The sequence below is a fragment of the Phocoena phocoena genome, chromosome 14 (assembly GCF_963924675.1).
Source record: "Phocoena phocoena chromosome 14, mPhoPho1.1, whole genome shotgun sequence".
Taxonomy (NCBI): Eukaryota; Metazoa; Chordata; class Mammalia; order Artiodactyla; family Phocoenidae; genus Phocoena; species Phocoena phocoena.
This window is the reverse complement of record NC_089232.1, coordinates 38644066-38788244: the sequence shown is the minus strand read 5'-3', so window position 1 is coordinate 38788244 and position 144179 is coordinate 38644066. Positions and strand designations below refer to the sequence as shown.

General features: G+C 38.3%; 1 protein-coding gene across 2 annotated transcripts; it reads right to left on the bottom strand.

The window, feature by feature from the left end:
- Positions 1-31106: 31106 nt before the first annotated feature.
- On the bottom strand, positions 31107-73629 carry XPO1 (exportin 1). Of its 2 annotated transcripts, XM_065890909.1 has the most exons (25): positions 73575-73629; positions 70086-70217; positions 64480-64581; positions 60873-60945; positions 47399-47460; positions 47129-47173; positions 44867-45048; positions 43570-43618; positions 43374-43493; positions 42108-42236; positions 41074-41232; positions 39924-40121; positions 39297-39435; positions 38921-39102; positions 38683-38839; positions 38415-38578; positions 37990-38124; positions 37243-37426; positions 36809-36915; positions 34357-34551; positions 33503-33671; positions 32698-32832; positions 32462-32621; positions 32283-32379; positions 31107-31273 (listed from the first exon to the last, which is right to left on the bottom strand). In XM_065890909.1, the coding sequence occupies exons 2-25, from the start codon at positions 70209-70211 to the stop codon at positions 31127-31129; spliced, it is 3216 nt and encodes a 1071-aa protein (XP_065746981.1). In that variant the 5' UTR covers positions 70212-70217; positions 73575-73629; the 3' UTR covers positions 31107-31126. The 2 variants fall into 2 exon arrangements, with proteins under 2 accessions (XP_065746981.1, XP_065746982.1); XM_065890910.1 differs by lacking the exons at positions 37990-38124; positions 73575-73629 and having other exon boundaries at positions 31127-31273; positions 70086-70211.
- Between the last annotated feature and the right edge of the window lie 70550 nt (positions 73630-144179).

Sequence of the window (144179 nt, the reverse complement as noted above, 5' to 3'; positions counted from 1 at the left end):
CTACAAACCAGTATAAAACATGTTCCTTAAAATTCTCCTACCTGAGGGACAAAGAAGCTGAGTATTTATATCTTCTCCCTTTAGTCATTGATTGAGTGTTGCTACAGGGGAGGGGTGTAGGCAGCAAAACAGGCTTCACTATGTTCAGGTAGTCAGAGAAAAGCCTCAGACATAGAAATGCAGGTGCTAGCAGTTGGAAGTTTGGCCACTGTGCATGAAGTGATAAGAACTAGGGAACATGGGCAGAGCACTGACAGTATCTTATAAGTCCCCACTTCCCTCTTCTGTCTGCCTTGAATACAGAGACAATATGTGGAGAAGCAGCAGCGATTTTGTTTTTGGGTTTTTCTTTTAATAAATTTATTTACTTATTTATTTTTGGCTGCGTTGGGTCTTCGTTGTTGCACGTGGGCTTTCTCTAGTTGCAGCGAGCGGGGGCTACTCTTTGTTTCAGTGCGCGGGCTTCTCATTGCGGTGGCTTCTCTTGCTGCAGAGCATGGGCTCGAGGCACGTGGGTTTCAGTAGTTGTGGCACGTGGGCTCAGTAGTTGTGGCACATGGGCTCAGTAGTTGTGGCTCACAGGCTCTAGAGTGCAGGCTCAATAGTTGTGGTGCACGGGCTTAGTTGCTCTGTGGCATATGGAATCTTCCCGGACCAGGGCTCGAACCCGTGTCCCCTGCATTGGCAGGTGGATTCTTAACCACTGCGCCACCAGGGAATTCCCACTTATTTTGAAACAATAAGTCTATAGGCAAAAAGCAAACGCCAAGGCATTGAAGATGACAGAATAGAAAGAGAAAAGGTCTGGGTTCCTGGTGGCATTGTTGAGCAGCTGAATCAGCGCTAGCAACTGCCTACTTGTTGCTATATAAGATGTTTGGTTATGTAACAAAAAATAAAACCCTAAAGCCACTATTGGAGTTTTTGTAGCGCAATGCAGCCATTAAAAATTGTGTGGTTGGACTTCCCTGGTGGCTCAGTGGTTAAGAATCCACCTGCCAATGCAGGGGACACGGGTTTGAGCCCTGGTCTGGGAAGATCCCACATGCTGCCGAGCAACTAAGCCTGTGTACCACAACTACTGAAGCCCATGCACCTAGAGCCCATGCTCCGCAACAAGAGAAGCCACCACAATGAGAAGCCCACACACCACAACGAAGAGTAGCCCCCACTCGCCACACCTAGAGAGCCTGCACACAGCAACAAAGACCCAATGCAGCCAAGAAACAGAAAAAACAAAAAAAAATGTGTGGTAGGCAGAATAATGTTCCCCACCCCCAAAGATGTCCATGTCCTATTCCTCAGAATGTGGTACCTTACATGGCAAAAGGGACTTTGCAGATAAGGATCTTAAGATGGGGAGATTATTTTAAATTACTCATGTGGGCTCAATTAATTACATGGGGCTGTAAAATTAGAGAATCTTCCCCAGCTTTGTTTAGAGGGAGCTGCGACTACACAAGAATGTCGGAGAGATGCAAACATTCTTGGCTTTGAAGATGGAGGAAGGGGGTGATGTGCCAAAAAAGGTGGGGCCTCCAGAAGCTGAAAAGGACAAGGGAACAGATTCCCTCCTTTAGTCTCCAGAAAGGAACACAGCCCTGCTGACACCTCGATTTAGCCCAGTGAGACCCATGTGGGACCTCTGATTTACAGAACTATAAAATAATGTTTGTTTTGTTACCAGAAATTTTGTGGTAATTTGTTACAGTAGAAATAGAAAATTAATATAAGCTGCATGCTGATCTAGGGAAAAGCACATGCAAAACCTCTGAGACACAAAATTCCATGGCTATTTCTAGGAACAGAAATAAAGCCAGTATGACTAGAACATGGTTAGGGGAGAAGGCCTGTGCCAGGCAGCAGAGCTCCGCAAATCATGCTAAGATTTTGGCCTAGATCCCAAAAGCAATGGAAAGCTTTTAAGTGTGGAAGCAACACAATCAGATTGTATTTTAAAATACTCTAATCTGTAGAGAATAGAATGGAGATAGGGACAACTGAGGGTCATTAGCATTAATCCAGAGAGATGATGATAGCTTGGACTAGGGTAACAGGAAATAAATGGAGGAGAGAAACACAAGACTGGTTGCTGGGTTTGGGGAGAGAAGATGGTATTAGAGCTGTCTCCAAATTTGTGATTTGCACAAGTGAGTAAATGGTGGTGCTGTGCCATTCAGCAAGATAGGGATCATTTAAAGGAGGGGCAGAGGAAAATGTAGTCAATAGTGACAGGTACTATTTTAGAAGTGCTCAGCTTGAGGTACCTGAGAGGTAACCAAAAGGAGTTGTTAATTAGGCAGTTGTTTGAATCTAAAGCACAGAAGAAAGTTCTGGACTGGAAATGTTAATATGAAAACAATCCTTAGTATGCTAGCTCTTTGCCTTATGGGGAAAAGATAACTGCTAAATGTTTAGCATTACAAGTTCCAGGAATGAAGAAGGAGGAAAGAACCAATTCCCTCAGCTGTCCTCTTATCAGGAAAGCAAAGACTTTCCAGAAATCCTAACTTTACATTTGGTCTCATTACCCCAAACTCTGTCACATGGCCTCCTTTAAGCCTCAAAGAAAGCTTGGAAATCCAGTATTTCACTTTACAGCCTCTATGGTGGAAGAAGAAAAAACTAGCTGGCAGTGACTATCGAGTTTATTTACAGTATCTGCTGCAAATGGTAAATGAAGCCATGAGGTCGTACAGGGAGAGGGAATACAGTGAAGAGAAAAGGACCAAAGAGAGAGCCTTGAAGAACTCTTAACAACTAAAATTTGGGTAGAGGAAGAGAGGATGCCCCCAAAGAGTTTAAAGAATATGGTGAGAGAAGGACGAGGGGTTTTGGTACCATTTAAGTCAAGGGAATAGAACTCAAAAAGGATGAAAATTATACTCGTTGAGTGCTGAGAAGTCAACTAAAATAAGATCTATCCAATATTCATTAGATTTAGTGCATGGAGGTCATGGGAGGAGGAATTCTGGATACGGAAGCCTCATTACAGTAGACAGAAGACCCTTTTTGTTTTGGTTTGGTTTTTTTGTTTTGTTTTGTTTCATTTGGCCACGCCACGTGGCATGCGGGATCTTAGTTCCCTCCCCGAGCAGGGATAGTACCCGTGCCCTCTGCAGTGGAGTCCCAGCCACTGGACCTCCAGGGAAGTCCCCAACAGAAGACCGTTCATAATAGAAACTTTTAAAATAGAAAACTCTTTTAAAATAAAAAACTCTTTTGAGACTTTGGACTCTAAAGAGAAGTTGGGGTAACTAGATGAGAAAGAAGACTAATATATATAAATGCTAATAGAAACATGAAAATAATAGGTAACTTTCCTTGTATATGCCATGTAACAGACACTGTTTTCAGCACTCCTTTAATTCTCACAACCACCTTGTGTGGAATGTTCCATTGTTCTCCCTATTTCCTAAAAGAAAACAATAAGGCACAGGGAGGTTAAGTAACTTGTCCCAGAGACAGACGGTGATGATACTAGGACAGAAAAGTCAGAGTGGTTGCTTTAAGTTTTCTAAGACGATGAGAGGAGACGGAATCAATATTATTGCACAGAGGGAAAGATTGACATTTGATAATAGGAAAGAAGGAAAGGATGGGTACCCACGTGTGTCTGTCATGGTCAGGAGTTGAGGGAGTTCCCATGAGATGACTTTTGGGCTTTTCCTGAAATAAAAGGCAAAATCATTTGTTTATTTCTGGAATTTTACACTTAATATTTTTGGACCAGAGTTAAATTCAGGTAACTGAAACTGCAGAAAGCGAAACTGTGGTTAAGGGGAGACTACTGTGTATGTTTGCATGTATCAAATTTTAGTATTGGACTTTGCAGACTATTAAGAATATATGTAAAAACCAGAGTTTTCATGGTCAAACTCTTCCTGTGTATTTAGTGAAACAGAAGTATATATTGCTAAATTCTGATTCACCCAGTAACTAGCAGAGTTTTATTTTTTTTGTTAATGGGAGTAGGAAATAAAGCATTTAACAAGATGAAATAAGACAAGAATTGACTATAATTTGAACAAAGATGTTACATGATTTGACAAATAAGTTGTAATTGCCTTCTTGATTTATTTCTACTTTACCTGAAAGAAATTCTATAAGATACTTTAACCTTGATTTTATTTATTGTATCCAATAATCCCCCCCCAAATTAAAAAGAAACACCATCACCAGTAAATATACTGCTTCTGCTATTCAAATGTGATTTTCCTTCCAGCAAATGGTATGTCTTAGAAATAAGTAATTGAATAGCTGGAAAAAAATTATTTACCTTTAAATATGGGATGGGGAGAAGCCATTTTTATGTGTTTGAGGCTGTCTTTGCTTACAAGGTCACTATCTCAAGAGCTATTCATTCTTTGACAGTTGGGAATGAAAGACACAAATCACTATGACCAGCCCAATCGACATACAGGCATACCTCAGTTCTATTGTGCCTCACAGAAACTGCCTTTTTTACGAATTGAAGGTTTGTGGCAACCCTGCATCAAGCAAGTCTATCAGCACCATTTTTCCAATGCCAATTGCTCACTTCATGTCTCTCTCACACTTTGGTAATTCTAGCAACATTCCAGACTTTTTCGCTAGTATTATTATATTTGTTATGCTGATCTGTGATCAATGATCTTTGATGTTACTATTTTAATTGTTTTGGAGTGACACAAACTGCACCCATATAAGGTGGCAGACTTAATAGTTGAAATGACAAAGGATTTAGAGTACTGAGAATACTAGAATATTATGTAAACTTAGTTGATAAAACAGTAGCCAGGTTTGAGAGAACTGACTCCAGTTTTTTTTTGTTTAGTTTTGTCTTTTTTGCGCGGTACGCGGGCCTCTCACTGTTGTAGCCTCTCCTGCTGCGGAGCACAGGCTCCAGACGCGCAGGCTCAGCGGCCATGGCTCACGGGCCCAGCCGCTCCGCGGCATGTGGGATCTTCTCAGACAGGGTCACGAACCCGTGTCCCCTGCATCGGCAGGCGGACTCCCAACCACTGTGCCACCAGGGAAGCTCTTGACTCCACTTCTGAAATAAGTTCTACTGTGTGGAAAATGCTGTCATACAGCATTGCATGCTACAGAGAAATCATTCATGAAATGAAAAATCCATCCACGTGGCAAACTTCACTGGTGTCTTATATTAAGAAATTGCCACAGGCACCCCAACCTGGAGTAACCACCAGCCTGACAGAGCAATCAGCAGCCATCAACATCAAGGCAAGACTTTCACCAGAAGAAAGATTACCACTCGGGCTTCCCTGGTGGCGCAGTTTTATTAATTTATTTTATTAAGAACTCCAGGTAATTCTGATGCAGATGGTTCTTGTCTTACCCTATCTATTTGAAACACTATAGTCAGGTTTAATCCCATTTATTCATCATACTCCTGCCTATCTTTGAAAGCAGGAAGTCTGGTTTCCATTGTGACTGACTTTTCTTTGGCCCAGAATATCCAGAGCTCTTTTACCTCTTCCTCATGTAATATGGTTTCAGGTCTGTACATGATTCTGATTAAGAAAGTAAGCCTTGTCTAGAGAACAGAAATGTTTTCATAAAATATGGTATCTAGAAATATAGTCTGACAGCACAGAGTAGTATAAAATTATGATCTCTTTTGTTCTAGACCACATAGTCCAATTAATTTAGCGACAATATTTGGTGGCTCTAAACTACAGTTAATTAAAATATTTAGGTCTTTTTCACATTTCCTGCTGCCAAATCTCTCCCTATATTTGTGCAATTTTTTTTAACTTACTTGCAATATTTTGCAATTATTTATTATTGTAACCTTTTTTCTCTTTGTAAAAGTAATATTACTCATTGTAAAAGCTACAGAAAATATGAAGAAACTAAATATTGACCATTATCTAATACCCAATCAGAGGCATTGTCAACATCTTAATACATTGCCTTTCATTCTTTAAATAGGCATGTAAATCTTTTTTATCAAAATGGGACTAAAATGTTTAAATGAGATAAGTATTTTTTTATTAACATGTATAGATACATAATGCTTTTATTGTCCTTAGTATAGCATTTCATTGTATAGAGTCACAATAATTTCATTAAACTGGATCCAGCAGACGAACATTTAAATTGTCTCCAAGTTTCTCGTCTTATGCAACACCACAATAAACACCCTAATACATACATCTCTGTGTACTGTTTCTTTTATTTTCTTAGAATAAATTCTTACAAATGGAGTTATTGCATATGACCATCTTCAAATAGACCCTTTGTGTCCTGGATGTTTGTTTTCTATTTCCTTTATTGGCTTCTTTTCATCTCTGAACACTGGAGTGCCCAGGTCTCGACCTCTTCTCATTTACTTTCTAGGAGATCACACCCAGCCCCATGGTTTTTTTTCTTATTATTATTTTTAATTAATTTATTTATATTTATTTATTTATGGCTGAGTTGGGTCTTCGTTGCTGCCCACAGGCTTTCTCTAGTTGTGGCGAGCAGGGGCTACTCTTCGTTGTGGTGCGTGGGCTTCTCATTGCAGTGGCTTCTCTTGTTGCTGATCACCGGCTCTAGGCGCGTGAGCTTCAGTAGTTGTGGCTCGCGGGCTCCAGAGCGCAGGCTCAGTAGCTGTGGCTCACCGGCTTAGTTGCTCCGCGGCATGTGGGATCTTCCCAGACCAGGGCTCGAACCCGTGTCCCCTGCATTGGCAGGCAGATTCTTAACCCCTGCACCATCAGGAAAGTCCCAATAAAGACTCTAAAAATTGTCCACATCAAGAAAAATCTTTAAAAAAATTTTTAAAAAATAAAAAGACTGGGAAAAAAATGGGTTAGCAATGGGTTAACAGTTAACATTTATTGGAGGGATTACAGGTAATATTTTCTTTTTGCTTGTCTGGATTTGGCACATTTTCTACAGTGAAAGATATCCTACTATTACAATTTTAAAACAATAGAAGTTCTTGTTAATACACAAGTACACTAATAAAGAACATAGCTCTATCTGGGTTCAAGCTGGAATCCTTGTCTCTCATCACCTCTAATCAAGATGGCCTTCAGAGAGCAAGAGCTGTGGCCTCACTTCCACCACCTGAATCTCACCAAATTTTTTGAACATTTCCAACCAATAACCAAACATGTAAGGGTGATGGGCATTTTGAGAGTAAATATTTGCAGTGTTGTCCTTGTAATATGTCAAAGGAAGATAACTTCTAATACTTATTAGAAATTCCTTTAAAAAAAATTAAAAAAAAAAGAAAACTCCCTCTACTATATTCCAAAACAAAATTTTACAGCAAATATATTTTATTAATCTTCTTTGTGTTAATATTGTGAACATCAGGTGCATACTGTAGGAATTCCATATAGCTCCATCTGTATGATTTGAGGCAAGTTATTCAATTTGTGTCAGTTTCCTTATCTGTAAAATGGAAATAATAATAGAATCCATCTCTTTCAGGAGTTGTGAGAATTAAGTGAGATAATACATGTAAAAAACAGCATGATAATTAGCATATTGTAAGTGCTCAATAAATGACAGCTATTATGTTAGAAAATATACATATAATGAATGTGTGTAAATATATATCATGGTTACATAGGAGATTTCACTGGATAGCATTTTTTTTTTTTTACCACCTGGATGGCATTTTGATATGGGACTTCCTCTGCATTTAGGTCAATGGGATACTGCTAAGATCCCATAAGTGTGTGGAAAGAATGGTGCTTCAGATATCATCTAGGCCAGGATTTTTCATACTTTTTAAAAAATTGCAACCCATAGTAAAGTTACATCAAGACCTAGAACCAGGATGACCATATAATTTATTTTCCTAAACCAGGACATTTTTAGACTTAAAGGGAGCACTACTGAAAATTACTCTGGGTTAACAGGCATAAACTGGGACTTTCCTAGACAAACCAGGACATGTGCTTACCCTCCCATACATCACACACAGACACAGACACCACACACACACAAACACATGTACAGATTTTCCTCTACTTATGATGGGGTTACATCCCAATAAACCCATTGTAAGTTGAAAATATCATAAGTCAAATATGCATTTAATATACCTAACCTAGTGAACATCATAGCTTAGCTTAGCTCAGCCTACATTAAATGTGCTCAGAACACTTACATTAGCCTACAGTTGGGCGAATGCATCTTAACACAAAGCCTATTTTTTTTTTCTTTTGTTTTTTTTTTTTTGGCTGCACCACACAGCTTGTGGGATCTTAGTTCCCCAACCAGGGATTGAACCCGTGCCCTCAGCAGTGAAAGCATGGAGTCCTAACCACTGGACCGCCAGGGAATTCCCCACAAAGCCTATTTTATAATAAAGTGTTGAATAGCTCATGTAATTTATTGAATGCTGGGCTGAAAGTGAAAAACAGAATGGTTGTGTGGGAACTGGATGGTTGTAGATGTATTGATTGTTTACCCTCATGCTCATGTGGCTGACTGGGAGCTGTGGTTCGCTGCTGCTGCCCAGAACCATTTAAGAGAATCATAGCATATATCACTAACCTGAGAAAAGATCAAAATTTAAAATTCAGAGTCTGGTTGCTACTGAATACATATCACTTTCACACCACCACGAAGTTGAAGAATTGTAAATGGAGCCAATCGTAATTTGGGGGTCATCTGTATATAATCTATAAATGTATAAATGTATAAATCCTTACTACATGCAATGCAGCTGATATTTCTATTTTATTTTAAAAATTAGTCATTAACGGGAATAAAGACACAGACCTACTAGAGCATGGACTTGAGGATATGGGGAGGGGGAAGGGTAAGCTGTGACAAAGTGAGAGAGTGGCATGGACATATATACACTACCAAATGTAAAATAGAGAGCTAGTGGGAAGTACCCGCATAGCAAAGGGAGATCAGCTAGGTGGTTTGTGACCACCTAGAGGGGTGGGAGGGAGGGAGACGCAAGAGGGAAGAGATATGGGGACATGTGTATATGTATAACTGATTCACTTTGTTATAAAGCGGAAACTAACACACCATTGTAAAGCAATTATACTCCAATAAAGATGTTAAAAAAATTAGAAAAAATAAAAAAATAAAAATTAGTCATTAAAATGACACCAAAAGCACAAACAACAAAAGAAAAATCAGCAAGTAGGATTACAAACTTAAAAGCTTCTACTCAGCAAGAGAAACAATCAACAAAAAGAAAAGGCAACCTACAGAATGTGAGAAAATTTTTGGAAACCATATATTGGATAAGGGATTAATATCCAAAACATATAGAGAACTCATTCAACTCAATAACAAAAACTAAACATCCAATTTAAAAAATGGGCAGAGGAACTGAGCAGACATTCTTCCAAAGAAGACATCCAAACAGCCAACAGATAAATGTAGAGATGCTCAACATCACAAATCACCAGGGAAATGCAAATCAAAACCACAATGAGGTAACACCTCACACCTCTTAGAACAGCTATCGCAAGAAGATAAGCGAGGGACTTCCCTGGTGGCACAGTGGTTAAGAATCTGCCTGCCAATGCAGGGGACACGGGTTTGAGCCCCGGTCTGGGAAGATCCCACATGCCGTGGAGCAACTAAGCGCATGCGCCACAACTACTGAACCCGTGCTCTAGAGCCCGCGAGCCACAACTGCTGAGCCCACGTGTACAATTACTGAAGCCCACGCGCCTAGAGCCTGCACTCTGCCACAAGAAAAGCCACTGCAATGAGAAGCCCGCGCACCACAATGAAGAGTAGCCCCTGCTCGCTGCAACTAGAGGAAAGCCCATGCGCAGCAACAAAGACCCAATGCAACCAAATAAATAAATAAATAAATTTATATATAAAAAAAAGAAGATAAGCAATAGCAAGTGTTGGTGAGGATGTGGAGAAAAAGGAACTTTGTACACTATTGGTGGGAACGTAAATCGGTCCAGCCACTGTGAAAAACAGTATGGGATTCCTCAAAAAATTAAAAATAGATCTACCTATGATACTTCTGGGTATATACCCAAAGGAAATGAAAATAAGATGTCAAGGAGATATATGCACTCCCATATTTATCACAGCATTATTCATATACATGTATACACACACACACATATACACAATGCTATATTATGGAGCCATGACTAAGAAGGAAATCATGCCATTTACAGCAACATGGACGGACCTTGAGGACATTATGCTACGTGAGATAAATCAATCAGAGAAAGACAGATACCATATGGTACTGCTTATATGTGTAATCTAAAAAAATCAAGCTCATAAAAACAGAGATGGTGGTTATCAGGGCCTGGGAGGTTAAGGAACAGGAGAGATTTGTTTAAGGGTACAAACTTGCAACTAGTAGTAAATAAGTCCTGGAGATCTAATGCACAGTATAGTGAACAAAGACAATGATATTGCATTATAATCATCTTGCTAAAAGACCAGATATTAATTATTCCAACCACAGAAAATTGTGTGATATGATAAAGGTACTATCACTAGAATGGCAATCATATTAAAATATACAAATGTAACAAATCAACATGGTGTACACCTTAAATTAACACTGTTATATGTCATGTAATAAAAAAATAAAAATTAGTCATTTAAAAAGATACTAAATTAGGGCTTCCCTGGTGGCGCAGTGGTTGAGAGTCCGCCTGCCGATGCAGGGGACATGGGTTCGTGCCCCGGTCCGGGAGGATCCCACATGCCGCGGAGCGGCTGGGCCAGTGAGCCATGGCCGCTGAGCCTGCGCGTCCGGAGCCTGTGCTCCGCAGCGAGAGAGGCCACAACAGTGAGAGGCCCGCGTACTGCAAACAAACAAACAAACACTAAATTGATTTAACCTTCTAAGGGGTTACAAACCAGTGTTTTGAAAAACACTAACAAAACAACACTCTAACTTTTCAGGCAATTAAACTGCCAGTTTCCCTGTTTTTCAAAAAATTTTCTAAAACATTGTGATAGACAATAACACAAACACCCATCTATCAACTATTCTGCTCTACTAAATCCTTTATCCATATTGCTTTATTTTTCTTAAAGAAATAAAACGCCAACCTCCCTATTCCCAGTAGTCCTTTCATAACCCCCCCCAAGTAATCATAATCTTTTATCTAAATTTGGCATTTTTCTAAACCTACATGTCTTTATTAATACATAGGATTACATGAACTAAAACATATAACACAACAATTTGGCATATTTTTCAAACTTTAAGTAGATGGTATACTATTTTGCAAATAGGGATTTTCACTCAAGTTATTTTTGAAATTTATCTTAATACATTCATTATAACTATGCATGGTATCCCAATGTATGACTATATCACAGTTTGCACATTCTCCTGTTGGACATTTAGTTCAATTCCAGTTTTTGGTGTTAGAAACAATGGTGCAATAACCATTCTTGTATATCTCCTTGGATATGTGTGCAAAAGAATCTCAGAAATATATACCTAGAATGAGAATTGCTGGATTGAGGATATATACCTCTTTAACTTTTCTAGATATTGCTAAACTGCTCTCCACAGTGGATGTGCTAATTTATACTCTCAGCAGCAGGCATGAGATTTCCTGTTTCTTCACATCCTCACTAAACTTGGTCTTATCAGACCTTTTTAATCTTTGTGTGAAATGCTGTCTCATTGTTTTAAGTTGTACTTTCAAGATTACTACTGATGCTGTTTACAAGAGACCCACTTCAGACCTAGAGACACATACAGACTGAAAGTAAGGGGATGGAAAAAGATATTCCATGCAAATGGAAACCAAAAGAAAGCTGGAGTAGCAATTCTCATATCAGACAAAATAGACTTTAAAATAAGGACTATTAAAAGAGACAAAGAAGGACACTACATAATGATCAAGGGATCGATCCAAGAAGATATAACAATTGTAAATATTTATGCACCCATAAGGCAAATACTAACAGCCATAAAAGGGGAGATCGACAGTAACACATTCATAGTAGGGGACTTTAACACCCCACTTTCACCCATGGACAGATCATCCAAAATGAAAATAAATAAGGAAACACAAGCTTTAAATGATACATTAAACAAGATGGACTTAATTGATATTTATAGGACACTCCATCCAAAAACAACAGAATACACATTTTTCTCAAGTGCTCATGGAACATTCTCCAGGATAGATCATATCTTGGGTCACAAATCAAGCCTTCGTAAATTTAAGAAAATTGAAATTGTATCAAGTATCTTTTCTGACCACAACGCCATGAGACTAGATATCAATTACAGGAAAAGATCTGTAAAAAATACAAACACATGGAGGCTAAACAATACGCTACTTAATAATGAAGTGATCACTGAAGAAACCAAAGAGGAAATAAAAAAATACCTAGAAACAAATGAAAATGGAGACACAACGACCCAAAACCTATGGGATGCAGCAAAAGCAGTTCTAAGGGGGAAGTTTATAGCAATACAAGCCCACCTTAAGAAGCAGGAAACATCTCGAATAAACAACCTAACCTTGCACCTCAAGCAATTAGAGAAAGAAGAACAAAAAAACCCCAAAGCTAGCAGAAGGAAAGAAATCATAAAAATCAGATCAGAAATAAATGAAAAAGAAATGAAGGAAACAATAGCAAAGATCAATAAAACTAAAAGCTGGTTCTTTGAGAAGATAAACAAAATAGATAAACCACTAGCCAGACTCATCAAGAAAAAAAGGGAGAAGACTCAAATCAATAGAATTAGAAATGAAAAAGGAGAAGTAACAACTGACACTGCAGAAATAAAAAAAATCATGAGAGATTACTACAAGCAACTCTATGCCAATAAAATGGACAATCTGGAAGAAATGGACAAATTCTTAGAAATGCACAACCTGCCAAGACTGAATCAGGAAGAAATAGAAAATATGAACAGACCAATCACAAGCACTGAAATTGAAACTGTGATTAAAAATCTTCCAACAAACAAAAGCCCAGGACCAGATGGCTTCACAGGCGAATTCTATCAAACGTTTAGAGAAGAGCTAACACCTATCCTTCTCAAACTCTTCCAAAATATAGCAGAGGGAGGAACACTCCCAAATTCCTTCTACGAGGCCACCATCACCTTGACACCAAAACCAGACAAGGATGTCAAAAAGAAAGAAAACTACAGGCCAATATCACTGATGAACATAGATGCAAAAATCCTCAACAAAATACTAGCAAACAGAATCCAACAGCACATTAAAAGGATCATACACCATGATCAAGTGGGGTTCATTCCAGGAATGCAAGGATTCTTCAATATACGCAAATCTATCAATGTGATAAACCATATTAACAAATTGAAGGAGAAAAACCATATGATCATCTCAATAGATGCTGAGAAAGCTTTCGACAAAATTCAACACCCATTTATGATAAAAACCCTACAGAAAGTAGGCATAGAGGGAACTTTCCTCAACATAATAAAGGCCATATATGACAAGCCCACAGCAAACATCATCCTCAATGGTGAAAAACTGAAAGCATTTCCACTAAGATCAGGAACAAGACAAGATTGCCCACTCTCACCACTCTTATTCAACATAGTTTTGGAAGTTTTAGCCACAGCAATCAGAGAAGAAAAGGAAATAAAAGGAATCCAAATCGGAAAAGAAGTAAAGCTGTCACTGTTTGCAGATGACATGATACTATACATAGAGAATCCTAAAGATGCTACCAGAAAACTACTAGAGCTAATCAATGAATTTGGTAAAGTAGCAGGACACAAAATTAATGCACAGAAATCTCTGGCATTCCTATATACTAATGATGAAAAATCTGAAAGTGAAATCAAGAAAACACTCCCATTTACCATTGCAACAAAAAGAATAAAATATCTAGGAATAAATCTACCTAAGGAGACAAAAGACCTGTATGCAGAAAATTATAAGACACTGATGAAAGAAATTAAAGATGATACAAATAGATGGAGAGATATACCATGCTCTTGGATGGGAAGAATCAACATTGTGAAAATGACTCTACTACCCAAAGCAATCTACAGATTCAATGCAATCCCTATCAAACTACCACTGGCATTTTTCACAGAACTAGAACAAAAAATTTCGCAATTTGTATGGAAACACAAAAGACCCCAAATAGCCAAAGCAATCTTGAGAACGAAAAACGGAGCTGGAGGATTCAGGCTCCCTGACTTCAGACTATACTACAAAGCTACAGTAATCAAGACAGTACGGTACTGGCACAAAAACAGAAATATAAATCAATGGAACAGGATAGAAAGCCCAGAGTTAAACCCACACACATATGGTCACCTTATCTTTGATAAAGGTGGCAGGAAAGTACAGTGGAGAAAGGACAGCCTCTTCAATAAATGGTGCTGGGAAAACTGGACAGGTACATGTAAAACTATGAGATTAGATCACTCCCTAACACCATACACAAAAATAAGCTCAAAATGGATTAAAGACCTAAATGTAAGGCCAGAAACTATCAAACTCTTAGAGGAAAACATAGGCAGAACACTCTATGACATAAATCACAGCAAGATACTTTCTGACCCACCTCCTAGAGCAATGGAAATAAAAACAAAAATAAACAAATGGGACCTAATGAAACGTCAAAGCTTTTGCACAGCAAAGGAAACCATAAACAAGACCAAAAGACAACCCTCAGAATGGGAGGAAATATTTGCAAATGAAGCAACTGACAAAGGATTAATCTCCAAAATTTACAAGCAGCTCATGCAGCTCAATAACAAAAAAACAAACAACCCAATCCAAAAATGGGCAGAAGACCTAAATAGACATTTCTCCAAAGAAGATATACAGAATGCCAACAAACACATGAAAGAATGCTCAACATCATTAATCATTAGAGAAATGCAAATCAAAACTACAATGAGATATCATCTCACACCAGTCAGAATGGCCATCATCAAAAAATCTAGAAACAATAAATGCTGGAGAGGGTGTGGAGAAAAGGGAACACTCTTGCACTGCTGGTGGGAATGTGAATTGGTTCAGCCACTATGGAGAACAGTATGGAGGTTCCTTAAAAATCTACAAATAGAATTACCATATGACCCAGCAATCCCACTATTGGGCATATACCCTGAGAAAACCAAAATTCAAAGAGAGTCATGTACCAAAATGTTCATTGCAGCTCTATTTACAATAGCCCGGAGATGGAAACAACCTAAGCGCCCATCATCGGATGAATGGATAAAGAAGATGTAGCACATATATACAATGGAATATTACTCAGCCTTAAAAAGAAACGAAATTGAGCTATTTGTAATGAGATGGATAGACCTAGAGTCTGTCATACAGAGTGAAGTAAGTCAGAAAGAAAAAGACAAATACCGTATGCTAACACATACATATGGAATTTAAGGAAAAAAATGTCATGAAGAACCTAGGGGTAAGACAGGAATAAAGACGCAGACCTACTGGAGAACGGACATGAGGATATGGGGAGGGGGAAGGGTGAGCTTTGACAGGGCGAGAGAGCGTCATGGACATATACACACTAACAAACGTAGTAAGGTAGATAGCTAGTGGGAAGCAGCCGCATGGCACAGGGATATTAGCTCGGTGCTTTGTGACAGCCTGGAGGGGTGGGATAGGGAGAGTGGGAGGGAGGGAGACGCAAGAGGGAAGACATATGGGAACATATGTATATGTATAACTGATGCACTTTGTTATAAAGCAGAAACTAACACACCATTGTAAAGCAATTATACCCCAATAAAGATGTTAAAAAAAAAAAAAGATTACTACTGAGATTCAGCAATAAATCATTCTTAAATTCAGACAGAATTCTCCCTCTGACATCAAAGCATTATTTTAACATCGTATTTGTATTCCTGTTCGATGCTTACACATCCCTGTCCTCCTCCACGGGAATGCATTGTGCCTTCCTAACAATGGTAGAAAGAACACATGGAGCCAGGAGGCTTGGATTTGCATCCTAGCTGCTCTGTCATTCCTTAATTCTGTCACCAGGGGCAAGTGAAAACTTGACCTGCCCTGATTCCTTCATCTGGCAACCAACAAGTTTCTTGAGAGGATTAAATATTACAGCAGCTTATTATAACATATCCCTAACAGCCCCTATCTTTGTACATAGTAGGATTGCTAATGTGAGAGAGAAGAGCCACTCTCTGCCTCTAACTGTTCACTTAGCAGACACATGACACCACTCTACGCTTTGGGCCATTCACTCTTGCTGTTTTCTCTGCTTCTTTTGCCCTTCCTGCCTTCTCCACGGAGCTGACTCCTTGGTTCTTTAAGGCTACTCAAAACAGTGTCCCTTGTCTTTCCCAACATGCCCAGTCAATTCTGGGTTAGGTACCCCTCTTTCATACCCTATCACAACTTGTGCACACTCCTTTTGTAGCACTCAGTACTTTAAATTTTTTTTCTGTATCTCTGGTGGAAGGTAGGGCCTTAGATATTTTATTCACCATTGCAACCGCAGTATCTAACAGGCCCTAGCACATGATAAGTAGACTTAGCATTTGTAGAACTGAAAAACATTCACTCGCCAAGCATTTACCTGAACTTTACCTCCAGGGGCTCATAATGTTGCTATGGTGGTCTGGCTACAACCACAAGACCACCAACCCACTTTTGGGTTGTAGAGAATGACAGCAACTTGCAGTCCATTAGAGAAGTTTAGAAGAAACAGCACATTGTGAATTCACTTTTGATGTGTGCACTCTATTTGATATTCAACTGATTAGAAAGACCCTTACCAAACTGAAATAATAGCAAAGAAGCATATGAAAGATGAAAATGCACTATTTGAAAAAAATTTATCTTTGCAACCAAGTCAACTGGAAAACACTAAATGAAAGAAAAGTAATCTGCATTCTTTCAGACTTACCTTCTGTCCTCGAAAATTCTCAAAACATTCCGGCCAACAAAACACTTTTTTAAAAAAAAGAAACAGGAATTCTCATAAATTGCTTGTGAAGGAAAAAAAAGAGAAAAAAGCGATATTTATGAAAGTCAGGAATGATATTCAAAATTAATAAATAAATTTAATTAAAACATATTCCTTTTTACTCCCTAAATAAACTAAAACTACATATATTATAGACACTACCAAGTTAGGGCACAATCATGAAATTGTTCTTGTAACTACCAAGTCTTTGGTTGATGTTTAGAAATTGTTGGTGTTATCTTTTATTTGATACAACTGTCACTTAGCTAACTAAATGTAGCCCTGCAGTGATTTAACAGAGGGAATCGTCAGACTCTTCCAATGACTTCCCCATTAAACTGAGTCAGTAGATGCATTCAAAAAGTTGAGAATTTATATCTCAGCTTCTGCTGAACTACACTAAAAATTACTTTGAAAAATTTCTGACTTTTATAATACTGAAATTTGTGTATGTTTAATATCTCTATCAACTAAATCATATATTTATTTATTGGAATCCCATAGTTAATTACCTAGCTTAATAATATTAATTTTTATTCAGCTTCAATCCACAGAACATCATAATTATAATCTGGCCAAGATTTAGGATTCAATGTTGAAAGAACTTGAAAGTTCATTGTGTTTTTTTTTTTTTTTTTGCTGTACGCGGGCCTCTCACTGTTGTGGCCTCTGCCGTTGTGGAGCACAGCTCTCCGGACGTGCAGGCATAGCGGCCATGGCTCATGGACCCAGCCGCTCCGCGGCATGTGGGATCTTCCCAGACTGGGGCACGAACCCGTGTCCCCTGCATTGGCAGGCAGACTCTCAACCACTGCGCCACCAGGGAAGCCCTCATTGTGTTTTTTAATTTCACTTTAATGATCAAACAATAAACACATATTCATATATTTTCTTTGATAATTTAATTATTCTTTTAGAATCTAATCTTCATTTTGCCTTTTGCTTTTTTAAAATTTTATTTACTTATTTTTTGGCTGCATTGGGTTTTTGTTGCTGCACACAGGCTTTCTCTAGTTGTGGCGAGCTACACTTCGTTGGGGTGCATGTGCTTCTTTCTCATTGTGGTGGCTTCTCTTGTTGCGGAGCACGGGCTCTCGGCACATGGGCTTCAACAGCTGTGGCATGTGGGCTCAGTAGTTGTGGCTCGTGGTCTCAAGAACACAGGCTCAGTAGTTGTGATGCACAGGCTTAGTTGCTCTGCAGCACGTGGGATCTTCCCAGACCAGGGCTCGAACCCATGTCCCCTGCATTGGCAGGCGGATTCTTTACCATTGTGCCACCAGGGAAATCCCCTTCATTTTGTTTTGTTTTATATTATATTTCATATTTCTTCATTTCTATATCTTTCACTTGTCTTTCATAGTTTCCTTACTTTAGTTTTATATATTTAATCATTTTAGTCAATTATGAATCTATCATCTTCAATAACTGAAACTGACTTCTTATAAAGCCAAAAAAAAAAAAAAAATGACATGTTAGAATACTGTTTATTAAAACCGAATCTTTAAAGAAAATTTTACTTTCCAAAGGCTTACTCAAGTTTCATAATTCCTTTTTTTCTTTTTTTGGCTGTACCGCCCGGCTTGTGGGATTTTAGTTCCTGGACCAGGGATTGAACCAGGGCCCTCAGCAGTGAGAACTTGGAGTCCTAACCACTGGACAACCAGGGAATTCCCTGTAACTTCTGTAAAACTAAATATATGAGGCTTGATTCAATTTCTAACTGCTTTTTCAGCTCTTGCATCACAGGCTGCCCATGGAAATCCAAATATTCTTCCAATTTTTATTATTTCAATTCCCTACCTTTCATCCATATAATTTAGATTTTTTTTTTATTTGTGATAGAAAAATCAAACTTACCCAACACTATTTAAAGTGATTGATTTACATTTTAAAATCACATCATCCAGAGAGAGTTGAATACAGTCAATTAATGCTGAATTCAAATATCCAGAAAATTGCAAATCAAAACTATAATGAGGTATCACCTCACACTGGTCAGAATGGCCATCATCAAAAAATCTAACAATAAATGCTGGAGAGGGCGTGGAGAAAAGGGTACCCTCCTACACTGTTGATGGGAATGTAAATTGATTCAGCCACTATGTAGAACAGTATGGAGGTTCCTTAAAATACTAAAAATAGAATTACCATATGACCCAGCAATTCCACTCCTGGGCATATGCCGGAAGAAAACTGTAATTCCAAAAGATACATGCACTCCAATGTTCATTGCAGCACTATTTACAATAGCCAGGATGGAAACAACCTAAATGTCCATCAACAGAGGAATGGATAAAGAAGATGTGGTACATGTATACAATGGAATATTACTCAGCCATAAAAAAGAATGAAATAATGCCATTTGCAGCAACATGGATGGACCTAGAGACTGTCATACTGAGTGAAGTATGTCAGACACAGAAAGACAAATATCATATCATATCGCCTATATGTGGAATCTAAAAAAAAGGGTACAAATGAACTTACTTACCAAACAGAAGTAGAGTCATGGATGTAGAAAACAAGCTTATGGTTACCAGGGGATAAGGGGGGAGGGATAAATTGGGAGATTGGGATTGACATATACAGACTACTATACATAAAATAGATAATAAGAACATGCTGTATAGCACAGGGAACTCTACTCAATAGTCTATAATGGCCTATATGGAAAAAGAATCTAAAAAAACAAAAAAGAGTGGATATATGTATATGTATAACTGATTCACTTTGCTGTACACCTGAAACATACACAACACTGTAAATCAACTATACTCCAATAAAAATTTTAAAAAATAATCTGGAAAATTTTCTAAACTTTTGGCTGAAAGTCCAGATTTTCTTTCTAACCTCACTCAGTCTGTACAAAATTCAATTTGGATTTTATGTAAGATTTCTCATTGAACTAATTTTTAACATACTACTAATAAATTTGATCTATTATTTCAGGTGATTCTATCATCTCCATAAGATCAATAAAAACCACTAACTTATCCTTGGAGCTTTGAAGCTCAATAAATAAATAATTTAAAATTACTTTTCTCTATTTGTTTTAAGTAAATTATTACAATACTTTTATATAAAACACCTGAAATCTCATCAATGATGAAATTTTACCAGTTTCATGTATGTTTTCCTAAAAGTTTTCACATTTCAGTAGATGTATGTTTTGCAAAAATCAGAACCATTAATCTAGATCATAATATTATATTATATATGTGTGCTGCTTTTTGGAAGTCTTTTAAAATATTTTATATCTGAAACTGTTCAGTTTCAATTATTTTAACTAGAGTTAAAATCAGTTGATGGTTATGTTATATATGTCTAAATATATTTTACATAATATATATACAATTTTTCTTGCTTTTATCAACATCTTGATTTTTAAAAACCTTGGGAGTCATCATTTCTAATGGTTTATTGTACATACAGACTGCATGCTCAGAAACATGCTATTATATTTTAACTGCTATCATATTTTTTAATTAAGGTATAATTAACATAAAAAATATACATATTAGGTCTTCATTTTGATGAGTATTGAAAGATGTATAATACCCATATAATCACTCTCTATTATCTCACATTAATTTTGTTTTTTCATGAATTTTATTAAAATGCAATTGTACGTATATACTCCTTTGTGTCTGGCTTCGTTCATCTACATGATGCTTTTGAGATGCATCCACTTTGTTGCATGTGTAACTAGTATTTTTTCTTTTTTTATTGCTGAATAGAAACATATTATTTTAATTAAAAAAAATTTCCCCACTGATCATTGCAAACTCATAAGCTATAAGAGAACTGTGATTTAGATGGAATATGTGGTTATTAGCACTTTCAACCTTTAATAATACTACATTTAACTATTTTAAATTGTATCTACATTTATGTAACCTGCAATAATAGGCCACCCAAATATATTGTTGAAATAATAAAGCTGTTTTTTCATTCTGGAAATATAACTAATTGCTTTATTATTGTATCAATTCTTCTACAGTATCAAAGGACATTCTGGACTGTTCTTATTTTATACAGTGTTTCAAGTTCAGGCTACAATTCATCACTAGAACTACCTCCCTTTTGTCCTCCAGCAGATTCAGCAGATTCAACTTTATATTTTAAAAGACTGTTAGGAAACTTTTCCAACTTTGCTGTCTTTTTATCCTGTGTGTTTATTTTTAACATTTTGTTATAAAGTATCCAATGTATAAATATCAAAAACTGTAATAAAAATAAAACTAGAGTAAAAACTTTATTTATGAGTAGTAACAACTACATAAAGGATAAGGATAAACAGAGATCCTTCTAAAGGGCAGGTTTCCTGTTGTGAAATGAACTGAACTGATAGAAATGCTGCAAATGTTTCTCAGATGTCACTATGTCAGGAGACCCATTTATCAATGATCATCATGGTATCTTAGAATGACTAGCTTGAACTAATGCATTTTAGTAGAATTTAAATAATTAATTTTTTCACATAGCAGCAACTAAGGCCATATTTTAGCTCATATCTATATCCATTAAAGTTACAAACACACAAACCCATTGGTCCAGCTATTTTGCTGCTAGAAATTTATCATTTGTATATACTCACATATGTATAAGTTTCTTCAGAGTATTAGCAAGAAATTAGCACTTACTTCTGGATCAAACATTATTCTGAATGCTTTATATATATTAACTCATTTAATCCTCATAACCTAATGTGGTTGGTATGATTCCCATTTTACAGATGGGTACTTTATGGGTAGGTATTATTCCCATTTTATAGATAAGGAAATTGAGGTTCGGAGAGGTCACACAGCTAGTAAGTGCTGGAGCTGGAATTCAAACCCAGGCAGTACAGCTCCAGACTCCTTTCTTTAATTTCTACTTGATATTGTACTATGTTCATCATAGTACTATACGGTTAAATTAATTATGGTATATTCATCTAATGGAATATAATGTAGCCATAATAAAGAGGAAGCTCTTTACATACTGATATGGGACAAGCAAGATATGTGACTCACTAGGTGAGAAAGTCCAGTGTGCAATAAGCTATTGTTTGTGTAAAAACTATATCTAATTAGAGACCTGAAATTATATATAAAATTTGTAGTATATATGCAATTGTCTGAAATTTCATTACATTTCCCCCCAAAATGGTTAAGACTCTCCAGGATAAGAAAGAACATTTAGGCTTAAAATAAATTGTATATACAGTATGATTATATCTATGTATAAAAACATGAACAAGAAAAGACTGAAATAAATGCAGCAAAATAATAGCATCTTACATGAAAACACTAAAATTCCACACGGGCCAATGATTTAAATGATTACAAACGTGGAATCTAATAAGCAAAACAAACAAACAAGCATAAAACAGAAACAGACTCATAGATACAGAGAACTCTGGGTGGTTGCCAGAGAGGGGGGGTTACGGGTGGGATGAAATAGGTGAAGGGGATTAAGAGATACAATCCTCCTGTTACAAAATAAATAAGCTACTAGGATGTAATATATAGCATAAGGAGTATGGTCAATAATATCATAATAACTTTGTATGGGGACAGATGGTTACTAGACTTATCATGGTAATCATTTCATAATGTATGCAAATGTCAAATCACTATTTTGTGTAATTTGTCTTTTTACTCTCTTCTGGGGAGATTTCCTCAACTTATCCTTCAACTCAAAGAACAGCAGAAATAAACAACCTAACTTGCAAAAGTTCCTTTTCGTTTTCTAAATTTACCTTTAATATATTAACCTCTTCTTATTTCTTGGTTGCTATAGCTTCTCTTAACTTCTCTGAGGTTACTGGTGATAGTTTGTTTACTTTCCTTGCCTGTGCATGGTCTCTGTTTTCTTCAAGTTTTTCATGTTTTTTCTGTTCATTTTGTTTTACCTTTCATATTGAGGCTGCCCTCAGATGCCTGATAATCCTTAGTTGTCCATTCATACTTAAAGTGCAAGAATAAAAAAATTAACTGGAAGGCTATGCCCATGCGTGGGGCTCGTCTACTGTGACCTTCATTGTAGAGAGGTCCAACTGGAACTTCTGCCAATACCTTTGGTTCCTTCCTTCTTAGCTGGACAGATTCCCAGAGGAGATTCTTGCAGTCTCCTGGCAGAAGCCTGAGGGTCTAGCTACTAGTTTTCCTGGGAACCAAGAAGGGAAAGAAGGCTTGAGGAATCACAGCATCTAGGATGCACAGGTTCATTTAATTTTCCTGTTTTCAGAATAGTAACCCCATCCTCAAAGTAACTGTGGGACTAAAGGAAAACAAGTAAGTACAAAATGGTGCAAATAGGGGTGGATCTATATCTTCTGTGTTATCCAAAAGCTTACACAATTAGGGGGGCTTGCTTCAAGAAAAATACAAAATTGCAAATATAAAATTATGTTCAAAAGTGAATACTTACTTAGAATGAGAACAGAAGTCATAATAATCACAAATTTTAAAAACTGACAAATATTGCAAATGTCACACATAGCTAAGGGCTTTGGAAGGAACTCTTGCAAGACAGGGGCCCTGAAGTCTAAACTTCACGAACTTCATGTTAAATTATCCTCTAAGTGCGAAGCAAACTTGAAAAGGTAACAGGTATGGCCTGAATCATGCTGGATGTTGAAGACCAGAAATCTTCACATTGGACTACTTGCTTCTTTTATGTACACAAATGTTTGACAGGGGGTACTCTTTAAGTACCTTTAGTGGAATCAACTTCAGTACGAACTTTGTCAACAGTGATTTGCCCCAAAATGTCTCAGCCATTTGCCAGTTTAACTCTTCACTTCCCTTTCAAATATCCTATCTCCCACTTTACAAATAAAAGTCATACCTCTCATTCATTTATTGCCTCACGATGTGAAAATTTCCAAGGGACAATTCCAGAAGGCATAACTCCTAAGTTCCTTGTGAGCAAAGCAAAAGAGCATTTTGGAAGAGGGAGTCTGTACCTTCATGAGGCTGGTAACAAGGTCTTGGTAAGATTTTTCATCCTGTCATCTCTGTCTGTCTTTGTCTCTCTCTCTCTCTTCCCCTTCTTAGAACTCAAAAGTGAGAAGCAAGAAAGTTGTCAGAGGAATACATTTTTTGAAATTTGAATGATTATTGGAATTTTTTAAAAAGTCTTTTTCTAAGAATCAGTGAGGAGAAATAGTATTTTTCAAACTTATAGCTTTCAGCTTCTATTTCAGAAGTTTCATGAAAAACAATATGCTTTCACAGAACCACAGCTGGACTATGCTGTGTTTGAATGCATACTTTTCAAGATTATTCTGAAACTCTTATCTCCAAAATTCCATGGATATTCTGACACGAGTCACCTTAATGGAGTAGATGACCCAGCAACCCAGGCACATTCTCAAATTTATTTTGCAAAGGCAGCCTGAGGAATTTATAGCATAGTTCAGACTTGCCAAAATCTATGAATCTTTCCTGAGGTTGTAACTTTACATCTATTAAGTATCTCTGTAGCTATTCAAAGGTTATGATTCCATTGAAACCAGGAAAATTCATTCGTATTAATCATCTACATATTTTGTGATGACTGAATTCAGAAAAATTCCGGAAGCTCTTTTTTTTTTTTTTTTGCGGTACACGGGCCTCTCATTGCTGTGGCCTCTCCCGTTGCGGAGCACAGGCTCCGGACGCGCAGGCTCGGCGGCCATGGCTCACGGGCCCAGCTGCTCCCGGCATGTGGGATCTTCCCGGACTGGGGCACAAACCCGTGTCTCCTGCATCGGCAGGCGGACTCTCAACCACTGCGCCACCAGGGAAGCCCTGGAAGCTCTTTTAACTAATAAAAGCTTCACACAGCTGCTTCATGGAGACAAAATGACAAAACAAAACGGCATCAGGTCACCCTGAAGAACTAAGGTCGAAGCAAACACAACCAATTAGTGCATTAGTTTACAACTTAGGTGAATATTAACAGGTACAATTTATGAATTAACAGTATTTCCTACCCTAGATACGTATTATAACTTCATACAGTTATATAAACAAAATTTATTTTAAATTAATACAAATTTTGGAGTTAGAACTTGAATTGCTGAGAGGTAAAAAATGATCCCCGTTTTTTAAAAATTGTTTCTAAAAGAGTCCTCTCTTCTTTACCTTGGCGGTCAGAAAGCACAGAGATTTTAAATTAGGAGACAAGCAGAGCCTAGTCCAGCACAAGAAATTTAACTAGTCAGCTAAGGCTCTATGGAGCACAAAATGTGTAAATATTATGGGGAAGTGTAATTTATCGCACATCACCTCATGGAACAAAGATTACTGACCAAAAAGGGGGAGCAATCTAGCTTACTAAAATCTATCAGAATGACTTTTTAAAAAAATATTTGGCTGCAGCAGGTCAGCACACAGATCTTCATTGCTGCATGAGGGATCTTCCTTGCAGCATGCAGAATCTTTGTTGTGGCATGTGGGATCTAGTTCCCTGACCAGGGATTGAACCCGGGCCCCCTGCATTGGAAGCATGGAGTCTTAGCAACTGGACCACCAGGAAAGTCCCATATCAGGAAGATTTTTTGTGTGTGGCTATGCATGGATGAATCTAAGCAATTGTTATGTGGTCTTTTCTATTTTTAACACTGTGGCCTCCTGACAGCTCACTTGTGAATTAGCTGCAATCACCTTCAGAAGCAGAAAATTTTCTTCCTATAGACTAATTGGTTAATTATTTCTGCCAGTTAACAAACTATTTGTAATGCTTAAGGCAACCTAAAGTGCAGGTACATCAACTTCAAAGCTCAGGACGTTGGTTTTTTATTTTTATTTTATTTTTGGCTGTGCTGGGTCTTTGCTGCTGCATGCAGGCTTTCTCTAGTTGTGGTGCGCAGGCTTCTCTTTGCGGTAGCTTCTCTTACCAAGCACTGGCTCTAGGCGCACAGGCTTCAGTAGTTGTGGCTCCCAGGCTTAGTTGCTCCGCGGCATGTGGGATATTCCCGGACCAGGGATCCAACCCGTGTCCTCTGCAGTGGCAGGCGGATTCTTAACCATTGCGCCACCAGGGAAGTCCCAGTTCTACCTTTTTAAATGTCTCTGAACACCCAGATTTGAGGTGGACTCAGGAATAAAAGGATTTCTTGTGGACCATTACCAATAGTCTGAACAAGGTGGAAAGTACATCACTACTTTCTGTGCCTAAGAGTCGGATGAATCATAAAATAGGTAAAATAAACTTAAGAATAGTTTGCTCTTACCTGATGGGGCATGTTGAATAAGCCTGATCTCATTTTGAATGGCTGATCTCAGGACTCTGAGATCAAAGTGTGGTAGGCCTGGAGTTTCTTTTCTTGTTATAGTTGTAGGAAAAGGACATTCTGGGTTAGGAACTTCAGTTAGGGTAGCAAGTACAGAGAATTAATGTTCAGGCTGGATCTCTTACGCATGTCTTGCTGGAGCACAAAAAAGTGTATCCCACCTTGCATGAAACTCTGGTCTTATCCTAACAGACTAAGAGAAGAGAGATGTAAAAAGTTAAATGCAAGTTAATCTATAATAGTCTCCAAAGAAATACAGGGTGAGCGGATAAAGGAAGATTTCTGAAAATGGAGAAGGTACTTCCATGTCAGGAAAGAAAAGGTCTAGTCAGCAAACTTTGGGGAAAAGACATAATTTCCTCAGGTGTCTTGACAGTGGGGAGAGCAGTGACAGCTCACTTAGGAGTAGATCAAGAAAAGGACTCTGTAAGTTTAGATACCCATTTTTCCAAAAGACCTTTTTCACAAAGGAAACAACAGGTTTCCCACACATAAACTTCCCCAGCTCTTAGACATCGCCTTTCCCCCTCAAATTCTGTGTGCTTCCTCTCCTTTAGGTTTTAAAGTCTTCCTCTTGTAATGTCAGGATGTTCGTTTCAGTAGTTTCTTTTTATCTTGAAAATTGATACCACACAGCAATTAGTAACAAAGACAAGGAGTAAATGGTTTTGTCTGCCACCCTGTACAGATGAGTATTTTTTTGAATTGTGTACAGTGAATGACAAAGACAGCTGCCACTGTAAGAGCAATTTCTTTGGCATTTTCAGTACCTCAATGCTTAGAGATTTTACTTTTCAGAGTCAACTGCCTTGTCCTTTACTTTCACTTAAATTTTGCTGAACTTGTGGTCAAGACTGCTATTTTCAATTCACTCTCCCCCTTCCTCATTAATCGAATGCCAATTCTATTCAGAGCAGCAACACATCCAGCTTTAAGATTGTATAGATTGTATTTCTCAGCTTCTTATGGGGTGGGGCTATGGAGATCTATTCAAAAGTGTTCTGCAACTTGTCCTGAGTCTTAAAAGGGGAAGCTTTTATCTTCCCTGCTGCCTAGAATGCAGGTATAATAGCTGAAATTCCCACAGCCATATTTGACCTTGGGGTATAATCCAAGTGCTGGGGATAGAAAAAAATTCCTAAATTGCCAGAACCTTGTATCATAAAGCAGCACTTCCCAAATTCTGTATCGGTTCTCTGGACGTCACTGATAAAAGCAAAACAAAATAAACTATAATAAGTCACTGTTACTACCTTTCTTGTTACATGAGCAAAAAACAAAAAAACCTTAAAATGTTCATTTACAAAAATATTCTTAAATACATAACCACTTTGCAAGCTAGTAAGACTTTACTCCCTAGAGCATCTAGAATAAAACTGTAAATAAAATTGTTAAGTGGACTCTAAAGGCAGGGGGTAGGGTACGGAGGAGGGCTTTTGTCAATCGGGACAACAGACAACATAGAATATAAACTATGCTTAGATAAACATGAAAAAAGAGAATATACTTTAAGAAACAGGTTCACATAATAACCAAATATTTTTCAAGTAAACAACGATCACTGAATTAAAAACTACAAATGCAAAAAGCATGAATCTGAATTGGATACCTATTTGGAAAAACATAAGCTATGAAAGACAATTCTTAGGAACTGTTGGGGAAATCTAAACATGGACTACATATATTATGGAATTACAGTTAATTTTTTAAGTTTACCCAGAATGTATCAGAGACGAAAAGCACAAAAAGCGGTAAGAAACATTACAACAGTACTTACTGTTAACTTTACAACAGTACTTAAGAACCAAAGTACTACTTATTAATATATTTTATGTAACTTAATAACCCATTTTGTTCTTGAGCTTCTAATCACAACACCAGAATCGGTTGACTATGTGACTTACAACTTTTTGAACCTCTTTTCCATAGACCTAAGTCTTCACACGTTACAGACTGAATTCTGCTGGAAACTTTCTAGGAGGAAAATCCAATACATACACCAGCAAATCAGACCAATTAATTTCTCAGTATTCTAATACTGTGTTTCTTCCAACTCCATCCTTGCATGTCTGTTGGCATCAAATCATGAAACATCTGCACCCGAGTCAGTCTTTCATAGATTTGACTAAATGTGGAGTTGACAGCCTGTGAAGACTGAACTCACACTTTACTTTCTGTTTTATTTCAATTCTAAGATATCAGTTGCAAGATGTACCATTAATTTTATGTACCATCGAGAACAAGAAAACAATTTCAACTATGACAATATGATAGTCCTTACTACAAAATACATGAACTGGCTACAGCAGCCTTTTTGAAATTTCAAAGTTTCTTATGAATAAAATTGCACTGCTTGGCATTTGGTGGACAATTCTTTGCATTATAACTTATGGGCAGCTCCCTTGCTTAGGTCCCCCCAAAAAACCTGGTTGCCACTTTACAAGATAATATGGAAGTGTGACTATCCTTCCAACAATGAGTATTTCCTCCCTTTATTATCTAGTTTATATCCTGCTGCCTCTGCCATTTTGCATATAAGTAACATTTTACTTTGTTGCTGAGCAATCCTTTGTAACACACTTTTAAATAGCAATTAAATAAACGCTTACAAACCATTATAACTAAGTTCACACAGGGACAAGCAAGGAAATATGCCAGGGGTATTGCCTCGCCACTGTAATTTTCAGGTGCCATGGATTGTAAAATAAACCCTGATTTCCAGACATGCTAAAATGTGAAGAAAAAAATGCATACTACTGTTGGTTGAGATATCCTCACAACTGACTCAGGAATTAGCTTTGTGATCCCATCTTCAAAGTTCAAATGACTTGCCCAAGATTCTAACGGGTGCCTAGACCAGGACTCAGACCCACTTATGAGACAGTTCTAGCTCTCTTTCACAATTTGTAACTCAGACATTGCCTTGTTAGAAGAGTTAAACAGCACTAAACCAAACATCTCGAATGGTATCAGTGGGCTTTGCTGTCAAATACCTTGAGGCTGGCCTGATATGATTAACTTTCAATTAAGCAAGAAATGCCCACCTTAGATTTAATTTGCTATAGCTATCAGTATCATTTTGGACAAAGCTTGGTTTCTTAAACATCCAGAACATATCAAGGTAGGCAATGGGGCTATAGGATAAGAAAATTACATGGAATGGAAATGGAAATGGTGACAGCTGTTCTAAACCAAACATGAACTTACAGCTGATTTCAAACACAGCAAACGATTTGGATTTGAGGTCTTGACTGATCCAAGAAAACCTCTTACTTTTAGGCCAATACCAGTGATCAAATCAAGCTTTTAACAAAGCTGAAGTTTTAAACAAAGCCCTTCAATATTCCTCTTTGAACACATTTAAAAATCTTACCATCTGTTCTAAAAAATGACTATTTTATGTATGATTACATTCTACTAAAATCATGCTAGTTTTTGCCAAAGACCTATAAAGTTAGGAGTACAGCAATTATACCAAACTGCTGATTCTCCACGAACATGAGGCACTTCAAATGCTTAGGTTTTAGTCTAGGTTTATAGAAGGCTAATTTAATCCTCTGGAAACGGGTTCACCCAAGTTGGTTTCGTTTTTCTACTCCCTTTTCATATTTCGTAGGCACTCTTACACATTTTTTCCTCTCTTCCCACCTTTCCCAAAGGGACTACACTACTTCCAAGGGTTGTTTTACAAGAGTGGAATTAATCAAGAATATGTGCAGTACCTTTTTGCCCCTTGGTTCTCATTAAGACTAATTTTAAGTTTTGTTACCCCTAGCCCCTAACCAGAATAAAGAAGATGCTTTTTAACCGCAAGTAAAGGTAAAATGTGTGCCAAGCTGTCACAGGAAGGACTTGTTTCTTGGGAACAGAAGGTATTTCAGGAGCATGTTCATTTTATACAAGTGCTGCCTTTACTTAATAACCTTAGAAATAATATTTAGAAGTCAACAGGTATAAAACTTCATTTAAAAATATTACCTAATACCTAAACACAAATAACCACTTTTAATATAGGAAGAAGTTTGAGCCAATAAAGGGAAAATAAATGTAAACCAAGTTTATTTTGCTTTTTAAGTAGTGTTCTTAAAGCACTACAGCTTGGTAAACAATGTAAATTAGTATAAGTCATCTCAAAAGCCAGAGTTTTGTTTTGTTTTTTAATGAGTTGTTAAAAAGATGCAGCCTATTCTAACAGGATAAATATTTTTAACCATTTCACTTCGAGTTAATGAAGGCTCACAAATGAGCAACACTCCTCATTGAGGAAAACAAAAAGCTGTTGTCGACAAGCGACAGCACACACACACACAAACAAAAAGAACTGTGTAAAAATAACTAACTGTGTTCCCATATTTTTTGAAGTTGCTTTACAATGGGATGATATGCACATGATCTTGCTGCAAACTTGCCAAACAGACTTGTAATACATGTAGCCTAGACAAACAATTCAGTCCAAGAGGTGCTAATTTCAGACAATGCAGCACTATAGTAATCCTTTTAACAACGCAATTTGTCTTACTCATTACCTTTTCTTCTAGACTGAAATACAGGCTAGAAAGAAAATGCTCCCTAATTAAAAACTGGTATTGGTTACAGGAAAAATTGTATAATTTTGCATTAGAATTTACAAGTATATGTTCAAATTGAATTTGCCTCCTCCCCCCATCCCAGCCACAAAATGGGCATGAAGTAAAATTTTAAAAAATGCCTTAATTTCCAACTTCATGCAAACTAAATAAAGATGACCAAAACAAAAGCTTAAACAATGGAAGGATATTTCACAGAAAATTTCTTATACAAAAAACACGTAAGAAAAAGGGCCACTAGGTGACATTTTAATTTACAAATTGGCATCATTTTGGTCGACAAATATCCAGACGCTGTTTTCATCTGCTAACAGAGTTGCAGAAAAAAAAAAAAAAAAAAACAGAAAAAGAAAAAAAAAAAAAACAAAAAAACAACAACAACCCAGCATGACTTCTGACTTTAATCACACATTTCTTCTGGAATTTCATGTGGATTAAGGATGCCAGGGACAGACATTTGAAGTTTATGTTTCTCTTCCTGAGCCTGTCGAAGGGCTGTTTCTCTTTCTTCCAAAAAGAGATCCGATGTATCTTCACCTGCAAACTCCTGTGGAAACAGACAGTTGAAACATCAACATACTTTAGTAAACTTCAATTCGCAAAAAGACTTGCCTTTGGGAAAAAAAAAGTGTAGACAAGCACCTCCCAGTTTACACAAGCAATATAATTTATCCATCAATTACTGAGTTTAAATTATGGTATATTATTTTTATAATTCTACACAACTGAATTAAAAACCAAAGGTGTTAGTTGGGGGGAAAAATAGATTTCAAAAGAGGGATAGTGTAATGCCATATACAAAATATACTCCATAAGCAACGATACCAAGAAAGACTAACGATCAAGTTTCTATAATTGTCCTCATAGCTGTGTTTCAGACAATTTTCATCCTTTATACACTCTCAACTTTATGAATTAGTTTTTTTTTTTTTTTTTACTAATTTTATATTTACAGTAAAAAAAAACACAAACAAAAAACAAAACCTTTGTATTTTGGAGGGAAAAAAACCTGAATATCTTATGTGACCAATTCTTTAATAGACATAGATAACATCAACTACTTATGAGTTTCATGGTACTTTTTGTATTTCTTTAAAGCATGATGATACAAGAAAAATCCCTCTTCCCATAAGTAAATGGAGCATTGTAACAGCAGTAAAAATAGGCTGGTATCTGCTAATTATCATGTTCCCCCTAAAATGAATTCCTTACTAACAAAATGGAAAATCCCAAAAGGAACTACCAATGTGTTTCTTTCATCCATTCCACTCCTTTAAAAATACCTATGAGATTCAATCACAATGTTGCAAAAGATATTCTAAGATGAATTATATTAATAAAAAGTTCCCCCGAACATTTCAAACCATTTCAAACCTATCTCCTCTTCCTGGCCTTGACTTTGAAAGTGTTTCCTTCTGTAATCAGTCTCAAAAGAGTAAGACTACACGTATTTTAAAAGCTCACTCATTTTGCATTACAAAAAGCGGTCAATTCTGGATGCAAGAATTCAATCAGTATTTAGTCAATACTTCTGCAACTGCAAATAAAATACATACCTTTATCTGTACCAGGAAATCCCTAAGATGTTCCTTGAATGCAGGAATATCCTGATTTAAGCTGAAAAGTCCTGTCACAAAGAGCTTTACTTGAGCACTGCAAGTCAAAACACAATGATTAATTGCTTTAAAAAAAAAAACTTAAAAATTTAAGTTTATTAAAGTCTATTTATACTTACTCCTGAAGATGAGGGAATGCAGACTTAAGAAGATTAGCCACATATTCCTGAATAAACATTTGGTTGTTAACTGGATTTCCAGGATTTAATGGTGTACTTATTTTTCCTTCTTCAACCAAATTAAACATATATGCAAGGATAGATGCATGCATTGTCAAACCTGTTAAGAAGGACATCATTAACTTCAAGATGTAAGAGCAACCGGAACACATACTTTTATGGCTTTAAATTCTTACCAGCAGTATGTGAGGTGTCTGTCACGACAGAAAAGATATGCTGAAGAATATCACAAAAATAAGTTTGATAGAAACTCTGAGCTGCAGCTTCTTCTTGTGCAACATTTTGTAAGAGTGTAAAAAGTATCTGTAAGCCTAAAATACATATAATGCCAACAACGTTATTACATACTGACAACATTTATGATAGTGTTTCAGCTATTAAACAATTCATTCAAAGTCCATTCACCCCTCTTTTTTTGCTAATGACAATTATTTGCCTAAATTATCTTGACTCAGTAATGGAGTTAAACTGGAATCAATGTCTGCTAACTTACAGGCTATAATCTAACCATTACCACCTTTCCAGTATTTCTGAAGGTTTCGTTGATTCTCTCTACATCCACTCCAAAAGCAGTGCAACTGAGTAGATTTTTCTGTTACATAGAACAGTTATTTAAAAGGAAAACAAACCCTCCAAATATAAAGTTTTTTTGTTTTATCCTTAGTTAACCCTCGGTGCCACAGAGGAAAAGCATATGGGGAAAAGGAAACACTGGTGAGGATATGGGTGAGTGATGTTCTCCCTGCCTTGAATCTTATGCCCATCTCTCTGTAACTCAATTCTATGAACTCACTCTGGATCTGATTAAACTGTTTATAGGACTTACTCAGACCTATCTATGCAATTGATGCGTTCAAACAAAACCATGAGAAGTGAAGTGATACCTACCTGTCTACCACTATACACCTACCTGTAAGTGTCTGTACATGGATTGTGGGTTGGTAAGCAAATGAATAAAGAACATCGTTTCTGTGTATTTACCTGTATCTGCTACATTCCTCATAGTATGTTTGAAAGCCCAAATGATGGAATCCAAAACAAGTTTAAACTGTGCAGGTGGAATAGCCAGGAATGCTGGGAAACAATGAGAATTGACAGCCTGAAGTAGTAAGAAAAAGTTCGTTCTGTGCTCAGGATATTCTTCAAAGTCCTAAAAACGAATAGTGGGAACAAAATAAAGTTTCAATGCCTGAATTATGTTAAATGGAAGGGGGAAAGCAAGCCCTAATTCAGTATAAATGTTTGGAGTTGTTAGTGGACCCCGTTAAGATGTGAAAGTCAAACTCAAAAGCTAATAGAATTCACCTATCAGGGAAGACAAAATTACTATTTATTAGACAAATGAATTACCAAAGTGAAGGAATACAAGTTCACCTTATTATAAAGAGAACTCAACAAAACCCACATAAAGACCGTAATATTTTCTAGTAACTCTGAGACTGTTACTACCACTTTTAAGTGACTTTGAGATCACTAATACAGATTAGAAAAATTGTTGTCTACTGTGTAAATGTGTACACTTACATGTACATTTTTTTCTTTTTGATTAATACATTTTCCCTATCCTTATAAGCACAGACTACACTTTAAAAAGGCAGTGACTAAAATGCAGCAAGTATTCAACAAATGCAAGCTGCTATTTGAATAAACAATCTATCAAATTTATTTTTGTAAATTTAAAAAACAAGTATTTTTCTTATCTAGAAGTTCAAATATTTAATATCAGAGCCTAAAGTTTATGGTGTACTCATAGACAGCCATTATTTATCCTTTTAAAAGTGGTAAGGGCATACTGCAGAACCTCTCATTATGTAACTGAAATGCAAATCACATACCTTATTTATCATATTCAATGTGCATTCAAAAACAGCATCAAATATTTGAGGTATTTCAGCTGTTATATGTCCTCCTAACTTGTTGACAATAATAGCCATAGTACTAAGCACTTCTGGTTCTCTAGCAGCTGGGACATTTCTCTGATAATCAATGAGAACTGCATCCAACAGAGGAGGAACAAAATTTTCAGCTACCTGTTTTAAAAAAACACAAAAAAACAAAAAAACCCACAACTTTTCAATTTTAATGTAGGCACTTGCTAACTCTTATTAAGCAGCTAGGTCAATGTCATCTGTAAGATTTAATCTAGGTTGATCATCTGCTAAAAATTGGAAACTCCTGTGCTTTAAAAGTTTTTGTATATTAAAACCTTACCAAGAGAAAGCGAGAAATCACAATAGGCTGAGAAGGGCCATGGACACTGCATAGTTTAAATCTGTAATTATTAAAGGAAACTGGGGCCTGACGCTCTAAGTATTGTGGCAGGACCAGGATTCTAGGAATACTGTGTGTATGGGATTGGTAACCTCAGAGTAGAGTCCTCCTCACCAATACTGTACCAAGGTACTCATATCTAACCAAAAGTAGACACCCACTCAATGATTTTTTTAATTTAATGAATGCTAGTTGATATTTTAATAATCAGAAATAATAAGCATCACTTACTCTAAAAAAAGGAATTGGACTATGCCAGAAAGACTGTGTGTGAGAGTTTCCAAGATTCTCAATAAATACAGTCTTAGTAAGGCGTAACTTCTATGCTTTTAATAGGTTCTCCATTAAGATGTGCACAATAAATATAACCATGTTTCATTTAACTGAAGATTACTAGTTAGTACGTCCCACCATACAACAAAACAAGTCTAGTTAAGATTTGAAGGATAAGCACAAAATTATTTTTCCTTTTACCTACTTGGTTTCTCTTAACTAGAACTGATTCTCATTTCTTTTTCTTCCTTCAAGTTTTGAGACATGATTAATGTATAGCACTAAGTTTACTTACATACATGAAATGATTATAAAATAAGTTTAGTGAACATCATCATATAGATACAAATAGAAAAAAAGCTTTGTGATGAAAACGTTTAGGATTTACTCTTAACAAACTTTCTTATATAACATCAGTGTTAATTGCATTTATCATGTTTGTACATTACATTCTTAGTACTTATTTATGTTAAAACTAAACGTTACATCTTTTGACTGCCTTCATCCAATTTCCCCTCCCCTCATTCCCCCACCTCTGATAAACACAAATCTGGTATCTTTTTCTATGAGTTCGTTGTATGTTTGTTGATCTACAACACGATGCAATTTCCTGTTACACAGTATAGTGAGTGATTTGGTATTTTTATACATTTCAAATGATCGCCACATTAAGTCTAGTTACGATCTGTCACCATAAAAAGTTATGAGTTATTGACTATATTCCCCACATGACCATATTCCCCACATTATACATTTCATACCCATGACTCATTTATTCTTTCCTCCCCCACCCTCACATTTCTACTCTTAACGCTGATATAATTTATTTTCCTACATACTGGATCTGAAGTGTTTGACTATCTTTGAATTCACAGCCCCAAACCTCAACATAAACCTTAGTTGTAAAACATAATGAGACCCTTCTTATTATTATCACTGATACTCCTGAAATTATTGCCTAAGTTGTTGTAAATTATGAACTTCTCAATTCCTTCAATTCATCCTACTTTTTACTTAACAATTTTAAATACAGTTCTGATCTCATACATAAACATGTTTAAAACCTTTTGGTATTTAAGCTTGATACCTTGAGAATTTCCTGAAAAAAATTTCCGTATCAATAGGAACAATATTGAAAGTTTAAAATTATGAAAGTAAGTTGCACGGTTGTCAGTGCTACTTCCACACAATAGTGATAAACAGGATAAGACTTTTTGGTAATGTTCCCAGGATCAAGAAAATGAAAGGTATATAATAACTAAACATAAATCTCATTTTCCCCAAGTTGAGGCATATGGAGCTGGTTTAGTTTCTGAAAACCATTTAAAACTAACAGGAATAAGAGAGCAAAAGAGACTTTCAAACCTTCAACTAGGAAAGTGCTTACTCCCCCCCGCCCACTGAAAAGGCAAACTAATGACAGCTTTGCAAATTGCTCTCAAAGCCATGAGGAAAACAAAAATTTCATCTGAACTCTATCCATGGAAAAATAAAAACGACCCAATCATCTCAGCTATCTTGTTACATCACCAAATCCCCCACCACTAACAGCAATTTCTTTCGAAGATGGTATATATCTTATTATTTTAATGTACTCAGGGACTCCACTAAATAGAATGTTATAAAATAATGCCAGATGTAAACATCTAAATTACCTTTAAAATAGCTAAACGCATACAGAATATACGCACGTTCCAGAGAATGCAGCATCAACTTTAAAAACAAAAAGCACATCTCACTTACCATCTGTGGATCATTGGACCGGCTCACCCAACCAGATATTAACTTTAAAGTTTCCCTTTTTACTGTTCGCATACTTCTAATCAACGGTTGCTTTGTAACCATCTCACCTAAAAAATACAATCAGGTGGAATCCAACTTAACAACTAGAATTCTACACTGGCACTTACATGTACTTCAGATACTATTAGTTCCCATTTACCATTAGAAAACTTAAAAGACAAGAGTACACAGATGAATTTCCTGAGAAAATAAACTAAGACTAACTTTATAGGGGAAAGGGGCCTGTGAGTGGTTAAAAAAATTGTCTAGGATCGCCTAGAAACATGGGACGGATTAATTTAAATCTGTGAGAAGTGCTGAATGCTTACGCCAAGGCAGTGAATGCAGAACTGACTTATTAATACATCATTCCATAAGAATTCAGAATCGCTTACCATTAGCTTGAATAGCTGCAGAAATATTTTCACTGAGGCACTTGTATACATTAAGCATATCTAAATAAATTCTCCCAAGCTGAATCACAAACGGGTGTCCAACCGCTTTGCAGGCTCTCACATTTGTTTTCAATATGCTACCAAGTTGCTTGACTGTTTCAGGATCTTTAAGTATATCCACATTCTGCGAAGGACAAAAAACAACTCCATTTAACATATGAGAATTATTCTTGTAGCTGAAGCAAAAAACATTACCCACACTACTCCAAAGCACCATCACATTTATAATGTTAAATGGTGAAACTAATGCAGAAGTCTTCCTTACTAAAAATAGAGCAAAATATTCCCAATTTTGCATCAAAACAGAATAAAAATACTACAATTTTTTCAATGTGCAAAAGTACACATAAAAAAGTACACATAAAAGCACTTATGGGGCTTCCCTGGTGGCGCAGTGGTTGAGAGTCCGCCTGCCGATGCAGGGGACACGGGTTCGTGCCCCGGTCTGGGAAGATCCCACATGCCGCGGAGCAGCTAGGCCCGTGAGCCATGGACGCTGAGACTTCGCGTCCGGAGCTTGTGCTCCGCAACAGGAGAGGCCACAAAGTGAGAGGCCCGCGTACCGCAAAAAAAAAAAAAAGCACTTATGGATCAGATATACATGTCAAAGGTACTAAATTTATTACTTCTGTAAATATAATTTTTTCAATTTCCATTAGAACTTTTACAAAAAGTAATAAAACTTACTTTGGTTGCCTGCTGGATTATGCTATCCCAAACCTGATTAGGAAGTAGCATGTATTTTTCTATCAAATGTTCTTGTACTGTTTGGTCTGTTTGTGCACCAATCATGTACCCCACAGCTTCATAAAATGTATGGACCTATGTTAAAAGGCAGACATTTTACTTGCAGGCATCATAATAAGGAAAATCACACACAAACAATCCACATATACACTTAAACTAATTTTGTTAAAGTGTCAGAAATAATTTATATTAAGTAGGAAAACAGCCTAACAAACTTTTGGTTGAATTTCTGCCTCACTATAAAAACCTAACCACAGAAACACTTGAACTGAATTCAAGAGTGGCTTTCTTTCTATTCCCATTAATAAATTCTCATTAAAACAGTAGCTACTTTCTAAGAAAAATATGCTTGCTGATCCACATACCTGTTGAGGCTGAAGATCACAAATTATAGTGTTAATGTTGTTCAAAATCTCATCAATAAATGGCATTACTTCTCCAACCTGAACCTGAACGAAATGCCTGCGGCACTTCTGAGCTATTTTAATGAAAGTATCACAAGCCATGTCTTGGACTCCATCATGGGTCTCTAACAAAACAAAAACAATTATCAAAAAAATTTTCAAGAAAAAATTTCCATTTTTTATTCAGCAAAAGTAACTAAATAAAATATATTAAGCAAATAGGATTTACCATGCATGAATTCAAAGAGCTTGTTAACTACAGTCTTCAAGAATTTCCAGTGAGCTCTTAAAAATCGTGGATATTGACCTACTATGTACATGATATTTGATGCAATAATAGCTTTATTATCTTTGCCTCTTTTCTGTTCACATAATCCTAGTAGATCCTGTAAAATAAGACAAATTTCAGTCATTTGTAATAAAATACACTCAGCTAAAGTTCCAGTTCATACCTATCTCTTACATACCTTTATAACAGTAACAAGAAATCGTTTTTCATCCTCTTCATGCATTGCTCCACTAATGGAGCCTATCGCCCAACACAATGTATTCAAATTTTTCCATGACCACTCTGTACCATTCACTTGATTGTGAAGCTTCTCAGTCATTATTCTTTCTGTATCTACATAATCCAGATGAGTAAGATAAACTACAAGGAAAAAAATTCCAAATGTTTCAAATTGCAAAATTTAACGAGCAAAAAGATTTTTACTAAGACTAATAGCACATTAATAAGGATGGCTATTAACAGATTGAGAACCTAAGCATGCCCTATTTCCTAAAAAAGTATTTCCACCCCAAACTGAATTACAAAGATTAAATTAACAGTATTTATTAACTTACCTAATGTTTCTCTCATATTCTTATACAAATTTATGGAATCTGTATCCTTCATGAATTCTCTTACAACTTCTCCCTGATCATTTTCTACAACTAATACTTCCTCTGGTTTAGCCATTCGACTAACCATCAGTAAACGGACCTATTCAGCAATAAACAAGAGAAACAAATCTGTTAGATCTTTGAAGTCAGTCACATCAAATGTAACCCCCACTCCCACTTAACACCAACATACCAAACAAAATTATTCCCACAGTATAAAAGAATAAATAACATGGATAAAAATCAATTGTTGGGCTTCCCTGGTGGCGTAGCGGTTGAGAGTCCGCCTGCTGATGCAGGGGACACGGGTTCATGCCCCAGTCCGGGAGGATCCCACATGCCGCGGAGCGGCTGGGCCCGTGAGTGAGCCTGCGCGCTCCGCAACGGGAGAGGCCACAACAGTGAGAGGCCCGCATACCGCAAAATAAAATAAAATAAAATAATCAATTGTTAACTTTCTTGCATCTCATTTTCATTCCTAAGAAACTCACAGGTTTCTTGGATAGATTTAGCCAAAAAATAAAAGCCAGTATTTGCATTTGGTCCCCCAAATCACAGGAAGCACATTCAACCACCCACTACTGTTACCTTGGACAACACAGGCAAATACAGCTGCCTCCTGGGAGGAACATCAAAATGTTGACTTCCAGATAGCAATGGAGAGGCAGATGTTGAGAATGGGCTCTCTCTATAGAGTTCAGCTGCCAGGTGGTTCCAGTACTCAAGACAAATCTTAAAGATTTCGGTTTCCTCTACTTCGGATACCAACAACATGTAATGAAGGGCCTACATAGGAGACCAAAACTATTAAAACAATCCTTAGACGTTACTAACCAACCTCAAACTGCTTTCCATTTGCTACGTTAACAGGAAATAAAAACTCATGTTGCATTCTGTACAACTCTGACATTTCATTATTCATCAAACAGACAACAGAAATTCTCTAGGAACAACTGTGCTTTCTTCTGACATGTCCCAGGACGTGTCAAGAAACTTACGTGATTGTAAAAAGGTATGGACATTAAAAGACATTTGGTAATAGCAAAAAGGTAGAAGTAATCCAAATGTTCAACAGATGAACGGACACAAAACTCGATGTTTATCCATACAAAGTATTATTCAGCCATGAAAGGGATTAAGTACTGATACATGCTGTAACATAGTAACATGATAACTCAAAGAAACCAATGACAAAAATCAGTATGTTATGATTCCATTTATATGAAAGGTTCAGAATAGTTAAATCCATTGAGATGTAAAGCAAATTACTGGTTGCTAGGAACTGGAGGGTAGAGCGGATTGAGGGAGTGACTGTTTCAATGGGTACATCATCCTTTGTGGGTGATGTAAATGTTTTGGAATAGGTAATGGTTGACAACACTGTGAATGTACTAAATGCCACTGAATCAAACAATTTACAATGGATAGTTTTATGTTATGTGAATTACATCTCAATTTTAAAATAAGGTCTTTAGACTTTTCATCTTAAAAATGACAAATCTGCACAAGCTTTAGGAATTTAATTTTCATTATAAATTATTGATCTGGTATTGAGTAGAACACAAAACTCGTGACACTTGGTTTTTAACAACTATAATTCAGAATTGGCAACATGTATTTATATTGCACAGACAAGTAACAGGTAAGATATGTTAAAAGGTATAGGAATTTTTAGAACAAAGGTGTACTTTAAGTTTTTATTATTAATTTCAGAAGCCAAAGGCTCCATAAAGCCTACCTCCATGAGTGTTTCCCTGAGATTTAATCTTTTTTCTATAAGTTGACCATGTTCTTTAAGAAAGGTGCAGAGAAACAAACTGAGATTTTGAATGAAGTTCTGTTCATCATCCTTTCCATTCGAGTATGCAAGTCGAATATTGGTATTTAAAGGAAGCATCTGCGAGGTTAAATATGGATCATAAGCCCTTCATTTTAAAAACAACAAAGATACTACATTTAAGTTCTAAATTTCCACCACCCTTTTACTAATTTTAAAATATACGGAGTGGGACTTCCCTGGTGGCGCAGTGGATAAGACTCCAAGTTCCCAATGCAGGGGGCCCAGGTTCGATCCTTGGTCAGGGAACTAGACATGTATGCCACAATAAAGAGTTCACATGCCACAACTAAGGAGCCCACCTGCCATAACTAAGACCCAGTGCAACCAAATAAATATTTTTAAAAATACAACAAAAAAACCATATGCAGTTAAACAGCTTATTCTCCCCTAGAATGCCTTGGTCTATTATATCCATTTTTGTAACTTGCTGTCCTAGTTTTTGATTTTTTTTTGTAGTTGCAAGTAGTAAAATTTCCTCAAAGATTATGCTTTGACATATTCCCTACATCAGAGTTTTCCCACCTAGGGTCATTTAAAATGTAAAAATAGTTGATTCAGATCACGAACATATATAGTAATATAGTTTTGTGATTAACCTTCTAGATAATTTCATATACACCTAGTCAGACTAACACTTGGCTAATCCCTTCATTTAAGAGATGAAAGGTTAAAGGCAGAACTGATATTAAACCCCAGTTACTAAGCCTCTAAATTCTGTAGAAATAAATTACCATGACACTCCCAGAAAATTTACTTCAAGGAATTTTCAAAATGTTCATAAAAATTTCTAGCTTACCCTTCATTTTATATAATATACAATCACATTACAGCTCATCTATTTATGGTAAGCTGTGCTGAAATGATTCAACTCAAACCCAACATTTTCTAAGGCACTAAAATTGTTTAGTCAGTTTTTAAGAGTGTTGTATTACCTGTTTTAGCTGCATCATTGTCAGCGTAAATAGCGTTACAAATTGTTCCTCATACTGGCTTACACTCACACCAGCAATCTCAGTGAGGCACTTCAGAGAGACATTTCGAAACATTGGAACATTCAGGAACTATTTTAATTTAAAAAAAGGGGGTGGGGTGGGGGGGAAGGAAGCATAAAATTAAATGGCCTGAAGCACTTTACTTAAAATTAACAATTAAAAAAATAACAAAGGATTTAAAAATCAGGAACACAGAGGAAAAATATCAGGCAAATAGGTGGTGATAGGATTTTGGGGCACATATATTTTAAGAAAATTTCATTATACATCCAATAGACAGTAAATGCTTTAGTAGTATACTGTGCTTTCTTTTGATGTGTCCTCAGACACCCAGAAAACACAAAGTTGCTTAGAAACTTTCCCCACGATCTATTACATGACTTTTAAAGACATCATGTTTTCTGTATAATCTAAAAAGACTTTAATTGTTTAGGATTTTAAGAGATGGGCAATACACCTAGGATTAATAACATGTGGGAAAACTGGCTCTTTCACATTTTACTGTTGAGAAGGTGTAAAAATAGCCTCCCATTGGGGGTGGCAATTTGGTAAGCATCAGAAGCCTTAAAAATGGACATACCTATTGATCCAATATTTACATGTATTAAAATTTATACCAAATATTTGGACAAGTGCATAAATGTCCAGTATTTCCTGCACTACTGTTGACAATGGCAAACAATTTAAAATAAACTGTCTATGGATAAAATGGTGGCTCTAACATAGTAAATTCAGATTAGAATATGACCATATCAAGCCCTCAACTACAAAGCCCCAAACGTAAGTTATAATAGTCTGCTTTTATAAGGTCTTAATTAAATACATAATTTACTCATTATATCTGATTAGAAAACATCTGGAAATACAACCAGTAGGTAACTATCTCTGGATGAACAATTAAAAAACTTTACATAGGTATTACATGCTACTGCAACTAAAAGGAAACCAAATTCATTATTAGTTGTTCACATACAATTTGGGAGACTGCCTGGTATGAGTGGCAGAATCTTAAAATTCTGACACGGTTTTTAAGAATTAGTAGTTGAAACTACAGAAAAGTTCTTCTGAGCAATTTCCTCATCTCGGAAACAAAGTTGATTATGGCTGTGAATGTGGAATGGTTTTAATATTCCAAAGAGCATTACAAATTAAGAAAATACACACCACTATCCAGTGATAAATATAACTGAAATGTATTCACTATACCTTATAAATTAACGTGCTGATTAACTTGGTCTCAAAAATATATCCAAGTGGAATCCAGTTAAGAAATCTGAGCAACGTTTCCAAAGTTGCATGTACAAGTGGAGCATTTTGGGAATTTTCCTACAACAAAAACATGATTGTAAATTATCTTCCAATATAATTAATTATTTTTAAAAATGAAATTAAAAGCACTTACCATCACAAACTGACAAAGCTGAAAAATTTGTGAGAATTCATTGCACATGCTAAAAGAATAAAAAATCGATCAGTTTAGAACACACATAGAAATGAACATTGTAATATTTACATACTAACATTTCAGCAGCCACTGAAAACTTGAGTTACTTCTATTTATAAACACAGATATCAATAACTTCATCGAAAGTTACAAAGCTATTAAAACTATGTGTAAATATCTCTTAAAACTCACCTATAAATAGCACTTAATTTCATTTCTTGGAGGTTTGGTTTTCATGTCATCCTTACTCTATTTGAATAATTTCAATCACATCACATCTTTTATTTATGTTTTTGTTTTTTGTTTTGCAGTACGCGGGCCTCTCACTGTTGTCGCCTCTCCCGCTGCGGAGCACAGGCTCCGGACGCGGAGACTCAGCGGCCATGGCTCACAGGCCCAGCCACTCCGCCGCATGTGGGATCTTCCCGGACAGGGGCACGAACCCGTGTCCCCTGCATTGGCAGGCTGACTCTCAGCCACTGCGCCACCAGGGAAGCCCCTTTTATTTTTTTTTTTAAATTTGGCCACACTGCATGGCATGTGGGATCTTAGTTCCCCAACGAGGTATCGAACCCACGGCCCCTGCAGTGGAAGCGTGGTGTCTTAACCACTGGACAGCCAGGCAAGTCCCTCAACCTAGTCTTTTAAATCAAGACAGTCAAAACAGAACTCTCCAAAATGAGAGCAGTGGTGTTCGATATATCCTCAAACCTAAAATGTGCTTATACACCTAAAATGTGCTTATACACCAAACCAGAGAAAAAATCCTAAATTCTGAAGCTAGTCTGAATACATAAAGGTAAAAAACATTTCTGTTCTCTAATGACTAAACACATTTTTATTACTATGTTGAAGAAAATAAAATCTGCCATGTTCCTGGTGTTAACTATAGGGAAACTGATAAAATGTAGGAATATTAAGAATAAAGTAGACATCTGGACACAAGTCATATCCTTAGACCTATGATTAACTAGACATCATATGAATCAGATTCCAAAGAGTTTTTTGGGAATTCTTAACCTATAGTCCTTCCACATGACATGCATGAAGTTAATTTTGCTGTAACGTCATACATATTTTTCAAGCCTCCATATTTAGAATATTAGGCCACTTTAGCACTATTTAAGTTTGTAGTAGGAAAGAATTAAGTGTATTAACTTTTAATAATCATAGTTCCTTAAAAATTTACAATCTACCTCCAAATTCCTTGAAATTGCTAGATAAATTACTTAAAAATTCCGAAACAATTACTTGCCTGTCTTTTAAATGCTTAGCTTTCACTTGGGTTATCTGTCCACTAGAGAAATCAAATACTTCTTCACTCAAGAGTTTCAGAATCACCATATTATTCTGACAGAGACTTTCACTGGTCCTACTTGCTCCAACAATGTCACTGATAAAAGTTGGCCAATGTTTTGGCCATTCTTGTTTCAGTATCTAAAATAAGATAGGAAATGTTAGTTTCATTTCACTTGTCGATGGTAAAGAAAACAAACTTCATAAAAATTGCGTGATACCAAAAGCAGGAGCAAATATCAACCACCTTTCATTTTCTTCCCCTTTATTAAGACAGGAAATGTGCTGCTCCCTATAGAATGTACAGAGTAGAAACTACAACACAAAGTTCTGTGTCTCAAATGCCCTGTTCCTCCTCTCAATTATCCTGATTCGTCTAATCTAGCTCTAATGTGTATGCATAGCAATATTTGCCAGATATGTGCAAAGTATCGTAAGAGAATATAAGATATAACTCTAAATGATAAAAAGGTGATGGGTAGGGAAAGGTATTTTCTTTGTCTGGAATCTGGGCCTTGAAATATAGGTAGCGCTTGGAGATTGAAATTTGGAAGAAAAGAAGCATTATCGTTGGGGACAGAATCATCTTTGACCAAAAGCCTAATGGACTTATTCAATTTTAAGGTCTGTACTGTTGATTCTGTATGCTAGGGATTTCCCAACAATATTCTGTAATAGCACCTGTTAAGTAAGAGGTAAGTAACTTAACCTCTTTGGACTCCTCCCTCTTCCCATTCAGAGATACGCTAACAACAAGAAGTTCTCAATAAAAGCTAGTTTAACTTAGTGAAAATCCAAGTGTTTAGGAAAACCCAATGTTTCTATAACTTATTAAATTAAAAAAAATGTGTTTTTCCCTCACATACTAATTAATGTTCTCAAGAAATTTTTTGAACATATTATTAAAGGTAGGTAAACTTAAAATTTCTGAAGTTACAAATATAGAAAGATTAAAAAGCAGGCTAAGTATAGATATCAATTAAAGGGATGCTTGAATTCAAAGGCAATTTTTTCAATGAATTAATAAGACTGAGATAATGGACATGGAAAGGAAACATGCACAGTATGAAACAGATGAGAAAAAAATTTTTTTATTTTAATAGATCTTTATCGGAGTATAATTGCTTCACAATACTGTGTTAATTTCTATTGTACAGCAAAGTGAATCGGCCATATGTATACATATGTCCCCATATCCCCTCCCTCTTTAGCCTCCCAATCCCACCCCCTCTAGGTCACTGCAAACCACCGAGCTGATCTCCCTATGCTTTGCTGCTGCTTCCCACTAGCTAACTATTTTACATTTGGTAGTGTATATATGTCGATGCTACTCTCACTTCGCCCCAGCTTCCCCCTCCCACCCTGTGCCAAGTCCATTCCCTATGTTTACATCTTTATTCCTGCCCTAAAACTAGGTTCATCAGTACCACTTTTTTTTTTTTAAAGATTCCATATATATTCATTAGCATACAGTATTTGTCTTTCTCTTTCTGACTTAAGTATGACAGACTCTAGGTCCAGCCACCTCACTGCAAATAACTGAATTTCGTTTCTTTTTATGGCTGAGTAATATTCCATTGTATATATGTGCCACATCTTTATCCATTCATCTGTTGATGGACATTTAGGCTGGTTCCATGTCCTGGCTATTGTAAATAGTGCTGCCAATGAACATTGTGGTACATGTATCTTTTTGAGTTATGGTTTTCTCTGGGTATATGCCCAGTAGTGGCATTGCTGGGTCATATGGTAGTTCTATTTTTAGTTTTTTAAGGAACCTCCATACCGTTTTCTATAGTGGTTGTAACAATTTACATTCCCACCAACAGTGCAGGAGGGTTCCCTTTTCACCACACCCTTTCCAGCATTTATTGTTTCTAGATTTTTTGATAATGGCCATTCTGACCAGTGTGAGGTGATACCTCATTGTAGTTTTCATTTGCATTAGATGAGAAATTTTTTAATGAGTTCAATCCATATTGGAGCCAAAGAAGTGAAGGTTTTACAGTACCATATCTGATGTTTCCTACCACAGCATATTAACAATTTTAAATGCTAGACAGCAGGCTATTGTAATTACTGTGAAGATTACTATCACTACTCTGCAAGACGTTAGTTTAGTTATTCAATAAAAGTAGGTTAGACTATTTGTTCAACCACTCAGCCTGAAGTGAAGCACTTAATCCTTCTCAGGGAAACAGTGTGTCAACTAAAAACTTACCTGAACAAGAATCATATTTAATTTCCCGATATATACCTTTTCCTTCTAAGAAAAGAAAAAAGTTTAGATTAAATGAGGACTTAAAATAGATACATAAATAACAAATGTAGGCAACCCACACCCCCACAGAGAGAAAAAAAGACTGCAGATCTACTGTAAATGATTGTGCATATATGTGTCTGTATGTCTGTGACAGAAGTGGGTTTAAGTTGAAGACCCAATATTTAAATGATTTTATACTCTCACAATAATCTGCAAAAAAGCTCTTACCTCTACACAAGTTGGGTCAGATGACGTCTTGATAATGAGGCCAACAACGTATTTTTTTATCCCTATTAAAAAAAAATTATTCAACACTTTCATAGCATGCTAATACATCTTCAGGAACCAAAAAAACTGGGGGTGGGGGAGGGCAGAGTAAAGTCAGATGATACACCTGAATCCCATCGCCAATTATGGCATTTTTGAAAAATGCCTATTAGTTTAGTGTACTATTCCTTTAAATTTTTAGTTTTTGTTAAACTTTACAAAATATTGGTTTAACAATTAGGAACTACTGTATTCTAAGATATTCTTTAATGTTAGACAGTCAAGTATACCAAGCTGTGATTTTTAAATTAAAAACAAACCAAAACAAAAAAACCCCATAAAGGACTAAGGTATTGTTCATTTAAATAAACAATTATTTTTGTGGGTTAAAACTACAAAAACCTTTAAGACATAACTTTGTGAGCACTATAAATAAGTTTATGTAAAATATTTATAAATCAAGGTCAGATGTTAATCCTTTTCAGATTTATTTTAATTATAGCATTAAGCTAATCCTATAAGTAATTTTAACTTGTTTGTCCTACAATGTAGGAAAAAACAGAGTTAAGGAGGAAGTTTTTATTTGTAGTAGTCTTTACTTAAGGGTACCTTAATAGTATAATCTGTTCTTAACAGTTAAGACTTCATGCCTTTTATTCTTTCAACAGTTGACTTCATGCCTTTGATTTTAATTTGCATCATTCAGAATTTACTTGGCATCTACTACAGCTCCCCTCAAAATTTAAAGTAATGTGGTACACTTACATTAACATATCCAAAGGGTCTGAAACAGATTCTCTAATCCAACAAATTATTATTTCCCACTACAAAGAATAAAGACTATTCTCACATCTGTTTAATAATTTAGGTTTTGCCACCAAATGACTTATGAAGATTTTTGAATTTTCAAAGCTATCTGAACTTCAAAAATACAGATAAAGGTTTTATTAAACTGTGTGTACCAAGTCTCATCTAACAAATCTACAACACTGGACTCAATATTCACTGAGAAGGAATATGCTAAGAAATTTACCCATAAGGGGTTAGCCAGAAATTTAGTCAACTTGAAGGCAACAAAGTGCTTATTTGATTGTAAAACTACCTTAATATAGTAATCTTCATAAGCTAAAACAACCTTCAAAAAATCACTAATAAATAATTTCGTAATTGCAGAAAAATTTCTTAAGTACAATAAAGCCACAACGTAAGGGTTATTCATCAACTGAAAATGTAATGTTAAGTATTAAAAATGTTCACAATATAAGAATCAGTTAAAAAACCTGCCTGCCAGGTGCCAAAAACTTAACTGTTATATACAAACACATACAATCTGCTGAAAACTATGTTATTGACATTTTAAAAATTTCTACATTAGGCAAAGACCACAGTACTAATTGTTGCAGACAATATCCACCAATGAATGAATGCTAGAACAAATGGGCAATACTTTCAGGAGAAATTCATTATCTGCACACTGTCAAATTATCTTCCCAAGATATTTTTCACTTTCAAAGTGGAAAATAGTAAACCTGTAAATAGAAAACCAGTGGGCACCAACATAACTGATAAAGATTAATAATAAATGAATAATTAAACATATTGACATCATGTACCCCCGGTTTGGTGGACTGAGGACACATCACCTGTGTGGTATTCTTGCTCCAAAATATTGAACGCCAGTCTAATCATGAGAAAACAACAGACAAACCTAAATTCAAATACACTACAAAATAACTGACCAGAACTCATCAGTGTCAAAGACATATCAAGCAGAAATTAAGAACTGTCACAGATTAACGAGACTAGAGACACAACTAAATAAATTGTAGACTAGGAAAAGGACAAGAGAGAAAACTTGTGAAATTTGAATTAAGGTCCATAATTCAGTTAATAGTACTGAACCAATGTTAAATGTTTGGTTGTGATAATTTTATTATGGTTGTCTAAGTTGTTAAAAGGATAAACTAAGAGGTGTAAGTACATTCTGTACTTTTTGGGTCAATGTTTCTATTGTCTAAAATTATTTTAAAAAAACAAGAGGCTTTGTGGACACACACAATAAAATCAGATCTAGATTCAATAAGGTGATTAAAACAAACAAACCGATTAGGGGAACAAGTTTTATTTTAAAATGAGTGCTAAATCATACCATTTAGTTAGGTTAACCCACACAACAATCTCATGTCCTTAATATCCACTAGATCAAATCAAAACAATTCTGGGGCTTCCCTGGTGGTGCAGTGGTTGGGAATCCGCCTGCCAATGCAGGGGACACGGGTTTGATCCCTGGTCCTGGAAGATCCCACATGCTGTGGAGCAACTAAGCCTGAGCTCTAGAGCCTGCGAGCCACAACCACTGAAGCCCGCGTGCTTAGAGCCCGTGCTCCGCAGCAAGAGAAGCCACCACAATGAGAAGCCCACGCACCGCAACGAAGAGTAGCCCCTGCTCACCGCAGCTAGAGAAAGCCCGTGTGCAGCAATGAAGACCCAACACAGCCAAAAAAAAAAAAGTGAACATTTTGGGCTTCCCTGGTGGCGCAGTGGTTCAGAGTCCACCTGCCAATGCAGGGGACACAGGTTCGTGCCCCGGTCCGAGAAGATTCCACATGCCACGGAGCGGCTGGGCCCGTGAGCCATGGCCGCTAAGCCTGCATGTCTGTAGCCTGTGCTCCTCAACGGGAGAGGCCACAACAGTGAGAGGCCCGCTTACCACCAAAAAAAAAAAAAACACACACACAAAAATTCTGATATTGTTGATCCTCCTGTTCTTTACAGATGAATTACTGTCATTAAGACCCCTAAAAAGTTAAGGAACCAAGGAGGGGAAAGTGGCCGGGGGTGGGATGAACTGGGAGATTGGGATTGACATATATACACTAATATGTATAAAATAGATAACATTAATAAGAACCTGATGTATAAAAAAATAGAATTCAAAAAAAATTAAGGAAAAGGGCCATTATAAACAAATAAAAAAGCACCCCTCTGAAACCTCTAATATAGGCAAAAACGTGGTTTAAACAAAACCAAAAATACAGCCTACTCTCTTAGATTAAATGACCGACAATACCAAATAATAAGACATTCAGTAGTTTTCTTCTAAATCTGTCATAAGGAACAAGAGTAGAACTACAATTCCTGCCTCTTGTTGAAACATGTATGAGTTTTGAGGCTTTTCTCAGCCTCGGAGAATAAGAAAACAGGATCAAACTGATCCTTCACTCTTCTGTTATAAGCTAAATCAATTAAATACCTTCTCCCCCTTTTTTTAGAGGCTTCTGAAATTCACCCGTAGATGGAGCAAAGCGTAAAAGATGAAAGCAGGAAAAATGTGAAATAAGTAATTTAAAAAACCCAAAAAACTACTAGGATCTCAGAGACAATAAAGTCTTTGAGACTTTAAAAAGACTTTAAAGTCTCTTAATTTAACGTCACTCTATAATGATCAGTACTTCCATCCATCCAAAGCATTGAAACTATACGTAAACACCTTTTTGATCAAGTACTGCTGCATACAACTGTCTGTTTAGAATATCCTACTGCTATGTAGCTTATCTGAATAAGTACCATAACTCCTTTCCCCAAATTCCTTCCCATGGTTTACCCAGAATTAAAAAAATAAAAGCAGTTCAATTAAGAAAAAGTTTACTATTGTAAACTGAACCTTTATAAAAGAAATGGTGGGAGCTCCCTGGTGGCCTACTGGTTAGGATTCTGGGCTTTCATTGCATGGCGTGGGTTCAATGCCTGGTTGGGGAACTAAGATTCCACAAGTCACGTGGCACGACCAAAAAAAAAAAAAAAAAGGTGTCACATGTACCAAGGGAGAACAGTCAAATGTTTACAAGTAGCAGAGAAAGCTCAGCTTCTGAGATTTAACAGAAAATACTTCAATCCCAGTGTCTATTTATTCTTTGTGCCAAAAGAATTAGTCGTCTGCCAGCTGCAAAAGTGACATTTATGTAAAACAAATTTCTTAAAACAAGAACTACCTTTACAAGATTTCATATCCAATAAAAACCATACTAATCAGAAATTATCTGTTTCCAATTAGTCAGAAAGTGTATGTGAAGAGACTAGGATATTCCTTCCAGCAGCCTTCTAAGCTCTTCCTTGGGAATAAGGAAAACTTGAAATATATATATATTAAAAATACAAACTGAAGAACATTTCACTGAAGAGTTCTCACACATAGTTTGTATGCCTTTGACAAACACAACTATGCTCTTATATGGTTACTAAGTTTTTCAAAGGACTCCTACAATGATCTAGCATACTTATATCCATAGCCCCCCATCCCGTTCTTCTAAATATGAACAAAAAAATTCACCTCCAAAGTTATTAAAGTAAACCTTTGAATTATTTATTGAAAAGGAATACTTTTTTTTTAAAAAGGACCAGTCACGTATAATTTCTTCAAAACAAGGTACACTAGTATAAAAATGCCTGACTACTCACTGGAAGGCAGCTTATGGCACATGAATGCTCCTTATCCAAGAGTTTATGCATGCATTTTTATAATCCAACTCTATTTTCTCAAAGTCAAGAAAAATTTCTTTCACAGTCCCATTTCAAATAAAAACAAAGCAATACCAAATAGCCTACACAATCCTGTAAGTTGACAGTATCAACATTAGCTAGCTAAAAAGCTGAGATTTAAGTAACTCCCATCCTGACTTAGAAGTTATATATCATCTTGCAAGTTAGTTACACAGCAATATTAACAACCTTATCCCCCAGGAACATATTGCAAATATTAGATCTTAATGATACGGTAAAAGAAATGCATAACAGAATCTGATTCACTAAAACCCTTTAAAATGAGAACTTACTGACTGCAACATACTGTGGTGCAAACTAAAATATAAGTTAAAAAGTTGTAGTCTCGGGCTTCCCTGGAGGCGCAGTGGTTGAGAGTCTGCCTGCCAATGCAGGGGACACGGGTTCGTGTCCTGGTCCGGGAAGATCCCACATGCCGCGGAGCGGCTGGGCCCGTGAGCCATGGCCGCTGAGCCTGCGCATCCGGAGCCTGTGCTCCGCAACGGGAGAGGCCACAACAGTGAGAGGCCCGCGTACCGCAAAAAAACAAAACAAACAAACAAACAACAAAAAAAGTTGCAGTCTCCGGGGCTTCCCTGGTGGCGCAGTGGTTGAGAATCCGCCTGCCAATCCAAGGGATACAGGTTCGATCCCTGGTCCAGGAAGATCCCACATGCCACGGAGCAACTAAGCCTGTGCGCCACAACTGCTGAGCCTGTGCTCTGGAGCCTGTGCACCTAGAGCTCGTGCTCCACACAAGAGAAGCCACCGCAATGAGAAGCCCACACACCGCAACAAAGACCCAAAGCAGCCAAAAGAAAAAAAAAAGTTGCAGACTCCTATCTCTTGCTTTCATAGTGGCTAATTTTCATACAACACAGAAAATAGAAAGCCTTGATACACTCTTACAAAAGTAAAGCTACAGACAAAACTGAGTTAAATCCAGTCCCAACCATTGTGCAATACTATCACATGAAATTCACTTTATTTGTTTACTCTGTAATCACATCCTTCCATCAAATCCATTTATAACTGAAACTTTTTTTCTTTCACATTTTAAAATATTTTACAATGTTGTGTTAGTTTCAGGTGTACAGCAAGTGATTCGGTTATATACAAATAATACACATTCTTTTTCAGATTCTTTCCATTATACCTTATTATGAGACACTGATATTCAGTACAGCACAATATATGTGCTATACAGTAGGTCCTTGTTTACTTTGTATATATAGTAGTGTATGTTAATCTCATACTCCCAATTTATCCCTCCCTCCCCTCCTTCGGTAACCATAAACTTGTTTTCTATGTCTGAGTATTTCTGTTTTTTAAATATGTTCATTTGTATCAATCTTAAAGATTCCACATGTGATATCATGATACTTGTCCTTCTCTGACTGACTTCACTCAGTATGATAATCTGTAGGTCCATCCATGTTGCTGCAAGTGGCATTATTTCATTCTTTTTATGGCTGAGTGATGTATTTCATTCTGTGTGTGTGCATGTGTGTGTATATACACACACCCATACCCACCCTCCACATCTTCTTTATCCATTCATCTGCTGATGGGTGTTTAGGATGCTTCTATGTCTTGGCTATTGTAAATACCGCTACTATGATCACTGGGCTTCATGTATCTTTTTGAATTAAGAGTTTTCCTCTTTCCTGGATATATGCCCAGGAGTGGAATTGCTGGATCCTATGGTTAACTCTATTTTTAGTTTTTTAGGAAACTTCATACTGTTCTCCATAGTAGATTACCAATTCACGTTCCCACCAATAGTGTACGAGGGTTCCTTTTTCTCCACACCCTCTCCAGCATTTATTATTTGTAGACTTTTTTGAGGATGGCCATTTTGACTGGTGTGAAGTAATACCTCTTTGTAGCTTTGATTTTCATTTATCTCATAATTAGTGATACTGAGCACCTTTTCACATGCCTGTTGGCAAGAAAGAAAGGCTCTTTTCCCATGTCATACTGTTATTACAAACATCTGTCCATTTAAACCACCAATGATCATCAGAAAGATAGTCACTAAAATACAGCTCTGTCCTCTTTACTTTATTGTCCAAAGAAATCCAGAATAACATTCCTACTCCTCACTCAATAAAATACTCATGAGAATAAACAGCAAAACAAGAAATGAATAGCTAAAAAACCCTCAAAAGCAGGGGTTCTTAACCTAGGGTTCCCATAGATAGGCTAGAATTAGACTATAACTTACTGCCTATATGTTTAGTAGTTTTAAGAGGAATTGATATTTATTCTTTACTCTTAAAAGGGTTTACGGCCTCAAACAGATACTAAACTCTAAAATATATACAGCAATTAAAATTTTAGTAAATTCATAGCATCGCTATTTACAATAGACAAAATTTGGAAACAACCCACGGATACATAAACTAAGTGGTATATACGTATAATGGAATATTAATCAGCCTTAAAAAGGAATGAAATTGTTACATACTGCAACATGGATGAACCCTGGGAACATGCTACTGAAATAAACCAGACACAAAATACTGTATGATTATATGCATATAAGTTACCTAATACAGGCAAATTCATAGAGACAAAAAGCATAATAATGGTTAACAGGGCCTGGGGAGAGAGTGTAATGGAGAGTTAATGTTTAATCGGTAGTTTCAACTGGGATGATGAAAAAATTCTGGAGATGAATAGTAATGATGGTTGCACAATACTATGTATTTACTTACTGACAATAAACTATACACTTAAAATGGTAAACATTATGTATATTTAATCACAACAGAACAAGTTTTTATTTTATTAAAAATTCAACAATTTTTCCTATAACAAAAGAACAATCATAATAAAATCCACACCCCTTTAATAAAATCTATAGGTGGTTCCTGTCTCCTGCATGGATGTAAGGTAAGGATTAGGAATTGTTACGTCTCAAGTAAAGACCTCTTATGGAAGTTACACAGAACTAGGAAACTTTGGGGGGAATCAAATGGTTACCTTAACCTCAAGTGGTGGGAAAATACTTTCTGTCAATTATGTATGATGCTGAAATGCAAAAGAACATCTTGAAAAATACTGCCTTGTTTTATTAGATAAAATGTAAATTAATCATTATCTTTGCTTTATTATCCCATCATATTATAAAACTGGCAAAAATACACAAATAGGAGTGCCTATTCCGGTATTTCAAACATTACATTCTATGAGGGGAAAAAAGGAGTTTCTCATGGATTTGCTTCAGAGCCAAGGGCTTAAAGAGCCCAAACACTTAAATTTTCTTTTCAAAATGACCAACAAACAACTTTCTCTGTTCAACAAGGAGTAACACTATCAACTTAAAATAAGTAAACATACACACAGAGATGTTAAGGATGCTCAACAGCAGAAGTCACAGTGAGAAGCAATTATATATGTACCATAGTGGCTAGAATTAAAAACACTGACAATACCAAGCTTTGGTGAGGATGGGAAGCATACTGCTACTGAGAATGTAAAGTGATACAACCATTTTGGAAAACAGTTGGGCAGCCAGCTAAAAACATACACCTACCATATGATCTACCCATTCTACTCCTAGCTAATCAAGTGAGTAACAGAAAGCAGATTGGGGGCTGGGGAGGTAAAGGAGAGGGCAATCACAAAGAAGAAGGTCTTGATTACAGTGGTGTTTTCACGGGTATATGCATGAGTCAAAACATATCAAATTGTACACTTTAACATGGTCTATTGTATATGTTAAATATACCTTAACAAAACTTAAAAAAGCAATTTTTAAAAGTCAGTATTGCTTAAAGGCAACAAGTTAAACGTGATATTCAGTACAATGAGAGACTTTAAGCATGCGAGTGACCTTAGTTCTGTTTTTTAAAGTAGCATGCTAAATCCTTTGTCGTGAATATATTACAAGGGACACACATAAATGGCTGTTAAGGAGCCCAGTTAGGATGCTATTGCAGAAATCACAAGGTAACCTGAGACTAGTATGATTACTTGGTGAAATGGAGAGAAGTGGGAGTATTTTCATGGAAGAAGGCTGGCAACATACACATTGTGTTTATCCATAGTCAGCACCTAGATATGCAGAGGGCTTTACACACATTACCTCTTATATCACATCCCAATAACCATGCAATACAATCAAGATAGTATGGCTTTATCACTTTGAACTTTTTCTTCATAAATTCACCACTCCCCTTTTCAATGTCAGCAAGTTTGTATATATTTCATGAAATGTAATGATCTGTAAGCCATATGCCTTAACAGATTAAAACATAATCCTTTGGTTTAAATTAAAATAATAGAGATTCCTTAACAAAGACTTTTTTCACGAGAGACAAAGGAGGCCTCCCCCCACTTCTTTATGGTTTGAACCTTCTAAACCAAGCACCAAAATTATTTTTAAAAAGGAACGAAGGTTATAATGAAAGCTGATGTGTATTGCAGACAAGAAAGAAGAACCAACACCACTGACAGTCCTAGTGTACCTTCGCTTCAATGACTAGTAACCATTCCCTATTTGGAAATTATTCCACTTTACGTATTAAAATTTCTTCTTTTTCTTGAGTCAAAAATATTGTCTTAAATAAAAACAAACAAATGGAACCTAATTAAACTTCAAAGCTTTTACACAGCAAAGGAAACCATAAACAAAACAAAAAGACAACCTACAGAATGGGAGAAAATACTTGCCGAATGATGCAACTTACAAGGGATCAACCTCCAAAATATACAAACAGCTCACACAGCTTAAAAACAAAACAAAAAAACCCCTAACAACGCAATCAAAAAATGGGCATAAGATTTAAAATGACATTTTCTCCAAAGAAGACATACAGATGGCCAAAAGGCACATGAAAAGACACTCAACATCGCTAATTATTACAGAAAAGAAAATCAAAACTACAATAAGGTATCACCTCACACCAGCTAGAATAGCCACCATCAAAAAGTCTACAAATAATAAATTCTGGAGAGGGTGTAGAGAAAAAGCAACCCTCCTGCACTGTTGGTAGGAATGTAAATATGTACAGCCACTATGGAGAACAGTATGGAGGTTCCTTAAAAACTATGGAAGCAACCTAAATGTCCATCGACAGAAGACTGGATAAAGATGTCACACACACAAATATTACTCAGGCGTAAAAAAGAATGAAACAGTGCCATCTGCAACAACATGAATGGACCTAGGGATTATCATACTAAGTAAAGCAGACAAAGACGAATATCATATGGTATTTCTTATATGTGTAATCTTTAAAAATGATACAAATGAACTGATTTACAAAACAGAAATACAGTCACAGACATAGGAAAAAACCTTATGGTTACCAAAGGGGAAAGGGGATTGGGGGAGGGATAAATTAGGAGTTTGGGATTAAAATATACACACTACTATATACAAAATAAACAACAAAGACCTACTGTATAGCACAGAGAACTACACTCAATATCTTAAAATGAAAAATTGTCCTGACTTACTTAAAAATGTAAAAGCAAAAATACTGGGAAAGTCATTAGGGTCTTAAATAGATGAATGAATCCCAAATAGGGAGTGGTGTTAGTCACTGAAGTACTTCAATAATAAGTAATTCATTAATTGAATAATTATATACTGAACACCTATATACCAAGCAGTAAGAATGCAATAAAGACATTCTCTGATCCCTGATACCATTAAGCTTATTTTGGGGAAGATAAGATAAAGAGTGAGAAAAACAGTGATAGCTAAGTGGGATAAAGGTTATAGTGGGTGGGGATGGGGGTGACCATAAAAACCATTTTTCTGACCTAAAGCAAAATGATAAAAATCAGAGCAATGTAGTTAACTTTGTATTACATAAATCTAAATTCATTAAAATGATTATGAAGGTTATATCTCCCTTGCTCTATTTTTATTAAAATATCTTTTAATTAAATGTTTTTTAACATGTCCTTTCTCGGCTATTATCTGTCTTTTGCTCATTAAAATTTTACTCATTTGTGATCCGCTGGTACAGGACACACTAAGGGAACACAGAGCAAGAGACATCTAACTTAGTCCAGAACTGTCAGGTATTTTCCTGGCAAACTGTTTTAGATAATGCCCTAAATTGAAAATGCCATTCCACTAAACGAACATGTGAAAATTAACGTACGCTTATGGACAAGAACCTGAAAGCTGATAAAATATATGCTGGATTGGAAAAAATGTACATAACTTATCTTGGGGGCTTCCCTGGTGGCGCAGCCCCGGTCCCAGAAGATCCCACATGCCGCGGAGCGGCTGTGCACGTCCCAACGGGAGAGGCCCGAGAACCCAAAACAAACAAACAAACAAAACTTATCTTGGCTTGCTGTTTGATAGGTTTGATAACCAAACCTATCATTCCTTTAAAATACATCAAGCATTGCCATTTTCATGAATGAGCTTGTCCAAAGGGGCCAACCTGATTTTTCCCCTCTTTTAGCATGTGTTAGCACTTATTACATATACGCCTAATTTAATGATATTTTTTAAAAAAGATATCATTTTTAACATGTTTTATCTTCCTACCTGTAATACTCTGACGTAGGGAATATATTTGTATAGTCTTAATACCTAATGGTACTAAAATGGACAAAGACTAGCTAAAGTGGAGACAACAGCTTAAAAGATATGACAAATTATAAACAAAAGGAATGTACAATATTTGGGGGGTTATACTAATTTATTTCCAATATCGAAGTTACTTAAGATGAAGGAAAATTAACATTCAGAAATTTAGTATACTTCGCAAGATACAAAATTTTAGGATTGTAAAAGCCTCCTAGGGTGACAAAGTTGGAAAGAATTATAAATATAGTAGTGAATAAATTTATTTCCCAATGCTTTATAAATGAGATCAATTACCTTAAGAACACACATCATTAAATGCATCATGCAAAGTTGCTGCTGTATATCTAAAGTTAGATAGAGTTCACTAACATTCTCTGGGAGCCATTTTACACGCTCTTCTAATATTGAGCCTCTGAAAGACCCTAAAAATTACCTCACACTTTCCCCTCCATGTAATGACTTCACTGACAGTGAAAACCATACATGTGGTGATAGGAACTTCACGTACTTTTAAAGAAGTTTACATCCCACGCAATTTTATCACTAGTGTTAAGGGGAAATGCAAGGGGAAAGGTGATTCTAATTGATGTTTTTTATAAGTACTGCTTGCAGAGAAATGAAGTATCTCACTAATACAGAATAGGAACACATGAATAAAATAGAATTCTCTTGACTCAGGAAGAATATCACCACCCCGCCTCTACCAGTTTTTGCCAAACAAGATGGTAAGACTTTCAAAATTAAAATTATATACATATTCCAGGGCATATATTAAATATACATATGCCCTGGAATATGTATATATTTGATACTTACATAGAAATATATGGAAGCTTTTGACTTTATGATAAAAACCAAAAGATGCCACTCCCATTCATGCAGAAAGCAGAAACTGTCAAGCCCTCAGGGAGAACTTTTAGCCTCTAATTTTTTCAGTAACAAATACAACCATGACTGATAAGCTAGTATAATTTTAAATCATTTAATTTTATACCTGGAAAATAATTTGGGAGGATCATCTAGCACAATCCTTATGTAATAAGAAGCAGAGGTCTATGTGTTTAGAAATTAAAGAGGGACTTATTACAGTAAAATGGCACTGAAGTAAAATATTACACACTGTTTTGTTGGTATGGTAAGCCATACCCAAAGTTAAATTTGAGGCTCAAACGACAAGTATAAAAACAACAGTAGTAAAGGAACCAGGACTGCACCTAAGGTCCCTAAAAGCAGTGAAGTACAAAGGATCTATTTGGGCCTGAGTCAAACTGTACTTACTAATTTCTGAGAAAGTCACAGAATGTGATCTAAAATGGTTTCAAACCAAAATAAAAACATTTAAAGAAACAGGAACCTCTTTGGGGGGGGCACTATTTCCTCCCATACTATCATTCTTAATTCAGTTTATGGTGTATTACGGATACTGCCATTAAAAATTGTCCCAGTGACCTCTAAAAGTGCTAGAAAGATGTCAAGATTTAAGTCAGACTGAGTAAATCCAGGTCGCTATTCCACCATGAAGATGACATGAGAAAGCAGGTAAAGACAAATCTTAAAGAGCAACAGTCAAAGAAAGGGAACATAATTTAATAGGAAAAAATGCCACCAAAAGTAGTATAACCCCATTTTAAAATCCAGACTTCTCTCTTTATTTTTCAGAGATTAAACAAGTAACAAAGTAGATAATAAGGCAGAATGTGAAAACTGGAAGGAACTGCATTAAAGAATTCCAAGAGACTAACTTTGCCCCATGTTTCTTAAACCATGACTACTTTTACTGAGGTAGTGACAAAGGAAAAAGTAAAAATATTAATACCAGGCATCTCCACAGCTTCATTTTTTGATCTTTCCTTATTTTAGAAGCCAACCTCTTATAAGGTATGCCCAGAATGTCAAAAGCTAAAGTCTTGATTTTTAAAACTTGTTTTTTCCTTTGCTGTTATATTTATGTTATTCCTTGTATTACAGTACTCATTACTTGCTACTGTGTGATGAATTTAAAACAATATATAAGAGCACATATTCAAATTTCATTCATTTCAAACACGGTCTAGATTAACTATGTAAGTTGATACAAATTTTTCACCACAATATTTACTGTAGAAAGTTTCACCAGTCTGGTTTCTGCTTTCCCCCAAAAATAACCTTATTCTTCCCCTGACCCTAAATATAAACAGAACCTGCCTTGCAGTATGATGAAAGCAGTAATCCATTAGAGCATAATAAACTACTAAAGATTCAACACATTCCTCCTGTCCAATACTCAACTATAATAAAAATGCCAGGAATAATAAAATTCTGAATCTACAATTCTTTAAAACACTTTCCTACCTTCACATTGGTTCCTTGGAAGAATCTTCCACCTTGTTTTTATCACATTTTCCAAAATTTGTAGTCCATAATACTGAAAATTGGAGAATAGAAGCATGTGAATATATTGCTGTAAGACTGGCAATTTCCAGGATTCACAAATGGACAGACATTCACACATTTACATCTAAATTTTCAAAAACATTATGCTACCAAGTTTAATTACATATATTAAACAAGGATCTATTTGCCCATATACTGAGTTTTCATGCATTTTCCTCACTTTATTGTTTACTACTCTATTTAACGTCCTGCTGTTTATACATGCTCACACCAGGAGGAAGAACCAAATAAAAAGCCCTTAGCAGCCAAATGGGCTTAGTCTGTAGAAGGAAAAGTAGCAGCCAGATACGAATTCACAGCATAAATGACTGCTTATAGGCTCACGTACTTTAACACGACCAGGCTCCTAAGAATTTAGCAGCTTGGATGCTCTCAAGCTTCCTACCATCTTCTAGGAGTTGTAAGCTCTTGGCCAAGTATTAAAGTATTGTCACAGATACTTTCTACAGAAAGTGTTTACAAACATCACTGGTGTGTTACTTAAGGAGCAGCAAGACAGCCCACGGGTTTAATTTTAAATTTTAACCCCACCCTTAGAGTTGCTATTTCTACTAATTTAAAGATAAACTTTTGTGCACAGTCAAAATAATACACAAATGAATGTTGCAATCTGTATCTACCTTTCAGGTATTCCTTCCAACTATAAAAATGATAACTAAAAATGTAAGAACGTTAATAAATACAAATACCACTTTCAAGCCATTTTGTCCCTCCTGTTGATTACTCACTCTAAATAGTCAACAATATTTATAACAATTTACAAGGCTACAGGAGTTACTACCCAAAATCATTACCATGACCAATTAGTGTGGATAGACAGGAGGAAGAAAAGGGTCAAAACTGTTGTGGTATGCTTCAACTGGTTGAATTAGGGAAGAATCAGCCATAATACCTGAAAGGTAAACTCATTCATATATAGACATTTAACCTCAGATTGCAAGTTTTGGCTGAGAATAAGAGTTCATCTTTAAAATGGTTAGTCATCACACAATAAAATAGGAGCATTAGTATTTCAACCAAAGGGATCATGTGAATGCACACTTTATCCAAAGCACAATATAGACTGTCCCAAACTACATTGTGCTCAAACAGTGTTTTTGCTGTTTTCTTTCATTTTTAACATATCATACTTTTTAGGAAAAATTTGCCATTTCAACCCAAATCCTACATTTGCAGAACATTCCTTAAAAAGACTTCAAAAATAAAAACAAGGCCAAAGCAAAATTCTGAAATTACAAATTATAAATTTGATGCCATGCCAAAAAAGTTTCATAATCAGCAGTAAATGGTGAAGCTTTCTTTCCTGTTCATTTACCTCTCTTTATAGATCTACGTTTCAGACAAATGTAAATAAACAAAAAAGGTAAGTTTCTCATTGACTAAAATTCTAAATTAACTTTTAAAAACACACTACCCTAAACTTGCTTTAAATTAATTCTAAAGGCATGAAATCAGAGTGTCAAAAGTTTTACTAAGTCAAAACAAATGCACTTCTTACTACATGGAATATATACCCTCTTGCTAATTCTCAACCAATTACAAAGATCTTTAAGAAACTAAGACACAAAACCTGCCATAAATACACCAGTTAAGAAGTACTAATCTTAATAACTTAACCATATTTAGCCAATGTATTTTCAGCCTACCCTTTTTAATTGAAGGATATCCCCCCTCCATTGTTGCATTTATTTACTTCTGCCTTTATATCTGATACTGTTACCTGAATTACCTATTTACTAACCTCTAGTCCTTTCTCCAACTGTAAAAAAGTAGCACAAGCTTGCTGAAGATACAATTCATCTTTTCATCTTTCTGCACACAGGTCTGAGGCAGGAAGCCCAATAAAAGCTTTTCACTACTTAGTTCAAAGGAATACATAGATCACCAACATAGTACCCTAAAACCCAATCTCTCCTAGACATTAAGACTCTACACATGATGAGAATTCACATTTCTTTGAAAAGGAGTATTTTGATTAAAAAATCTGAAGTGATAGCCAAATCTGAGGGCCAATGATAAATAACTACTTTGGAAATATACATAAATAATCCAAATATCATTCTGAAGTATTAAGTTTCTGCTTTACACCTCAGGACTTGAGAAATCCACTGCTGAGTTATGAAGATGAGGGACAGAGAACAGCAAAGACTAAATGAAAAAAATAAATGCATGAAATGATCCCTATGGTAGAAATTTCTACTGAGCCCTTAGAAATACTTATTTTACGCATTGAATTCCCCTTTCCCCTCCCACCGCCCATGAAACAAAAACAATTGATGAACAGAATTCAGTTAAAGGGAATCAAAAGGGTAGACCTTGTGGAGGCCTGCCGTCAAAGCCTAGCTGTGTCAGTTGCACAGGAAGACACCCCTTTTCTTCCTATTACAAGCAATCAACATAATGGAACATTATGATTAATATCAGGTAGTGTTAACATCTTTAAAGAAAAAAAAAATGATTGCATAAAAGCCAAATGTCATAGTGCATAAATTTAGCACCAAATCATTTGTAATTTATGTAAATGGAAGAATTCTTTACCTGTTGCTTTCTTTCTGTTCCTCTAATCATCTCATTTTTCACAAGACAAATTTGAGTTTTTAAAAATACTGTTGATAAATCAACTTAAACATTAGTAATGTCTGTCAGTATAAAAAGCAAAATTTACCAGGCAAGCAAACAGGCAAACACTGTTATGTTACTTAAGGTTAGCACTTTGAGGAAGTTCTGGACTGTATTTTTGCCCTAAAATTTATAAGATGTCAAAACTAGTTAATATTTTAAAACTGTTAATTAACACAGTCTGATTTCAGAAACAGAGGTGAACATGGCTACTTTCTGTTTTAACACAATGTATACCAAGTGGAAACCTTGTGTGTATTTAAACAGAATGCCATGCATGGTATTTTACTACTTTAAGGCAGTTTAAAGAGAAGTGTGAATCATCAAGCCTAAACAGTCAAAACACATTTTGATCAACCCTTCTGTTCAAACTTAAGAAAAAAGGACCCAAATGATAACATTTTCAATTGCAAATAAAAACTGAGTGCTGTCCCATTAAAAGCATTGGTACCATGGAGTAGGGTTTTACGCTGCCCACACAACTTGGTTTTGGAGGTGCCTAGCCTGTGTTATATTGATTACTTGCCCAAAATAATTCCTCGGATGTTATGTTTCATCTCTGAATAACATTCAGAATTTATGCGGAGATCTGTACACATATTCTAAAAAGAAAAAGAAAAAAAAAAAAACCAAACCAAAAAGAACCCCCAAACAACAACAAAAAAAAGCCACCTTGCATACTAGTCCCAATTTCAAAACTCCATTTATAATTCTTAGGACTATTTGCAAGAATTCATTCTATGTTTAAGGCTAAATTTTGAAATAAGTTAACATTATTAAATGATTTGATAACAGATGCTAATACTAAAAATGAGATACCTTCCTCAAAGTTTATGACTGGAAGAAAAGAAGAAATAATGGATTTAAAAAACCACCACTTGCTTACTTTCGTGTTCATATTCTGTGAAAATTCCAAAATTGTGTCGACTCTTGTCCATGCATCAGGATGCTCCTTTAAATGTGTCAGTACTTCTTGAGCCATTCTTTGCTAAAATAGTATACAAAAAGAATTTTAAGCTAACTTGTTCTTTCGAATGGTATTGAGCAAGGCACAAATCCTAATAGGACAGTGATTTTATCAACTTTCAGAAATACTCAAGAAACTAGTCCTTAGAGAAATAAAAATGTGTCCATTATCAACTTCAATTAAGAATGGGTACAGGGCTTCCCTGGTGGCGCAGTAGTTAAGAATCCGCCTGCCAATGCAGGGGACACGGGTTCGAGCCCTGGTCGGGGAAGATCCCACATGCTGTGGAGCAGCTAAGCCTGTGCGCCACAACTACTGAGCCTGCACACCACAACTACTGAAGCCCATGTGCCTAGAGCCCGTGCTCCACAACAAGAGAAGCCACTGCAATGAGAAGCACACACACCGCAACTAGATAAAGCCTGCGCGCAGCAATGAAGACCCAACGCAGCCAAAAATAAATTAACGAATTTAAAAAATTAATTAAAAAAAAGAATGGGTATATTCTTTTTAAACAGAAAAGTGTTTTCTTCCCCTAATCTGCTTTATTTGGTATTCTCAAAACTGAACTTAAATTCAATCAATTATCTACTCCAACATAAAGGGGTTCTCAGCACACAATCAACCAAAAGCAACATATAAAAATTCACATCTACTTAGACAAGTTATGTAATGGTATACTCTGGTTTATAAGAGTCACCAAGATATCTTTAACGAACTTTATAAAATTATATTTCAGGGGAGACATCTAGATAAAAGCTAGGTCTAAGTAAGTCTACAACTCTAATACCTGTTGATACACATAAAACATTAAGACCCTTTTAAAGCAGTATTTTCAGTTTATTGTAAACACACCTTTGTCTCTGAAAATCCTTTAATTTCACATATTAAATCCTAGCTTATTTTGAAAATTTTCTTTTTTTGCTTTTGTATTTCTAAAATGCAAACCCAGAATATTTAAATCTATGAAACCATCATCTAGAATTAACAAATGTTAAGATTTTGCTGCACTTGTCTGTTTTTCTTTTAAACATAAGATCTAAAACTTATGGAACTCTGTACCTTTCTTCAGCGCCATTTCCTTCCTTTGTTCCTTCTTTAGAGATAATCACTTTCATGACTTTGGTGTCTTTTCCTGTCTCTATTTTCACAGCATGTGTATGAATTTCATAAAAATAGTTGTGTGGTTACTAAATTTTATATAAATAGTATATTGTAGAAATCCTTCTGCAGTTCCCTCTTTCCATTTGACATAGTTTCTTTCCCTTGGCTTCACTGAGATATGATTGACAATTGAGAGTTTTAAAGATCTAGCCATGTTGACATTATCCAGTTTCTTCATTTTAACTGTTAGTTTTTCACACAATATGAACACTACATTTTATCAAAGGCTGATAAGTCTATTAATTTTTTTCAGGAAGCAACCGCTTAATCTTTTTCACCTTTATAGGCTGTTTTGTAGCTCAACTGGATCCTCCCTAACTAACTTTTACCTATTTCTATCACATGTTGTAACCAAAGAGTAAATTTTTGTCGTTTTAAAATTTGGCGATTATCCTTCTGTTAGATCATTTACTTGATCAAGGGTTTGATTCTATGGGTTAAACAAGGAAGCATCAAAAGGAGGGGAGAAAAGCATTCTTATTTAAACCATCTCTGACACAGACACCTCATAATCTTTAAGTTGGCTTTTATTCCAATCTACAAAAAACAAATTTTTCTCTTGTGGCTTTTTTTTTTTTTTCTTTTTTTTTTTTGCGGTACGCGGGCCTCTCACTGTTGTGGCCTCTCCCGTTGTGGAGCACAGGCTCCGGACGCGCAGCCTCAGCGGCCATGGCTCACGGGCCTAGCCGCTCTGCGGCATGTGGGATCTTCCCAGACTGGGGCATGAACCCGCATCCCCTGCATCGGCAGGCGGACTCTCAACCACCGCCACCACAGAAGCCCCTCTTTTGGCTTTTATACACTGCTTATTGTTTAAAACGTTGACAAATACACACCCACTAAATTAGGTAATGGTTCTGTATCCTGACAATAAGACCAGAAATACTTTGGAACTTGAAAGAAAAATAAGGTGCCTGGGTTCCACCCTAAGGGTCTGGGATTAGAGCAAGTGTGTGAAGTCTTGAAATACAACTATACATTTTTTATTTGATTTAAAGGGTTGTAATTGTATCATATAATAAGCAACCAACAAAAGGTAGAAAGAATGGTGATGTGAATTATTTATGGCCAAAGCCCATTTTAGCAGTGTTTTGATTCTCTTCCTGAGAATATCTAACTGGATAGACTTGCATATAAAACAGTAACAAATATTAAGAGGATAAGGTACATCAAAGATCCATGCCTAGTAAGTTATTTGGTCAAGATACAACTTTTATCAGATTTTTTGAAGTGATGAGCATTCTACACATAAATGAATAGTTCCCACACTATCACCATTCATTTCAATCTCCCCATAAATTACGTTCCTTCCTTTTCAGTCATCCTTTTTGTTGTAATTTTACTCTCTAAAGTTATTGCTAGTATTTGCGTCCTTTTTAAATTTGTCTTAATCCCACTGTCCTTACATAATATATCCTTTTCTTCTTTTAAAAAATATATTCCTTTATTAACTTAAAACCCCAAGAGGGGTTAAAAAAGGCACAAAGGGAAACCGAGGAGAGAGAAAATCTGGCATCTCCCTGTGTTACTAACTGAATGTTGAAAGTATTTTAGTTGCTAAGCAATAGATAAAAGAGTTCAAGACACTTAACACAGTACAGGAGAAAACACCCAACTCCAACATTTTTGTTTCCCTGGCGTCCTATTTGGCTAAAAATAGAAAAATGTTTATAACAGAAGGTAGTCCTAATATTACAGTGCTAATTATTCTACTATACTACCCATCTAGGCAAAAGTTCTATCTACAGATTAAAGGCCACCCTTCTAATAATTCCTTCCTCTCCAAAGTTATGAAATCCTTTTCAAAAAAGTTAGGCTACATACAGGTGAGTTTAAAACTTAATTAGCATAATTTCTACTTGCTATTTTAAGTACATATTTTATGACAGACCAAAGACAAACAAAAACTCCCCACCAAACCATATTTTAAAACAATGAGTTTGGGCTTCCCGGGTGGCACAATGGTTGAGCGTCTGCCTGCCGATGCAGGGGACACAGGTTCGTGCCCCGGTCTGGGAGGATCCCACATGCCGCGGAGCAGCTGGGCCCGTGAGCCATGGCCGCTGAGCCTGCGCGTCCGGAGCCTGTGCTCCGCAAAGGGGGAGGCCACAACAGTGAGAGGCCCACGTACCGCAAAAAAAAAACAAAAAAACCCGAAAACAATGAGTTTACATCACATATGTGAAATCATCTTCATTATACTTTCAAAGTCCCCTTTAAACAGAATGGCTCCTAAATAGCAGTCACCGCTAACAGGTGCTTTACAAAACCTCATCACTAATCCTCCAGTCTCTTGCAAGGTAGGTAACTTTGTAGATGAGATTCTAGAGGAATGACTAGAAAACTTACTGGAATAAATTTAAGACATTTAACACTAAAAACATGTTTTCCGGGCTTCCCTGGTGGCACAGTGGTTGAGAGTCCGCCTGCCGATGCAGGGGACACGGATTCGTGTCCCGGTCCGGGAAGATCCCACATGCCGCGGAGCGGCTGGGCCCGTGAGCCATGGCCGCTGAGCCTGCACGTCCAGAGCCTGTGCTCCGCAACGAGAGAGGCCACAACAGTGAGAGGCCCGCGTACCGCAAAAGAAAAAAACGAAACATGTTTTCCACTGCAACCTTCAACTTTTTATTCAAAATAAAACCCCCAAGAAGTGGTATATAAAAAATTGAACAAAGGAAGTTTAAAGATATCACTTTCAGAAAAGGGGTTCTTAACTGCCTTTAAGCTCTAAGCCTGTTCCCTTATCTATAACAAATACCAACTTACTGATTATTCTTTATGCAACTGACTTGTCCCATGAGAAATCTAACCAGACATAAAATTCTTACTTTTGGTAAAGTTAATTTTGTCTTCATAAATGGAAACATCTGTAAACACTTTTCTAAATCTAGTCTTTATTCAAACGTCAAATTTAAAACAAATCATTAAATTTCGACACTGTGAAACATTACTAAAGCAATATTACAACATAGTCTTCATAATTACTTCTGTTATAAGCCTAGAACACTGGTCTATTTAGTCATCATACTTCTAGATGCTGTGAACCAGGTTAAAAAAGAACGAAGACTAAAGAGCAGTGGCAGCTTAATGATATGATAAAATTAAATGCCTATCTTCCTAATGGCTTATAGACTTATGCTTCTAATATAGTCAAAGTTGAGCCCAACCTTACTTCATGCATTTCAACCTTACTGTCATACTTTCTTCCAAAAGCAGCTGCTTTCCATACATCCATGCTGGGATGAAATGGAGCTTAAAGCTCCATGTTGAATGTATAGTATGTGTAGCAAATACGGATACTTTTTCAGGAATGCTTTTGGAGACAAGAACACTGATCGAAAGCGCCTAGGAGTATAAAACTGCACTAACAAGCTTACAAAATCACTGTAATTTTTTCCACTCATACAACTTTCATGGCCCTTTTTCCCTTTAAATTTTTTCTTTATTATAGTGAACCCAATGTTAGATTTCAGAAGGGAATAGAAATACTTATGTACTTGCTAATATTTATACATCATGTTTTTTGGACTATCTATAAAAGATACCACTATATCCACCTTTCAGAGGTTTTTAAAAAGTATCAAAGTAGCCAGGGTTTAACTATGCAAATATAAATTAATGGCTTGAAGATACATTATCTACCAGAAATGCACTTTTTGGCAACAAAATTTTACTAGTAAGATATCTGTCACGTCACCTTATAAGATTTTTTTAATCCAGGAACAGAAACTTTTACTCGTTTAAAACTTTATTAGGTCCACAGGGCGCAGATTGAAGATTGTCCAGTTTCTTGTACCATAAAAAAAATTAATTTACAAACATTCCTGTTTTTTTAAAAAAAAAAACCCCAAACCTTAAACTCATCAAAACATAGATTAAGTGTAAGACAATTTCCTATTTTAACAGTTATCACTTTTACAAGTGCTAAAATTCAAACAATGTAAAGATACCTGGTATTGTGGGATATTTAAAACAAGTTTTATCTGTGAAATACTTCTGCAATTTAAATGTTTCAAAAACAGAAGACTCATATTAACTCCAAATACATTAAATATATAAGGGACATACAACCTTTAATATCTACAAAACATTTAATACATTGGGCTGTATCTTTTATTAAATGGGGTAAAGGTTGCTGAAGAATAGAACAAGTATAATAAAAATATTCCAAAACTTCCCACTCTAAACCATTTCAAAATGTAATGCAATTTCTTTCTCCAGACCACCTCTCAGAATTAATATATAATTCCAATTTAATACAAACTATGGGATATTTTTTAAAAGGTGGTAATTTAAAATTTTATTCTAAACTCAACAACTTTATTACTCTGCAATAATGTTTTGATCAACTACTTTACCTGGGCTCCTTCTCCGTGGTATAAGCAATTCACCACGTTGTCTAAAAGGTTGATATCCAGTTTTTGGCTGAAATCAAGCAGCTGGCGAGCTGCATGGTCTGCTAACATTGTCATAATTGCTGGCATAGATTACTGAAAATAAAGAGAAAGAATTTAAGGCGCCTATGAAGTTTTGATATTGTCAAAAAGTTTCTACTCAAGTTATTTGACTTCAACCATGTTCTGACAAATATTTTACTTTGTATTTCAGAGATTTTACCTAAACAACTGAGACAGTAAAAGCAAATAAACGCTGAAGTTACTTAGGTACTCCACAACTGCATTAATCATTAGGGTTCACTTTATTTTTACACCCCAGAAAAATCATACTGTTCTTTCTACTATCATGTATATAAAGTCACCCTAACCCGTTTTAAAAATGATTATTAAAGAATTTATGGCCCTAAAACCTGATACAATTTAAAATCTTGATCTCGAAAATTTTAAATACAGATGAAGTTCAAATGGATCCCCGCCCCCTGCCCCAAGTAGGGTCTTCTAGTTCAGTAAAAGCTCACTTTCCCTCATTTCATGTTACCTTAATTTTTAAGATATACTGAAGACGCTAAAAATTAAATGTGGTATAAAAGTTTTCCTATATATAGCAATGATTAGCTAACAAGTCTAACAAATCTGGTATCCTTAACCTCTATAGAATTTACGCTTTTGCACTCAATTAAACCATTTATATTTGTTTCTTTCATCCCTGAATGAATTTGTGGAGATTTAAATTACAAGCGTACAAGCTCCTTGAATGTATGTTCTAGAAAAAAAAAAAACTATGGTAATACGTCAAACAAGATTTTTTTTAATTTCCAAGTACTGACTGGCAAAACAAAAAGCTGTAAAATCTTGCTATTTTCTAAATAAGACTAAATTCTACCATAACAGAAAAATGAGCTTCTTCACCTCAAGTAATGTACTGGCTAAAACCTACTGGTTCATATGCAATGGTACCCCTTTAAGAGGATTCTACTCCAAGATGCTGGCACACATGCACATTCTTGTTGCCCAGCCTTATAAAAATCTTTCCTTTTGCTTTTTCTTCAAAGCCAGTGCCACTTAAGTCTGACTGGCTAAATCAGCACTCCTCAAACTTTTTGGGGTTAAGATGCCTCACAATCAGAGGAACAGGATAGCTGTTGCCAAATTTAAAAAATTCACAACTTTGTATACAGTTACAGACGATTCAGGACACCATGAAAGCCATGCATGAAACCTTGAGCTAAGTACCCCTGGTTTACTGTACTTAGACCCAACAAGGTCAGATGGTCATCTCTACTTCTCCCTCTCTTAACCTTCCAAGATCAGGAAATGGGTGGCTAACTTAATTACATTATGTTTGGACAAAGCAGCTTGTTAGGAAAAAGGCATTATTTCTTGTCTATTTTATAACAGGTAAAAAAAAACGTTAACAATGGCAGCAATTTCAATTTTAAGCCAAATGTTTTATTTAACGATAATATCAGTTACAACAAAGTAAAAGTCTGAAGGATCAGTTAGGTTAGATATAATGCAAAAACTGAGAAATTATGAGTTTGAGGAATTTTATTCCTCTTAAGTCCTTCCATCCACTGTTGACAGTAAAAACTGGTGAGATTTCAAAAATTTCTACAGCAGTTATTAAATGTATTTTTAATGTAAAATACCTGACATACACAATCTTTGATCTAAATATTAATAGGAAAAAGAAAATATATATTTCACAAATGGAAGTGTAAATTTAACTCATTCAAGTGCCATACAATTTCAAAGGATCAGACAATCTTAAAAATTGAGGCTGAAAAGCAATGTCCACAAAACCAAGATCTATACATCAAATGTTTTCGACTGGGGGGGTTAAAAATTGAACGAACTTTTATCCTATTTCGTCCTATCATAATTTAATAGCCAAAACGAGAAAGAATAAAGTGACTCTAAAAAGTTTCATTTTCAAGCACATTGTCCTTACAAATATGAGACAAATTCCTGTGAAAAAAAAATCAGGTTTAGAATAGAAGCCTGTATTAAATACAGCAGGGTATGCCACCCTAAAAACTAGCGGCTATCTTCGAAATGACCTACCTATTCTCGAACCGTACGTAGTACAGAAATGGCGGCTTTCTAGTCAATGCCAAGCACATTTAGTCTCCCAAATCAAACAGCTTCCAAAACATTCTTTCCACTAACAGCAGTGTCCCACGCGCTTAAGATACACAATCAGGCAGACAGCAAACAGCCATAGCGGGAGAGGTGAAAGAAACCACAAAAGCTTTTCCTTCTCCTTACGACACTCAATTCTAAATTCCACTCACTGTATAGCAAATATAAGGTATTATCCAGCCACGTGGTGACTCTACAAGTGACTACCAAAATACCTTCACTGCCACTTCAAACTGAATAGGCAGGCAACTACACACTGCCAGCTCCCATCCAAAAACCAGAAAATCATAACCGTTAATGATAACTACATAGTAGGTCAAAAAACAAGTCGCTGCAAGGAGAAAGACTGCTACTTTAGATTGTGTGGGCAATTGCCTGCTTCATTCAGTAGAAACACACCTCACTAAGGCCCGCCCTCCCCTCTCTTCCCACCCGAACCGATGTGCAGCACTTCTAACTATAGCATACTGGAGCACGCACTCACCCCGCCCATACTCGGAGAAGGCATTTAGACCAGGCGCCTGAAGTTCACCGCCCCATTCTCTATGCAGCATGGCCTCTGCGTGCTCAGAGGAGGTCCAGACTGGGCAAATCTCTCATGCTTCCCCCGGTACACCACTTCCTCTCACCCACCCCAAACTCAGACACGGGAATGAAAGAGAATCAGGGTATTTTATCCACTGTACAATGCCAGCAGTAAATGAGTCGATCACTTTACACACCCAAGTCCCCCCAAACAAACTACAGCACAGAACCTCATCTGCACTTCCCTGAAAAATCAACTAACCTTTCCTACTTCTAATTCTACTCCGTAAAAAACCAGAGATTCTGAGTTTCCCTGCAGGAGGAGCAAGGACTTAAGAGCCCCTCCCTCCCGCGATCCCAAGCTCTCCACCGAGGGGCCACGTGATGCAGGCGGACGTTTCAATGCTGCTGCACTAAATATTTCTGGAAACTTCCACTCCTAATAATTTACAGAAATGTTCCTGAAATCACCCCAACTTCTCCCCAACCCAAGGGGCTGGGGAAGCCCTTCCACCCCCGCGCCGGGCCCCACTTCACTACCACGCTCCTTGCCTTCCTCCACCGCTACCCGCACACGCGAATGACCCAGCAAGCGCTCCCCTCCCGCGGCAGCCTCCCCGCCTCCATCCCCCAGCGGCAGAAGCGGCTCCATTCAATCGCAGGCTCTGCTGTGGGCCCGCCGCCGCCTCCCCGGTTCGCCTCCTGCGGCCGCCGCCGCGCCCCACGCCAGCCTTCTCCCGCCCTGCCGCCCGACCCTCGACCCCGAAGACACAGTCGACTTACCCAGAGATTGAACCAACTGCTTCTTCCTTCCTTGTCGGGGGATTAGGGCGAGGGAGGATGGGGGGGGGGAGAGGGGAGGAAATCAAGGTGGGTTTCACAGTTTTCCCACCTTAAAAAAGGAAATTAAAAAAACGAAGAGGATAAGGGCAAAAAAAGCTCAACAATATTTACTATTTCAGGGACACCTCCCCCCGATACACACACCCGCCACCCCCCCAAAAAAGAAGGGGAATTAATCTGTGGAATAAATGCTCCCGCCTGGCTAGGGAGTGAGGGAAGGGGGAGGGGAACGGGGTCAAGTCCCAAAGATTCTGCCCCAGGGAGACCCTCCAGCTACAGGCGGCAGCAGGAGCGGCAGGAGTAGGGGCTGTAGAGTCCACACGGCCGGGGGACGCTCTGCTGCCAGTTGCAGTCCGACTCCCCCCTACCAAAATACGGCTCCCTCACGCGGCTCCGGCGCTGGGCCCCCCCCACCCAGGCTCGCCTAAACTTTCCCCCCTTCTCCTGCTCCTCAGCGACTGGTGGTTCCCCCCTCCCCCTCTGGGTGGTTGCACGGACTGCAGCAGCAAAGACTGGAACAGGCACCGCCGCCGGGGCTGTAGCTACTGTTGCTCTTGCTGATGCTGTAGCTCCCGCTGCTCCTGCCGCGGCCGCTGCAGCCGCTTCTCCCCCTCCTCCTAGTGCCTCAAACTCGGAACCGGTTGAAACCGGTTCAGACTGGGAGATTCCATCTCGGTTGAGTTTTCAGCCCATGGCGCCGCGGAGCGTTTGGAACCTGGGCCTCCGCCCCCAGCCCGCCCGCCCATTGGCCGGTTCCAGCCACAGCCGCGCCATCAGCCTACCTCCTACTGGCCAGCTCGCCCGTCAATCCCACCTCAAGGCTCCACACAAGCCCGCCGCTTCGTCCCCCGCCTCTTTCCAGCAGCGATTTGCCCGCAGAGTGGGGGAGGGGAAGAGGGGCGGGTCGCAAAGGAGCTAGGAGGAGGGTGGAGGAGGAGGAGGTGGGACGAAGAGCTGAGCCCTGCAGAGAGGAGAGCGAAGAGAAGCCGCGCGGAGGATTGGTTCGAGCGAGCTGTCAATCAAACGTAGCCCGCCCTCGACTTCCCGCCCCCTCCCGCCGCTCCCCCTCCCAGTGCTTAGCCCGCAGGCCCGGCCTTTCCGGCCCGCTCATTGGCTGGGCGCCTTTGGTGACGGAGAGGGTGGGGCGCAGCTCCTGAGCTGGTGGTGGCGCGAGTTTGAGCGCGGCGCGCGGTAGCCCGCTTTCGCTCGGCTTCTCCCGGACCCGCGCTGGCCCGCCCCCGCCGGCTCCCGCCAACATGCGGGGCCTGAGCCTGTCGGGATCGGGACCCGCCCCTCTGATGGGGGCTGCGCTACTAAAAGGGAGGGCACAGCGAATTGTTTTTTTAATCGGGGAAGGGTGGGGTGGAAAAAAGGAGCGAAAAGAACACAACGGAGGCCAACTAATTGTAGGCCCCGGACCTCTAATCCATTTTAAAGGCCTGGGTTTGGGGCCAAGATGTTGAGAGGTTGGGGTGAGGTGTGGGGTGCGCACTCCTGGCGCCTCGTGGTTTTCTCGGAGACATGGGAAAGATACTTAGTTCTTGGGCAAGTCTCCTTCAAATTGTAACTCGGTTTCTCCCTAGGCTGGAATTTGGCTTCTTTAACAACCGATCCTTCCTAAAAATTAAGACGCTGTAATCCCTGTAATTGGTTTAACATCGTCTGTTTTTTCTGGGTGAGCTTACATGCCAACTGCCCTTGATCTTCCCCTACCCTCGGTTTTTCCTTTCAGCATAGCTGCCCTTCGCATACTTCACCATCACCAAATAGTATTTTCTTTGAAAGTCGCACACATTTGGCCCTTCATATGGTTGCCTCTCTTGTCCCCAAGTGCCCCTCCAAGTAAGCTTTACTGATAGTTCTTTGCTGAAGAAACACCAAGCAGCCCACCAAAGTTTAGAAGGCCCATTGTGCCACCAAGAGGTTGATAAATGATTTATTAAATCAACACACTTTTCTCCAGCAAATCCTCACTCACAGTGGACAAAGGCTTACACCAAAGCATAACTCCCTCACCCTCCAATAGATTTACCAAAATGATATTGGATTACTTTCAGACCTGAGATTTTTATTCATTGCCTAACCGAACAATATCAAACCAAAATATATAATATATATGATACATACACTGATCATGTGGAATACTTACATTCTAGTACCGGAAAAGTGGGGCTGTCCTGTTTTTTAAAAAGTTTTTCCCTCTGCATTTTCAGCTCTTGGAACAGGCCACTGTTTTTTTTAGATGGCAGAATAATAGGAATACAAACGGCATAAGACCTGGCTCTGCTGAGAATGTGACCTTGGGCAAGTCATTTCACTTCTTTGGGCCTCAGTTTCCTTCTCACCCATTAATGAGGCTGATATCACCCATGCCTGTCTCATCCATGTAAGGGTGAAGCAGATGTGAAGGAGCAGTGCGACTCATAAAGGACTTTGTGGATTGTAAAGTCCGAATTGTCCCAGTTTGCTGACCCCTTCTTTGGCGCTTTTCATGTCATCTTTAAATCATATCCCTTAGGAGGTCTTATCTGTCAGACCATAGTGAATCAGATATAAATATTTAGCCCATTGTTTTTGCCTAGAGTTAGCCAAAAAGGGCAAAAAGAAGTGACAGGAGCAGATAATTATGTTTGATCACTGTATTTTCAGAATCAAATTCAGAACACAGGTTTGACGTATTTCTAATCCTTTTCTCATTGCCTTCATTTGTTGGAGTCAAACAGACTTCAAACCTTGGAGTGGGATATGAATAAGGAAATGTAAGTAAACTGTATTGAGTGCCTGCCTGCCATCTAGCAGGCTGTTACAGACCTTTCTGTACAGTATTTCACTGAATTCTTATAGCAACCCTGTGAGGTAGTTACTCTTTTCCTGGTCTTACTCTTGCTTCCCAGCACCCTCTATCACGCATACTTACACATACACACAGGTACACACCACCCCACAGGAGCTGAGTCAACTTAGAACCCATGTTTGTGTTCTTTTTACTAGTTCACATTGTCTCACAACATTCATCAGAAAAAAAAGAAACAAACTCATAAATTCCTTTTTACTACTTGTTACTTATTTCTATTAATTTTTTAATTTAAAAAGTAATACATGATCATGATTAACAACTCAAACAATAGAGAATGAAGTATCTATGGTAAAAAATAAAAGTCCTCTTCATATGTCCTCCCCCCCAGTCCCCAGTTCTTTTTTCTGCTCTGGGATAACCATCATTAAGGGTATGATATGTATATTTTGAGATATCTTCTATGCATTTACAAATATACTTGCTTTATGTTTTGTTCAGCATATATGACATACTATACATATTATTTGGTGGCTTGTTTTTTACTTAACAGGTCAGAATGTATAAATCCACTTCATCCTTATTGACAGCTCCGTTGTCTTCCCCATCTTCTCAGTACTATAAATTACTCATCCAGTCCCCTATTGAGTACAGTTAGGCTATTTCTCGTTTTCTCTCTTAAAAATAATGCTTCAGTGAATATCCCTGTGCATTTATCTTTGGGCACAAATGTGAATATATCTCTAGGTTCATATCCTAAAAGTGGAACTACTGTGTCAAAGGCCATGTATATTTGTTATTGTGATAGGAACTGCCCAAGTGTCCCCTAAAATGATTGTGTCAATTTTCACACCCACCACAACATGTGAACAGTACCTGTTTATTCCCTATCAAACCATAGATATTTGCTATTAAGGTCACACCAGAGTCAAATCTTTGCATTTTAATTTGATCTTTTGCCTCTGAAGACAGTCTCTACTGACTGTGAGCTCTTCAAGGAATACATAAATTATAAGATTAAATACCCATATAATGTAGTAAAAAATATTTGAAGTAAGGTATGAATTGATTATATTATCTTAATAATGGAATTGGTCACTTCACTCTTTTTGAGAAAATTGATATCACTTTGACCTCAGAGATATAACAATGACCTTCCAATATGCACTTCTTCCTACCAGTCATAAGAAACGGGCACTTAGGCTGAAAATACCATGAGTCTGACTCACTGAGTGTATTCATGTATAGGGTACAAATTCACAATTCCATGGGATTGTTCTTCCCATGAATCTTTAGGGCACGTTTGTGACTTTGCAAGACCTGAAAGGAAGCACTGGGATAAATATTTCTTTGTAAATATCTTATAAGGAAATTGTTTCCCTATTTGCTTTTAAGAATACTTCATAAAACAGTACATCACATCACATCACATCCTTGGATTTCAAAAACATTACTAGTGTAACTTGGACAATAGTACAATTGTGTATGGTGGTGAAGCATGGAGGTGGGAGAGAAGAGATACTCTTTTCAAGAAAAAATTGCCCTGGGGGCATAGTCCAGTTTGCAACCCTATTCCTATCAAACCCAATTTACAGTGTTGAGAATATTTATGGAAATTTATGAATATTCTGTCTGTGGAGCTAAACTCCCTATGTGTCTGAGACCTCAGTGAATAATCTATATGGAGTCTGTGACACCTCACATCATTCAGAAGCAGAATTAGCAGTTGTCTGAAAGTGAGCTGCTGCCTTTTGGGGAACATAGCAAAAAAGCATCTGAGAAGGCTGCTAAGTCTAGGAGTTATAGTTTGACAGTCTGAGAAATTTATACAGTTCTATAAGGTAATTTTCAACAATGGGTCCCAGACTCTCTTACATAGAAGTGAGGTATGAAATATCATTTCACTAGGATCATTCTCAGGCAGGACAAGGGAAGCCACAGCGTTGTTTTTGCTGAAGTATTTCTAAGCCAAAAATAAAATAATGAGCTGGTGTTTGGGGTCTGCGAAGAAACAGGGAAGGTAAGATGCCTTTTCTTTGGAAAGATGTGGGTTGGAAAGATGCCATTTCTTTCACATATAACATACCATTAACTATTAGGCAATTAGAATCAGGACAGGAAGTAAAATAAAGGAAATGAAGAGGTGATGCTGATCCATTCATTCAACAAATATTTTATTGAGAGCCCAGTAATTGTTGGTCACAGATCTAAGTGCTAGGATTTGAGAGGGCACAAATCCGACAAAAATCTCTACTTTTATTGAGCTTTGAGTCTAATGGAGGACACTGGGAGTAAATAACAAGTGAGAGAAATGGTATGTTGTATAGTGATAAGTGCTAAGGTTAAAAATGAATCTGGATGTTGGAATAGGGAATCGGGATGGTACAATTTTAGATAGTGGCTGAGGAAGGTGATACCTAGAATGTAATATTCAATAAAAGACCTGAAAGAAATGAAGGAGGGAGTCCTTGCAAGCATTTGGGAGAAGTGCTTTCCAGGCAAATGAAGAAATAAAGGCCCTGAGGCAGGTGCATGTTTGGTGCTATAACACTGGTATGTTAGAGCCACTTCAACTGACTCCTGGGAGCCAACTGTTAACTTTTCAAGAATTTTGTAAGCTGGTTGTCAAACACAGACATTGTTAAAAAATTAAATTATATAAACTTACTATTAAGTAAATAAATTATATTAAAACAAAGGTAATAAATACTCAAAATTTATCACTTCCTAATTAAGTTATTTCATTTTACTATTATCTATGCTCTTGAGATTACTTACATCAATGGTATTTGCATGATGGAAATACCATATAATGATGTGCTACTGCAAATACCTTCACAACTCCATGATTTGTGACATCATATTGGTGGCTTGAAATTGGCCATAAAGGGAGTATTTATACCATGGAAGTCAGTTAAAGCAACAAAGGGGACAGATGATGTAGGGCCTTACTCTAGGCTGTTGTAAATGCTTTGACTTGTTTTCTCAGTGAGACTGGGAGCCAACCAGGTGTTGGAATACAGATGTGATGACTTGACCTGACTTCAAATTTTAACAGGATCAATCTAGATGCTATGATAAGATTAGGCTGGGGAGCAAGAGTAGAAAAAGAGAGATCTATTAGGAGACTCTGCATTCATCCAGGGATAGGTTGGGGCTTGGACCAGAGTGGTAGTCATGGAAGTATTCAAAGTCAAAATATATTTTGAAAGTAGAGTCAAAAGAACTTCCGCTGGATGGGATGTGTGAACGAGAGAATTTGAGGATGACTCCATGGATTTTGGCTTCAGTGACTGGAAAGGTGTAGTTTCCATTTTCTGAGGTGGGCTTCAGCAGACACAGGTCGAGGGGAATCGGGCTGAATTAGGATCTCAATTTCCTATCATCTACCTTTAAAGGCAGGGGCTTTGTGCCAAATTCTTAGTTGTGCTTAAGAAATATTTGTTGAGTGAGGGCTTCCTTGGTGGCGCAGTGGTTGAGAATCTGGCTGCCAATGCAGGGGACATGGGTTCGAACCCTGGTCTGGGAAGATCCCACATGCCGCGGAGCAACTAGGCCCGTGAGCCACAACTACTGAGCCTGCGCATCTGGAGCTTGTGCTCTGCAACAAGAGAGGCCACAACAGTGAGAGGCCCGCACACCGCGATGAAGAGTGGCACCCGCTCGCTGCAACTAGAGATAGCCCTCGTATAGAAATGAACACCCAACACAGCCAAAAAATAATAATAATAAATAGCGTTCCCTTTAAAAAAAAAATGAAAGAGAAATATTTGTTGAATTCATGAATTAATCTCTTTTGGCTTTTGTAATCGAACGAAGTCCTGGAAATTAATGTTGATGAGAAGATGTTACCAGACGTGAAATTCTGTGACTCTAAGACTCTGAACAAAAGGAGAAAAGCTACTAGATGCCACTCCAAACTAGGTCCACTTTCCTTCCTTTAATTCTCACCACTTAGTAGGTCTATCTGACACTTTGCTCTGCATCTTTCTGCCTGCCTGGTGCTTTAGTTGTCTGATCAGAAGCAGAAAACTTAAAAAGCAGATAAGAATAGTAATATATTATCAAATTTTGATAACATTTTATCAAAAGTAAGTTTAAAAACTTATTGGCCTATAATAAGCCGAAAATAGGTTCTAGAAACAGTAAAAAATTATCTATTACATACTCTGACTTTAAAAGGAAAGAAGAACATAGCAAAGTTAGTGGATCTATTTCTATGGTTCTCAATGTGGGCAATTTAATCCCCAAGGAGACATTTAGCAATCAAACATTGACTCACCAAAAAAACATTGTTAGCCAATGTCAGAACCAAACAGAGCACATTATAAGTCCAGGTAGAGCAGAAAGTGTAGGTAATAGTAATAATAATAGCATGAAGGTGTTGTTGGTTGTTGGGGAGCTACTAGCATCTAGTGGGTGGCGGCTAGGGATGCTGCTAAACATCCTGCAATGCACGGGACAGATCCCCACAACAAAGAATTATTCAGCCCCAAATATCAACAGTCAAGAGGTTGAGAAACTGTGATCTAGTTATAAAATATTTGAAGTTATCCTGGCCTAATAAAGGAAAAAGAAAAAGCTGAACCTCAATTACATCAGTCTTTCTCAAACTTCACTGTATACATGAATCGCCTGGGGTGCCTTTTGAAATACAGATTATGATTCAGTAGGTCTGGGCCAGGTCTGAAACTCCTTTTCTAACAAACTTCCTGGAGATGCTGATGCTGAGTCCCTGGTTTGAGTAACAAGGCACTGGATTATGCCACTGTACTGTCTTTTGGAGCTGGATGGGGACAGGGATTCCTTAAGAATTTGTACTGAGAAGTCCCAAAAAATAATGTCTGGGGCATGGTATTTGCAAGTTTTTACTCAGCTCATTAAAAATACGTTATTTTTGGGTACTCTGTATTTTGCGATTCTTTCCTCCTGGTCAAATCTTTAAAGTGTATTTCTAGAGCAGAAGAAATTCTTCTCTGAGGAGATCAAATTAGCCTCATAAATGTTAGTAGAAAAATCTCAGTACCTCAAGTGTGAGGTGGTACTATTTTTAAACCATTTCAAGCTGATTTCTATATACTTGAGAATGTCAGAATTAAACAGCTGAGAGATCATAAACCCAAATAGATCAGAAGGGGAAAGTAATAATAAGAACAGCAAGTATAACCTCATATGGTCAGAATGGCTATCATTGAAAATTCTACAAATAATAAATGCTGGAGAGGGTGTGGAGAAATGGGAACCCTCCTGTAATGTTGATGGGAATGTGACTTGGAGCAGCCCCTATGGAGAACAGTATGGAGGTTCCTTAAAAAACTAAAAATAGAGTTGCCGTATGATCTGGCAATCTCACTCCTGGGCATATATCTGGAAAAGACAAAAACTCTAATTCGAAAAGATATATGCACCCCAATGTTCATAGCAGCACTATTTACAATAACTGCTGAGAAGACATGGAAGCAACCTAAGTGTCCATCGACAGATGAATGAATAAAGAAGATGTGGTGCATATATACAATGGAACATTACTCAGCCATAAAACGGAATGAAATATTGTCATTTGCAGCAACATGGATGGACCTAGAGATTATCACACTAAGTGAAGTAAGTCAGACAAAGACAAATATTACATGACCGCTTATACATGGAATCTTAAAAAAAGTACAAATGAACTTCTTTACAAAACAGAAACAGACTCACAGACATAGAAAACAAACTCATCGTTACCAAAGGGGAAAAGGGGTGGTGAGAGATAAATTAGGTGTATGGGGTTAACGGATACATACTACTATATATAAAATAGATAAACAGCAAGGATTTACTGTAGAGCACAGGGAACTATATTCGATATCTTGTAATAACCTATAATGGAAAAAAGTCTGAAAATATATATATAACTGAATCCCTTTGCTATACACCTGAAACTAACACAATATTGTAAATCATGGCCTTCCCTGGCGGTCCAGTGGTTTAGACTTTGTGCTTCCACTGCAGGGGGCATGGGTTTGATCCCTGGTCAGGGAACTAAGATCCGGCATGACACGTGGTTTGGCCAAAAAAAAAAAAAAATTGTAAATCAACTACACATAAAAACAAAACAAAACAAAAAAAACCCATCAGGTATAATAATGGCTAACATCTATTGAGCACTTACTATGTCCAGGAACTTTACTAAGCACTTCATGATATTTATTCATTTAATTTTCACAATAACCCAGTGAGGTAGGAACTATTACTATTGCCATTTTAAGATGGGAAAGTGAACACAGAAAGTTAAGGTATTTGAAAATAAAGTGAAAAGTATATAAGGATACCCTGATTTTAAAAAAATGGGTGAAAGAAGTATGAAATTTCTTCTTATTTCCTAGAAGAATAAGAACCAAAAGAGGTTCTTATTCCTTTCCATTTGGATGTAAATTTCAAAACCTTATAAGAAAGAAAAGAAAGAGAAATACTATTACCTGGAAGGACTGGAACATGTAGATGTAATGGGATCTTAAAAAAAAACAGGGACTTCCCTGGTGGCGTAGTGGTTAAGAATCCGCCTGCCAATGCAGGGGACACGGGTTCGAGCCCTGGTCCAGGAAGATCTCACATCACGGAGCAATTAAGCCTGTGCGCCACAACTACTGAGCCTGCACTCTAGAGCCCGTGAGCAACAACTACTGAGCCCACATGCCACAACTGCTGAAGCCCGCATGCCTAGAGCCTGTTCTCTGCAACAGGAGAAGCCACCTCAATGAGAAACCCGTGCACCACAACGAAGGGTAGCCCTGGCTCACTGCAACTAGAGAAAGCCCACACACAGCAACAAAGACCCAACACAGCCAAAAATAAAATAAATTAATTAAAAAAAATTTTTTTTCTTTAAAAAAGAACAAAACAAACAAAAAAACTTGATTCTAATTTGACTTAGAAACTTTCAAATTCTCTTAAAATTTATTTTAGATCTATGGTCAAATTCCCATAGAAAAAAAGTTGGTATAAATCCTACACAACATTGTAAATCAATTATACTTCAATAAAATTTTTAAAAATCCTTTAAGTTATTTACTTATTTAACCATTCTAAATTTATTTCAATAACAGGTACATTTGCTCAGGCATTTTGAAAATTGTCACAATTCATGGAATCTTTTCTTAAGAACAGTCTAGCATGATTTGCCAATACAACTCTTTATTTGTAATGTAGCTAGAATCTGAAGATTTTCAAATGAATAATATTTGAACCACTTTTCACATGGAAAATGAAGTGAAAAATGTTACAGAACTATATGGGCCATTATAGTCATAATTTCAGTAATTTTAATCCTCTATAGATGAGGCTTATGCCATTTATCTAAGAAATGTGGAAAACGATATATATGTATAAGCATGAGATCATAATATCCTTCTCTACAAGTTCCTTTTATACTAATTGTTGTATTGCACGGAAATATAAAGTATATTTTGTTTGCATATACAGACATTCATTCCTCCTCTCCCTCATTCTTTACACTTTGAGAAAATTGGAGAGAAAAAAAGGAAAAGGGGGAGGGGGTTCATGGAATGGAAAATGTCCAGTGAAAATTCTCTTCTCACTCAAAACAATTTAAAAAAAAAAAAAAAAACCTCCATAATACATTTGGAGGTTGCAAAGGGGCTTCATTACAATGCTCTGACACTTGGACACTTACTGTTTTTTCTTTTTTTTTTCTTAATGCATCAATTTGTTTACTGAGAGTCAGCTATATATTAGACACACTATTTTTTCTAGTTGGATAAAGTAATTTACTGGAAATCAAATAGTAGTAGTTGTTTATAAGAAAATTCCCTGGTAGGACCCTCCTACACTATTGGCAGGAATGTAAATTGGTGCAGCCACTATGGAAAACAGTATGGAGGTTCCTTAAAAAGCTAAAAACAAAAACAAAACAAAACAAAAAAACAGAGTTACCCTATGATCCAGCAATCCCACTCCTGGGCATATATCTGGAGAAAACTCTAATTTGAAAAGATACCTCAATGTTCATAGCAGCACTATTTACAATAGCCAAGACATGGAAGCAACCTAAATGTCCATTAACAGATGAATGGGTAAAGAAGATGTGGTACATTTATACAATGGAATATTAATCAGCCATAAAAAAGAACGAAATAACGCCATTTGTAGCAACAAAGGTGGACCTAGAGATCATCATACTAAGGGAAGTAAGAGGGAGAAAGACAAATATCATGTGATATCATTTATATGTGGAATCTACAAAAATAATACAAATGAACTTATTTACAAAACAGAGACAGACTCGAAGACATAGAAGACAAACTTATGTTTACCAAAGGTGGGGAGGGGAGGAATAAATTAGGATTTGGGGATTAGCAGATACAAACTACTATATAAAATAGATAAACAACAGGATTTAGTGGATAGCACAGGGAACTATATTCAATATCTTATAATAAACTATAATGGAAAAGAATCTGAAAAAGAATATATATATATACAAAATTGAACCACTTTGCTGTACACCAGAAACTAACTCAACATTGTAAATCAACTATACTTCAATTAAAAAAAAAAGAGAAAGGAAATTCCTTGGCAAATTGACAATTTTTCCGTATCTGCTATTTGCCAGTTGCTTTGTATATGTAGACAGTCATAAATGTTAGAAATAAGACCAAAGTAAATTCAAATTTCTAAATGTTTGAATGTTTAAGAAAATAAAAAGCAAAATTTAAAAATCTTTATATACAGTGAAATTTGGGTTGTGCCATAACACCATGAACACAGAAAATGTACCACAGTATAAATTCAAACTAAAATAATTTTTTCCTGATTTATCCAGATAATTATTTCACACTTTTTTTTTGCCTGTAGAGATCCAGCCTACTGAACACACTCTGTAAAAAATATTTTAATGTGTTTTAATATTTAAAAGTTTTTAACCTATTCTGAGCTCCATGAAAACTGAAGTATTTGAAAATATTTGTCTTTCCTACATAAGTCAAATTATACCAAAGGACACATTGAAAGTAGTTTGCCTGATAATTCATCTATAGGTTTTGTGTAGAACCTAAATATAATTTCTGTGCTCGGGACTTCCCTGTTGGTCCGGTGGCTTAGACTCCGCGCTCCCAATGCGGGTGGCCTGGGTTCACTCCCTGGTCAGAGAACTAGATCCCACATGTCGCAACTAAGAGTTCACATGCTGCAACTAAAGATCCCGCATGAGGCAACGAAGATCCCACGTGCTGCAACTAAGACCCAGCGCAGCCAAAAAAAAAAAAAAAATTCTGTGCTCATCACTAATGCACAACAAAAGCTTTTCTTTCCAGATTGTGTTTGCACCATCACAAGCAACACTTCTTTCTTTACTGGGTAACAATTGGATTCCCCAACAAGGGTTTTGCCATGGATTGGGGAAGACAAGGCGAGCACAGGGTGAACAAATAAAATGAACAAAGGTTCATGAAGCGGAGGCTGAAGCAGGGTGGCAAAGCTGGAACAAGGAGACCACCGCAGCAGCTGGCGGAGTTGTTAGGGGTGTGCAGTCGAAGGCTGGGAGGTGCAGGCTTAGCAGGAACCTTATGCCATCCAGGAGGCTGAGTCAAAACAAGCCCCCAGCCTCGCCAGACTGAGGAAATAGAAAAGAGTGCCGGGTTGGCCTTCAGAAGCAATGAGGTAGGAGACAGTAAAGATCACAGACTTAATTACCCAGGTGGCAGAAGCATCTTCTTGATAATAAACGAAGAAACTCAACCCAAGGAAACTATGGAGAAGGAAGAGAGGGACTTATGAATGACATGGGTGTAAACAGTTTTAGCTGCTTTTTTTTGGCTGTGCTGCCTGGCTTGCAGGATCCTACTTCCCCGACCAGGGCGGAGTCCTAACCGCTGGACCACCGGAGAATTCCCAGTTCTAGCTGCTTCTTATATCACTAGGATACAAATCTTCCTATTTCATGCAAAGGTTTCAGTTTTCTGATCAGAAAGAGAGTGGGCCAGGAGACCAAGAAATTCGTGTTATACCAGATTAGTCAGGGTTTTGGACAGCCCCTAAGGCCCTGCACCTATTGTAGCATTTTCAAAATCCACGGTGGTCCACAAGGGCCTCAGTTTTCTGAGGAGTCCATGCTTCCACTGGTACAGCTAGAAGAAACTAGAGGCAAGTCAATGGAGCTTGTCACTCAGTTGTTTCAGGAGAATTTGTCCAGTCTTGTCTTATATTAGCGTCAGCTCCAGTGCTAAATACAATGCCAATACAAAAACAAAACCAAGTCCTTGAACTAAGCAAGCCTATGAGAGAAAAACAAGGGGCCGTTGGAAGTTCACACAGCTCCTGATCATCTTTCCATCAGGAGCTAACCTCTCCCCTACACCTTACTGACAATGTGGACTATAGCCTGTTTTGCTCCCAGCCTCCTACTATTCCTGTTAAGGAGCCGGAACACCTGGGCCCTCTGGCTGCACCCTCAAGGCAGGAGATGCGAGTGCTCTTCCATAGACAGGGACTAAGAGGAGAAGACAGGCCTTTCCTTCCCTTTCCACCGAGTCCTCTCCAGAGAGGACCCAAAAGACTGCAGGCAGCCCGAAGGCCATCGGGGGGCTCCTAGAAGAATTGTCTTCTGGTTCCTGCCTTTAGAAACGTAGAACTGGCAGGTGTTATTTCTCCCTTCTAGTTTTTCTCACAAATGAATGGTGCAGGGTGAGGAGAGTGGGGAGAGTGGTTTCAGGCATTTAAGCTTTAGTGGGAGTGAGAGATCTGCAAACATAGTTCTTATAAGATCAGGGTGACAAAATGAAGAAAAGAGGACCACCAAGGGGACCTAAAGGGACAGAAAGGGGACCCAATGAGGGAGGTCAGAGTAAATGGGGCTTCATCCTGGAATCTAGAGAGGGAAGGAGAATCACATGCAGATCTGAGAAGGCAAATGGCAAAATGTCATCATGAAATTCTTGGTAGGAGGGCATGAGAGAATCTGCTTCTATTTGCTCCAGTGAACATGAAATCCCCGAGGTCTTGTGTACAACATAAACTTCCTTGGTTGTTGAAGACTGTAGCCCAACAATTTATACTGTGGAAATAACTGGCATAGAGGAAAACATATGAGGTTTACTTGAGGGACAAAAACAACTTCATCTATAAATTCCACGTCTATATTGCAAATTCTGCTCCTGCAGGAGATATGTGGCTTTCTAGTAGCTGCAATGGAGAGAGATAGGTTTGAGCGGCACCAAAAAAGTGAGATTCACAGGATCAATCAATAGTTTTATAAATGTTGCCATATTTTAAAAAATTGGAACTGCAAAATGGGACAGTGAAAAATGTCTGGAATCAGGAGAGCTGAATTCTCCTCCCCATTCTACCCGTAATGGACAGGCAGAGCTCTTCACCATATGTGAAGTATTCCAACTGCTAAAAGGTCCCTAAAGTCCTTTCTGGCCTAAAGACAATCCCTAACTTCTGTGTGTTCCTTTCTTCTTAGAGATTAAACCTGATAAAGAGCAGGGCAGAAAAAAAAAGTTTATTAGGGATTTTATGAATATATGGGTCTTAAGGAAGCATCCCCTATACTTGTTCAGACATTCATTCATTTAGCTAATTTTGTGTGTGTGTGTGTGTGTGTGGTACACGGGCCTCTCACTGTTGTGGCCTCTCCTGCTGCGGAGCACAGGCTCCAGACGCGCAGGCTCAGCGGCCATGGCTCACGGGCCCAGCCGCTCCGCGGCATGTGGGATCTTCCCGGACCACGGCACGAACCCGTGTTCCCTAGCATCGGCAGGTGGACTCTCAACAACTGCGCCACCAGGGAAGCCCCATTTAGCTAATATTTTGAGTCCCTGTCGTGGGATACATACTGTGCTGGGACTGTGAATACAATGATGAGAAAAACCTTTCACTTCCCTGGACACAAAAAGACCTAATGATGAAAATGTTTTCTTCAGATGTGATTTTTCCTATAATTGGGTCTACAATAGACTCTATGTAATCACACATCGTTTCATAAATTTGAACAAATTATCCTTAACAAGTAGGGGTTAATTTAGTTGCATGGTTGGCTTTTTTTTTTAATACCAGGGAGCTATTTTCATTGAATGATCTTAGAGAAAGTCTTTGAAGACATTTCAGAGTCACTTGGTCAAAAGTATTTATTGATAATTTACTGCATGGTAGATTTGCTATAGGTGGTGACGATATGGTAAAAACAAATCAGGCAGAGGCCCTGCCCTCAAAGACTCATAACCTTGCGTCTATTAAAGTATGAGAAATTTAAACTAGTTTCCACTCATGCAATTTAAACTTTGCTATGCTAGTCAATTGCCCCAGCTTCATAAGGTGGCCCTGAAATTTTTCAGGTGATTTTTTTTTTTTTTCAATTCAGGACTGTTTGCTTATTTAGACAATTTGTGACAAACTGTCACTTTTTCAAGCAATGCTGCCAGCGTGTTGATTTTAAAAAATAAATGTGACCATGCCACTCTTCCTTCTCCTCTCTAGCTCCCCTCCCTTCCAATTTAAAAAAAGTCCTTCAGGGACTTCCCTGGTGGTCCAGTGGTTAAGAATCTGCCTTCCAATGCAGGGGACACGGGTTCAATCCCTGGTCTGGGAACTAAGATCCCACATGCCGCAGGGCAACTAAGTCTGGGCTCCGCAACTACTCAGCCCATGCACCGCAATTAAGACCCTACACAGCCAACTAAATAAATATTTTTAAAAATAATAAAAAAAAATTTTTAAATCCTTCAGTGTCTACCCTTTACCTCACAGGAAAAGAAACCCCAACTCCCTAGCACATCAGGCAAGGCCCTTGGTGACTGGACCTTGCCTCCCCCAGTCCTGCTTGTGCTCTGAGGCTTGGCTGCTCCCTAAGTCTAGATGGCTCTTAACCCGCTTCCTCCTTCTGGTGACTTCACTTATTCCCTGGACTTGGGTTCATCCATGACCCCCACAGTTCCTGTGCCTACATCCATCCTGGGACTCACCTAGTACAGTACAACGGCCCACTGACACATCCATCTCCTGACCATAATGGGAAATTTCAGGATGGTGTACAGGGCTGAACACGTAGACACCCATAATGAAAGTTTTGAATGAATATGAATAAATGAGCACACATCTACAGATGACATTCCTAGCAGAACAACATGAGGGAAGACAAGCATGGTGCATTAGGAACTCTGGAAGGAATTCAGAATGTTTGGAAAATATAGTTGAAGAAGATGAATGGCTAGAGGTGGGACAAAAGAGAGAAGCAAGGACAGACGCAGCCAGTTTGACAATTTGGACTTCATCCTGAGGGCAATAGTGAGTCATTAAGGGGTTTTAGGAAAAGGAGTAATTAGATTAGCATTTTAGAAAGAACCTTGTAGAGAATAGATTTGAAGGAAGCAAGACTGGGGATGAGGAGATGTGTTAGAGTGACTATTGCAGAAGACCAAGGAAGAGCTGGTGATGGCCTGAACTAATCTAGCAGCCTTGAGGATAGCAGGAAGTGGAAAGATCCAAGAAATGTTAAGGGGGTAGAACTGGCAGAACTTGGTGGTTCATTGGCTGTGCTTCTTCCCTCCCCAACCAAGTGCTAAACTTCTGAAGAGCAGGAACTCTGCAATATATGGCTTTGTATTCCATTAAGTTACCTATGGTGCCTACCTATAGATTAAGTGTTCAATAAATACTTGTTTAATTAATAGATGAATGAGTGAATGAAACCATAGCTACACACAAGCTCAAGCTGATAAATCCTTACTCTTCAAAACAAAACAAACATACAACTCACACAACTTAGATTCACAAAAGACTGAAAGACAACAGAAAAGGCTAGCTCAGGGACCTTCCTGGTGGCGCAGTGGTTAAGAATCCGCCTGCCAATGCAGGAGACACAGGTTCTGAGCTCTGGTCCGGGAAGATCCCACATGCCGCGGAGCAACTAAGCCCGTGTGCCACAAATACTGAGCCTACGCTCTAGAGCCCGTGTGCCACAACTACTGCAGCCTGCATGCTTAGAGCCTGTGGTCCGCAACAAAGAGAAGCCACCGCAATGAGAAGCCCGCACACTGCAACAAAGAGTAGCCCCCGCTCGCTGCAACTAGAGAAAGCCCGCGCACAGCAACGAAGACCAAACACAGCCAATAAATAAATTTATTTTTTAAAAAAGGCTAGCTTGGTGGAGTGTTCCTGTTGTCAAAAAAGACAAATATAATCAATTTATAAAAACCCCTATTATTCCTTGAAGGAAGGAGACTTATTCTAAAGCAAATGCTTAAAAGGATCTCATTTTACTCAATTTGTACAAACAGAAAAGTCTGTGCAACTAGCCGCTTAGAATCATATTACATAGAGATCCCTTGTCCAAGCAATGTGAAAGTATATTGCATGCTATTATATGCTATGTCTGTTTGGAGAAATCTTGTCACTTAGATATGTCAGAAATGTCAGAAAAAATGTTCTGTGCTTTCCATACAGAAAAATCCTGAATTTCATATTCGCTCCAGAAGTATTCTTGTAACTCATAAAATATTGAACTATGATTCCAGAAGTTATAGGGCAAACCAGCTCACAAAAAGATGTGTTGGGGCCTCCCCGGTGGCGCAGTGGCTGAGAGTCCGCCTGCCGATGCAGGGGACACGGTTTCGAGCCCTGGTCCGGGAAGACCCCACATGCCTCGGAGCCGCTGGGCCCGTGAGCCATGGCCGCTGAGCCATGGCCTCTGAGCCTGCACGTCCGGAGCCTGTGCTCCGCAACGGGAGAGGCCACAACAGTGAGAGGTCCGCGTACGGCAAAAAAAAAAAAAAAAAAAAAAAAAAAAAGATATGTCTAAGGTGATGGAGGATGTCATTACAGTTAATCAATAGCCCATTATTGGAAATCAGCAACGATCTTAACAGTTAACATAATAAACGCATTTAGCCTACAAAATGAATGCTTTGATTCATTCTTCAACCTTACTTAATTATTTCCACAGTCAAAGAAATGATGACAAATTTTCTTTCCAAGTTCAATATCCTGTTAAAAACATTTTCAAGCAAGGTCACAACTAGTCATACACAAAAATAAGAAACAAAGTCACAAAGACTAATTCATCTTTTGCATTTGCATACTCTTGGTGATAAACTGCGAAAGGAGCTTAGATTATTTTTTAAAATGTAAAAGTGTCAAATGCAAAAGTACATCACAATACCTGATTATCACAGATACGAACCTAACAGAATCAGTTTTCCAAAAAGGGAAAATATCAGTTATCTTATTTTACCTGCACAATTAAACCTAACTACACATCAGTCCAGCTCTACTTGCTTGAAAATATTCAAAAGCATAAGAAGGACCAAAGATGAGGATAGTTTAAACTACGATATTCACATTTTAATTTTAATTGAAAGATAGATGCTTCACCATATGAGATCTCAAATTATTAATTTTATTGCCTTAAATTTTTTCTTACTTCTAGGTTTTAGAAAACTTTTAGTTGGTCAAGTTTTTAAATGATAGATAAAATTTAAGTGATCTTTCTCAAATTTTTTTACAGTTTATAACTATTTAGTAAAGAGAACTTAAGAGACTAGTTAATTCAATGCTTTTGATTTGATAATTAAAAAAACAAAACAAAACACCATCAACTATGTTTCAGGTTAGTGGGCTTGCAAAAAATTTTTTTTACCTCAACCCACAGTAAGAAATACATTTTACATTATGACCTAATCCACATGACTGCACATAAAGGACTGAAACAGGACAGTAGTTCTATGAAACATTACTGTGATGTACTCTGGTATTTTCTGTTCTATTCTAATTATGTTTTAAAGACTCGCTAAAGTGGTGGGCTATGGCCTGCTGCTTGAAAACCTCAGCTTTAGTCACCCCATATTTTAGAAACAGCATAATGATTAAAGACTCTTGGGGCAGATGACTGATTTCGAATCCCAGCTCCACTACCTTTTAGCTCTGTGATTTTGTGCAAGTTCCCCATCCTCTTTTGACCCAGCCTCCCCATCTGTAAAATGAGGGTAACAACAGGATCTACTTCATTGTGAGAAATGGTTTTCAATACATGTGATGCTTGTAAGATTGAATAAAACTGCCTCCCACTTGGTAAACATTTCAATTCTACCCCTTATTATTATTATTATTTATTACTTATCAGTCACCAGGGGTTTTCTAAAAGTCCATGTATAATCCATGATACCAGGCATTCTCAGGCATTCCAAAGACACACTGTTCTCATGACTCACCTTTGATTGATTAATTGTAATCATGACAAATTGGCTTTTAAGTGTTAGTGAGATACAGTACTTGTCACTTCATCAAAATACCGTGTTTCCCCTGGTTTAAAAACAAAAAATTCGGGCTTCCCTGGTGGTGCCCTGGTTGAGAGTCCGCCTGCCGATGCAGGGGACACGGGCTCGTGCCCCGGTCCGGGAAGATCCCACATGCAGCAGAGCGGCTGGGCCTGTGAGCCACGGCCGCTGAGCCTGCGCGTCCGGAGCCTGTGCTCCGCAGCGGGAGAGGCCACAACAGTGAGAGGCCCACGTACCACAAAAAAAAAAAAAAAAAAAAAAAAAAAATTCAAGTTCTATATAATTAACAAATAACTACCCCTCAGAACCAAAGAATAGTTTTGTCACAGAGGGTACTTATCAACCTCATCAAGTCTCTCTGAAAGGAGAGTCCAGTGTTTGAAATTCATTTTCAGATGGCGTTTACAGCCTCTCCCTCTGGTGAGGAAATGTGTTGTAATAAGACATTTAAAATCTTTTTTTTTATATAGACTTTTTAAAAAAATTATTTATTTATTTATTTTATTTTTGGCTGCATTGGGTCTTCATTGCTGAGTGCGGGCTTTCTCTAGTTGTGGTGAGCAGGGGCTACTCTTCGTTGTGGTGCGTGGGCTTCTCATTGCAGTGGCTTCTCTTGTTGCGGAGCATGGGCTCTAGGCGCGCTGGCTTCAGTATCTGTGGCACACAGGCGCAGTAGTTGTGGCTCGCGGGCTCTAGAGCACAGGCTCAGTAGTTGTGGCACAGGAGTCGCAGGAGTTGTTGCTCCGCGGCATGTGGGATCATCCCAGACCAGGGCTCGAACCCGCGTCCCCTGCATGGGCAGGTGGATTCTTAACCACTGAGCCACCAGGGAAGTCCAAGACATTTAAAATCTTGATCGCTGTCCGTAGAAATTTCACTCCTTCAGATTAACACAGCTTGAAGCCCCACAATTGATATCTACACCATTTATTATATTATAAAAGAATGGCTTTTTCCTTTTAGAATGTCACAGGAAGAAAAAAATATGTATTTGCTCCCTAAAGTCATAACCTTCTAAACAGACATTCAGAACTTTATTACTTAGCATCTATATTAGCAATAATATCAAATTCTTTACAAGATGAATAACAGAATAAAAGTAATTCCAGAGTTTAAAATTGTGTGTATTATTTTTTTTATTTTGATAAGACAAACAGGGTCTTTTGTTACATCGTTTTAATTCTATTAACTTTGGCCAAGTGTACTAGATAGCTACTGTTAGACTAGAAACTCCCTAATGATATTGTAATTCTGAATACCACTTCCTGAACTGTTACCCAAATTGATTTCTAGATGCTTAAGGCAGCCTAAGAGTTATTGTAAAAATCACACCAATTAAGAGGGAAACTGGCTTTACTCTGCTATTCCTTAGTTTCCATATTTGCTTTTGCTTCTCTGCCAGAACTATACACTTGCTTATTTGTCTTGTAAAGTTATTTGAGGCTTCTCCTAAGTAGAGTAACTGTGTGATGTGTTAGCAGGGGGAGGTGTTGGGGTAGAGTAGAATGAGGACTGTCTGGCCTACCCACATGTGAGCAGAAGGAGAGGTCTCCTCGGAGTTTCATGATTTGATTATCCTCTACAGCAAACTTATATCAACAGGTAATAGAATCTATCTATAGAAGTAACCACTGTAGAAATGGTTAATAATCTGTAGGTCAAAGAGATCTGTGAATTCCTAGATCTAGAGAGTGTACGGTCTCAGTGAAATATAAAAGAATGTGCAAACCAAGTAAGTTTGTATTATAGTCTATTTGAATATAATTGGCAATGAATTATTGTTTGGGGTTCATTTATTCATTCATTTACACACTTAGTCGCCATCATTATCCTCAACAGTTATAAAAGCTGCCTGATCTTTTTAGAGCAGCCAGAAAGATTTGAAGAAATGCATATCTAATCAATTCTTTCTCTTGCCTAAAACCCTCAATGGAAACCCATTGTTCTTAGTATCAAGGACACCAGTGTTAACAAGTCTTATCAAGTCTACCTCCAGAGCCACTGCAGATGCTTCTCTCCTCCTTACTCCCTAAGGGTCAGCTGGCCTTTTGGTTTCCCAGTGGCATAAAACCCTTTTCTTTGAGAAGGCAGTTCCCCCTCCTGCAACATTCTGTAATCTTGGCTAAAGTAATTCCATTTATCTTCAATTCTTACTTTAAAAGCCAGTTTCTAAGGGAGACTCTCCATGATCAGCCCCTCCCTTCAGGGTCTCCTTATACTTTAGGTACTAACCCTTCTTCTCACTCACCCCACTTTAATCCGGTATCTGTTTCATGTCTGTCTCCTCTGCTAGACTGTCAACAGGACCACAGGTCTCTTCAGTGCTCAGCAGCAAGCAGAGTACCTCGCCAAATAGTAGGTGCTCAACAGATTTTGTTGAAAGAAGGAACACATTTATTACACGCTCACTACAGCCTACTACCTGCCAGGCGATGTGTTGGGCACTGCAGGGACAGAGTTGAGTAAAACAGGTGTTCTGCCTTCAATGGATCAGACTTGCAAGCCACTGTTACCACAGAGCACAAGCGTTTTTAAGGATGTGGGTAACAGGTGCCTTGGGTGGAGGAGGAGCAAACACCAACACTCAGAAAACATGAAAACAAACGTTTCCACTTAGTACATGCTGGGCTCTGAACTAAAACCTGTACAACATTATCTCCCTCAGTGAATTCTCATGACAACCCCGTGTGGTGGTTCAGGAGCTTGCCTAAGGCCACAGCCAGTATTTGAATCCAGCTTATCCAGGTCTTCTAACTTCAAAGCAGAAAGCTACACATAGATATACAACAGCTGACATAGTGAGTCCCTGGGAATATGTCCAGTCACTTCACCATGCCCTGTTAACAATTTAAAAGGGAGCCATAATAGCCAATTTAAAAATTGATTTAAATTCTAAAAACGTTGAATATGCAATACACTCACATGTTTTTTCCACATGTTTTTCTGAATAGACAATGCATTCTCACAGTTCAAACATTTCAAAAAATAAGCAGGTTCAGTTAAAAGTTTCTCACTCCATGTAAGTTGGTACAGCCACTATGAAAAACAGTATGGAGGTTCCTCAAAAAACTAAAAACAGAGGTGCCATATGACCCAGCAGTCCCACTCCTCGGCACATATCCAGATAAAACTATAATTCAAAAAGATACATGCACCCCTATGTTCATAGCAGTACTATTCACAATAGCCAAGACATGGAACAACCTAAATGCCCATCGACAGATGAATGGATAAAGAAGATGTGGTACGTATATACAATGCAATACTAACCAGCCATAAAAAAGAATGAAATAATGTCATTTGCAGCAACGTGGATGCAACTAGAGATTATCATACTAAGCAAAGTAAGCCAGAAAGAAAAAGACAAATACCATATGATATCACTTATATGTGGAATCTAAAATATGACACACATGAACCTATCTATGAAACAGACACAGACTCACAGACATAGAGAACAGACCTGTGGTTGCCAATGGGGAGGAGGGTTGGGGGAGGGATGGACTGGGAGTTTGGGATTAGCAGATGCAAATTATTATATATAGAATGGATAAACAACAAGATCCTACTGTATAGCACAGGGAAATATATTCAATATCCTGTGATAAACCATAATGGGAAAAGAATATAAAAAAGAATGTATATACATGTATAACTGAATCACTTTGCTGTACAGCAGAAATTAACACAACACTGTAAATCAACTATACTTTAATTTAAAAAAAAGTTTCCTACTCCTGTCTCCCATTAGCTCAAACCCAGTTTACCAAAGCTAATCCCAATTATAAGTACTGTATGCATTATTCCAGAATTTCTTTATGAATAAACAAATAAAAATATATACTCTTATTTTGCGTTTAAAATTTTTAGAACTTTATTTTATTTATTTACTTTAAAAAAAAATTTTTTTTGGCCACGTCATGCAGCATGTAGGATCTTAGTTCCCCGACCAGAGATCGAACCCGTGCCCCCTGCAGTGCAAGTGCAGCATCCTAACCACTGGACTGCCAGAAATTCCCTAAATTTTTTTTCTAATTTTTAGAAATTAAAGTATAGTTAATGTATGGTATTATATAAGTTATAGTGTACAATATAGTGATTCACAATTTTTAAAGGTTATATTTAATTTATAGTTATTATAAAATATTTGTCCCTTTTTTTCCTCACAAAAGATAGCATACCATACACACTGTTTCATACCTTGTTTTTTTCAGTTAGTGATATATATTTTGGAGATCTTTCTGTATCATCACCACATCATTCTTTCTTGACAGCATAGTATTCCATTTCAGGGATATATTACAATTTATTTGACTGATTCCTTATTGATAGACATTTGGATTGTTTCCAGTGTTTTCCTATTACAAACAATGCTGCAATGAATAGCCTTGTACATAGGTCAATTAGCACATGTGCAAGTATACCTGCAGGATAAATTCCTAGGAGTGGTACTGCTGGGTCAAAGGGCATGAGTTAATTTTGACAGATATTGCCAAACTGCCCTCTGTAGGGATTAAATCAATTTACATTCCCACCAGCAGTGGGTGAGGGCACCTGTTTTCCCACAGCCTCTCAACACACAGTGTTAACAAAGTTCTGGTTATTTGCCAGTCTAATGGGTAAAAAATGGCACCATTTTTGGGCATTTTTCTCATTATAAGTGAAGTTGAGCTTTTTTTTTTTTTTAATGTTAAGAGCTTATATTTCCTCCTTTCTGAACTGTCTGTTCACATCCTTTATCTGTTTCTCTTTTGTTGGTCTTTTTCTCTGGGTCAGAAGCTTTTTCTGTATAAGGGAGATTAGTTTCTGCCTATGATGTAAGTTGTAGCCACAATATTTTGTGTTAAAAGTTCTGACCGACGCAAAAGAACATGTATTAAATATGATGTAAAAATATTCAAAAGGAGAAGGCACTATATCATTATTTGAACATGATTATATAGCTAGATAACTTTAAATATTGATTCAAATTAATACAATTATTTGATTACCTCCTGATACAGGAAATTGAAAATAGTGCTGGATCCAATGGGAAGCTATGAGAATATACGCACATTAATACCATTCCTATATGCTAAGAATAATAAAAATATGGTGGAAAAGAGACAATTCACAGTAACTACAAAAAGTTAAAAGTACCTAGAAGTAATTTTGGCAAAGAAGGAGTATGACCTATATGAAGAAAAATATAAAATTTTATTTGTCTTCTTTATTAAAAGAAGACTTGAATAAATGAAAACACAGACTAAGTTATTGGATGAGGAAATTACATATTTGAAAGAGGTCACTTAATTATCTTATAGGTTTAATACCATTAAAACAAAACTAAACTAAATAATTTTAAATTTGAGAAAGTGTTTTCATGTAAAAAAATGAAAAATAAATATACACATATACATATGTTTTAATTCTGAAAAGGGGAGTCATGATGTTAACATATATTATAACAGATGTTAACATATATTATACAGCAATAATAATTAAAGCAGTGTGGTATAAGGGCAAGATTAAACAGATGAATCAGTAGTCCAAAAATGTATCCAACTGTAAATAGGAAGATGATACACAGTCATCCTTCAGTATCCTCAGGGGGATTAATGGTTTCAGGACCCATATCAAAACCCACAGATGCTTAAGTCCCTTATATAAAATGGCATATCCACAGATGGAGAATGCACAGATACAGAGGGCCGACAGTATAATAACAAGAGGCACACAACACAATTGGGAAAGAAAAATTATAATTCTGAGAAGAATTAATGCTTAGGTAGTGTATACTTTCTGCCTGGCATTCTTCTAAATTCCTCATGTATATCAATTCAATTAATCCTTGTTTCAGTCCTATGAGATAGATGCTACTTAACTGATGAGGAAATTGAGGCACAAGGAGGGTCAGTCACTTTTTCAAGGTCATAGATACAGCTAAAGAGTGGCAGGGCAGGGCTTAAATCCAGACAATTGGCTTCAGAGTCTGTGGTCTTAACCATTTGTAATTAGGATAACTAATTATCAATTTATTAAAAGTGAAAAGTAAGAATACAGGCAAAAATACTTTAATAATGCATATTTGAAAATCTGGGACTTCCCTGGTGGCACAGTGGTTAAGAATCCGCCTGCCAATGCAGGGGACACGGGTTCGAGCCCTGGTCCGGGAAGATCCCATACGCCGCAGAGCAATTAAGCCTGTGCGCCACAATTACTGAGCCTGCGCTCTAGAGCCCGCAAGCCACAACTACTGAGCCTGCATGCCGCAACTACTGAAGCCCACGTGCCTAGATCCCGGGCTCCGCAACAAGAGAAGCCACGGCAATGAGAAGCCCACGCACCGCAACAAAGAGTAGCCGCGGCTCGCCACAACTAGAGAATGCCTGCGTAGCAACGAAGACCCAACGCAGCCAAAAATAAGTATAATTAATTAATTAATTAAAAGCTCAAATTTAAAAAAAGAAAGAAAATCTGCTTTAGAACGTCATACAGCTTCTCTAATGTAATTCTTTTGCTTTGCTTTTACATTTCCGTATTGTTTGAAGTCTTTTGCAATTATAAACCCTTTCATAATTTAAATTTTAAAAAATGGGATATTTTGAATTTTAAAAAATCTTTGACTATGCATGCATCATTTCCCACCTGTTTATCCAGTTGAAATAATATATTATCTATTTTTTCTTCTTTCAGGATTGATGATCTATCTTCCTTAAAAACATATTTATTAATTTCCTACGGTTTGCCCTGAGTGAAAATGGACAAGATAAATGCTGTAAATTAGGAGAATTTGGGACAGTGTGGATGTAGATTCTCAGACATATGAAAGTTATTAAAAACAGCGGCTGTTTGGAGAACAGAATTAAAGTTCGTCAAAAAAGGAAAAGTGAAATGAGCAAGTAAACTTTTTTTGTAAACTATATATATGTAAATTATTTTAGTAAACAAAGTCTATGTATCAGCAATTTTCATTTATTTTTAAATTTCTACACATATTCCTCACACACCCCTGCCACTATACCTTTCCCACAAGAATATGCAGCAAGGCATTTACAAAGCTGAAAAGTAACTCCAACCCATCACTAACATACTCAAGGTATGTTAAGGACCTCAGGTGTGGGTTGGGACATTAGTTAAAATATGAAATAAAAAAGATACTCATGGGCTTCCCTGGTGGCACAGTGGTTGAGAGTCCGCCTGTCGACGCAGGGGACACGGGTTCGTGTCCCGGTCCGGGAAGATCCCACATGCCGCGGAGCGGCTGGGCCCGTGAGCCATGGCCGCTGAGCCTGCGCGTCTGGAGCCTGTGCTCCGCAACAGGAGAGGCCACAACAGTGAGAGGCCCGCGTACCGCAAAAAAAAAAAAAAAAAAAAAAGATACTCAGTACTTTTATTCAGCTGTGGGATAGAATTTTCAATAAATAAGGAAATATTTAGGAACATCAAAATTTATGTGTTTTTTATATTTTTTAATGTTAATTAATTAATTAATTATGGCTGTGCCATGCCATAATTCCTTGATGATCCCATCAAAGTCCCATGCTGATGAATGCTAGGCTCTATATGATCTCCTCCTACATATTTCTCTAATTTAATCTCCGGCTGTATTTCTCTCCCACTCAGTCAGTTCTGGCCCCACTGCCTACCTCAGGGCCTTTGCACTTGCTGTTGTCCTCCTTCCACAGTTCCTCCCTTACTTCACTCAAGTCTCTGCTCAAATGTTATCTCCTTAGAGAGTCCTTCTCTTCACCATCTTATTTCAAATGGCCCATACCAGACTTCCCTGGTGGCACAGTGGTTAAGAATCTGCCTGCCAATACAGGGGACATGCGTTCAAGCCCTGGTCCGGGAAGATCCCACATGCCATGGAGCAGCTAAGCCCATGTGCCACGACTACTGAGCCTGCGCTCTAGAGCCCATGAGCCACAACTGTTGAGCCTGCGTGCCACAACTACTGAAGCCTGCACACCTAGAGCCTGTGCTCCACAACAAGAGAAGCCACCGCAATGAGAAGCCCATGCACCGCAACGAAGAGTAGCCCCCACTCACCGCAACTAGAGAAAGCCCACATGCAGCAATGAAGACCCAACACAGTCAAAAATTAATTAATTAATTTTAAAAAACAGGCTCATACCACCCTAGACCCTCTCTCATCCTCCATCCTTTTTGTCATTTATACATTTATTTGTGTACTTGTCTATTATCAGTCCCCCCAGGAGGGCACAGAATTGACTCTCTGTTCACTGTTCCATCTCCAGAGCCCACTGACCGGCACACAGTAAGCCCTGTAACTGTTGGAATGAATGAATGCTGCTTCCTCTGACTGGAATGCCATTCATCTGCCTAACTTCTACTCATCTGTAAAGAGCACCCTAAATATTACCTCCCTTGAGTAGCCTTTCCTTATTGACCAAGCTGGTTTACCTTCTCCACCTCTGTGTGTTTATAATGCTTTCCTAGTTTAGGTTAAATCCAGTTGTTTGTTTACTTGTCTGCTCCCCCACCTCCCTGCTGCTTCTTTTGTTGTTCTAATTCAAGGGCAAAACAAATATCTTGCTGGGAATGAAATTGTGCAACTTTTCTATAGATTTGATCATTTTTATCTATTTATTTATATATTTTATTTATTTTAAAAGTGATTTTTAAAATTAATTTATTATTTATTTATTTATTTTTGGCTGCATGGGGTTTTCATTTCTGCCCACAGGCTTTCTCTAGTTGTGGCGAGCAGGGGTTACTCTTCGTTGCATTGCAGGAGCTTCTCATTGCAGTGGCTTCTCTTGTTGTGGAGCATGGGTTCTAGATGTGCAGGCTTTAGTAGTTGTGGCACACGGGCTCAGTAGTTGTGGCTCACGGGCTTAGTTGCTCCGCGGCATATGGGATCTTCCCGGACTAGGGAGCAAACCCATGTCCCCTGCATTGGCAGGCAGATTCTTAACCACTGCGTCACCAGGGAAGTCCTTTGATCATTTTTAAAATAAAAAAATTAGAAGATAATATACATATATCTTTGTATTTAATATTATTAATTAAAATTTTTTATAGGTATTGATAGAATATTGTTCAGAAATGCTATCATATGGGTTGCAAATATTTTTAGCAGGATTTTTTTTTTTTTTTTTTTTTTTTAAACATCTTTATTGGGGTATAATTGCTTTACAATGGTGTGTTAGTTTCTGCTTTACAACAAAGTGAATCAGCTATACATATACATATGTTCCCATATGTCTTCCCTCTTGCGTCTCCCTCCCTCCCACTCTCCCCATCCCACCCTTCCAGGCTGTCACAAAGCACCGAGCTAATATCCCTGTGCCTTGCGGCTGCTTCCCCCCAGCTATCTACCATACTACGTTTGTTAGTGTGTATATGTCCATGACTCTCTCTCGCCCTGTCAAAACTCACCCTTCCCCCTCCCCATATCCTTAAGTCCGTTCTCCAGTAGGTCTGCGTCTTTATTCCTATCTTACCCCTAGGTTCTTCATGACATTTTTTTCCCTTAAATTCCATATATATGTGTTAGCATACGGTATTTGTCTTTTTCTTTCTGACTTACTTCACTCCGTATGACAGATTCTAGGTCTATCCATCTCATTACAAATAGCTCAATTTCATTTCTTTTTAAGGCTGAGTAATATTCCATTGTGTATATGTGCCACATCTTCTTTATCCATTCATCCGATGATGGGCGCTTAGGTTGTTTCCATGTCCTGGCTATTGTAAATAGAGCTGCAATGAACATTTTGGTACATGACTCTCTTTGAATTTTGGTTTTCTCAGGGTATATGCCAAGTAGTGGGATTGCTGGGTCATATGGTAATTCTATTTGTAGTTTTTTAAGGAACCTCCATACTGTTCTCCACAGTGGCTGAACCAATTCACATTCCCACCAGCAGTGCAAGAGTGTCCCCTTTTCTCCACACCCTCTCCAGCATTTATTGTTTCTAGATTTTTTGATGATGGCCATTCTGACTGGTGTGAGATGATATCTCATTGTAGTTTTGATTTGCATTTCTCTAATGATTAATGATGTTGAGCATTCTTTCATGTGTTTGTTGGCATTCTGTATAACTTCTTTGGAGAAATGTCTATTTAGGTCTTCTGCCCATTTTTGGATGGGGTTGTTTGTTTTTTTGTTATTGAGCTGCATGAGCTGCTTGTAAATTTTGGAGATTAATCCTTTGTCAGTTGCTTCATTTGCAAATGTTTTCTCCCATTCTGAGGGTTGTCTTTTGGTCTTGGTTATCGTTTCCTTTGCTGTGCAAAAGCTTTGAAGTTTCATTAGGTCCCATTTGTTTATTTTTGTTTTTATTTCCATTACTCTAGGAGGTGGGTCAGAAAGGATCTTGCTGTGATTTATGTCATAGAGTGTTCTTCCTATGTTTTCTTTTTTTTTGATTATGGCTTTTGGACTTTTTCATTATTGCTATTGTTCATCCTTTTCTGTAGTCACATATATCTGTCTTTTTCTTTTCGGGCTTCTGATTTTCCTGAGTTGTTTAGGCCTTTCTGGCCATAAGTTTATATAAATTTTTGTTCACATTTTTTTTTCTAATTATATATTGCAACTTTTCATGTTTAATTCTTTAATCTATGTGAAAAATATTTTAGCATTTGGAGTATAGGAGGTAGAGGACTAGTCTTAGTCTCTAACAAATGTTAAATAAGGAGATAGTTCAGACAGAAAACTTACTTTCGGCCTAATAGTATAGAAAACTAGCTCTAGCTGCTTCTTTCCCACAGCTGGGGAGGAATTTTTCCACACCTGGGGAGGATTTCCCAAATGCTAACTCTTTTTGTGGATCTTGATGCATTATCAAATCCAGAATCCATTTCTGACTCCAGTTAGGATGAACTCTAAGTGTAATACATGTTCACTGTGGAAAATATAGAAACGTGCTCTGAGATGATATCATGACTTTGACAGTAAATAGGTGACCCAGCATCCTATCAGGAACAAAACCAGAATTGTGTTCATTTTCTTTTTTTTAAATTTATTTATTTTTGGCTGCGTTGGGTCTTTGCTGCTGTGCGTGGGCTCTCTCTAGTTGCGGCGAGCGGGGGCTACTCTTTGTTGCGGTGCGCGGGCTTCTCACTGCTGTAGCTTCTCTTGTTGCAAAGCACGGGCTCTAGGCGTGCGGGCTTCAGTAGTTGTGGCACGGGGGGTCAGTAGTTGTGGTGCACGGGCTCTAGAGCACAGGCTCAGTAGCTGTGGTGCATGGGCTTATTTGCTCCGTGGCATATGGTATCTTCCAGACCAGGTCTCGAACCTGTGTCCCGGGCACTGGCAGGCGGATTCTTAACCACTGCGCCACCAGGGAAGCCCCAGAATTGTGTTCATTTGATATAAACTTTTTCAGCCTCAAAACTTGAATAGCAGTGATATTTAAACCATGTTCTGAGGAGTCCGGGGGGACAAAGAAATCGCCCCAGGGGCTGCTGTGGGGCTGCTGGCAGAGGGTAGGTGGGCTCTAGATCACCCACTCTGGATCCGACCAAGTGGGTCTGTATAAAATTTCATTTAAAAAAAAAAAGGGCTTCCCTGGTGGCGCAGTGGTTGAGAGTTTGCCTGCCGATGCAGGGGACACGGGTTTGTGCCCCGCTCCGGGAAGATCCCACATGTCGCGGAGCGGCTGGGCCCGTGAGCCATGGCCGCTGAGCCTGCGCGTCCGGAGCCTGTGCTCTGCAACGGGAGAGGCCACAACAGTGAGAGGCCCGCGTACCGCAAAAAAAAAAAAAGTTTGAAAACCGCAATCCACAAGTAAGACCAATGTTCAAATGCAGGATTACAAAATTGCAGTGTATTGAATTTTGTTTCAATATGATACTGTTTCTTACACTTAATAATGATGATTTGGACCCCACTCTTGGACCAAAGCCTTTCCCCTACCCTGCCCTTTCTTCTGTTTCTCCTCAGACCTGGGTCCTTGACCTCCTCTCCTCTCTCACTCCCTCCCTTTGGGCCCAGTTCTTTCTGCCTTCATTCCTTCCTTTTCCAGTCTGTAGCTCTTGGTCCTTCACTTTGACCCCCAGTTCCTTTGCCTTCTTCTGGTTCCACCTGCAAAGGGACCCTCAGGGCAGCCAGACTAGGCAGGATTTCCCATTATCCACAGCAGCCTTTTCAAACGTCCACAAATCTTTGACCCTCCCACCTCACCCTCCAAGAATGACCTCACCTCCTACTTAGCGAAAACAGAAAGCTTTAGAAGGAACTCCCCCGACTTCCTGCCTCCAAAATAACATCCCTCCTTTCCACCTATTAAAGTTATTTTTTCCACCTATGTTGTGGATCACACACCCCACCCCCATTCTCTTGGGCTTTGCACTATTAATCATCCTCTCCCTCTGAATCTTGCATCGCTCCGGCTCACTAGTCTTTCACTTGGTCAGTTATAACCCAACAATTCAACTGAGTCACCATGAAAGCTCTTGTCTCTCTATTTGTGGGCACTTCTGTGATGCTCCTGTGTCCATGGACCCAAGGCTTCTTTTAGTTATGCTGGCTCTTTTGTCAAGAAGCTTAAGTTTACCAAAGAAGCAGTGACAAATAGCTGGAAGAAATCTCTATGCATATAGTCCTTTTTGAGCTTTTTTTAAAAATCATCATGGAATTGATGGTTCGGGTCATATTTGTGGAATGGAATCAAGAGAAGGTTCTTCTGAGAGTTTTTTAACTGATGTTTTTGGTTATACAGAGAAAGGTGGGGAGGGAAAAGGTGGAAAGACTTAACCAAGTTACTGAAAATAATACTGGAATAATTGTCAAGTATTATACCAGGATAACAGTGAAGAGGATGATCCAACTTCTGGATCTGTTGATGAGTCAGATGTATCTCTCTTGAAGCTAGTAAGACAGTTTGGCAGGAATTAACAATTTTCAGAGACCCAAGGATCCAATAACCTACCAAATGACTGGTCTCAAAAACTGAACTTGCTGTTATCTACATCTCATAGACCAAGAAGAGATGACACATAATCCACAATAAGGGAATAGATGTCCTTAATGTTTTTGAGAAGGCATTAGAACTAGAAGTCATGAAAACAAACTTAGCACAGGGTGCCCAGTAATTTTTTTCTCTCTATTCCCAACTTCTTTGTCTAAAGTTTAAAAAATAAGTGAAAATACTTGAGGCTAGTTTGGCTTTTAAGTTTCCCTAGGTTTCATTCCCTGGATTGTAAGTATCAGCAAACCATTCCCATTTATTTGTTCGGCCCCCTCCATTACAGTGCACTTATGATTTGTCTTTGTAACTATTCCTTGACACCCTTGTATTAAGTAATGTCAAAAAGCAAGATACGTTGTTGATATTGAAATAGTTTCCTGCCAAGGGCCCTTGCTAAATTAAGATTTAATCTTACGCTCTTAGCTTCTATAGAAAGGTGATTATATGGAATGTCCTTTCAAAGAAACATTTCCTGTATCTTTTGTAAAGTCAAATCCAAGACATCCATTTATTCATTCATTTAACAAATATTTATTGAATCCTGATTACATGGCAGGCTGGGGATACAAACATGAATGAAACCCAGTGCCTGCCTTGAAGGAGAACACAACCTGGTGAGGTACAGACACATAAATAAATCATAATATAGTGTTGGAGTGTCTGTAATTAGAAGCATGAATAAAGTGCTACGGGAGCAGAAGGAGAAGGAATAATTCAGTCTCCAGGTAAATGAGGCCAACAGAAGTTGGATATTGAAGGTTGAGAAGGGCTACCCTGACCAAGAGGGGGAAGAGAAAGGCTTTCCAGAGCCAAGAGCTGAATAAAGTTGAACAAGTATTAATTTGCTTCCTAAATTCAGAGAACAGTCATTAAGATAGAAAAAGGACACTAGGAAGTATCCAGAGATGAGGCCAGAAAAGTAGGTTAGGCTCCGATTTTAAAGAGACTTGAAGTATTATAATGGATAACATTTAGGCCCTGGAGTCAGATTGCCCTGTGTAACTAATTTACCATTTGCTAGCTATGAAATCTTGGATGACTCAACATCCTAAGCCTCAGTCTCATTTCCCCATCTGTAAAAGAAGAATGCATTCATTCAACAGTATTTATTGATCACCCACTATGGGCCAAGCACATAATAATAATACCTGCCTAATAGGGTTGTTTTGAGGACAAGTTAATAAATGTAAAGAATTTTGAATGGTGCTTGACCCATAGTAAGTGCTGACTAAATGTTAGTTATTAGTATTAATGATTGTAATGTTGCAATGCCTTCTTCAATGACAAAGGGTATGCTTTTTATCCTGAAAACAACAGGGAGCTGTTTAAGATTTCTAGGGGAGGAACAAGATTGGATTTCATTTTAGAAAAATTATTGGCTGAAGAGGATAGAGGGGAAGATTGGAGAGAGAGATAAGAGATGGGAAGAAAAAGAGAAGGTGATTCCAGTAGTCTGAGATTGAGCACATAACATATATTAGTGGTGATGAGGTTGGATATGAAGGCAGAGGTCTGAGAAATGTCTAGATGAGAGAAGTTGATCACTGATGTTGTAGGTGAGGTAGGGATGAGGAATTTTAAATGACCTTCACATTTTTGGTGTGGGTGATAGGATTAATGGCATCCTTAACTGAGATGGTAACACAAGAAACTGACACGATGTTGGCAGAGGCTGAATGACCAAGTGTCCAGCTTGGGACAACAGGAAAGGGATATAGATTGGTAAGTGAGGATAATAACTTTAATATTGTACATGTTGCCTTTGACAGTGAAGATAGGAAGAAGTAAAAAAGAAAAACAAGCAAAAACCAAACGGATCTGGATTTCAACAGAAAGGTGCTATAGAGTCAGAGATTTGGGAGTCATTCAACCTAAGAGTTGAATTGTGGAGTGAATGAGATCTTGCCAAGACAACCTTGAGGAAAACTGACATTTCAGCAGTGGGCTGAGAAACAGAAATCAATCATTGTCAATATTTGAAACTCCCCATGGTGCCCAACCTCAGTTTTGTCCTTCTCCTTATCTCAATATAATCATTACCCTGATTTTTGTACTTATCACTCTTATTTTCCTTCAGTTTTATGACACATATATACTTTCTTAAATGCTTCATGTTTTCATTGTGTTTTCCATGCTTCATATTCCCCAACATTGTTTGTGCGATTCATCCATACTAACATAAGTGACTACAGTACTTAATTTTCACTGTTATATAATATTCCATCACATCAAGATAAAACTACCTATCCATTCTAGTATAAATGAGCATTTGGTTTGTTTCCATTTTTTGCTCTTATGAGCAACGATACCATGAGCTTCTTAGTGCATGTCTACTGGTATATAGTACAAGAACTCTAGGATTTCCAGCTCTGATTTGAATCACTAGATGGTTGGATATCCATATTCTTCAGCTTTTTCAAGTAATGCCCAATTGTTTCCAAAGTAATTGTACCAACTTAAATTCCACGAGTAGTGTATAACAAACATAGCCTCACTAGCATGTGCTATTATATATATATTTTTTCTTTTTACCAACCTGAAGGTTATAAAGTGGTGTTTCATTGTGGTTTGAATTTTCAGTTCTCTGATTACTAATGAGGTTGTTCATCTTTTCAAATATTTATTTGCCTTTCAAGATTTCCCTTCTATGAAACTCTCCTTTGTATCTTTTGTCTTGCTTGGTTATGTATCTTTTGGTTAGGTATCTTGTAAGTACTAGATATGAGGCTAAGGGTGTTCACATAGGTTATCTCACTAATCCTCACAACTTACTGCCTTGAATCTTTTCTGGGATCAAGGGATTTATATATGTTAATAAGTCTTTGCCTCTGTATAAAGTGTCTATCTATAGATTGAAAGAAAAAGGCACACACTTTTAAGTTTCCTAACCTATTAGCAAAATGTTAGGCACCCAGACCCAACACATTTATTTTAGGCATGACTTTAATTCTGGCTTTATTTCACAAATACTATCAGAAAGCAGCATTAGTTTTATCAGTTAAAGCTTTAGCTATTTTTCATCAAAAATAGCTTGCATTTGAAATAGAGGATTATGAAAGACAGTGAGAGACTAGTGGTTTAGCCCCCTGCTTCTTTAAATTTATTTTTTTAGTATTTATTTATTTATTTGGCTGCATTGGGTCTTCATTGCCGCATGTGGGCTTTCTCTAGTTGCGGAGACCAGGGGTTACTCTATGTTGTGTTGTGCGGGCTTCTCATCGCGGTGGCTTCTCTTGTTCTGGAGCACAGGCTTTAGGTGCGTGGGCTCAGTAGTTGTGGCTCACGGGCTTAGTTGCTCCATGGCATGTGGGATCTTCCTGGACCAGGGATCAAACCCGTGTCCCTGCATTGGCAGGTGGATTCTTAACCAGTGCACCACGAGGGAAGTCCCTAGTCACTTGCTTCTCCAAGTGTGAAACACAGACCAGCAGCATCAGAATCACCTCGGAGCTTGTTAGAAATGCATGAGCCTCTCCCCAGACCTACTGAATCAGAATCTGCATTTTAAAAGGTCCCCAGATGACTCTTTAGGCACTTTATAAAGTAAGAGAGAAGCTGGTTCGCTAGATGGTGGTAGACACTATGTGTGAGGTCTAGTTAGCACTGAGTTTGAAAGAACTTCTTTGTTTTTCCAGCACCTATAGAGCAAAACTATGACTGGCATTTTTAGCTATGAGTATTTGAATCTCTGAGGGGCCCACCCAGGTGAAATCGAGCTGAAAAGAAGCCAGTTGTCTTGATCCATCAGGTAGGATTCTGGTCTCACAGCCCCAGAAAAGTAAAACAGAATAAACAATTTGGCCTGAAATATATCTAATTGAGGTCCAATTTACTTTTCATTTTTTTCCAGAATGATCCATACAATTGATCCAGCTCTCCATTTCATTTTGAGTGTATGATTCAGTCTGACAGTCTTACATTAACTAGATGGGTTCAACTAATAGATTTTCAAGCCCATAGGATGATAGAAATCATTTGTACCAACAGTCTCATTTTACAGATGAGACAAATGAAGCATTAAGCAATTAAGTGAGAGATCACAGAGAGGTTAGTGAAGACCTGAGTCCCAGTCTCGGGCTTTTCCCATTAAACCAGAGGCCCAGATTAGGAATTTCCCAACCCTCTAGATATATATTTCCTGGCCTGAATGGGGTAAAATACAGTAACTTTTTTTTTCTTACGATCAGGAGAATAAATTAATATTTTGGAAAAAAAGCCTGATAATACAAAAATGACACAGAAAGCAACTTTCTTAATGAAAGGATTCTATAATGCCCATTTGTTTTTAATCCCTATTACAATTGTACGCAGCAAAATAACTTAAGTGGCACCATCTTCCGTGCCCCTTTCTAACTCCAGTGCAGTGTTTGGACCTAAAGAAGCATTTGACACTCAGACCTTTCCACTCTTCTCATCATATTCTATCTTAGAATTCAAAGTAATGACTTAATATTTTAACCCTGGTGACTTTCTAATCCCTAAATTATGTTAAATAGGCTGACTCCATACTGACTGCAGTGGCCCCACCTCCAGAAGGGCAGAGGTGGAGTGACCCTATTGTTCTGGATTTCCTTTCTTTGTCCACTCCCAGCCTCTGGCCAGTCACCTTAAGCCATCCCTGTCCAGCTCTCAGAGATCTAAAAAAGGCCTGGGGTTTTCCCTGCTGCTGGACTGGTTTATGACAAATACTGTCGCTCCCCTATTTTAAAACTTCCCTTTCCCCATAATGAGTATTTCTGTGGTCACTGGGGACTTTTACAACTAATAATAAACACAGAGATTCAAGTAGCTCAAAGGGATTTACATATACTTTTTAAAATCATAAAAGAAGGATATAAATAAACTGCCAGCAGAGGTGATCTCCTGGGAAGGGGGTGGGACTGGGTGGAGCGAGGTCAAGAGCACTTCTACTATGTCTGAACTATTAAAATATTTTGCAAAGAAAATATATTCTTTTATGACTTAAATAATTAAAGTCAGTAATCATGGAAAAACCAGAAGAACTACTTGCTCATATTAAAATTTTAATCAATCCTGAGGAAAAAGAACAAAGCTGGAGGCTGCAGCCTCCAATACTGCAAAGCTTCAGTAATCAAAACAGCATGGTATTGGCACAAAAACAGACATATGGATCAATGGAACAGAATAGAGAGCTCAGAAATAAAGTGGCGGGGGTGGTGGTGTTGTGATGAATTGGGAGATTGGGATTGACATATATACACTAATGTGTATAAAAGGATAACTAATAAGAACCTGCTGTATAAAAAAATAAATAAAATTAAAAAAAGTAAACCCACACACCTACGGTCAATTAATCTTTGATAAATAATATACAATGGGAAAGAGACAGTCTCTTCAGCAAGTTGTGTTGGAAAAGTTGGACAGCCATATGTAAATCAATGAAGTTAGAACACACCCTCAAACCATACACAAAAATAAACTCAAAATGGCTTAAAGACTTAAATACATAACATAAGAAGACATAACACCATAAAACTAGAAGAGAACATAGGCAAAACATTCTCTGACATAAATCGTTCCAATGTTTTCTTAGGTCAGTCTCCCAAAACAAAAGAAATGAAAGCAAAAATAAACAAATGGGACCTAATCAAACTTATAAGCTTTTGTACAGCAAAGGAAACCATAAACAAAACAAAAAGACACCCTATGGAATGGGAGAAAATATTTGCAAATGATGCGACCAACAAGGGCTTAATTTCCAAAATATACAAACAGCTCATACAACTCAACAACAAAAAAACAACAGCCCAATCGAAAAATGGGCAGAAGACCTAAATAAACATTTTGCCAAAGAAGACATACAGATGGCCAACAGGCACATGAAAAGATGCTCAGACTTCCCTGGTGGCACAGTGATTAAGAATCTGCCTGCCAATGCGGGAGATACAGGTTTGAGCCCTGGTCTGGGAAGATCCCACATGCCATGGAGCAACTAAGCCTGTGAGCCACAACTGCTGAGCCTGCATGCCACAACTACTGAAGACCACCTAGAGCATGTGCTCCACAACAAAGAGAATCAACTGCAATGAGAAGTGCATGCACTGCAAGGAAGCATAGCCCCCACTAGCTGCAACTAGAGAAAGCCCATGGGCAGCAACGAAGACTCAACGCAGCCAAAAATAAATAAATAAATTTAAAAAAAAGAAAAAAGATGCTCAACATTACTAGTTATTAGAGAAATGCAAATCAAAACCACAGTGAGGTACCGCCTCACACCAGTCAGAATGCCCATCATTAAAAAGTCTACAAATGACAAATGCTGGACAGGGTGTGGAGAAAAGGGAACCCTTCTACACTGTTGGTGGGAATGTAAGTTGGTTCAGCCACTATGGAAAACAGTATGGAGACTCCTCAAAAAACTAAGAATAGGACTTCCCTGGTGGTGCAGTGGTTAAAAATTCACCTGCCAATGCATGGGACACGAGTTCAAGCCCTGGTCCAGGAAGATCCCGCATGCCATGGAGCAACTAAGCCCGTGTGCCACAACTACTGAGCCTGTACTCTAGAGCCCGCAAGCCACAACTACTGAGCCCACATGCCACAACTACTGAAGCCCGTGCTCCACAACAAGAGAAGCCACCACAATGAGAAGCCCGTGCATCGCAACAAAGAGTAGCTCCCGCTCACCGCAACTAGAGAAAGCCTGCGTGCAGCAACGAAGACCCAACAGAGCCAAAAACATAAATAAATAAAAATAAATAAACAAACAAAAAACTAAGAATAGAACTATCATATGATTCAGCAATCCCACTCCTGGGCATACATTCAGACAAAACTATAATTCAAAAAGGTACATGCACCCCTATTTCATAGCAGCACTATTCACAATAGCCAAGACATGGAAACAACCTAAATGTCCATAAACAGATGAATGGATGAGGATGTGGTACATATATACAATGGAATACTAACCAGCCATAAAAAAGACTGAAATAATGCCATTTGCAGCAACATGGATGCAACTAGAGATTATCATACTAAGCAAAGTAAGCCAGAAAGAAAAAGACAAATACCATATGATATCACTTATATGTGGACTCTAAAATATGACACAAATGAACCTATCTACAAAACAGAAACAGACTCACAGACATAGAGAACAGACCTATGATTGCTGGTGGGGTGGGGGGAGGGTGGACTGGGAGTTTGGGGTTAGTAGATGCAAACTATTACATATAGAATGGATAAACAACAAGGTCCTACTGTATAGCACAAGGAACTATATCCAATATCCTGGGATAAACCATAATGGAAAAGAACATAAAAGAGAATGTATAAAAAAGAATCACTTTGCTGAACAGCAGAAATTAATACAACATTGTAAATCAACTATACTTCAATTTAAAAAAAAAGAAGAGGAAGATGAACCAAGAACTATTTTAAATAGGAATAGATCCTGGTGGAAAAAGATAAAATAGTAGGCTATATGTATGTCACAGGATTGGTCTTTGAGATGTTAATTTATTAATTGTAGCAATGTGTTCTGCTCACTGTATTATTTCTCAGTCTACACACAACCCCACCCCACCCCGCTCTTCACAGGTCCTTTGTGTCTAGGTCTTTTGTAATTTCATTCCTGGGAATTTTTGCAAAAGGGAAAGACAAAAGCAGTTTAGAGCCAATGGCTCTTCAGGTTTTTTTGTAACAGTGTAAACCCAGTGAAGTTGGAAGAAAGAGAGGGGCACCTGCCTGCAAGAGTAATGAAATGGGGGTGCACAAGAGGGGAGATACTCCCAGAGAAGGGTCCTGGAGTTCCAGGGATTTCATTACTACTTTGGGGGCCCAGGGAGGGGTGAAGACCCCAGAGTGGATTTCGGTATCAGGATAACTAGACCCCGAGGTGTCCTGCTTGGGCAGAAATGCCCACATCCCATGGAGCAGAGTGCCATTGTATATCAGGAGACTGAGACTTTTGTGGCATTATAGGCACCACATAAAGTGCCCTCAACAATGATTGTTAATTTCTCATCACCTTAATCTGATGGGAGCGAAAATTTAGGAATAAAAGTAACATTTCCTTATTTTACATATGTGTTAAGAGTCATACCTAATATATTAATTTCACACGAATATCTTTTTGGAAATTTGATTGTAGTAGGCAGAATAATGGTCTCCCAAATATGTCCATGTCCTAATCCCCAAAATATGTTAATTTATATGGCAAAGAGACATTGCAGATGTGATTAAGAACCTTGAGATGGGGAAATTATCCTGGATTATTTGGGTGAGTCCAGTGTAATCACAAGAGGTTTTCAAAGTGGGAGAGGGAGGTGGAAGAGGAGCTCAGTGACCTGACATTACTGGCTTAGAAGATGGAGGAAGGGAGCCATGAGCCAAGGGATGTGGGCACTTCTAGAAGCCAGGAAACTCAAAGAAACATTCTCCCTTAGGGTCTCCATAAAGAATAGAGCCTTGCTGACATCTTGATTTTAGTCCAGTGAGACCCGTGTCAGACTTCAAATCTACAGAACTATATGATAGTAAATTTATGTTGCTGTTAGCCACTAATTTTGTGGTAATTTGTTATAGCAGCAATAGAACACTAATACATGGTTATAGAGCCAATTCCCTTTTTTCCCTTGCCTCTGCTTACTAGGAACTTTCTCATCTGTAACTTCGTTTTCATCAGAAGGAAAAGAGCCTATACAAATGGCTACTGTCATTGCAAAATAAGTTGATATTCTGGCTTATAAATCATCTTTGGGCTCTTTCTCTTAGCATGATTCAGTCTCCTAGAGTTTGAGCGTGGCCTTACTTCTGGAAATTGTTAAGATGACTCTTGGGTTATGAGGATGTACATAACTAAATTTCTCTATCTATCTTCTTGATGGTGCATCGACCCACCTTGTGAAAATCAGTTTGCTGGTTTGTTCCACCTTCCATGATGACATTGTCTACTTGGGAAGACCAAATGAACACACATAAAGGATATTAAGAAGTATAAGCCAGAAAAATAGTAAGGGCCAATGAAAAATGCAAAGAGTAAATGCTATTCAGAGACATTTGGAGAGATCCAAAACTCTCTTCTAATAGGGGAGAACTGAGGAATTTACATAGAAACTAGGGCTTGAATTAGGCATTTCTATAAGTAAAATACCAGAGGCAAATTGTTACAGCAGAAGAGATTAGTAAAAGATAAGACTGCAAGGGCAGATTGGAATCAGCTGCTGTAGCCACCTTCTGGGCTGAGGAATTTGGGTTAGGCAACCGAGAACCACTGAGAGCTTTAGGGAAGGATCGTGGTGAAGACAGTCTTGAGAGAGATTTACACGGATTTGTGGAGTTATAGTTCTTGAGCTAGGCTAACACTTAAATACAGTCTGAATTCAAATATAAAATGCAGAGACAACAGGGATTATCTGGCAGAATGAAAATATATGCTTTTGGTCTTTACTGGTCAAACTAACCAGGTCACGGCTAGATGTTCCCTTCAATCTGTGTTGAATAGATATTGCTTCTATCACATTGGAGTATGGGCAGCACGAGAGCAATTAATATCCTCTAAAAAGGAAAATCTTTTAGCTTGAGCCACTTTAATAGGAGCTCAAATTCTGAGACCTGCATATTTATTTATTCCAGTGCTTCAGGGGCTGAGGTCCCTTTGGATTCTCAGCTATAAGAAAATATTTATTTTGAAATTGAGCAAATTTATAGAAAAATCCCCTACTAGTACTAGTTTCTAAACTATTTACAACTCCAAATGTTCTGACACTCTTGATTGTGATCTGTATATAGATTTTAGCATAGTTATAATCAGATTACAAATGATCTAATGTTCTACTTTCTGAATTTAATTGGTTTCACACACACAATTCTATGTATTGACATAGCATATATACTTATTCTTGTAAGTTGATATGTAGTATGCCAGGTGGCTGAGGTGTCACAGTTTGCTTAGTGATTCCTTGTTGTAGGCTATTTTGTTCATTGGTTCACTCATTCATTCATGGTAAGATTTATCCAGGCCTTGTGATTCTTCTCAGCATGGACATAAAAGTTATAGCTCCTACTCTCAAGGAAAGTATAGTGTAGATGTGGAAAATAAAGTATATTACTGTTTTCCCTAAGGTACAAGATGGACTCCATTTTTCCAGGAATATCTACCATGCCCCACTCCTTTCTGAAGGGGTTCTACATTCCCCACCTCACTGACATGGCAACAAGCCCAGAACAAGTTTCCTTTTTCTTGGGGCTATAAAGTCAGGGTTATGGGGGAGAAGTGCTGAGTCAGGCAAAGGCTGCAATTTGACACAGCCAGAGAGTAACCAAGGGCAACCTATGACCAGGGGTCTCCTAAGGTATTGACACTGAAACTGCACAGCTCAGATTGGGACTTGAATCCACGGGCCAGGACTCAAACCTGGCCAAAACCCAGACTGGGACTTGAACCCACGGTCTTTTAGTTGAGATCACACACCTGATCTCAGGACTTAATGAAACTCAGGTTCTTAATGTCTCGTTGCAAAAAGAATTCAGTGAGAGACAAAGTGGTAGGTAAGAAGTGGATTTCTTTAGAGAGAAACAAACTCCACAGAGTGTGGACCATCCCAGAAGGTGAGAGGCCCTGAAATATGGTGTGGTTAGTTTTAATGGGATGAGTAATTTCATAGGCTAATGAGTGAGAGGATTTTTCCAGCTATTTTGGGGGAAGGGGCGGAGATTTCCAAGAATTGGGCCACTGCCCACTTTTTGGCCTTTAATGGTTAGCCTCAGAACTGTCATGGCACCTGTGGGTGTGTCATTTAACACGCTAATGTATTACAATGAGTGTGTAATGAGGCTCAAGGGGAAGTTGAATCTCCCACCATCTTGGACCTAGTTGGTTCTAGCCAGTTTTTGTCATGTCCTATGGCTATGTCATTCTTTTAAAGGTTGTGCCCTGCTCCCTTCTCTCCTGTTTCAACACTCCCACAACTGGAGGGCAGCTAGAATTTGGTTAGAACAGTGGACAGGCTCTGTGTTCAGAAGTGGAGGTTGAAATAATCCCCAGGGCCAGCCTCTAGTCAGCTACAGAGGCCAGATCCTGACAGCTTCAAACCGGGCTGTCAAGGGCAACAGCAGATGTGGTTTGTTGTCACACAGTTTACCTTGGGAGGAGAGGTGGGTGTGGAAGATGTGATAGGCATCTCCTGGCTTGGTGACTGGTTGTTGGAGAGGGATGAGCAATTAAGATTGTTTTGATATTTTTCTTAGGATAAAAGATAGCTGAGAACCTTCTCTAAGTAGGGTTGCCCCAAACACCGGCCACTCAGTTAATTTAAATTTCAGATAAATAATGAATACATTTTTTTTTTAGTATAAGTATTTTCCAAATATTGCAATCATATAGAGTTGCTCCATTTTAAAGAGAATAAATAGGGGAGGATGCAGGAAGCTCCTTTTCTCTGAAATCAGGGCAGCTGCTGAAAGTGAGAAGGGAGGTGGGAAGCAGGGGTTTTGAGGAGAGAGCTAGACTTGCCGCAACTGTTGAGGGCGCTAGACGAGGAGGTTACCAGGGCTGCCTGGATGCAGAGACCGGTAGTGAGGCAGCCAACAGTGGTGAGGACTCAGGCTTGGAACCACACTGCCTGGGTCTGTACCTCTTCCTAACTTTGGTTTTGGGCAACTTACTTATCCTCTCTGCTCTTGTTTCCTCCTCTCTAAAATGGGCTCCCTAATGGGACCTTCTTCATGGGGTGGTTGTGCAGATTAGGTGAGGTGACACAGGCAAAACGCTGACAACACTACCTATCACAGAATCAGTGCTGCCATTATTAAATGGCAGTGGCACAAATCTTCATGACTGTATGCTTTTTTTCAAGCCATTTTCTCAAGGAAAGTAGATATCTCGATTGCTTTAGCTGTGTTCCTAGTTAGAAAATGAATTGGACTTTTAGAAATGTTGGGCAGCTGAATTTTAATTAACATGAAACTGAAATAATTTTTCTTATTACAAAAGTAATACATGTTCGTCATAGAAGTTTTTGAAAATGTAGATCAGCACAAAGAAAATTAAAACCACCTGTGATTTTATCTTCTGAGAGTAAACACTTAATATGTTAGTCATTTTCATATACATTCTATCCTTAGGTATAAAAATATTTATTCAATGCCGTTGTACAGTCCTCATTGTTTTTTCACTTCACAATATATCCTGAACATTCTCTGGGTCACTCACTGGTCCTCTACAGCATAGCTTAATGGCTGCCTATTATATTGATGGACTGAATTAAAAAAAATCAATCTCCTCTATCAAAGAGGTTGTTTGGAGTTTTAAGACACAAATTAATCACACAATACTTAGTAATCCACATTTACTAAAACCCAATATGTATTTTTTTAAATTTCAAAAGTACTATTTTGAAAAACAGGATAAAAAATAATTTTATTGCCCTAATACAACGATTAGTTTATCCTCTGTCAATATAGCTCTGGGTGTGTGTGTGCTTAAGTTGGTTCTAGTTGCTGATGTAGTTGAACTGTGTTATCTGGATACCTCTTAGAAAACCTGAGGTCATCATGGCCTGAGGTATTAATAGTTAACAGACCTGAGATTGATATGGATTGATGATAGCAAAATTAATTCAATTCACCTAGGTTTCTATCTGTTGACAGAACAGCAAGGCTATTCTACAGGCCAGAAAGCAAGGGCCTCTGCAAGAAGCAATTGATAGCAGTTGTGGTCTCTAAATCTGGAGTTGGGGACAGGCAACTCCATTGGTTTTCTTTCACCTTTGTTCTCAGACAATTGTCTCTTGATTGGCTGCTGAAGTGTCACATTACCTCTATCCCTCTTCTTTAAAATCTTGAGATCTCAGTAAAGAAACAGAAAGGCCTGCAGAGAGAAACCCATTTTGGTTAGGCAATCCTGTTGTCTGGCAAGTCTAGTCTTAGATAAGGCGTTCAGCCTGCACTGCAGAGAGAATTAATCCATTGGATACACCACTGACTAAATGTTCTGCTGAATGAATTAAATCGGTTTGTATTCTCCAGTGACCTCAGGCCACTATTCCTCTCTCACCTCTTTACCTTTGGCTTCTCTTAAAGGAGGGTGTCCTGTCAGCCTTTGCTCTGCCACAGGTGGGTGGGTTTGTAATCTGCTGATATCTTTTAGATACAAAAATCATCAACTCTGGGACGTGGGCCAACACTTTAACTGACATAAGCCACGTGGGTTTTTTTTTTTGTTTTTGAGAAGATGTTTCAGAACACAGACATCTCTCTAATCACAGGGAGTATATCATTAGAAAAAAATCAATTCCCCAACCTGAGAAACAGCCTCAAAGACTTGCAGACAATTAAACTTACTTGAATCTGCTCAGGTCGTACTCTGGCAGGCACTTTTCATGTACATTGCTTTATTTATTTATTTATTAGTCTTATTTCTGGCTGCGTTGGGTCTTCGTTGCTATGCACTGGCTTTCTCTAGTTGCGGCGAGGGGGGCTACTCTTTGTTGCGGTGCGTGGGCTTCTCATTGCGGTGGCTTCTCTTGTTGTGCAGCTCAGGCTCTAGGCGCTCAGGTTTCAGTAGTTCTGGCGTGTGAGCTCAGTAGTTGTGGCTCGCGGGCTCTAGAGCACAGGCACAGTAGTTGTGGCGCACGGGCTTAGTTGCTCTGCGGCATGTGTGATCTTCCCTGAGCAGGGCTCGAACCTGTGTCCCCTGTATTGGCAGGCAGATGCTTAAAGACTGCGCCACCAGGGAAGCCCCCATGTATGTTACTTTATTTAAACTTCAGAGAATAGATATTGTTATAATTGTCAGAAATTAATTCACTCAGTCACAGGTCACTGCCCAGCCCCTCACAGCCTCCTCTCTGGCCGAACCCCGCTCTCTATTCACTTCCCTTCCTTGCTGTTCTTTGTCAAGCCACTTACCACCTCAGAGCCCTTGCGCTAGCTGTCCCTCTACCTCTAGAAATCCACACGACTCACACCCTCACAGTCGCAGGGTCTTGACTCAATTATCACCTTCTCAGTGTGGCCTTGCCAAGAAAGATGTTATTGACTCAATTTAAAATTGTACCCCCTGCCCCCCATATTCCCTATCCTGCTTTCCTTTTTAAATTTTTCTCCATAGCACTTATCGAGGGGAAAGGTTAGCTGGGACGAAGTGAGAGAGTGGCATGGACATATATACACTACCAAATGTATAATAGATACCTAGCGGGAAGCAGCTGCATAGCACAGGGAGATCAGCTCGGTGCTTTGTGACCACCTAGAGGGGTGGGATGGGGAGGGTGGGAGGGAGACGCAGGAGGGAGGGGATATGGGGATATATGTATACATATAGCTAATTCACTTTGTTATACAGCAGAAACTAACATGCCACTGTAAAGCAATTATACTCCAATAAAGATGTTAACAAGTAAAATAAAATAAAATGACATATATTTTACTTGTTCATTTTGTTTCTTGGTGGTCTTTCCCCACTAGAATGTGAAGTCCATGAGAGTAGGGAGGTTTTTGTTTGTTTTGCCCACTACTCAGTCCCCAGTATCCAGAACCGTGCCATGCACAGAGTAGGCTCAACAAATATTTGTTAAATGAATGAATGAAAGGCCACTCAGCCTGTACATGGTGAGGGTACAGATTCAAAAGTCGGATCTTCTGGCTTGAAACCTGGTTCTCTTTTCTCAACTCCATGCTGCCTCCAGGGAAAAAAAAAAGATTTTCTTTCAAAAGATATCACAGGCAAGTGTTAATGGAAGGGAATGTGAAAACCTGGTCAATAAACCTTCCGCAGTATTTGAGAGGTCTGATCCTTACTAGAATATCATGAACCAATTGAAAAACTACATTTAGAGAGAGATTTGGAGAGCTCAGAGAAGGCAGAATGATTGAACAGGTGCTAAACTGGTATTTGCTAGAAGGTTAAGAATTGAAGCCACTGAATTGGTAAAAGGGAAGTCCAAGAAGTCACAAATGACTTCAAGCATTTAGAAGATTAAAATGAGATCTCTAACCAATTGTTGGTCATTTCTATCAAGGATGCAACAAGATGAAATAGGTCTTTGTTAAACCTAAGAAGGATGTTATTGACTCTAAAAATGTCTGAACTTAATGAATGTAAAGCCTACAACACAGAGAAGTACAAGAATAAATAGTTAACACCAGCTATCTGTTCACTCATTCATTCACTCACCTAACAAGCATCCTTAGAGTACTTTTCTGTGTACCACCAAGGGTTCCAGAACTGCTGTTTTTGGGTATACAGCAGTGAATAAGTGAGACACAGAGTCTCATCATGAGCCTAGCAAATGCTTCAGATGCTGTCTTGGGCACACCTAGTGCTAGATTTCTTGAGATCTCCACCACTTCTCAATTCTCTAAATATATATTTTTTAAATAGAATTTTAAATTTAATTTCTTTTTTCCCCCCTTTCTTTCTTTCTTTCAGGTAGCACCACACAGCCTGCAGGATCTCAGTTCTCCCACCAGGGACTGAACCCAGGCCACGGCAGTGAAAGCGCCAAATCCTAACCACGAGACCACCAGGGAACTCCTTTATTTAATTTCTTGAGTTCACAAAACTTCAAAATTCAAAAAGTATAAAAGTCTCCATCCCCTGTCCCCAGCCACCAGTTCTCCATCTCAGAAGCAACAAGTGTTAGAAGTTTCTTGTGTTTCTTTACAGAGGTCTATCAGTATATAAGCAAATATGTGTATATTTTCTTCCCATTCCCTCCTAACCCCTAACCTCCCACCACCTGTGTTTTACACAATTGCTTACCTATTTCACTTTACAATATATCATGTCAATCTTTCCCCATCAGTATAAACATCTCCCTGTTCCTTTTTGTTTATTAAAAATTTTTTAAAAATATTTATTTATTTATTTTGGCTGTACTGAGTCTTAGTTTTGGCACGTGGGATCTTCATCGCAGCATGCGGGCTCTTAGTTGTGGCATGTGAGCTTCTTAGTTGTGGTATTCGGACTCTGAGTTGTGGCATGAATGTGGGATCTAGTTCCCCAACCAGGGATTGAACCCAGACCCCCATGTTGGGACCACAGAGTCTTACCCACTGGACCACCAGGGAAGTCCCTCCCTGTTCTTTTTAAAGGCTGTATGGTACTCAGTTGTATAGTGGACCATAATTTATTTTACTGGTCTCCCTCTAATGGTCACTTGCGTCTAATCTTTTGTTAATACAAACAATGTTGTAATAAATATTCTTGAGGACACATCATTTTCCACAAATGTGTATATCCACAGGATAAATTTCTAGTTATACTGTTGGGTTTAAGGGTATGCACATATGTCTCTTTTTTTTTTACTGTGGTAAAAAAGCACATATAAAATTTACCATTTCAACTATTTTTCAGTGTACACTTCAGTAGAGTTACGTATATTTACATTGTTGTGAATGTACATATATCATTTTGACAAATATTGCCAAATTGCCCTCCATGGTGATTGCACCCGTTTATTGATATACTTTCACTAGCATTGTATGAGAGAGGGCCCTTCACATAGTACTGAAAAGCAGAGTTTCTGTGATTAACTGGACATGGTGTATCAGAGGAAAAAGGGCACAGGTTCTGGAATTTAATCCTCGATCTGATGCTTGCCAGCTGTGTGCTCATAGGCATTATTTAATCCCTTTGGGTTTTGTTTCCTCATATCTAATACTAATCTCATAGAGGGGCAAGGATTCAAAGGGCATGAAGGCCAGGCATATAAAAGGCACTTAATAAATGACAGCCAGTAGCTATTATTATGAGCTGGGTTCTTCCCCAGTCTACAAGCACAAGTTAGTTAACATCTCTGAGAGCTAACTTTCTCATGTATTAAATGGGATTTACTTTTTTTTTTTTTTTCCTCCCGTTGCGGAGCGCAGGCTCCGGACGCGCAGGCTCAACAGCCATGGCTCACGGGCCCAGCCGCTCCACGGCATGTGGGATCTTCCCAGACCGGGGCACGAACTCGCGTCCCCTGCATCGGCAGACAGATTCTCAACCACTGTGCCACCAGGGAAGCCCTAAAATGGGATTTAAATAATAGGCAACTGGTTACCCAAATTGTGGCCTATTAACTCACTGGAATACTATTTAGCTATTAAAATGATCAAGGTATTTTGAGAGGCAGAGTAGGGGTTAAGCATATAGATTCCAAAGCCAGGTTGCCTGGGTTGATTCCTGGTGTTGCTTTTTACCTGATGTGTAACCCTGGGCTAGACTCTTAGTCAGTTTGGGCTGCTGTAACAAAGTACTATGGACTGGGTGACTTACAAACAACAGAAATTTATTTCTTACAGTTCTGGAGGCTGGAAGTTGAGATCAGGGTATCAGCAGGGTACAGTTCCCGTGAAAGCCCTCTTCCAGATCGCAGACTGCCAACTTGTATCCTCACATGGTAGAAAGAAATCTAGCTAGCTCTCTGGCCTCTTCTTAAAAGGCACTAATCCCATTCATGAAAGCTCCACCCTTATGACCTAATTACCTCCTAAAGGCCCCACCTCCAAATACTATCTCACTGGGATGAGGGTTTCAACATTTTGAATTTTGGGGAAGACACAAATATTCAGTCCATAGCAACATCTCTGTGTCTCAGTTTACTCATCTGTAAAATGGGGATGATAATAATACCTATCAGAGAGTAACTGTGAGGGTGAAATGACATCATAAACATAAAGGTTTTAGAATAGTACCCGACACTTAGAAAGCTCCAAAAGAAATGCTGGCTCTATTGTTATTAACAGACATAGCTAAGGTGCTGTGGTGCTTCCTTAGCAATGTAAGCTAAGGTGCTCAGAGGTCCTGCAGAACACTGACTGCTAGTAATCTTTTCTGAAACACAGATCTTGTTGAGAAGCTGAGATGATCCTAGTATTTTTTTTTTTTTTTTTTTTTTTTTTTTTGGTCATGCCAAGTGGCTTGTGGGATCTTAGTTCCCCCACCAGGGATTGAACCCAGGCCACGGCAGTGAAAGTGCCAAGTCCTAACCAGTGGACCACCAGGAAATCTGGATGATCCTACTTCTTGATGGCACCTGCCGGGGGAAAAATGCACCAATGTGCATGATTAGACATACAATTTCATAGGTATTTGGACCTCAAGTTAAGAATTCCCAGTCTGGTTTAAATTCCTTAGTCCATGAACTAGAAGGTTCCCTGGATGAGCATGATGACTTAGGTGAGAGCAAGTTCAATTGTGGAGGCTGAAGTTGGATTGCTTTTGATGGAGAAGAGATTAGCTGGAAAGGAAGAAGAGATAGTGGCTGGAGACCATTCTTTCAGGTAGACTGGCTGCAAAGGGGGTAGAGAGAGAACTCGCTTTATCTAGATGGATGCCATGGTTTTAAAACATGTACTGGATTCTTTGGCAATTCTCCTGTCAAGAAGTAAGATTATACCCCTTTTCCCTGAATCTTAACTATTAGAACATGGTAGAAGTGATGCTATACTAGTTTCTTGACCCAGACCTTAAGAAGGTGGTACCTTCTACTTTCTGTCTCAGACATTCACTCTTGAACCAAGTCACAATGTTGGGAAGAAGTCCAAGCAGCCTGTGGAGAGGCCGATGTGGAGTAGAGCTGAACCTGCCCATAGCCTCAGCTGACAGCCAGAATTAACTTGCTAACTTCCAGTCCCCCAGTGGAGCCAGCCTAGCTTATGCCACATGGAGCAGAGATGACCCTCCCTGCTGATCTTGGTCCAAATTGAAGGGTCTGTTTAGATGTCAATTTTATTTACAGTGCAGTCAGAAGCCACTGATGATTTTAAGCATGGGAGTCAGATGATTCAATGTATATTTTAAGAAGATCTTTGCTTCTAGGGATGCCTGGAGGGATGGTAGTGGAAACATTTTTAAAAAGACAGTTTTCATTTATTTTATTTATTTATTTTTTTTAACCTAGAGCGGTTTTTGTTGCTGTTTTTTAACCTAGGTTTTAAAGCCAGATCCTCAACGTGTCCTTGTGTGTGGATTTTTAAAAAATTAAAATCAATTACAACTTATTTACTATGAAAACTTTGTAATTTGAGAATTCCTGGAGTGTTTTGGCATTGATGTCACATTGCCTCAGAAATATGATATGATATTTGAAATCAGAGAATATTGACCCAGATGTGCAGATGTCCTAAATATTCAGTATTTAAGGAGAAAAGTCATTATTTATAATTGTACCAAGGAAAAAAGATAAAATTGAACAAGGAATGTACAGGACTTATTTGAATAAAACTTTAAAACACTCTTGAGAGAATCAAAGGACTTTACAGATACTCCTGCCATATTCTTGGAACAAAGGGCTCAACATCATAAAGATATCAATTCTCACTAAGTTAATCTAAAAATATTTACCACAATCCCAATAAAAATACCAAGAGAATTATTTTCCTGGGAACTTGACAAGCTGATTCTAAAGTTCATGTGGGAAAATAAACAAGCAAGAATAGCCAGGAAAACTCTGAACAGGAAGAATATTGAGAGGAGACTGGTCTTAGTAGATGTTATACCATATTTTAAGACTTCAGTAATCAAAACTATAGCACTGATGCCTGTACAGACATACAGATCAAGGGATAAACATAGAAAGTACAGAAATGGGCTCAAATACATATAGAAATTTAGTGTATGTTAAAGTAACACTTTTCAGTTGGGGAAAATATGGATTGCTCAATAATGATTTTACGACTACTGGGGTAGCTATCTCAAGAAAAAGTGAAGTTTAATCTCAATTTAACTTTTTTATATCAGAATAAGTTCTAGTTGGATCAAAGATTTAAATATAAAAAATAAGACCATAAAAGTACGAGAGGAAAACATATGAGATATTCTGGTATATGCTCCTGGGAAGAAGGCCTTTCTAATGAAGACATAAAAGCCAGAATCCCTAAAAAAGTTAATGCATTTGATGATGTGAAAACAAAAATACACTGCATGAAAAAAAAATCATAAAAGAGTTAGTGACCAGCAACAAACTGAGAAAAAAGGTGTGCAATGCATGGCATGAAGGCTGATTTCTCTAATATGTAAAAACTCTCACAAAACCATCATCAAAAGACCAAAAACATAGCATGAAAATGGACAAAAATACAGCCCACAGAAAAGGAAATACAAATCATGCTTTCAGAAAAGATGCTCAACCTCATTCTTAAGAGAAATGGAAATTAAAACTTCAATAAATCACCATATTCGATTTATAAGATAGATAAGGACCAAAGGTTTGGTTAAAAAAACCTATATTGGTCAGAGAATGGGGAAACAGGGTCTCATACATTATTGGTAGGAACTTGAATTGGTACAGTCCATATAGAGGACAATCTGACAATGTCAATCAAAATTACAAGCACCCATCCGTTGATACATCAATTTCTCTTGTGGGAATTTAACCTACGAATACTAGCACATGTGGGAAATTACACAAGTACAAGGTTACTTACAGCGTAACTTGTAAGAGCAAATAAATCATGGTTCAGAGTGCAATCGAATACTATTGAACTATTACAAAAGAAGGAAGGAACTGTCCACAGCCTGTAAAGTTCTGCAAAGGCATATTATTAAATGAAAAAAAGGAAGGTTCAGAGGAGTACCTGCCTTTGTGTAAAAATATGGGAAATAAAAGAATATGCGTTGGCTTATAAGCATAAACATAAAGAAATTCTGGAAAGTTACATAAGCACAAACAATAAAGGTTAGTTCTTAGGGACGGGTTAGGAACTGGTGATTGGAGACATGGGTAAGAGAGAAACTTTTAATTTATTTTAAAATTAATTTTCAAATATGTGACTAATTTCTTACTAGAAAATTAAAATTTAAAAATGAGGAAGGCCCATATATATTGATACGGAGTCTCCAAGATTATATTCTCCAAATTAACTGAAAAAATCAAGGAGCAGAATCGTAGTCATAATACACTATTTTGGAGAATTCCCTGGCAGTCCAGCGGTTAGGAAGGAGTCTGTGCCTTCACTGCCATGGCCCGGGTTCAATCCCTGGTCGGGGAAATAAGACCTCATGGTTTGGCCAAAAAAACTCCAAACACTCTTTTGTATATATCTATATCCATATCTCTCTCCACATATACATGCTCCTAGATGCACAGACTGTCTCCACAATTACATGTAAGAAAGTTGTAACATGTGTTGCTTCTGATGTGGGGTACTGGATGGCTGGAGACCAGGAGTGATAGGGAAACATTTTCCTCTATACCTTTCTGTGCCTTTAGAAATTAGTATGCGCATTACCTAAATAATAATATGGAATAACTTATTTTAAAGCTGAATTAAATATTTATTTAGCCTTTTGGGTATAAGCAGACCTTCTATGACTGGCAGGGGGTGGGAGGTGGGCATGCATGGGAATTTAAGATCCTAATACTCTGATCTCTTTATCCCTAAAGTTCTTTCTAGCACCAAAATTCTTTTTTTTTTTAATTCTTATTGAGATATAATTGACAGCAACACCCAAATTGGTATCTCTAGCTCAACTGTAAACTTTTTTTTAAATTAATTAAATTAATTAATTTATATTTTGGCTGTGTTGGGTCTTCATTGCTGAGCACAGGCTTTCTCTAATTGTCACGAGCAGGGGCTACTCTTCGTTGCGGTGCGTGGGCTTCTCATTGCAGTGGCTTCTCTTGTTGCGGGGCACAGGCTCTAGGTGCACAGGCTTCAGTAGTTGCAGCACGCGGGCTCTAGAGCACATGCTCAGTAGTTGTGGCACACAGGCTTAGTTGCTCCACGGCATGTGGGATCTTCCCGGACCAGGGATGGAACCCGTGTCCCCTGCATTGGCAGGCGGATTCTTAACCACTGTGACACCAGGGAAGTCCCTCAACTGTAAACTCTTAGAGCATCGGAATTATGTTTTTCAGTCCCTTGACTCTCCTGTATGTGTGTAGTACAGGTCTTTCTACAAAGTTTGGTAGCCTATAAATGTAGGCTATCTGCCTAGAACACAAAATTGTAGTGCTCTTAGCTCCACATCCCGAGCGGCTTAATGCCAACTCGACTGGCTCAACTGTCCATGGTGCTTGGCCAGGGTAGGCATTCAGAGGGTAGAAACCTGACTGCTTAATACAATCAGCCTGGGACAGCTGTCATGAAACTTATGGAAGCGATCTTAGAATCTTCTGTCATGATGCATTTGTGGACTCTGATTCTGAGCTTAGCACTGCACCAGGCAATCGGAGGGATCAAAGAAATTCGCTGGGAATCTCCTTACCTGACACTTTAGTAAGATCTTAATACAAATATTTATTGAATTACAAAGATCTAGAGAGCTGGGAGGATTGTGAAAGTAATTTAGGGAGAAATCCCCTGAGGCAGGCTTAAAGGGTAATCACATCAATTGTCAAATCAGTTTTGACTGATCCCATTTCACAGGTTGGGATCCTTTGTATTTTGAATGAATTAGCGAAATCAACAGGGTTGACTAACATTCTGCCTCCATTGTCCCCAAAGCTGGATATCTAATACTTTACAGTTTTCTTAAGGCAAAACAGGCAGTTCAGCCTTTTTTTAAAAGCCAGATGCTATGTAGGGTCTTAGCATTTTTTCCTTGTGTTTTGGAGTCCTTTTGTTCGGGAAAATTGAGGCTTGAAATTTTTATGACTAAACATTTCCCTCTCCCAAGGCATATACACCTAGTACTACTGCCCAGAGAATTAACAGATTAACTACTATATTATTTACAATTTTAATATTTTATTGTGCAGCTGTGGTTTAAACAACAGATAGAACTGATAATTACTCTCCAATTGTATGATGGTTGCCATGTGGTTCTTTGGTGCACAGTTTCCATATAATTAGAGCTATGTATGCCCTGAAAAACAAAGCAGTGCCCATAATATCCATTTGGAAGCATGAAATTAAATTTCCCAGATTGAGGGTAACGATTTCAGTTTTGAGGAATTGATTTCTTTAAGCATTTCTTTGGGAAATTCGAAATATCTCTTCCAGGATGTAGAAATAACTTGTTTCTGACTACAGTTCAGTATGAATGGAGATTTTTCTATCAACTTAGAATGTGAATTTTTCACTCTGAGCAGAGGTTTGCTCTGGGACTAAGTTCTGAGGGTCGGATGGGCCCTGCCTTCAGCATCCTGCCTCTGAGTACTCTGGGAAGGAATGGCTTCTGGAGAGGGTCTGGAATTTGAGGGATTAGGGTCTACCAAAGGCCCAGACAGAGAATGAGTGGTCCACAGAAGTGTTTTGAACTCAAATGAATTGTGTTTCTCTCTGTCCTTTAGAAGCCCCCGTAAGTAGGCACTACCTGAAGTCTGATTTTACTCAGATAAATCTTAAAAAAAAAAAAATCTATATTTTTTCTTATGTATGATCTCTTGGTTAAACATGTGAATAGTCTCCTAGGTTCCGAGCATTTAACTTCATTTTCAGACTTTAGCAACATAATTTTGGGAAAATATTTTTAACTAAACTAAAGTTTAGAGGAGAAGATCTGAACACTGATTTTGTATCAGGAATAATCAAGGGCTTCCCTGGTGGCGCAGTGGTTGAGAGTCCACCTGCCGATGCAGGGAACGCGGGTTCGTGCCCCGGTCCAGGGGAGATCCCTACATGCCGCGGAGCGGCTGGGCCCAGTGAGCCAGTAGCCGCTGAGTCCTGCAGCTGTCCAGAGCCTGTGCTCCGCAACGGGAAGAGGCCACAACAGTGAGAGGCCCGCGTACCGCAAAAAAAAAAAAAAAAGAAAGAAAATGACTGGCAGCCAGGGGCAGGATGTAAAAAGAAAATGAATGGCGATTTACTAAGAAGAAATGCAAAATGCCAAAAAGATACATATTTTTTAAACCTGCCTAATAATAAAAAGATGAACTTATGTAGCAATGAAATATTCCTCAGAATTTCCCCAGTTGTCCAAACCCTGCATCCCCTACATCCTTTTATTGACTGGGGACCTCAGCTTCCCAAGTGGTCCCTTCCTGTGCTTCCTAAACCTACCCAGGAGCATGCTAGTTCTTTCTATTTGGGAAAAGGCATGAGAGTGAGTAGAGACCTAACGGTTCTGACAGTCTCCAATGACTTTTTCTGTAAGCTTCATGCATAACTAACTAAAAACAAATACTCCAACTACTTAAAAAAATAATTTTTATTGAAGAAAATTTACAAGATATAGATGATCAAGAGAAAGAAAATTAAAATTGCCCACAATCTTACCACCTGTCGATCACCAAAAGTAATACTTTGGTGTCAATTCTTTCAGTCTTGTAACTAGGCCCAAGTAAGCTTTTTAAAAAATCGTGACATTACTGTTTTATAACCCACTTTTTCCTACTTAATAAAATGAGAATATTTCTCCTTTTCCTAAAACTATTCTTCCTTTATGTCATTTCTAATGGCTGCATAGTACTACGTGTTATGCATCTATACTTTGGTTTAATTAGCCAATTGTAGAAATATGGTTGTTCCTAATTTTTTCCATTTTATAAATATTCCTGTGACAAAATCTTTTGGGATACCTATGATTATTTCCATAAGATAAACTCCTAGAATTAGAATTTCTGTGTCAAAGAGTATATGTATTTTTAAGTTTGTTTAAATGGATTGCTAAATTAAACTCCAGAAATTACCAATTTACTCTCCTTCTTGATATGTATAATAAATACATACATTCCTTTGTCCCACCTTTACTAACACTGGGTATTAAGATTTTTTAAAAAGTAATTTGCCAATTTGATAAAAATAATATTTCATTGCTACATAAGTTCATCTTTTTATTATTAGGCAGGTTTAAAAAATATGTATCTTTTTGGCATTTTGCATTTCTTCTTAGTAAATCGCCATTCATTTTCTTTTTACATCCTCCCCTGGCTGCCAGTCATTTTCTTTCTTTTTTTTTTTTTTTTGCGGTACGCGGGCTTCTCAATGTTGTGGCCTCTTCCGTTGCGGAGCACAGGCTCTGGACGTGCAGGCTCAGCGGCCATGGCTCATGGGCCCAGCCGCTCCGCGGCATGTGGGATCTTCCTGGACCGGGGCACGAACCCGTGTTCCCTGCATCGGCAGGCGGACTCTCAACCACTGCGTCACCAGGGAAGTCCCAGTCATTTTCTGATAAATCGTGTTTGATACAATTTTTGAGCCTTGCTCTCAGATACTAAATCTTGATTTTAGAGAAAACTTCCAGATTAGTGTTCTCATAAATCTATATCTCTTTGCCCCTATGTGAAGTTCACATATAGGGTACTCCTTTAATCCCAGATGATCTTTTAGGAAATTTAGTTTATAATATGCTAATGTCCTCTTTGAAATCCAATGAAGACTAATTCCTGAAGTTTTAAGCATCATCCCACATTTTTTTTTTTTCCGGTATGCGGGCCTCTCACTGTTGTGGCCTCTCCCGTTGCGGAGCACAGTCTCCGGACCGCAGGCTCAGCGGCCACGGCTCACGGGCCCAGCCGCTCCGCGGCATGTGGGATCCTCCCGGACTGGGGCATGAACCCGCGTCCCCTGCATCGGCAGGCGGACTCTCAACCACTGCGCCACCAGGGGAGCCCCATCCCACATTTTTACACATTTACTAAATCATTTAAAGTTTATATTTACCCCAACTTGCCAAGTGAATTATATGTCCTTCATCTTCTTACATTTACAAATATTCTTTATTTCTCAAAATTCTTCTCCTCGTCTGGAATCTTTCATTTTGAGACTTGCCACTAGGGAGGGGAGATAAGAGTAGTGGAATCCTCTGTAAATCCTGCCAGGCTGTTGCTTTCCATCTTCACCTTCCAGAGGTTTGTGGGTGGAGAGCTGAAGATGTCAGCACCTGCAAGAATGTCCCCAGCTATCAGCGGCAAGTTACAGACAATGCGTGGCTTGCCAGAGATGGAAAGATATCGTGCGGGCCCACTTCCAGATTCGGCCAAAAGTTTGTCTTTCTTTTATTTTCTTAGTTTATTTATCATTCCCTCTCAAACCTTTCCCAATTCCTTCACATGTAATTTAAACAAAAATATTTTCATTTATATTTAACTTTTTATTTTGAAATAGTTCCAGACTTACATAAACACTGCAAGAATAGTACAAACAATTCCCTTTTCCCAGATTCCCTATATGTTAGTATTTACCACATTTGCTTTATAATTTTCCCTCTCTCTCTTCATATATATATAGAGAGATTTTTTTCCTACTCTGGCTAATCTCTAAGTTACCTCACTCTTTCCTATTTGGCTTCTCAGCTCTTCCATTGCCTATGTAACCAATTCCCAGTATTAGCTTCCCTCTGTTTGAAATACCTAAGGTAGTTTCTGTTTTTTGTCTTTTTTTTCTGACTCAACCCTTACTGAAAACATGGGGTAAGATTTTGTTTGAAAATGTTCTTGCTCAAATAACTTCAGAAACCACTGCCATGGATGATTGCCTCAACCCTTTATTTTACTTTGTGTCTGTTTATTCATTCACTCACATGTTGTATATTGGGCCCATAATAGGTAGCAGGTGTAGCAGGCTCTAGCAGGCTCTTAATAGATGCTAAGGACATAAAGGAGAACACAGCAGTTACAACAGTGACTAACGTTTACTGAGTATTTACTATGTGTCTTTTAAGTGCTTTCACATTTTCATCTTCTCTTAGTTCTCCATTGCTGGGTAACAAACTGCCCTAAAAAGTAACATCTTAAACAACAAGAATTTATTATCTCAGTTCCCATGGGTAAGGAATTCCAGAGTGGTTTAGCAGGTTGGTTCTGTTTCAGGGTCTCTGGGGAGTTTTCTGTCAGGATGCTGGCAGGGACTGCCGTAATCTGAAAGCTTGACTGGGGCTAGAGGATGCACTTCCAAGATGGCTCCCTCACAGGGCTGTTGGCAGGAAGCCTCAGTTCCTCACCACAGGGGCCTCTCCATCAGCTGATTGTCTTCACAAGGCAGCCGACTTCCCCCAGAGCAAATGATCCAAAGCCACGATGCCTTTTATGTCCTAATCTCAAAGGCACTACCACTTCTGTCATATTCTATTTGATAGTAATCAAGTCGCCCATACTCAAGGGAAGAGAACTTCCGCTGCATATCTTGGAGGGAAAAGTGTTGAAGAATTTGCAGACATATTTGAAAACCACCACACATCTCATGTAATCTCACAGCAACCATAATTTTGCAACAAACCCACTTTGTAGCTGAGGAAACTGAGACACAGATGATTAAGGAATTTACCCAAGGTCCCACAGCTGGCAAGTGATAAAATCGGGATTCCAAAGCAGATTGACCCTAGAACTTGTGTTTTTAACTGCAGTGCTATACTGCCTTGATAAACAGATGCCTTGCACTCAAGAAGCTTATATTTCAACAGGGAGACTGACATTAGTCAAGCAATTCTCTCTCTCTCTCTCTCTCTCTCTCTCTCTCTCTCTCTCTGTCACACACACACACACACACACACACACACACACACACAGAGTAACAAACTATTTAAATCCCATGAAGGAAAAATACAGGTTGCTATAGGAGTGCATGGTTGGGGAACCAGATCTAGCCTGTGGAAACAAGTTGTCATATTTTGAGTCTATGGTTTAAGTCCCTGACCCCAAGTGCAATTCTTTAATGGGCTAGCAGACAAGTAGCTCCCAATCCTGGCTGCACATTAGAATAACCTGGAAGGCAGTTTAAAAGATACTGATGCCCAGGACATAGCACAGACCAATTAAATAAGAATCTCTGGGTTCCCCTGGTGGTGCAGTGGTTAAGAATCCACCTGCCAATGCAGGGCACACGGGTTCGAGCCCCAGTCCGGGAAGATCCCACATGCCATGGAGCGACTAAGCCCGTGCACCACAACTACTGAGCCCAAATCCCACAACTACTGAAGGCCATGCACCTAGAGCCCGTGCTCCGCGACAAGAGAAGCCACCATAATGAGAAGCCCATGCACCGCAACAAAGAGTAGTCCCCACTCACTGCAACTAGAGAAAGCCCATGCGCAGCAACAAAGACCCAAAGCAGCCAAAAATAAATAAATAAGTAAATAGATAAATAAACAAATATTAAAAAAAAAAAGAATCCACCTGCCAGTGCAGGGGACACGTGTTCGAGCCCTGGTTCGGGAAGATCCCACATGCCGCGGAGCAACTAAGCCCGTGTGCCATAGTTACTGAGCCCGCACTCTAGAATCTGCGAGCCACAACTACTGAGCCCGAATGTCACAACTACTGAAGCCCATGCACCTAGAGTCCGTGCTCCGCAACAAGAGAAGCACAGCAATGAGAAGCCCATGCACCGCAGTGAAGACCCAACACAGCCAAAAATAAATAAATAAAATAAATTTATTTTAAAAAAAAAGAATTTCTGCAGCTGGATCCAGGCATCAATACATTTAAAGCTCCTTGGGTGATTCCAATGTGTGGTCAGGGTTGAGAACTGCTGCAGGGCTCAATTTTGCCATACAAATTTGGACATAGAAGTGCTTTGAGCAAACGTGGATGGCTGAGCTCAGCTTCTAGCTTGCTGTCGGGTTGGGGAGGGGTCTCTCTTTTAAAGGAGCTTTTCCAAACATTTTAAAATTTAAAGTTTTTGTTTGCCACACCACGTGTCTTGCAGGATCTCGGTTCCCCGACCAGGGATTGAACCCAAGCCATGGGCAGTGAAAGTGCCTAGTCCTAACCACTGGACCACCAGGGAACTCCCTAAAATTGAAAGTAATTTTTATTTTTTTAAAAAAACTGCAGTGTTTCTTATTGAAGTTACAGTATGCAATCTTTTAATTTATTACTTATTTATTTATTTTTGGCTGTGTTGGGTCTTCGTTGCTGTGCACAGGCTTTTCTCTAGCTGCAGTGAGCAGGGGCTACTCTTCGTTGCGGTGCACGGACTTCTCATAAGTTCTACTGAGAGAGGCCTTTCTGACCACTCTACCCAGAGTGACCTCTCTTAGTTGTTCCTTACCCCTGCTTGTTTTCTTCAAAGCATTCTTCTCAATGTGAAATTACCTGTTTACTGTCTCCCTGAACCTGAATATAGGTGCCATGAAAGTGAGAACCTCATTTTGTCTGTCTTGATTGCTCTTGTAGCCCCAATATCTGGCTCTCAGTGGGCACTCAGTCACTATTTATTAAATGATTGAATAAATACATAGAAAAAGGAGTACTGTTATTCATTAAGGAGGTGCAAGATATTATAGGCAGAATAGTGGTCACAGATTATAGAATGTTCTTTAAAAGCCTTTGTAACTTAAAAAAGCCTCATATATTAATAACATTCCTCCAGAAGCTTGGAACATTATTCTTCCATACTCATATCTTTTCTTCTTAAAATAGTTCTATGGGGTGAAGATGGGGGGCAAACCCAATGATATTTACTTTGGAAACACAGACATGAAAATTACTTTTACTTTACATGCTGTGAGTAGAAATATGACCCCTATGCAATGCAAGATTTGCAATAAAGCTGAAAATGGACAAAAGATATTAGCATTCTCATCTATTATAACTGGACCAGAACTTCAATCGCCAGCTGAAAAAATAAACATGGGGTCAGCAGGCATTTGTCCTGCACCCTGAGTGCATTCCAAAGTGAAAACCATGCACAAATGACCTAAAGATCGAATGCCTTCTGATTTAGAATTCATGCAAAGTTACACAATTCATATAGGATAGAGCAAGCCATGGCAGGGTGTCCTTGAAACTGATGCGCATTGTAGGAGAATGGTCCAAGGGACAGGAGAATCATATCTGAGCCAAAAGAAACTGTGTAGAATTTCTTGCTTTTTTTTCCCCCAGGCCACAAATAGAAAGATAATTTTGCTGAAGGTGGGATGGGCCACTCTCAACCCCAGGGTTTGCAGCTGTTGCCTGGCTTCAGCAAGGAACAGAGCAGGGACATGTGGGGGGCCAGCTTAGTCATCTACTGGGTTGCTGCTTGGGGTGGGGTGAGAGCCACCCTGGTTCAGCCCTGCTCTGCGAGGAAGCCTGATGTAATGCAAACCTGGCTAGGGCCAGAGGCCTCTGTATTTATCTCTACAATAAATGGGAAAGGCTGAAAATGAGTAATGTGCTCTGTTTGGTTTAGGGGTTATGCAGAGGTATAAGCCACATTTCCATAATTTTCCCAACCACACCCGTCTCAGTTAATCTTGCCTTTTTCTTCTTTACCTGACTTTTGATTTCTTATGGTAGAAACCACAGAGATGATTGTTACTTCAAGTACTTAGGGGTAGCCCACAGTTATCTGCCCAACCACCTTCTTTTGGTTCTTTGAATGGGTCATGCTTCCTATCCTGGTTTCTATTACTGTATACCAAACTACCCCAAATTTAGTTGTCTAAAACCATAACCATTATTTTGCTCTCAGACACTGTGGGTTAAATGTGGGTAGGGCCTCAAAGAGATGTCTTGTCTCTGCTCCATGGTAACTGCCCCTCAGCTGGGAAGAGTGCAATGCTGGGTGGGGGTGGGGATGACTTGAATACCCCGGGGCTATGATAATCAAGGCACACATTTGAGATCTCTACAAGGCCTTTGTTCAGCTGAAAGGTTCTATCAAAGGTTCATTTCCCAGCCCTAGACAACCATTAACCTACTTTCTGTCTCTCTATATTTGTCCATTCTGGACATGTAATATAAATGGAATCATACAATATTTGGTCCTTTTTGAGTAGCTTCTTTCACTTAGCATAATGTTTTCAAGGTTCATCTATGTTCATGGTCATTCCTCTTACTCCATTTCCCTCACCGAAGCGGTGTGCTCCAGCTTGGCTGGATGTGCCAAGCTCTCTTTCTCACGTCGTCATCCTTGCAAATATTCCCCCCATCTTTACGGTAGGTACTGTGGGTTGGCTCAGTCAATACCCACTGCAACTTGCTTCTAGTGTGGTATGATCTATTGCAAAAGCTGGAATACGAAAAACTGCACTTCCCGGAGCTCCTTTCAGCTAGATGCCACTTTATGTTCTGCCAATCAGCTGCCTGCATGTGAGACTATGAATTTGGAATTCAGTAAAATCAGGAGAGAATCGTGTATTTCTGGCATGGATGTGGCCAAGGAGACAGTGTGCTCAATGGTCATCAGTCTCCTGTGGTGGCAGCAGCACTCTCCCCGCCACCACAGAAGAAGCAGTGTGATTCTGGGGGTTGAGGGTGGTTCTGAGAAGCTCCACCTAGAACCTGCTCCTCCAGCCCTTCCAACGATTTTGTTCGCCTACTAACACTTGATAATAAGTGGATTCTGTTGTCCTTGGAAGGCACTGTAAGAGCCTCTGTGGTTTCTTCTCTTCCCTGCTTCCAAAAAAACCCACGAAAGTCCTAACTCATTCAAGCCATTCAATTCAAGTCATTGGCTAGCTGCCCTGTTTTTAAAGATCTCCTGGGACTGAAATCTTTAATCTCCCTTCCTAAATTACACAATCTCCCTTATAGTCAAGTAGTTTTTCTTCATATCTAAGTTAACACTTTAGAGCAGTGCTGTCCAACAGGAATATAATGCAGGCCGTATTTGTAATATCAAATTTTCTAGTAGCCATATTAAAAAAGCAAAAAAGAAACAAGTGAAATTAATTTTAGTGAAATATTTAACTCAATATATCAAAAATACTGTTTCAATATGTAATCAATATAAAAATTATTGATACCAAGTCTTCAAAATCCAGTGTGTGTTTTATACTTACAGCCCATCTCAATTTGGATCAGCCAGATGTTCTATAGCCATAAGTGGCTGCCTATATGGATAGTGTAGGGTTAGAGCCATTTAACACACTCCTGCTTTGTCCCCATGGAAAGCAACAGATTAGATTCCTTACAATAAACTTTCAAATAAAAGACAAGAATTGAGTAACTGCCTCATCCTGAGCCACTCTTGCTCTTGCTCAGTACACAACACATGGTCTTCATTCAATTCCCTGACTGTGTCTAGCCCTTTGCTGTCCCAGGGCTTTGGCACCTGCTGTTCCCTCCACCCGGAATGCTCTCCCCTCTTGTTCTTCCCCTAGCTAACTCCAGCTTCTCCTTCAGTTTCAGCTGAGAAGTTGCTTCCTCAGAGCCCTTCCTGACCACAGTCCCCTCCCCATCTGAATTTGATTCTCCCGTAATTCTTGCCCACTACAGTATGTGCTTCATCGCCCAGCTCTCAGTGTAATTTAAGTAATTATTTGTGATTATTTGTTTGATGTTCATCTCCCCCTTCCTCAACCCCCGCACAGGTTGCAAGCTCCCTGAGAGCAGAAACCCTTTCTAATTTACCCATTGCCATATCCCCAGAGCCTGGCATGGTGCCTGGCAATAGCAGCCATTCCAAGACTTTTAATGAATGGATGAATGAAAGTGCTATGTGATTTTTTAAGCTCATCTTATACATAGGATGTGGCTGTTCTCCTTCTGACGACCTACTCCTTCAGTGGTGGCAGCTTCAGGCAATATTAGGGACTCAATGAGGACAGCTGGGACCAGGGCAAGAGCTTTACTCCCTCTTCAGAATGCAACCATCCCCTGTGAAAATTACAGCTAAAGAAGTCAAAATTATGAGCGTTAATACTGCTGAACAAGTTAAGGCATATTCATTCAATGTATATAAAGTTTTTTATGTTAATGATAATAGTCTAAAGGCTCACAGGAAAGGCAAGGATAGTTGAATGGAGGGGGCAGGGAGGCCAGTCCTTCTGGGAATTGTTGATGATGTGGTATGACATCAGTTGCAAAGAAAGCCTGACACACTTTCTCTCTAGCTGCTGCCTCCCTCCCTGTGCCCAAACCGGTTATTTTACACTGCTTTACATACTTAGAATGCTACTTTGTCACATTGCCTGAAACTTCATTATAGCCATCAATTTTTAAGGTCATGATGACATAATTTGTATCCTGAGCACTTTGACACAGAGGCAGACCTGAGTGGGACTTTAGTGTCAGGGTCTTGGGCAACATTAATGTACCAGGCATCATATTTTCCTGAGTGTATATGTGTGCATATGTGTGTTATGGCCTAAGGAGAAATTTCTCCTCATTTAGATAGTATTCAGGGTCAGTCCTGAGTCCACAGTAGCCTGAAATGCACCCAGGTTTCTTAAACCAGATACCCAAATATACTAAACATATTTAAGGGGTCCTCACAGTCCTCATGGCTAGACAGCTATGATCTGTTCCCACTGATTCTGTATCTTGTCCTTCTGGGCCACAGCTCATTCACCAGGGTGGTTTGTCAGTCTTCAGGCTAACCAATGACCTTACCCTACTGCCCAATACAGTAAGCCTGCCAGTTTGCAGGGAGGCTAGAACAGTGCAGATGCATATTCATAGCATATGAATGAGCTCTGCATGACTCCTCTGGGACTAATGCTAGAGACATGTTATCATGCCTTATAATAAATCCCCTTTAACTTTAGTGAATCTCAATTCCTTACGACTAAATGAATCTAAGCTAAAAAAACCAAACACAATAGACACCTCTTCTGTTTCCAGCCCACAACCTTCCTTCTCTGAAAACTGCCACACCAGGTGTGAGCCCCAGCAGGCTGGAGCCCTTACAGTAAGGCCCCTCAAGTGACTTTCAACCAGAAGATCTTTGTCTAAGACACCAATACAGCATCTCCCAAGTTATAATACCAACAGCCAACTTGTAAGCTGCCAGGTGACTGAAGCAGAGAAGGTGCCTCCTTGGGCAGTGCAGAGTAAGATTGGGCCTCAGTCTATAAATTCCTCTTGCTAAGAAGCACTATCAGTATTCATTCATTCTACAAATACATATTACATCTGTTCTATATCTATACACCAAAATTTGGATGGTTTCAATTATATTATGTGTGAATCCAACTTTTGTGGGGTAGACTTGAACACCAGCCATTATTTGTCACATGGTTTTAAAGAAAATTTTGTTCTACATCCCTCCACCCCAATTGCCTTCCAGTTAATATTTGGCCTAGCTGGGATGCAAGCCAAGAATTGCCTGCAAGGCACAGAGCAACCCAGTGGGTGTCTCACTTGGGAAAAAGCTGCTGACTTTCGTTATTGCTTCCTGGGGAAGGGACCAGGACCATGAGAGGTGATGCTTCAAAATGCAGCTGTGTGTAAGGCGTCCACAGGAAAGCAAACAGTAAGGTAATAGTGGAGTGTGTGTTTATTGAAATAGGTAGCAGAGACACCTGGAAAGTCTCTGAAATGAGTCACTGGTGATCTGTATAATTGGTTAGCTGATTTAGACACTCTTTAAGTTAGGTGGGTTTTGTCAAGCTTGTATGTATTTGCACTCAAAAATTAAATTCATTCAAATAAAGACTGTGGAAGAAAAAATAACTAGGTTTTCACTTAGGGAAAAATTCTCTAGAAGAATGATCCTCTTTGGAGTATGAGAATGCCAGCAAACCTTTTATTTTCCTTATGATGGCAAAAGTAACAGGCTCATTTCAAAAAATGTAAACATTATTCATTCAACAAGTATTTATTTACCACCTACTACTATGTATAAGACCCAAGACTAGGCACTAAAGATATATTAGTGAGCATAAAATAGACAATCTCCTATAAACTCACCTTCCAGAGAAATTATTACTAATAGTTTGGTGCAGTTTGTTCTAGTCGGTACACATATCTGGATTCTAACCCGTGATGAGAAGTCTGTGGTCCCTGGCTCTCCCACTGAGGGTTGCAGGTCAGGAAGCTGCTCTAGATATCTTAGGGGTGACACGTCTGGTCTCACAGACTTCTGCCTCTGCACTACACACTGCTGAAAGTCAAGACCTGCAGGACTACATCTATTGATGGGAGCTATTTCCACGGGCACAGGTACAAAGCAAGTGAAGACACACACTTCCTGTCGGCTGTTTCATCAGATGTTGGTAAATGGGGAAAATATTTCAGATCCAAGGCAACCAACAGGTATCTGATGGGTTAGTGTCTTGGAGCCTTACCAGGACCCAGTAAAGACTGAATGTTGAGACCAATCTTCCAGTTGCATTTGAAGGAAAAGGCTTCCTGTTGCTGTTGCAGAATCTACTGTGACAGGTACACACCCACATAGCTTTTGAAAACATGATTTTCCTAAATCTCTGATATCAGCACACTCCTCCCACCTCAGAGATGCTGAAGCATGCTGGGTGGAGCATCGAGATTAGATGCTCTCATTACATACTGTCTTTTGTGTTTCAGCTTAATGATAGGCCTGTGCATACAGCTTATAACCTAGTTTTGAATTGATGTCTATGAGATCCATCTCTCCTGCAATTCCAATTTTTGTATTTATAACTAAGTAAAGTCTTCTTTAGTGATGATTTAATTGGGAATTTTGGTCTCAATATTCAAGAATCTTTTTCATGGGCAAAAGGTCAGGGAAGATATCTTTTACAATACATATCTTGCCAGTTTTGATTAAATAAATTATTTATGCCACCTGCTGGTCTTCTTAGGACTCACTTTTTCATTATTAAAAAAAAATTATAAATAATTTGTATTTACGCTATGCACAAACGTGTCTAAAATAACCCTTCAACCAAATCCATAAATCTTTTATGAGGACTGTACTGAGTTATAGAACTTGATTCTGACCCATATTTTCTATTTTTAAAATTTCCCCTCGCCAAGGCCAATTTAAAAAGGTACTTCTGTATTATTTACGGGAGAGCTCTTATTCTCTAGTCTAGACTAACATTCCTAAACAGCATATATTTTAGACTTCAAAGCCTTTATGAATATCAAAAAAGCATATGGTCCTGGTGAATAGTGAAGTTTGTCATCTCTACAAATGTAAAATAGCTCATTTAGCTAGAAAACCATTAAATGACTCTTCCTGGAAGGAAAACTTGTAACAAAGGTAACAAAGCTATTTAAGCTGTTTTATCCTCCCCTTACCATCTGCCACCCTTCTCCTCTTACCTCCTCCTTGTAGAAATTGGAGGAATTCTCTACATAACCCAGATTGATGTTTCTCATTTAAAATTCATATGCATGCCTCAGAGTACTATCAGGGACTAATGAGGAGCAAACTGAAGTGCTCATAGAACCCCCCAAATTGACTTTGGGTGGGGGTAACACTTTTTTAATCATAAGAGAAAACAGGTTAATTGTAGTAACTTTGGAAAATACAGGCAAACACAAAAAAGGAAATTAAAATAATCTATAATAAGCCCAACTCCCAAAGAAAAGCGGTATTAACATATTGGTGAATATCTTTTCCAGATACAGATATTCAATTTTCTTTAAAAACCAAATTGGGAAAGTCTAAGGATAATGCCTAACCTGCTGTTTTGTAACTTGCTTTTTTCATTTATCAATATAATGTAATCATTTCCCCATTTCGTTATTCTTCCAAGATTTGGAATTCCATTCCCTAAATGAACTGTACTAGGTTTCACTAGTTCCATATTCATGGCTCTTTAGTTTGTGACCATGTTTTTGGATAAGAGAAATAAGCCACAGTGAGCGTTCTGGTACAACACATCTTGGTGTGTAGCTCTGATGCTTTCCTTAGGATAACGTGGGAAATTCAAGAAGCAGAATTTGCAAGATCACACGTTAAGGACATTTTTCAGGTTCTCAGTCCATATTAAATGATAATTGACAGATCCTAGGAGAAGGACAAAGATGGGGGTTAAATCCTTAGGCATGTTTCCGTGTTGAGGTTTCCCCACTCTTACTGAGGAATTCTTAGGAGCAAAAGCTGCCTGGTCATTTCAGCACTGAAGGAAGTTCCCAAGGAAGAGTGGATAATCTTTTAAAATGATAATAAAAGCTCTGATGGTTGGTAACAGAGATGCAAATAACAGTCTAGACAGAGATCTATGAAATCCTAGGATGTTTTAACTGAGATGGTTTCAGAGAATAGCTGTTCTGTCCAAGCTACAGAACAAAAGTATATTTTCTTAAACTTTTTTTTTTTTTTTTTTTAGTACATAAAACACGCACAGCAGGATGGATGTGTACAGCTGCCCAGGCCACACACAGCACAGCTCCAGGGGTGCAATTTATCCAGATTAGAATATGAATAGTGAACCACTGGCCCTTTGCATACAGTACACAATTCAAAGGTTCAAACAGGTATACAGTAAGAAATTAGTTTCTTTGCCACCTTGTCTCCTGGCTGTCCTATCTAGGGCAGCGACTCAGTCTTTGGTTATCCTTCCCAAGATATTCTATGCACATACAAAAATTTACATATGTATATATACTTTGTTTTTCTAATATAAGTAGTGTTATATTATAGACACTGTAATTCTGGCTTTCTTCACTCAGTAGATCTTGCTGATTGCTCCATATCAGTATATCTTAGGTTTCCTCCTCCTTTTTTAACGGCTGAATGATATTCCACTGTGTGAATGTTTAGGGCTCTTTCTTCATAGGTAGGAGAATTGTGGTATTATCAAAAATAAGAAACAAGATTTAGAAAGCATTAGGATATATTATGGTGTGGGCTTGCCAAATCTCAAAGCTGGAAATGTGAAATATGAATTGTCTGTGAAAGTTGTTAGGGTTAGAGAAATTGATCTTGGAGTCATCCAAAGTGTGAGGATACACACTGAGCTGGTATAACAAAGATACCTTAAATTCAGTGGCTTAAACAATATAGGAATTTATTTCTATCTCAAATAACAGCCAGAGATAGTCTAGGGTTGGTAGGGCTTCCTCTCTGGCTCCAGCTCCTGCCATCACATCTGCATCCCAGCCAGCAAGAAGGAAGCAGAGATGAGTGGAGGGCATGCCTACTACTTTAAGAGAATTAACAGGAAGTGACACATATCACTTCTCACATCCAATTGGCCAAACTTAGTCACATGTCTCACATCCCATGGCCAGCTGCAAGACAGCTTGCTGTCTCAGGCTGAGTTCCAATAATAAAGGAGAAAAAGAATGAATATTGGTGGAAGCTAGCAATCTTTGCCATACTCACGGAGGCTGTTAGTTTAAATTCCCTAGGAAAAAAAGACTGGGAGATTCACTTGCAGGATTATTTTTCTTATTGTGGTAAAATATATAAATGTTACCATTCTAACCGCTTTTAATTGTACAGTCAGTTCAGTGGAATTAAATGCATTCACATTATTGTGAGACCATCCCCACCATCTACCTTCAGAACTTTTTCATCTTCTTGAACAGTAACTCTGTACCCATTTAACACTAACACCCGGTTCCTGCTGTGTGCCTGATTTTATTGGGGAAGTACCCTTGGGATCAATACCTGTGTGGGAGTGAATACAAGAGGAGTGGGCAGCCAGGGAGCTGAACTGCAGTGCAGTTGCAGTTGAGGCCTCAGCTAACCCAGTGGGAGCTCTGGAGCAGGATGGGCCCCTGGAGATGTCCCATCTTAAGGCAAGGGGCCTGGACTTTATACCAAGGCAGGGAAAATGATGTTGGGTGAGACAGTGCTCATCAGCCGAAGGCAGTTCCTAGAGAAGAACTCATCTGAGAGTTTTTGGCAACCAACATGCCCAGCCTCTGAGAGAATGAGTGCCTGGGTCTAGACCAGATGACAGGGCAGCATACCACAGCATCCATGACAGTCCACCCCTTATCCACTCAGAGCCACTTGCTTCATATAATAAATTTAGTTACTCCAGAATTTGGGTTGGTCTCTTTTCCTGGGGGAAACTTACGAGAGGAAGATTAGTGGGATGAACTCAGCCCTTGCCATGGCAGCTGGTCTCCAGGTGCAAGCGAAACTCACAGTTGCCCTCCTCCACTACCTGTTCCAGAGTCCCCTT

Bases quoted from the DNA above. Each gene is read 5' to 3' on its own strand.
- XPO1 (XM_065890909.1), bottom strand. From the start codon at position 70,211: ATGCCAGCAATTATGACAATGTTAGCAGACCATGCAGCTCGCCAGCTG. The intron at 43,619-44,866 runs GCAAGTAATTGT...TTATTCTTTTAG, and splicing joins GCTAAGCATTTAAAAGACAG to CATGTGCAATGAATTCTCAC. The intron at 32,380-32,461 runs GTAAGTATAAAT...TTTGACTTGCAG, and splicing joins GCATTCCCTCATCTTCAGGA to TGCTCAAGTAAAGCTCTTTG.